General features: G+C 41.6%; 5 protein-coding genes across 10 annotated transcripts in view; 1 reads left to right on the forward strand and 4 right to left on the reverse strand.

Annotated features, from left to right (window-relative positions):
* Positions 1-25,648: 25,648 nt before the first annotated feature.
* On the reverse strand, positions 25,649-47,773 carry LOC108696915 (sodium/potassium-transporting ATPase subunit gamma-like). 2 transcript variants are annotated; one of them, XM_041569779.1, is made up of 6 exons: positions 47,602-47,773; positions 31,117-31,152; positions 30,223-30,297; positions 28,968-29,001; positions 27,513-27,544; positions 25,649-27,046 (listed from the first exon to the last, which is right to left on the reverse strand). In XM_041569779.1, exons 1-6 carry the CDS (start codon positions 47,636-47,638, stop codon positions 27,027-27,029), a joined length of 234 nt encoding a protein of 77 aa, XP_041425713.1. In that variant the 5' UTR covers positions 47,639-47,773; the 3' UTR covers positions 25,649-27,026. The 2 variants fall into 2 exon arrangements, with proteins under 2 accessions (XP_041425713.1, XP_041425714.1); XM_041569780.1 differs by lacking the exon at positions 47,602-47,773 and adding an exon at positions 43,030-43,359.
* A 138-nt stretch (positions 47,774-47,911) lies between these two features.
* Positions 47,912-114,053, forward strand: lgi4.L (leucine-rich repeat LGI family member 4 L homeolog). 2 transcript variants are annotated; one of them, XM_041569776.1, is made up of 9 exons: positions 47,912-47,980; positions 108,962-109,497; positions 110,098-110,169; positions 110,658-110,729; positions 110,843-110,914; positions 111,521-111,592; positions 111,774-111,952; positions 112,344-112,508; positions 112,597-114,053. In XM_041569776.1, the coding sequence occupies exons 2-9, from the start codon at positions 109,253-109,255 to the stop codon at positions 113,454-113,456; spliced, it is 1,737 nt and encodes a 578-aa protein (XP_041425710.1). In that variant the 5' UTR covers positions 47,912-47,980; positions 108,962-109,252; the 3' UTR covers positions 113,457-114,053. The 2 variants fall into 2 exon arrangements, with proteins under 2 accessions (XP_041425710.1, XP_018082104.1); XM_018226615.2 differs by lacking the exon at positions 47,912-47,980 and adding an exon at positions 98,161-98,666.
* fxyd1.L (FXYD domain containing ion transport regulator 1 L homeolog) lies at positions 57,417-78,963 on the reverse strand. Its single transcript, NM_001092924.1, is given in 8 exon segments — positions 57,417-59,092; positions 62,377-62,420; positions 64,023-64,072; positions 65,649-65,685; positions 66,701-66,775; positions 68,342-68,389; positions 75,518-75,579; positions 78,858-78,963. Coding segments are annotated over 6 exon segments (288 nt in total). The 5' UTR covers positions 75,573-75,579; positions 78,858-78,963; the 3' UTR covers positions 57,417-59,092; positions 62,377-62,397.
* A 7,202-nt stretch (positions 114,054-121,255) lies between the features above and the next one.
* On the reverse strand, positions 121,256-131,273 carry LOC108696914 (FXYD domain-containing ion transport regulator 6-like). 3 transcript variants are annotated; one of them, XM_041569778.1, is made up of 5 exons: positions 129,302-131,273; positions 127,076-127,127; positions 126,143-126,175; positions 123,028-123,102; positions 122,081-122,479 (listed from the first exon to the last, which is right to left on the reverse strand). In XM_041569778.1, exons 1-5 carry the CDS (start codon positions 129,311-129,313, stop codon positions 122,424-122,426), a joined length of 228 nt encoding a protein of 75 aa, XP_041425712.1. In that variant the 5' UTR covers positions 129,314-131,273; the 3' UTR covers positions 122,081-122,423. The 3 variants fall into 3 exon arrangements, 2 of the variants coding, with proteins under 2 accessions (XP_041425712.1, XP_041425711.1); XR_001932347.2 differs by lacking the exons at positions 122,081-122,479; positions 127,076-127,127; positions 129,302-131,273 and adding exons at positions 121,256-121,686; positions 122,030-122,073 and having other exon boundaries at positions 126,143-126,324; XM_041569777.1 differs by lacking the exons at positions 127,076-127,127; positions 129,302-131,273 and having other exon boundaries at positions 126,143-126,326.
* Positions 131,274-131,406: 133 nt separating this feature from the next.
* Positions 131,407-144,179, reverse strand: part of LOC108696913 (FXYD domain-containing ion transport regulator 3) — a 14,621-nt gene continuing 1,848 nt past the window's right edge. The window contains exons 2-8 of one of the 2 annotated variants that reach the window (XM_018226617.2): positions 135,097-135,163; positions 134,408-134,440; positions 134,258-134,278; positions 133,566-133,640; positions 133,156-133,186; positions 132,177-132,217; positions 131,407-131,559 (exon numbers count right to left, since the gene is read on the reverse strand). In XM_018226617.2, coding sequence (XP_018082106.1) covers positions 131,540-131,559; positions 132,177-132,217; positions 133,156-133,186; positions 133,566-133,640; positions 134,258-134,278; positions 134,408-134,440; positions 135,097-135,136 — 261 coding nt within the window. In that variant the 5' untranslated portion in view covers positions 135,137-135,163 and the 3' untranslated portion in view covers positions 131,407-131,539. Of the gene's footprint in view, positions 131,560-132,176; positions 132,218-133,149; positions 133,187-133,565; positions 133,641-134,257; positions 134,279-134,407; positions 134,441-135,096; positions 135,164-144,179 lie in introns of both variants that reach the window. The other variant, XM_018226616.2, reaches the window with a different exon arrangement.

Raw genomic sequence — 144,179 nt, forward strand, 5'->3', positions numbered from 1 at the left:
CAGGCCACACCCACCTGTGATGTTGTATTAAATGTACCAGAAGTTACTGTGCTTGTCTGGCTGCTTTTGCCTGACTCTCAGAGTCAGTTATAAGTTTTGTATATGATAGTTAGACTCCAATGTCTCCTCCTAGCTGTAACCTTGCACCAATTAGCTTGTAGTAGTCTCTTAATAATGTGCTTAGCTATAGTTCAACTACTTCATAATAGCTTTAGCCATAGACTTGGGACTGATCATGTGCACACACATTAATGGGGCTCATTTATCAACACTGGGCAAATTTGCCCATGGGCAGTTACCTATAGCAACCAATCAGCGATTAGCTTTTAAAAGCCATCTGCAAGTAGAACAATGAATGCAGCAATCTGATTGGTTGCCATGGGTTACTGGCCATGGGCAAATGTGCCCAGTGTTGATAAATGACCCCCAAAGTGTGTTTAGTATGATGTGTTGGTTATATGAGCAGCCACTCCTGAGTACTGTGTGTAAACAAAAGGCTTCAGGACTTCAACTTCACCTCCTTTCGTGAATTTGGGTCTTTTCGCCGCTTCAGGACTTCAGCTTCGTCTTTTCGGCACTTCCGCAATCTGTAATATGCGAAATAGCCCCATGGCTTGGGCGCTCGTAAAGGGGACCCGGCTCTTTGAAAAATGCAGCACTTCTGGCCCGGAACACTTGTCCCCCCTGCTGGCGGCCCTGGACATGCATGTGACATGGGCACAGTTGTGCTCTCTGCTCTAGTGTTGTGCCCCCCTCGACCCACTCTGATGTGAAAGGGTTAAGCACTGGGCAGGTAAGGGACGGCATCATTAGAGTCTTTTGTTATAAATAAATATAAAGCATTGTGCAGCTTGTTGCTTCTATGTAAATAGATTATGATCCCCTAAAATTGCCCCTGCCTAAATGACCCCCTTTTGTTTACACACAGTACTCAGGAGTGGCTGCTCATATAACCTTCACATCATACTATACAGAATGCGTGGTCATACCTGCCAACATTTTGGAAGTAAAAAGGGACAAAATAATTTTTGTCATGTAGCGCAGCCAATTTTTTTGACCACACCCATTTTTGTGGCCACACCCCGTAATAACCATGTTCATTTTACAAAGTTTGGCAGGTTATAAAAGTTTGAAAATATTTCTCCTTGTCTAAACTGTTACAAATTACTTATTTTCTTATCTCAAAATTGTTACAAAGTATCTTATTTGCACCTGTTAGCTGTACTGGCCTCTCTGCCGAAAGCCAATTAAGTCAGAAATTCTGTTTATTTTTCTGGCTGTTCAGTGCAGAGAAAAGAGGGACTTTCCAGTACAAATGAGGGACCTCAGGTTGAGCTGTCAAAAGAGGGACTGTCCCTCTGAAAAAGGGACAGTTGGGAGGTATGTGTGCACATGATCAGTCCCAAGTCTCTGGCTAAAGCTATTATGTAGTAGTTGAACTATAGCTTAGCACATTATTAAGAGACTACTACAAGCTAATTGGTGCAAGATTACAGCTAGGAGGAGACATTGGAGTCTAACTATCATATACAAAACTTATAACTGACTCTGAGAGTCAGGCAAAGCAGCCAGACAAGCACAGTAACTTCTGGTACATTTAATACAACATTGCAGGTGGGTGTGGCCTGTCCCATTATTACTCTCAGCTTAGACAGAATGAGGAACAGGAGTTAGTCATAAAATAATGGCAAAACAGCAGGAATGCCCTTAACCAAAATGGCCACACAAGCAGGTTACAACAATAAGAATAGCCATATCACCTAAAAGGTTCATATTTATATAAGTTTTGCATACTTTTCTTTCTCTACAATCATTATAAGTGCAGCATTATATTTCTCAGCCATTTGTAAAAACTTCCATTTATGAACCTGTAGTGTTTAACAGCAGCCCTTTTAGGGAAGGTTTGTTCATGTTTATTACTATGCAGCACAGGGGACATTAGAGGGCGCCCTCTATAGCAGGCCAGATACTTTGCCTTAGCCATGTGGAGCAGAGCTGGCAACTTCTCATCTTGTTTGTATATGGCAATAAGCTTTGTTCTTATTGGTTCAGGAATGTGACTGACAGTGTTGCTTCACAGAATGGTTATTTTATCTGTTTTGTGAAACAAAACTGTCATTTTGTGGAAAGAATGAATCCTGTACTATAAAATCTTGCTTTCTGTCACAGATATCTATTTTGTCAGTCAAATCTAGCTTGACAAGCACTAGTTAGTTACACTATTATATATTATGTCCAACTTTGTTTTTACATAATTCATTCTGTAAGTAACTTTGCACATAAGTGTGTCCGTTACATGGAGGTTATACATTTGTGCGACAGATTGCTTGTTAAACTGTACAGAATGGAGTTTGTGATATAATGACATGCTTTTGTGCACTAACCAGATTTTGTTTTCATTCTTTAATAGAAATAAGTATTTTGTATATTTTTTTTCTCTGTGTATGGTCACAAATACTTATATAACATGAGAGACATTAATTCTGTGTATTAGCGATAGTTTTGTATACAGAATGTATTTGGGACAAACGGCACCCCATAGCTTGACAGGTTTTAGCTGGTGTATTTTCAGATTTGAGGGTTGGGGTATACTAAATCTCAAATATTCGATCGATTCAAGTTTTTTTTAAACCAAAAATTTGAGTTTTGACCAAAAAATAGATCTCGAAAACAACTGGAACCTTAATAAATTTGCCTCAAGTGTCATATGGTAGAAATCCAAATAATGTGCAGTTGGTCTTTTGTTTGTTATCTTTTTATTAGCACATTTAAATTTGGCTAAATAATAGACAGATTCTGAAAGTTAGGTCTGGAAACAAAGGGGGTGACCGAATGGGTTGCCTTTGGGGTAATGCAGAGAGGATTTAATGTTTATGTGAATTTTGCCTTCAATAGATCAAAAATTCCTCTAATTCTAATAATAATAACTGGGGCAGCATGATTTAATGTAATTGCTTGGGGTATAGTAAACCACAGCAGCCAATCAAGTGTCTCTTTTCTAGAAGACATGTGAGTTCTACCCGCTGGTTGCTAATGGTTACTGGGCATGGAGCAAACTGTTACTACATTTAACCATGGGGTATAAAGGAGATTGTGTTTTAGCAGCAGTAGGAGACAAGTGTGTGTGTTTGTATAGTGTGTGTGTGTGTGTGTACATTACAGCCACACATACTGTTTCCACCACTAAGGATAGAAAGTCCAACTCTTCCCACCTACCGTAAGTGAATAGAGTCTCGTCATGGCCTTTTTGTCTGCTCGTGTCTGAAAAATATAACATTTATACATTGGCATTTTGTCCCCAGATGCTCAAGTGTGTTCTTTGCAGACAGGAGTAAAACCCTTGTACTAAGTTTTATTGCAAGGTCATCATTCATTTTGGAGCAACTTTTTAAATTAAAGGAATTCTGTCATGATTCTCATGGTTTACTTTTTATTTCTAAATGACACTGTTTACATTGCAAATAATTCAATTTACTATTTAAAATTTTATTCTTGAACCAACAAATGTATGTTTTATCTGTAATGTGGAGGCATCACTTCAGGATGGAACTGCTTTGTTTCTTCCCTTTCCATTGTATTATACCATGACATGGGTCATGATGATCACATTTTATCATCTTTTATGGATTCGAAGCGAAATTCCGCATTTCGCCGTCTGCAAATTTTTTGCAGAAACTGCTGCAAAAATTTGCCTCTGAAAAATTCACTGCGCAGAGACAAAAATGTTGCTGTAATAAAAAACACCCATTGACTTTGCATTTGGACAAAAAAGTTGCAGGAAAAAAAATTTGCCACAAGAAAAAACTCCCATTGACTTTAATGCAATCGGAGTAAGACAAATTGTCACGTGCGTAAAAAAGTGTCGTGCATAGAAAAAAAATTTACGCCCATTGACTTCAGTTTGTTTCAAGAATTTTTGCCTTGTCTCAAATTTTTTTTCGCAGTTTTGCGAAAGCAGAACGGGACAGATTTGCTCATCACTAGTCGTGTTTAGTGGTAGACATGAGAATAGCACCCAAGCAGGCAAAAAACGTTTTCCTAGTTTGGTGCTATTCTCATGTCTACCATTAGATGGGGCTAGGGAGCCATGCCAACAAATTCTTCAGTAGAGGTGTCAGCTTCTATCTGGTTATATGTCCTTTGTTATGTTGTTAGGCTGCTGATGGGTAAAGAGTGACTGAAGAGCACAAGTCACTTGGCTGGGGGCATCTGGGAAACTGACAATATGTCTAGCCCCATGTCAGATTTAAAAATTAAATATAAAAAAATCTGTTTGCTCTTTTAAAAAACCGATTTCTGGAGCAGTACTATTAACTGATGCATTTTGAAGAAAATAAACAAATTTTCATGTGACAGTAAAAGTTTTCATGTAAAAGTTTAAATTTTTAAGAACAATTTTAAGGGAAAGGTTTTAAAGGGGGTTAGATAACACTCTCCACTGTTTTCAAGCTATATTACGTTACATATGCTGTCCTTGTATCATAATGAGACTTAATGAAAGACTCTAGCACCTCTAGATCAGGTAATTGGTGGCTCACCTTTACTGGAAGGTTTAGTTCTAGTTCTAGTAGTTCTTGGTTGTTTTGCTGTGACGCCTAGAACAACAACAATTCAGAACATCCCGTGTGAGGCTTAGGTATAGCTTGGATTTATACTATGATGCTCCCTTGCTACCCACCCCACATATCTGTGAGCACACAAATATATCATTACTACATTAAAGAAGTGGTTCACCTATACATTAACTTTTAGTATATTATAGAATGACCAATTCCAAGAAACTTTTAAATCACTTTTCATTATTTAATTTGAATTGTCTTTTAATTATTTGCCTCCTTCTTCTGATACTTTCCAGTTTACAAATGGGGGTCAGCGACCCCGGCAACAAAATTGTTACTTTTCATTACTTATTTTTCTACTCAGACCCTCTCGTATTCAGATTCCAGTCTCTTATTTAAATCAATTCATGGTTACTAGGTTCATTTGGACCCTACAAATCATACTACAAGTTAACTCAAAGGTGAATAACTCCTTTAAAGGTGTTCCTACCCCAGAGTATTTCATTTGTGACCCACCTTCATTAGTCAGGTCCGTGACAGCAATTCTTGGCTCTGTTGTTGTGACACCTAGGGGCAGATTCACTAAGCTCGAGTGAAGGATTCGAATGAAAAATACTTCGAATTTCGAAGTATTTTTTTGGTACTTCGACCATCGAATTGGTTAAATTCGTTCGAATTCGAACGAAATCGAACGAATCGAACGAAAAATCGTTCGACTATTCGACCATTCGATAGTCGAAGTACTTGCCCTTTAAAAAAAACTTCGACCCCCTACTTCGGCAGGTAAAACCTACCGAAGTCAATGTTAGCCTATGGGGAAGGTCCCCATAGGTTTGCTAACCTTTTTTTGATCGAAGGATTTTCCTTCGATCGTTGGATTAAAATCCTTCGAATCGATCGATCGAAGGATTAGCGCTAAATCCTTCGACTTCGATATTCGAAGTCGAAGGATTTCAATTCGAGGGTCGAATTTCGAAGTATTTTTAACTTCGAAATTCGACCCTTAGTGAATCTGCCCCCTAGAATATAAGACTGTGTTAAATGAGTGAGAATATCACATAGAGCCTTTCCAGATAATAAATCAAATACCTGTATATTATAACAATAACCGCACCCTTATTATAATGGCATTTTCATCATATCTCCAATGGGTAAAGACATGGGAAATGCTGTATTTTGGGGTGTATCACCAAACACAAGTGTAGAGAAAGATTCCCCCGTGAATAATTCTGATGAAGAAGCATATTTTTTGTGTGCTTTAGAACATTTTATCAAATAAAGGACATGGTTGGATACTAGTAGGGTTTCTGTGTATTTCTACATGTCTGAGAACAGGAGAATAGTGATTTTCAGACTTTGTAACCCATTATTCGGTCAGGTTCCTAAAATGCTCCCAACAGTGTTACAAAGTCCTATAAATGTGTAATTTGCTGTCAAGTGGCTTCTGCTTTTTCTTGGTTGACTTCCTCACATGCTACTCCCTGCAGTAACACTTGTAAGTAATAAACGTAAAGTTCCACACCTCTCTTAGCTGAACTCAAAAACTTCTCTTTATTGGTCACCAGCACAACCTTCACAGTGATACTTTCCACACACAATATTCCCCCATGTCTCTTAACCAGAATTAGGGGTCTTGTGCCACCAGGTCCAACTAGCTGTCTCCTGCTTGAGTCATAGACATTGTATACCTCAATAGACTTTCAGCACCGGGTCTACGTTGCCCTGAGGTTCTAGGCCCTGTCTACCCTAGTCGCCTCTTCTCTGGGTCACTAATCTGGGCAATGTACCACCAGGACACTAGTCCTTTTCTTTCTCCTTTTTGGAGCTCAGTTGCCTGGCTATACAACCCACACCTTACTCTCTCCAACTACAACAAGCTCCACCAAATCATCCCATCACTAATTAGCCTATCTAATGCTCTTCTTAGTATCTCTCCGAGGTGGCAGGCCTCAGGTTCTCCATCTCTATTCCCTTAATCTTCCAAAGAGGAATTTAATTCCTGACCTTTCATTTATATAACCTCTGGCTGGGGACTTCCCCCCAAATACAATTAACAATAATCACGTAACATAAATGACACTTACTCCTTACAAAAATAGTGGCCCTGCTAGAGGTCCAGAGGTATCAAGTACAGCAAATAACCACTGACCCTACTAGAATGTAAACTCTTCAGACAGAGCTTTTTTTTTTACCAGAGTAGAATTCAGTAGGCATAATAGAGCAAGATGGCTACAGTAGAACATAATGGTGACTGTAGGGGAAGACAGTGCCAGTAGTGCAAGATTGAGACAGTAGGTCAAAATGGAAACAGTAGAGCAAGATAGGGATTGTAGGGCAAGATGGAAACTTTAGGATACCATAGAGACAACAGGGAACAATGGAAACAGTTGCTCAAGATGGAGATAATAGAACAGGATGGAAAGAGTAGAACAAGATAGAAACTGCAAGACAACATAGAGACAACAGGGAAAATTGGAGACGGTTGCTCAAGATGGAGATAATAGAACAGGATGGGAAGAGTAGGGCAAATTGGTGACAGCAGAGCGGAGTGGTAACTGTAGGGCATGAAGAAGACACTTTTCATCAGCACCCAATAACAGTCTGTGCCCTAATCTTTCCCCTGCAATGACCTTTAGCTGTAGTTCCAGGTTCTTCTCTGCTGCTCATAGAGATCCTTTCTATTATTCTATGCTCACTCATTTCTGTGGCTGTTAGGGAAGGTAATAATCACTTAGAGATAAAATAGACATATAACCCTCCAGCAACCCACTACTAAATGTCTGTGTGTGTTAAAGCTGGAGGGGTGTCACGGTAATTGGCAGTATAATTAGTTATGTTATATATTGCCATAGCTGAATACTCACCTCCTGCTGCAGGATCCTGGGGTTTAGTTCCAGCTGTTACATTCTCTGATCCAAAAGATGAGTTTATCTTCTTCTCTGGAAACAACGAATACTTTGATTAGTCAGGCAAATCTGTATGGAACTCTGTGCAGAGATTCTATTGGGATTCTATTGGTTATTTCAAGAATTCTATCCATTTATTTTTTGCAAATCCCTTTGACACCCCCCTCCTCAATAGCCGAGTTTTTATTTGTTATGTGTAAGAGTAAAAGTCTACTTTATTCTGGTTTTTACCCTTTTATTTATTTATTTAATCAACTGTATTTTTAATATCAATAACTCTGCCCTTGTCAGCTGCTGTAACGATTCCCAGCTGTTTTGGGATTTGTTCAAATTTCAATCTTGCAAAAATGCTAGGATTCATCGGAATCCCAAAGTTATGGGACTGAATATAATATGAGGTCCGGATTCCGCCAGATCTTTTGTGGAGGATGTTGTATTCGGCTAAGTCCCAAATTCCAATATGGACTGGGAGTATTTCTAGTAATAATTATATCATTATAATACACAAAAGCCATGAATATCTTGTAAATTATATCCTTATAAACGGTGAGTTCTGATGTCATCAGTTATAAACGGTGAGTTCTGATGTCATTTCTGTCACATGACTCACTGAAATTTGTATATTATAATAAATAAAGTACCCCCAGTTGTAAAATATGAGGATATTAGAAGTTACCTCGGAGTTCCATGACCTGTATAAAAACACTCGGCCTTTGGCCTCCTGCTTTTATATGGTCATGAAACTCCTCGGTAACTTATAATATCCTTATATTTTACAAGAGGGGGTACTTTATTCACTATATAATACACAAAAGCCATGAATATCCTGTAAATTATATCCTTATAAACTGTGAGTATTGATGTCATCAGTTATAAAGGGTGAGCAGTGATGTCATTTCTGTCACATGACTCACTGAAACGTGTGTATTATAATAAATAAAGTAGCCCCTGTTGCAAAATATGAGGAAATTAGTCACCTTCGGCCTCTTGTTTTTACATGGTCATGGAACTCCTCAGTAACTTATAATATCCTTATGTTTTACAAGAAGGGGAACTTTATTAACTATATAGAGGGCGAATTTATCCGTCAGACGCAAAACTAGTTGCTAGGGTCAAAATCACCCTAGCAACCATGCATTATTTTGAATCCTGGAATATGAATCGGAGAGGGCTTGAATAGATGGGGTCAGTGACCCCTATTTGAAAGCTGGAATAAACTCAGAAGAAAAAGGAAAATTATTAAAAAACTATAAAAAAATAAATAACCAAGAATAATTGAAAAGTTGCTTTAACATACTAACAATTAACGTAAAGGTGAACAACCCCTTTAATAGGTGCCCTTTAACACTTTCAGTACTCACCACTTGCAGGAAGAGTCTCTTGTACATGAGGATTTTCATGCTCTGATCCATTGGTTAAAGTTGATACTGATGTTGTCAAAGTTGCTAAAAAAATAACAGGCAGTTAGCAGAATCACAAACAAAGTGCCTCCTTCCAGGTGTTGCTGAATTATAAGCCTAGCTTTCTAAAGTAATTTACTGCTCACTGGTTACCTTTCCCATTTGCTTTTTTATATAATAACAATTGTATATTATTTGTCATGTGGCCCTTCAGTCAGAGCACAGGGAGACCTACCTACTACTGGCACTTACCTTCTGTCCATGAAGAGGAATGTGTGGATTCTGTTACACAGTGGGTTGGAAGTGGACCTGTGGGAGAGAAAACCTCCTTATTAATGCCAGTACTAGGCAGATCCATTGGATATTTTATGAACTTGGGTTCATACAGAGGAAAATTATATATATATGTAGAGACCCTGAGGCTTAGGTGTTTTGCTCAGGCATAGGATGGCCACCTTTCCTCCCAACTAAATCCAGGTGGGGAGGCGGGATCGTGACATAGTGGGGTGGGATGTGACATAGCGGCGGTGCGACGTGACACTGGGGGCAGGTCTATGATAAGGAGATTGGCGATTGCCCCATCAATGTGTCAATCTCAAGGAATCCCGCTCATACAACCCTTCAAAAAAAACAGGCTGTGCGAAAACCGGACAGGTGGCAACCCCACTCAGGCTGTTCCCCTATATTTGGAAACATAAGTGGTCCTTTGATTTACCCAGACAGCTGTTGTCCTTTTCCTGTGTCTATTGGAATTCAGTTTAGTTCATGGGTTGCCCAGTAGAGGGCAGTGTGCCTGGATATAAAAGGGAAGAGCCCCATGTGCTCAGGGTCTTTGCAGGGACCTCACCTCTCTGGGAGGTTGTTACAGACCCTGGGCTCCACTTTGTGTTCAACTTAGATAAGACTTAGCTAGTGTTAGTCAGTCCAAGGTTAGAAAGGAAAAAAAAGTCCAAGGTTATAGTCACTCTAGGAGCAAGAGGGAGGCTCAGGGAAGACAGTGAGTAGTAGTGATCCTAGTAGTAGTAACCTATTCTCTGTCTATCATGGGTACAAGACAAGCAGCACCCTCCTTTTCTTAAACTATAATTCACACTACTAAACGACAGCCATGGGTGGGCTACATATACAGTATATATATATATATATATATATATATATATATATATAAACATTCACAAAGTACCTGCACTCCTTCCTTGTTGGTCGAACGTGAGTGCTTGGTCAATCAGAGTATACAATGTTCAAAGTGGACCAGCACACCAAAATCTTCAATCAAAAGAGGTTTATTTCAACATCACTCATGTGTCCAACGTTTCGGCCCACATTAGGGCCTTTATCCTTGGGCCGAAACGTTGGACACATGAGTGATGTTGAAATAAACCTCTTTTGATTGATGATTTTGGTGTGCTGGTCCACTTTGAACATTATATATATATATATATATATATATATATTCAATCTTTGAGAAAGGTTCTAATGAGGACTGAAACATTGAACTTTTATACAATGCATTACTGGGAAAAAGGCAAAGATTTTACAAAGGTGTGCCCATTTAAAATGTCTGTGTGTGTATATATATATATATTTTTTTTTCCCCCCCCCTAGGATTTTCTGTAGAAGGTGAAGCTTAGTACCCTAATTACAAATGACATCTTTTCATAGAACTAATATAGTTAGGACATTGTGCTATATGATTATTTACAGGTTTGTCCTGCCCTGTTAGGTCTGAGAGATTTGATTGGCTGCAAGTTCAATTAAACTTTATGTTCTTCACTGCACTGTGGAAATTCTGAATTCTAGTGCTTTGGTTGCTGCAGCCCTGGGAATATTACTTTAACTAGCTACATGACAGCCTTGCCCTGCTGTGACCTAGCACCCACCTACCCACCTGCCCAGCACTCACATACCTACCCAGCACCCACCTACCCACCCAGCCCAAATGCCCACCCAGCACCCACATACCCACCCACCCACACAGACCACATACCCACCCAGCACCGACCAACATACGCACATACCCACCATCTGCCATCTTACCTTGGATAAGTAGCTGGGTGACAACAAGCAGCAGCAAAGACTTCATGCTCTGGAGAGAAACACAACTGAAGATAAATGTGGGAAACTGACACAAATGTATAATTCTCTATGTCTTTAATATTTATGTAAATGCAGCCCCTCCCACATAGATTCCGTGGTGGCGGAAATTGAAAAAAGTCTATATGGCACAGGTTAAATAGTGGATAACAGAGAACACCATTATGTTCTACAGAGTTTATCAGCTGTGTAACCTGAGCCTTTTCTCCTTTGAATGGCTGTCCCCGTGGCTACACAGAAGCTTATTTATATAAACTATAGTAGTACTTATCTGTTATCTACTGTGTACCCTGTGCTTGAATGGCTGCCCCCATGGCTACACAGCAGCTTGTTTATATAAACTATAGTAGTACTTATCTGTTATCTACTGTGTATCCTGTGCTTGAATGGCTGCCCCCATGGCTACACAACAGCTTGTTTATATAAACTATAGTAGTACTTATCTGTTATCTACTGTGTATCCTGTGCTTGAATGGCTGCCCCCATGGCTACACAGCAGCTTGTTTATATAAACTATAGTAGTACTTATCTGTTATCTACTGTGTATCCTGTGCTTGAATGGCTGCCCCCATGGCTACACAGCAGCTTGTTTATATAAACTATAGTAGTACTTATCTGTTATCTACTGTGTATCCTGTGTTTGAATGGCTGCCCCCATGGCTACACAACAGCTTGTTTATATAAACTATAGTAGTACTTATCTGTTATCTACTGTGTATCCTGTGCTTGAATGGCTGCCCCCATGGCTACACAGCAGCTTGTTTATATAAACTATAGTAGTACTTATCTGTTATCTACTGTGTATCCTGTGCTTGAATGGCTGCCCCCATGGCTACACAGCAGCTTGTTTATATAAACTATAATAGTGTTTCTGAAGCAAACACAGCAGTTTTACCAATGCAGGGCAACACTGCATTATATTTTTATTACTTTAATTCACTTTCATTTTTTTGATGTTACTGTTCCTTTAAGAATCAATTGGGATGCACAATGCAGTTATTCATCTATGCTATTATGTAATGTGACTCTGAATTAGCATTGTATTGTGGGTGTATTGCAGCCAGATACAGGCTAATCCAGTGCATGCTCCAACTGGGTCGGACTGGGCTTGCAAGACACCGGGAAAAAACCCGGTGGGCCCCCAGCTTTTGTTTGCCCCGCCAGCCAAGATCCACTTCCTGCTCCTCTATCTGCTAGCGAAAACACAGTGCCCATACATGCCAACGCTAGGCTGTCGGAAAGGGGCCCCCAAGACAGCAGCCCTGGTGGGCCCCGGGCCCCCCAGTCTTATCCTGGATGGTGACTTGCATGTTTGCTGAATCAGCCATACACATGCAGAAGTGAGGAGGAGGAGGAGGGTAGAGCTCAAGTGCCGTTGGGTTGGTGGAGGCTGAGAAACCAGTGCAGGGCAGGAGGGAACCTGTAACCCCTAAGCAGTGGTGTAACTAGATATTACAGGGCCCACAGCAAATTATTTTCAGGCCTCCAAAATGTTGTTTTTCCTATATTTATTGAACTTATATATGAATTAGGGCCTCATAGGGCCCCTATACCATACCTCCCAACTGTTCCGTTTTTAGAGGGACAGTCCCTCTGTTGACAGCCTGCAGTCCTGCATTTGTACTGGAAAGTCCCGTTTTTCTCTGCACAGAGCAGCCAGAAAAAGAAACAAAGTTTCTAACTTAATTGGCTTTTGAGAGCCCAGAACAGCCAGAGCAGCTGATAAGATACTTTTGTAACAATTTTGAGATAAGCAAATTAGTAATTGAAAAAATGGGTGTGGTCAAATAACATTTTTGCCAACTATTTTGTCCCTCTTTTTATTTCCAAAATGTTTGGCGGTATGCTATTCCTTCCTGGGCCCCCCCTGAGGCCCTAAGGTCGATGAAATCCACTTTTTAGCAGGAGATTCGGGTAGATCCATGACAATCTTAAATTATATAAGAATTATTGTGGCATGAGAACGACCGCACTGATCTCATAACAAATCCAAAGATGGTGGGAGGCAATTGATATCACATGGGGAAGGACTGTCCCATTCTCACAGTGGACACTGCAGGTTCCCCCTATAGGCAATGGGCAGTATTACACTTCCAGCCTTGTCTGAACTACAATTACACTGGCTCTTACTGTGATGGGGCACAGGATAAACAGTGCTTTGATAAGACTTCACATATCTAGGCCTGGGAGAGGATAAGGGCATAGCCAAAGCAGCAGTCTGTTTATCTCCGTGACGACTAAAGGGGAACTGCACCAAAAACTGTATTTTGATCATGAAAAAAACATAATTCCAAGCAACTTTCCAATGTACATTCATGATGCGTTTTCTTTGATTTTATATGTACTTGTCAATGTAATTGCTATTTAAAGCAGTGTTTCTTTATCCCTGTCTGTCCTGTGCTTCTGACTCTAGAAACAATGTACAGTAGCAGATGTCAGTTCACCTTGGCATTAACATTTAGTATGACGTAGAGAGTGATATTCCGAGACAATTTGCAATTGGTTTTCATTTTTTATTATTTGTGGTTTTTGACTTATTTAGCTTTTTAGTCAGCAGTTCTCCAGTTTGCAATTACAGCAATCCAGTTGCTATGGTATGAATTACCCTAGCAACCATGCATTGATTTGAATTAGAGACTGAAATATGAATAGGAGAAGCCTGAATAGAAAGATGAGGAATACAAAGTAGCAATAACAATACATTTGTAGCCTTACAGAGCATTTGTTTTTTAAATGAGGTCAGTGAGAAAAAGCTGGAAAGAGAGTCAAAAGAAAAAGGCAAAAAAAGTAAAAAAAAAAAACAAAAAACAAAAAAATAATAAGACAAATTGAAAAGTTGTTTAGAAAATGCCATTTTACAACATATTACAGGTATGGAATTTGTTCAGAATGGTTGGGACCTGGGGTTTTCCTGATAATGGATCTTTCTTTATTTTGGATCTTCATACCTTAAGTCTACTAGAAAATCACATAAACATTAAATAAACCCAATAGGCTGGTTTTGCTTCCAATAAGGATTAATTATATCTTAGTTGGGACCAAGTACAAGCTACTGTTTTATTATTACACAGAAAAAGGAAATCTGTTTAAAACCCAGAATTATTTGATTAAAATGGAGTCTATGGGAGATAGCCTTTCCGTAAATCGAAGCTTTCTGGATAATTGGTTTCCAGATAATAGATCCTATACCTGTATAAGTTAGTCTTAAAGGGATACTGTCAGGGGAAAACATGTTTTTTTCAAAACGCATCAGTTAATAGTGCTACTCCAGCAGAATTCTGCACTGAAATCCATTTTTCAAAAGAACAAACTGATTTTGTTATGTTCAGTTTTGAAATCTGACATGTGGCTAGACATTTTGTCAATTTCCCAGCTGCCCCTGGTCATGTGAGTTGTGCCTGCACTTTAGGAGAGAATTGCTTTCTGGCAGGCTGCTGTTTTTCCTTCTCAATGTAATTTAAGGAGTCTCAGTGGGACATGGGTTTTTACTATTGAGTGTTGTTCTTAGATCTACCAGGCAGCTGTTATCTTGTGTTAGGGAGCTGTTTTCTCGTTACCTTCCCATTGTTCTTTTGTTTGGCTGCTGGGGGGGGGGGGAAAGGAGGGGGGTGATATCCCTCCAACTTGCAGTACAGAAGTAAAGAGTGATTGAAGTTTATCAGAGCACAAGTCACATGACTGGGGGCAGCTGGGAAATTGACAATATGTCTAGCCCCATGTCAGATTTCAAAATTGAATATAAAAAAATCTGTTTGCTCTTTTGAGAAATGGATTTCAGTGCACAATTCTGCTGGAGCAGCACTAATAATTTATTCATTTTGAAAAAAATTTTTTTCCCATGACAGTATCCCTTTAATATGGTGAACCAGCCCTTTAATCAGCTGACTTCTGCTACATTGTTTCAGGAGTCAGACAAAGAATATAAACAGTCAGGCAGAGAGGTAGATGCCGGCAGATTCCACTAAGCTTCACGGGCAATTCTGAAAAGAATTCTACACCAGATAAAAAAATATCATGTGTCGGTATTAGTGAGTGTAGAAATCTTACAGCTGAATGAAGCCATTTCTAACATGATCTTTATGGGTACATATCAAAATAAAGTATGGCAGCTCCTAGTCACATGTTCAAATACAGATACAGTCATAAGAAAAAGTTTGGGAACCCCTCTTAATTCTTTGGAGTTTTGTTTATCATTGGCTGAGCTTTCAAACTAGCAACTTCCTTTTAATATATAACATGCCTTATGGAAACAGTAGTATTTCAGCAGTGACCTAAAGTTTATTGGATTAACAGAAAATATACAATATGCATCATAAATAAATTAGACAGGTGCATAAATTGGGCACCCCAACAGAGATATTACATCAATACTTAGTTGAGCCTCTTTTGCAAATTTAACAGCCTCTAGTCTCCTCCTATAGCCTTTCATGAGTGTCTGGATTCTGGATGTGGCTATTTTTGACTATTTCGTCCATAAAAATCTCTCCAGTTCAGTTAAATTTGATGGCTGCCGAGCATGGACAGTCTGCTTCAAATCATCCCATAGATTTTCCATGATATTCAAGTCGGGGGACTCCAGAATATTGTACTTGTCCCTCTGCATAAATGTCTTTGTAGATTTCCAAGTGTGTTTAGGCTCATTGTCTTGTTGGAATATCCAACCCCTGCAGCGTAACTTCAACTTTGTGACTGATGCTTGAACATTATCCTGAAGAATAAGAGGTGACCTTTGGGTTGTCTGTAACCATTCTCACAATCTTCCGCATATGCCGCTCCTGTATTTTTCTTGGCCTGCCAGACTTGGGTTTTACAGCAACTGTGCCTGTGGCCTTCCATTTCCTGATTATATTCCTTACAGTTGAAACTGACAGTTTAAACCTCTGAGACAGCTTTTTGTAGCCTTCCCCTAAACCATTAATCAGAACAATCTTTGTTTTCAGATCTTTTGAGAGTTGCTTTGAGGATCCCATGCGGTCACTCTTCAGAGGAGAGTCAAACAGAAGCACAACTTGCAATTGGTCACTTTAAATACCTTTTCTCATGATTGGACACACCTGCCTATGAAGTTCAAGGCTTAAAAAGCTAATCCAACCAATTTGGTGTTGCCAGTAATCAGTATTGAGCAGTTACATTCATTCAAATTAGCAAAATAACAAGGGTATCCACATTTTTGCACAGTCAGTTTTTCACATTTGATTTAATTTCATACAACTGAATACTGCTTCACTAAAAATCTTTGTTCAGAAAACACCCCAGTACTCAGATGTTCCTGGGAAATGAAAGAAATGCCACTGTTATCTTTTTTTTGTTGAAAGTGGAGTAAATTATTATGCAGGCTGAGAGGGGTTCCCAAACCTTTTCACATGACTGTATATATAAAGAAGGTTCTGTGCAGTGGGTCAGGCTAAAATAAAGAAGCTGTTACGGCAGAAGCATGTTGATCTGACCAATACAGTAGGAATGGGAATTGAGCAGGTTAATATAAACACAAGCAGGGTGCTTACCTGAGGCAAGGGGTTATCCTAGGCAGAAGAGCTCACAGCTCAGACGTAGGGTTTGTTAGAAAGTTTCACCCGGTCTCGGTATTCGAGGCAATGTGTCTGGAGAAGTTAAGGGTGTGAGAGGGAACAGCTGTGAGATGTGAGATGAAGCACGAGGAGGTGAATTCGGCATGGGAGGAAGTAACAGAATGTGTCATTTCCCACCCAAACCACATCCTCAGTGTGTGACTAACAGATCCCAGAGAGACGACAGGGTGGTACCCCTGGCTCTTTATGTGGTCCAGTAACTAGGGCAAAGGCAGCTCCATAGCAACGCTGTATTTAGAGATTTGCTTCTGATTTACAGGGCTACAGAGACGTAGTATCCCATGGCCAACACAGAGACCCAAGAACTCACACCTGCCGCTAGACCATTTGAATCCAGTAGATGGTGCTGTAGATTCTCTTTTTGCTTTCACTCAATAGACTGAATTACTACTGACCCAGCTGGAGTCAGAGGACTTGGGTAGTATCCTTCCTCCGACTCATGGACTTAAACGACCAGTAACATCAAAAAAAAAAATGTAATAAATGTATTATTATTTATTTGTTAGTATACATTGAAAAAAAACCCCACTAAGATTAAAGAAAAATTAAACTTTAAAATCGCAAAGTCTTTATTAAAAAATAACATACCGAAACTCTCTTCAGAAAAGACGACGATCCTTTGTGCGGTGCTCGATTTCTCCTCCCTTGCTATCGCCTATAAGGAAGGCAGGGAGGAGTAATCGAGTGCCGCACGATGGATCACTGGATTGCCTTTTCTGAAGAGCGGAGTTTTGTTAAGTTATTTCTTAATAAAGAAATTTTAAAGAATTTTAAAAGTTTAATTTGTCTTGGTGTTTCTTTTTTTCAATGTATACTAATGAATTTTTTTTAAAAAAAAATGGATGTTACTGGTCCTTTAATGAACAAAGGACTTGATGGACACAGGATATTTTTTAACTATTACAGTTACAGCCTATGTCATTTACTCGGTATAAAGGCCAACTAATCTCTTGTTAAAATGATTCTGCCATGATTTTTATGATGTCGTTTTTACTTCTAATAGACACTGTTTACATTGCAAATAATTCACTCTACAATGTAAAATTTCATTCCTGAACCAGCAAGTGTATTTAGTTGTAATATTGGTGTGTAGGTGCATCTCAGGTAGGGATGCACCGAATCCACTATTTTGGATCTGGCTGAACCCCTGAATCCTTTGCGAAAGATTCGGCCGAATACCAAAATAAATCCGAAACCTAATATGCATATTTTACTTACTTGTTTTGTTACAAAAATTCATGTGATTTCCCTCCCCACACCTAATTTGCATATGTAAATTAGGATTCAGATTCGGTTCGGCCTGGCAGAAGGATTCAGGCGAAATCCGAATCCTGCTGAAAAAGGCAGAATCCTGGCCAAATCCCAAACAGAATCCTGGATTCGGTGCATCCCTAATCTCAGGTCATTTTGCCTGGTCATGTGCTTTCAGAAAGAGCCAGCACTTTAGGATGGAACTGCTTTCTGGCAGGCTGTTGTTTCTCCTACTCAATGTAACTGAATGTGTTTCAGTGGGACCTGGATTTTATTACTGAGTGCTTTTCTTAGTGCTGTTATCTTGTGTTAGGGAACTGCTATCTGGTTACCTTCCCATTGTTCTGTTGTTAGGCTGCTGCGGAGAGGGAGGCAGGCCCGGACTGGCAATCTGTGGGTTCTGGCAAATGCCAGAGGGGCTGCTATAAGGTGCCATAGAAAATCAGTATTTAGTGGGCTGGTGGTGGCTGTTTGGGCCTCTGTGTGGGCTGAGTGGGCCTCTGTGTACTTGAAATGCCAGGGCCTATTTTAATTCTCAGTCCAGGCCTGGAGGCAGGGGAGGGGGTACAGCAGTAAAGTGTGACTGAAGTTTATGAAAGCACAAATCACATGACTAGGGGCTCCTGGGAAACTAACAATATCTCTAGCCCCATGTCAGATTCAAAATTAAATATAAAAAAATCAGTTTGCTCCGCTGAGAAATGGATTTCAGTGCAGAATTCCGCTGGAGTAGCAGTATAAACTGATATATTTTGGGGAAAAAAACATGTTTTCCCATGACAGTATCCCTTTAAAGTGTTTTATGTTTTGGACTCCCCCAGAATATTGCTGGGGGATGTGATGATCTGCCAAGTAATAATACTGGGGGGGCAGACAGGTGCTCATGGAAAGAGAACATCACATTGATTATTACCCACAGGTTCCAGGCTGATACTAAATATATATAAAGTGATGAATTATTAAGAGGAATGTTCTGCATCATGCCCACTGTGCAACTGCTGAGAGCCAGAAGATCATACTCCCTATCTATACAAACTAGATTTGCCTAGCATTCCCATTGCAGCAGCAGTTTGATTTTTGGGTATTTTGGGGCTTGGGGCAGTGGCAGGGGGGCTCAGCGTCAATGCCAGTTACAATGAGATCGGGGAGGAGAATTATTTGCTCTTCTAGATAATCTCATCTTTTAGGGTGAGGTTTAAGGCAAAAACCTATAAAGTGTCCTTGGATTTAAAGGAGAGCTAAACCCTAAAAATGGAAATGGTTAAAAATACCATATTATATATAGTAAACTTATTGCACGAGGCTAAAGTTTGAGCTTGTCAATAGCAGCAATGATCCAGGACTTCAAACTTGTCACAGGGGGTCACCATCTTGGAAAGTGTCTGTGACACTCACATGCTCAGTGGGCTCTGATTGGCTGTTGAGAAGCTAAGCTTAGGGCTCGTCACTAATTATCCAGCAGAAAATGAACTTCCCTGGCTGTAATATAAGCTGATGCTACAGGTTTGCTGATTATTAAATTCTGATGCTAATTGCACTGGTTTCTGTGCTGCCATGTAGTAATTATGTGTATTAATTACTAATCAGCCTTATATTGTGACATTTCTATTCTATGTGTACTGTATATTGTGAGTGGCTCCCTAAGCTCAGTAAGGGACAGCAGCACAGAGCATGTGCAGTGAATCAGCAGAAAAGAAGATGGGGAGCTACTGGGGCATCTTTGGAGACACAGATCTTTACTGCTAAAGGGCTGTGGTTGCCTTGGGCTGGTACAGAAGCACAAAACATCATGTACAATATTTCTAGCTACTTCTTTAGTTAGGCTTTAGTTCTCCTTTAAGGATTTGGGTGGCTTGTACTGAAAAAGTCTGACAAGCACTGCTCTATGCTCTAATGGGGCCCATAGCCGTCCTTTCCATATGATATTTATTTAATATAATTTTTCTTTCCCCAATAGTGTTCTGTAGCTTGTGTATAGCGCTCTGCTGATGTATCGCTACTGGGTCCCCGGCTCTGCAGAGACGTTCAGTTGGACGGTATCAGTTAAGAGTACACAGCTCTGCAGGGAGTACGGCACAATTACAAATATGATGCAGAGTTGCGCATTGAGCCGTAAAACTATATCTCTCATGCTGCTTATTACTGCAGGACTCTTTGCTGGGTTATTACTACATTACTGATCAGGGCTAAGTATATGTATCTGACATGACTGGTTTGCTGTGGGTTCATTCTGCTGCAGGATAATACTGGGTTTAAATGCAGAGACTTGCAGGCCCTGTGTAGTTACTAACACTGCAGTCTCCTGTGTTGTATAGATCAACGGTCCCCAAACTTTTTTGGCCCAGGGACGGGTGAAGAGCCAAATTTTTTTGCAAGGACAGCGGGGGGGGAGGGCGAGTTGGGGGTCTGGAGGGGTCGGCGTCCAATTCGGTGCACCAGCGTCCAATCAGGCCCGGATTTGTGGAGAGGCCGCCAAGGCCCGGGCCTAGGGCGGTAGGATTTTAGGGGGGCGGCATGCTGCCAAACCACACCCACATTGGTTCAAAAACACTGGGGATGTGCTGGAGATACAATCATTTTTTAAATATCCCATGCGCCAATCCCCATTGATGATGAAAATTTGCACAATAAAGGGGAGGGGACAGGGGCGACAAATGGCAGTCGGCCTAGGGGCACCCACTATGTAGATCCAGCCCTGCGTCCAATTCAACGGCATCCAATTCGGTGTGCCGCGTTAATTGGTCGCTAGGCTTGGTGGCCCAGTTCAAGACTGTGCGCGACACCCGGCGGTTGGTATAGATCACCCGGCGGCTGGTATAGGTTGGTATAGATCACCCGGCGGCTGGTATAGGTTGGTATAGATCACCCGGCGGCTGGTATAGGTTGGTATAGATCACCCGGCGGCTGGTATAGGTTGGTATAGATCACCCGGCGGCTGGTATAGGTTGGTATAGATCACCCGGCGGCTGGTATAGATCATACTCAACTCAATACTGCAGAGATGGCACTGTTTTTTGTGTTGCTTATTGCTACACTGCAGTTTGCCTTTAATCATTTGGCCAGCACAGGGTTTATACTGCTGTGGCCCTTTTTCGATTGGCTGGTACCTGTCGAGAGGAAGTGTAGAGGGCTCATAAGGCCCAAATCAATGACCTATTTGCTCACAATTACCAATGTTTTGGGGCCCCAAATTGAATTTGCTATGGGGCCCAGTAATCTCTAGTAAAATCACTGTTAGGGCCCCTTTAAGTTTCCTTTTTAATTTAGACAGCGCAGGGTTATTTCTACAGGGTTCCCTAGTCGTTGACCAGAACAGGGTAAATTCTCCAAGAATCCTTGAATTTGACAGGGTTAATGCTGCAGGACTCCTTATTCAGTTGCCAAGCACATGTTCAGTTAAAGTTAACCTCTGCTTTGTTATAGAATGGCCTATTCTAAGCACATTTTCATTTGGTCTTCATTGTTTGTTTGTTTTATTTTTTTTAAAGTTTTTTAATTATTTGCCTTCTTCTTCTGACTTTTTCCAGCTTTCAAATGGGGGTCACTGACCCCATCTAAAAACAAATGTTCTGTAAGGCTACAAATGTATTGTTATTGTTACTTTTTATTACTCGTCTTTCTTTTCAGGCCTCTCCTATTCATACTCCAGTCTCTTATTTAAATCAATGCATGGTTACTAGGGTGACTTGGACCCTGGCAACCAGATGGCTGAAATTGCAAACAGCAAAACTAAACTTAAAAAATGAAGAAAATGAAAACGAAAAGCAAAATGTTTCAGAATATCACTCTCTACATCATACTAAAAGTTTAAGGGTAGTTTTGATAAACTAAAAAAACTTTTAGGGGTTCCCTGGTGCCAATGTTTTTTTTTTACTTATAGGGGGGCCCTGACCATAAATGGCTCTTTATAACTTGTGTGTGAGGGAGTTTACCATTTTTAGCGTTGATGTGGGCGAGATTTGGGCTGGGGCTTGGGGACTGGGGTGGGCGGGGCCCAGGGGTCCCCGAAAATGTTGTTGTACAGGCCCAGTGATTTCTAATGGCGGCCCTGTCTGGAAGGCTTTATTGTTATAATTTGGTCATCACTGGGTTAATCTAGTAGGGGTCCTTGTTCAGCTGGATATCACATGCTCAATAAAGCAGGGCCTATAGGTTTATTTGGTCAGTACAGGGTTAATCCTGCAGGGATTATTTTGGCCACTGCTGAGTTCATAATGTAGGGCCCAGTTTTTATTTGGCCAGAATAAAGTTACCTACTGTAGGCCCTAATTTTCTGTTGCTCTGTGTAGAGTTAATACAGGTATTGGACCTGTTATCCATAATCCCTTGGACCTGGGTTTTTTTCGGATAACAGATATTTCTGTCATTTGGATCTTCAAATAATTTAAACATTAAATAAACCCAGTAGGATTGTTTTGCCACCAATAAGGATTACCGTATATCAAGTATGTAATTATATGAAGTCCAAGGTACTGTTTTATTATTACACAGAAAAAGGAAATCATTTTTAAAAATGTGAAATGCTTCATTATAATGGAGTGTATGGGAGACTATGCAAATTCTGACCTTTCTGGATAACAGGTTTCCAGATAACGGATCTTTACCTGGCCTAGGGTTGCCATCTTTTCTGGAAAAAATACCGGCCTTCCTATATATTTATCTTTTTTCCTATTAATAACATTGGGATCAACCATAATTTTTACCGGCCATACCGGCAAAATACCGGCCAGGTGGCAACCCTAACCGGGCCTGTTCGTTGTTTCACTGGACAGTGTAGGGTTAATAGCGCAGACCCATGTTGACATTCCCAGGGTGTTACTTTAAGGCAGACGACGGAATTTTTGTGTTAAATTTGTCTGGCCCGGAATCAAGGCAGGAAATAGGGAGAAGTCGCCCGGAGGAGATGCAGAAGGATTTAAAGATTAACGGCTGATGTATCTGTGCCAATAGGAGTCCCGTCTCTGGGCTGTTCTGCACTACTTCTGGCACCGCTGATGTGTTGAGGTGGGGGTGGAGATTCAGCTGCCCAATGTAATAAAAGCCAAATGCCCCGAAAGTTGTTCTTTCCTGTTCATTAGGTGACCTCCTGCAGTTCCCTAAATGAATGTAACTTCTCCATCTCTCCTTCTATTCCCTGTGCGACCAGCGGCACTTCAGAACCCTGGGGAATCTGCATAGAGCTTGCAATCTACGGAGCAGTGACTGGAACCACAGGCTAAGATTACAGATTGTGTCATTTATTGAGCCAGCGACTTGGTAGCCCTCCCTCTCTTCTTGTGGTTTTGGCAGTAATTGGAACGTTAAAGGGGACTTACTCTGAAACAAAAGTGTTTGCCTTTGCTATAAAATACAAGCAAGGTGCCTTTAAAAGTTGCTCTTGCGACAGCTTTAATGAAGTCCCACCCCAGGAAGAACAGTAGAATATCAGCTGTAGCATAGGGGTTTTTTCTACAATTGATTTTCTAATGATTTTCCTTGTGTCAGTAGCTTCACCTCGGACTCAAAAATAAATGGCAGGATATTTTTTTGCTTGAAATTCCAAAGGACAAACTGAGAAGCAATTAAGAAAAAAAAAAACACCATTAAGGACAACAACTGCTTAGCTTTATTTTGTGGCTAAAAGAATGTTTTTCATTTTTAGGTGAAGTTTGCCTTTAGGCAAGGGTCACTGGAATCCTCCACTTTCCATCCCAGGAGACACTAGTAGCATTTTAGCCTAAAGGCAGTACAGGGCTGACTGCTAATCACTTGCAGGCAATACTTATGAATAATGCAAAGACAGTCCGACACAATAAATATTTTATCTTCTCCATTCAAAAGAAAAGGTCTGGGCAGGTATGATGGGCATGCAGCTAGCCAGCCCCTCTGATCATCTAAAATCCATTAGGCTGACCCCCTCCCCCCGAGGAATTTTGAATAGAATTGTGCATTTAAGTGAATCAATTACCTGCAGACAGAAGGTCCGGATAAATTCAGACACCAGTCTTCTTTAGTCTATTGACATATACGGGACTATAAATTAAGGGCTGGAGAAGTGACCTTAGAGGGCTCTATAAGACATCTCTCTGATCACTAGTCAGACTGGCTGCAGAAGAGAAAACTTTTATACAATCAAATCCAACTCCCAGTATCAGTACATAAAAACCAGATTGTATGTAATCAGAGGTTTTTTAGGAATAGGAACCCTCATTCAGTTGGGCCCAACAGAAGTTGGAAGAGTGGGAGATGGGTATAGAAGAGCAATGTGGCATCAGTATCCGAAAACTGAGACAGCAGGGCAAGATGGAGATAGCGAGTCAAGATGGTGATAGCTGGACAAGATTGAGATAGCAAGTCAAGATGGTGATAGCTGGACAAGATCGAGATAGCAAGTCAAGATGATGACAGCTGGACAAGATTGAAACAGTAGGACAAGATGAAAACAGTAAGACGAGATGGCAGCAGTATGAAAATATGTTGACAGTAGAGTGCATTGACAAAAGTAAGGCAAGATGGAAACCTTGGGCAAGATGGAGAAAATAGAAGAAGATGGAGACAGTAGGACAAGATGGCGAAAGTAGAAACATTTGGAGACAGTAGGACAAGATGGGGAAAGTAGAAGAAGATGCAGACAGTAGTACAACATGGAGAAAGTAGAAAAAGATGGAGAAAGTAGAAGAAGAAGGAGACAGTAGGACAAGATGGGGAAAGTAGAAGAAGACGGAGACAGTAGGGCAAGATAGTGACAATAGCACAAGATGCAGACAGTAGGACAAGATGGGAAAAGTAGAAATATATAGAGGGAGTAGGACAATATGGAGAAAATAAAAGAAGACAGAGACAGTCGGACAAGATGGGAAAAGTAAAAGAAGACAGAGTAGTAGGACAAGATGGTGACAATAGGGCAAGATGTAGAAAGTAGAAGAAGATGGAGACAGTAGGACAAGATTGAGAATGTAGAAGAAGATGCAGACAGTAGTACAAGATGGAGAACGTAGAAAAAGATGGAGGTAGTAGGACAAGATGGAGAAAGTAGAAAAAGATGGAGGTAGTAGGACAAGATGAGGAAAGTAGAAGAAGATGCAGGCAGTAGAGCAAGATGGAGAAAGTAGAAAGAGATGGAGGCAGTAGGACAAGATGGGGAAAGTAGAAGAAGATGCAGACAGTAGAAGAAGATGGAGAAAGTAGAAGAAGACAGAAACAGTAGGACAAGATGGAAAAAGTAGAAGAAGACAGAGACATGAGGACAAGATGGTGACAATAAGACAAGATGGAGAAAGTAGAAGAAGATGGAGACAGAAAGACAAGATGGTGACAATATGACAAGATTGAGAAAGTAGAAAAGGATGGAGATAGTAGGACAAGAAGATGGCAGTAAAAGAAGAAGGAGAAAGTAGAAAAATATAGTGACAGTAGGTCAATGTGGTGAGAGTAAGGCAAAATGGCAACAATAACGCAATGATGGAAACAGTAGGTCAAGATGGTGGCTATAGGGTAGCATAGCAAGTCCTTTAGTATCCCATTTAGTACATTAGTATATATACTGTATATATAATAGGGTTTCTACTTTATAAGTCTGGGCCTCACCACCTAGGTATTCTTGCATCTACTTCACCCAATGTGCCCATGGAGCCTATTTTTATGAGCATTAGGCTCAGGTCAAGGCTCAGAGCAATGAGGCAGTACTGTGCACAATCCAATATCAATCTGCACCCACTCACCTGCTGTATAATGGCCATTTTGTTGTCGGTGCAGTTTGCACCCAGCTGAAAACAAATTGTCCCCACAAATTATCTTTAAATTCAAATTCTGGGGGAAATCAATATTACTATGTCATATATTTCAATAAAAACACCATGCTAAGAAAGAACTAACATATTTGTGTCATTTTATTAGAACGTCAAGGTAGGGACTTGGTTGCATCTGCCCATGTGCATATATCTTATAGAGATCAGTCTTTGATAACCATATATTGATATATTTCTCTCTCTTTATATATACTTCTATTTCTCTTACATGCTATATACAGAAAAATAAAACAGGACACCTTCCCAGTATCCACCCATACCTGCTTCAGCTTTTTAGAGAATTAGAGACCAGTCCAGGAAATAGGCCCCGATATTATTGGCCACTCTTCTTCTGCAGAATTATAGGTAACAATTACCTAAATGTTTGCCAATACCGACTGCATCCGTGAGTGGATTAGAGGCTGTACCCACAAGAGGTAATATATATCATTATACTTAAATAACAACATCCAAGAAACACCAAAACCCTTAAAACAAAAGATTCAGTATAAAGGGTCTTATAGAATAGGTCAATTATTGGAGAGTAGAATAACCAGTTTCTGTTGAACCTCAGCTCACATTTAACTGTAATTTAGTAGTTTTAGCTACAGCTTATTCTTAGCAATGACAGGAACTACAATCCCCTGGCTATGGACACCTAACCACTTGTGGAAGGCACTGGACAATGATAAAGAACATTCTATAGCAACAAGGTGGTGGCCACCACTTTCTAAACAAGGCTATAGAGCTGTAGATGTCACCAGGTGCTGACAGAGAACTTTGATACATGTTAATAAAGTACCATTTCCTGACCACAAATCTGGATATTTGGAGGAAACTAGGACTTCCTATATCAACCAGGTAGTAGCTACAGCCGTCCAGACCCTGAAAAAGAAGCTCCAATGACTACCAGGCAGTTCCTACATGTTCTGGTCCTGGCCAATGACTTTTGTATCCCACTAGACACTTGTAAATCCTTCCTATAGTAACCATAAAATTATGGGATTTTAAATTCAACAAAAGCTGGACATTTTTTTGAAGGAATACAGTGGGCATCCTTTTCTGAATAATTACAGGTAGATGTTTAAAATTGTTGGTTGTCTCTTGTTGAATGTTGTGTTGGAGACCTAATGTGGTCTGTTTTGGGGGTCACTGCCTGCCGTTCTCTGCTTCTCTATCTGCTTTTTGTTCCAGTGTATCTCCGTCTCTGTGTATTGGAAAAGGGATATTGGGGATTGTGTGGTTCTCTAAATCAGTCTTTTGGGGAGGTTTAGAGATGGAAGCTCTGTGTGCATGGAGGTAATGGGGGGGTTCACGCAGGAATGTCATACATGCATGTAACACGCTATCTGCATCGTTGTGAAAAGAGGTCATATTCCTTTCCATCCCTTCCCCTCAGTTCTTCATGGAGGATCTAGAGACAGGATCCAGCAGCATGTGGTAGGGTTAAGGAACAAAGGAACTATACACTTCCAGCTGGGGCTGTGAATGAAAGAGTGAGACATTGAGAAAAAAGAAATTATTATTATTAATGTATTTATAAAACACCAACATATTCTGCAGCGTTGTACAATAAATGAGTTAAGAGCTCAGGGTTGAGAAAGAAAGATAGATTTGAATTTGATGAATTGGACAAGAAAGGAAGTATAGCAAATATCTGGCTTAGGACAGAGCCTTGTAGGACCCCAATAGAGAGAAGATGATACTCCATGTAGGAGACAGTGAGGTCAGAAAACCACGATATGAAAGAATTATAAGACTGGAGGAGGAGAGGGGGATCCTCAGTGCCAGAAGCAGCTGAGAGATCTAAAAGTATTAGCAGTAAAAAGTTGTTTTGGCTTTAGCTGGTAACAGATTGTTAGTTATACAGTTTAGTGCAATCTCAGTGGAGTGTTGTGGTCTAAAGCCAGATATACAAATAATGTAGCACTACCACACAGTTACTTACTTTGGGATTGTCGTCCGTTAGTCTGAGCACCACTGTGGAAGAGACAGATAAAGTGTAAGGGACACACACACAATAATGGGTCAGAAAAACAAATACAAGTAGCATTAATATTCATTTTACCTATCATATTCTAGGACCACAAATAACCTTATAAATATTGCTTAGTGATGTCATGTGTTAAAAACCCTAATAATACACGATACTCGTGAAGCATTGTGCCTTTATATGGCCACAGGACCCCTCAATGACTTCTAATATCCTTATCATTTACAGTAGGGGGTACACTATCCCTTATAATACATGAGTGATACTCAGAGTTCCCTGTATAACTCAGTCTGCAGCCTTGTGCCTTTATATGGTCACAGAACAACCCCTCAGTAACTTCTAATATCCTTATCATTTACAGTAGGGGGTACATTATCCCTTATAATACATGAGTGATACTCAGAGTTCCCTGTATAACTCAGCCTGCAGCCTTGTGCCTTTATATGGTCACAGAACAACCCCTCAGTAACTTCTAATATCCTTATCATTTACAGTAGGGGGTACATTATCCCTTATAATACATGAGTGATACTCAGAGTTCCCTGTATAACTCAGCCTGCAGCCTTGTGTCTTTATATGGTCACAGAACAACCCCTCAGTGACTTCTAATATCCTTATCATTTACAGTAGGGGGTACATTATCCCTTATAATACATGAGTGATACTCAGAGTTCCCTGTATAACTCAGCCTGCAGCCTTGTGCCTTTATATGGTCACAGAACAACCCCTCAGTGACTTCTAATATCCTTATCATTTACAGTAGGGGGTACATTATCCCTTATAATACATGAGTGATACTCAGAGTTTCCTGTATAACTCCTGTGACTTGACTTTACTTTCAGTGACTTCTAATATTCTTAGAATTTATAGTTAGATTATATTATAAACAATTCTCATAATAATACTAATAATAATAATGCAGTCTTTCATTAATAGAGATACCAACACAATTCTATCATTATAGTAAAGCTTCAGTATCACTTTAAAAATAATGTTTTTTTTCTGTCTTCACAAAACAGCAGTGAATCAGACATGCAGGCAGGTATGTATACTGTTCTTAAAGGTATATTTTTTTGCCATTTTCTATGGCTTTAAAATTGACACTGCTGTGATTTTGTTGCTGGAATAAAAAAGGGATATTTTAAGAATAAGCTCATCCCCAGCTCTCTGGATGGAAGGAAGTCATGCAGGGCGAGTACTCACTAGGAGCAACAAACAAAGCTGGCAAAAACCTGTTATATAGTGTCAATGCCCATACACCATTCAATAGTGAAAGCCCAGGAATGGCATTGAATTGTCCCAGAGGGCACTGGCCATGGGGGGCTATTACCGATCTGAACAGATATAGCCTTGAGTCTCATAAAAGAGCCAGAGGGTAAGGGAGGAAGGATCACTAATATATATACTTACTCTGGATTCCTCTTTTTGCATTTAAATTTGTTACCTGCATAAGAAAAAGAGAAGAGAGATCATTAGAAGTGTCCGATTGGGAATCGCATTAGACATCAGAACTAATTTGTGAGTATAGTATAGTGCAGGGATCCCCAACCTTTTGAACCCGTGAGCCACATTCAGAAGTAAAAGGAGTTGGGGAGCAACAGAAGCATGAAAAATGTTCTTGGGGTGCCAAATAAGGGCTGTGATTGGCCATTTAGTAGCCCTTATAAGGATTGTAAACCTACATTGAGGCTTTGTTTGACAGTGCACCTGGTTTTTATACAACCAAAACTTGCCTCCAAGCCAGGAATTCAAAAATAAGCACCTGTTTTGAGGCCACTGGGAGCAACATCCAAGGGGTACCAGAGCTACTGGTTGGGGACCACTGGTATAGTGTATTGTGGGTTGCTTATAAATTGGATAATAACAGAAAGAAGATTCCTATTTTAGCATCTGTGTAAATTTAATATGTGTTATAAATGATCAGAAGAACATGGACAGAGAGAACACTAAGGGAGTTATTTATCAACGGTTGAATTGTTCTTTCTACAAAAAATGACAGCTTTCAGGGGTAATTTTTCAAGTTTTTTTTTAAAAATGTATTATACCCCGAACTTCAAAACAACTCAAAGCCGAAAATGCACCATCTACAACCTGTCAGGGTCATATAGAAATCAGTGGCAGAGGTCCCTTGAGCCATTTGAAGATGTTGATAGCCTTCATGATGTTTTCATGAAGTTTTTTGCGTTGGGTTTCACTCGAAAACCTGATCAATTTGAGTTTTCAGGTTTCGCAACTCAAATTCACTGATTTGAGTTTTTTACATTCGAGTTTTTTCTTAAATTAAAAGGTCTAAAAAAGCTCTAAAATTCGACCTTATATAGCCCCCTAAATGAGGGTGCAGTTCTGTTCTTTGAGGTGTAGGGTTTCAATCACAACTGATCTGTAACGTGAGAGAGGACTACTTATAGCAGTAACTAAACTTTTTGCCACAATTCTGTTCTTCAGGGATGGGGTTTAGATCAGAATGGAAAAGGCACATGAGAGAATACACTTGCTGGAAGTGGCTTACATTTTTGGCACAATTTTGTTCTACAGGGGTGACATCAAGACCAGTACAGGGTTGGCACATTATAAAAAACAAACTCAAAGCAACTCAATTTATTCGGACAATTATGTTCCTTGGGGGTGGGATTAAAGTGCAAACATGCTGGAATAGAACACTTACTCAGAGCAATGATGATCCCCAAACTGAACATGACAATGGCGAGAATAAGACCAGTCATCCGCACTGTATCGTAATCTTAATCAAAACAGAAATTGTGTCATTCTATAAGATAATGAAACTCTTCATGGGGTATTGCCTTAAAGGGCATGGAAAGGCAAAAAAATAAAATCCCATTTTTGCTTTCTTTAATGAAAAAGAAATCTATCTCCAATATACTTTAATTTAAAGATGTGTACAGTTTTTATAAGAAACCTGACTGTATGCAGTGAAATTCTCCCTTGATTTACTGCTGTGGATAGGAATTGTCAGACGGTCCCTAACTGCTCTGCAGGGAAACAATCATACTTATGAACAGCAGGGGGAGCCCCCGCCTTACTTCCGAGCCATGCAGAACTCAAGCAGCTTTGTTTATGACGATCCCTAAGCAGCCCATGGTGGTGACTCCCTGTAGCCAACTTTGAAAGCATAAATTATTTGTTTGATTAGGCTTGTGGTGCAGTAAGTTCATGTTTATGTTTAGTATACAAAATACAGCATTTCTAGCCTTATTCTATTTTAGACTTTACATGCCCTTTAAGGACAATTCTCTCCTGTTTAGTGCTTTTATAGAATATAATTCTTCCTAATTTACCAACACATATTTAGCAGCAGTGCAGTAAACTGTTTAGCATGCCTTAATCAGTCTACAGTCTAGTTAGTAGTAATTAAAGTGCAAAAGGAAATTCCCACTGGGCTTCTACAACATCTGGATTTCCCACTAGAGGTCTCCATATAATTTCTTAAGGATCCGTGATATCTTTTTTATTATTTTATTACTGGAAATAAAATTATGAAGGCAAAGTTGCTGTTGCCCTCTATAGAAAAACCGTAAAGCTATTCCAGAATATTACTTACCATAACGGAAGGGATCCTTATCTCCGTATATGCTGGCTACAGAGAGAGAGATACAGTGTAAAATATATCTGATCCATGGACCCAACCTTCTACATTCCTCCAGCCAACATGATATTAAAAAAAGACGTATTAAGCAGTTAAAGGCTCAAATCTATATATTTTATTGTAAAGAAGAATCGCTCATTTAACACAATTCCTAATTATTATGATTAGCCTGTAGGGGACAGTGTTGCTCCCATGATGCTATTCAGATGCCCCACTAACATTTAGCAAGGGAGATTACTCAGGGCAGTGAGGCAGATTTGTATTCTGATTTGGTGTTAGGGGAAATGCCCCTGGGTATGAATACCCAATATCAGTTGGCAGATATATAGAAACATTGGGGTAACAGTCACCCTGCTATAGTTCCAGGGGTACCCAGGGCACAAATAAGCACTCACCCCAAATCTCCCCCTAACTGACCTTCAGACTGGGCCCCATTAGCTCATAACAAGGTTACAGATATATAGAAACATTGGGGTGTCACCCTGCTATAGTTCCAGGGGTACCCAGGACACAAATAAGCACTCACCCCAAATCTCCCCCTAACTGACCTTCAGACTGGGCCCCCTTAGCTCATAACAAGGTTACAGATATATAGAAACATTGGGGTAACAGTCACCCTGTTATAGTTCCAGGGGTACCCAGGGTACAAATAAGCACTCACCCCAAATCTCCCCCTAACTGGCCTTCAGGCTGGGCCCCCTTAGCTCATAACAAGGTTACAGATATATAGAAACATTGGGGTAACAGTCACCCTGCTATAGTTCCAGGGGTACCCAAGGTACAAATAAGCACTCACCCCAAATCTCCCCCTAACTGACCTTCAGGCTGGGCCCCCTTAGCTCATAACAAGGTTACAGATATATAGAAACATTGGGGTAACACAGTCATTAACAATCAGTCTTCTCTGACAATATTCTTTTCCCCGTTAGGGTATGTAGCATTAGTCAGTATTGTTATTATTATAATTTGAAGTGTTATGTCTCAGGGTTGGCTGAGGACACAGAAGCCTGTAAGGTAATATAAAGCCTGCTGGGAAATAAACACAATTTAATGATATATAAATAACCAATTATAACTGATACAAACACTGCTTGGGTGATTGCTTTATAAAGGGGTGACACAGTGACAGTCTGTTTCTGTTGGTGATAAAGAATAAAAGCATTGAGAGTGTGGGGGTGGTGGGGGAGACTCTCTCCTACTATTAATATCAATGAGAAATGATTTTATAATAGTGAGAGCAAAGGTTGGAGTTGCCATGCTTTTTATAAAATCTGACTCAGTACATTCCCATGTGCTTCCCCCGCGGGTTCCTATTGCTCAGCACTAAGCCTTTTAACAGAGACACTATTTCAAGGTCACATTAAAGTGTCACTTAGCAAAGGCCTGAGGGTTCCAGTAGGAAATAGTATTGTGCATCCTCCACAAGTAAATATTTAATAGGTATTTGAAGACATTTACAAATTGGGGATCTGATAATGCTCCGACCATAACAAAGTGTCAATGAAATATTCATTTTACTCGAATTTTCCTCTTCTCCCTCTTTAATAAACAAGGTTGTGCAAAGGGGAAATGAGCAGAGAAAGAGGCTGGTACTGATCTCTGAGAGACTGAGGGAGAAATTGTATTCTGTACAGCTGGAGGGAGGCTCAGATGATGGATATGGGAAGCTAAAACTGGCAGGGAGGCTCAGAAGATGAATTTGGGAATTTAAGGCTTGAGGGAGGCTCAGAGGATGAATATGGGAAGCTAAGGCTGGAGGGAGGTTTAGATGATGAATATGGGAAGCTAAGACTGGAGGGAGGCTCAGAGGATGGATATGGGAAGCTATGGCTGGCAGAGAGGCTCATAGGATGAATATGGGAAGCTAAGGCTGGAGGGAGGCTCAGATGTTGAATATGGGAAGCTAAGGCTGGAGGGAGGTTTAGAGGATGAATATGGGAAGCTAAGACTGGCAGGGAGGCTCAGAGGATGAATATGGGAAGCTAAGACTGGAGGGAGGCTCAGATGTTGAATATGGGAAGCTAAGGCTGGAGGGAGGTTTAGAGGATGAATATGGGAAGCTACGACTGGCAGGGAGGCTCAGAGGATGAATATGGGAAGCTAAGACTGGAGGGAGGCTCAGAGGATGGATATGGGAAGCTAAGACTGGAAGGAAGCTCAGAGGATGAAAATGGGAAGCTAAGGCTGGAGGGAGGCTCAGATAATGAATATGGGAAGCTAAGGCTGGAGGGAGGTTTAGAGGATGAATATGGGAAGCTAAGACTGGAGGGAGGCTCAGAGGATGGATATGGGAAGCTAAGGCTGGAGGGAGGCTCAGATGATGAATATTGGAAGCTAAGGCTGGAGGGAGGTTTGGAGGATGAATATGGGAAGCTAAGACGGGAGGGAGGCTCAGAGGATGGATATGGGAAGCTAAGGCTGGCAGAGAGGCTCATAGGATGAATATGGGAAGCTAAGGCTGGAGGGAGGCTCAGATGATGAATATTGGAAGCTAAGGCTGGAGGGAGGTTTGGAGGATGAATATGGGAAGCTAAGACGGGAGGGAGGCTCAGAGGATGGATATGGGAAGCTAAGACTGGAAGGAAGCTCAGAGGATGAATATGGGAAGCTAAGACGGGAGGGAGGCTAAGAGGATGAATATGGGAAGCTAAGACTGGCAGGGAGGCTCAGATAATGAATATGGGAAGTTAAGGTTGGAGGGAGGCTCAGAGAGTGGATATGGGAAGCTAAGAAACCCGGTGAGAATACCAAAATACCAGTGTTACTGCATTATTTATGTATTTATATTCTCATGTTGCTAAATGTAAAATTGTTTCTGCTTTTGCCCCCCAGATGTTCTGAAGAGGTTAAGAACTCAGCTTGTATTTTCAGCTCAGTGTAAGCTGCCGTTTTCTCAGGGAGACTGTCCATGAGAGAATTTCTTATCTCCCACAAGGCACCTTTTGTGTTATAATCTCCTTATTATAATAATAATGGTGGGGGGTAGCTTTGTGCCTTGAGAGACATGCTACACTGGGGATGTAATATCAGTCGCACAATCACCCACTGCTCGAACCTTTATGCACCTTTTCTAATAGACTGGAAAGAAAGATTTCATGATATACAGTAAGTCCCAGTGTCAGTTCTGCCTCATGAGATAGTCATAGGTATTCCCTGTACTAATCACAGTTCAGCAGGAACAGCCCTCAAGGTGTGCTCATTGCCTGTACAGGTTGTTACTTTACATTTATTCCAGGGGAGATTTAACATAATCCACTCCAGCATAAATATTCCCCTATATAAGCACAATTCAGCAGGAACAGCCCCCTAAGTTAAAGCTAAAATGCTTGGAGCATAGTTTGAAAAGTCTGATATCTACAAATACAACCCTGAAGGGCCACATTGATTATAGGTCTTTAATTTAGTTTAATGATCCTAAGGATAAGAAAGATTTGGGGGGAATAGAGGGCAAGCAACCCCTTATGTACTGCACCCTTATTAGTAACACTGTCTATATTTAGTAGAGCTCAGGATCAGATCCCCATCTCTGTTGCACTTCTGTTTGCCAAGAGCACTCAGCAGCCAGAAAGTAATAATTCATCTATTTTAGCTCAACAGACTTAAAGGTTGCTGCAATCAATAGGTGTAGTGGGGCTTGTGGGATATAACAAATATAAAAATAAACCCTGGCTGGTAACAGGGAGGAACAGCCTTGTGATATATATATATATATGTATATATTAATATTAGGGTTGCACCCAATTCACTATTTGGGATTTGGCTGAATCCCTCGTGAAGGATTCAGTCGAATACCAAACTGAATCCAAATCCTAATTTGCAAATGCAAAACGGGAACGAAAAAAGTGGAAATTTTTTTTTTTACTTTTTGTGATGAAAAGTCAGTGATTTCCCTTCTAATTGACATTTGCAAATTAGGCTTTGGATTCGGTTTGGCCAGGCACAAGGATTTGGTCGAATCTGAATCCTGCTGAAAAAGACCGAATTCTGAATCAAATTCTGAACCAAATCCTTGATTCTGTGCATCATTAATTTCTATATCCATCCAGTCTCTACACAGTATAGCAGTAATGACTGGTAAACTATTGTTTAGTGCAGGGCTATGCCAACCTCTAATTTCTTGTGTGGGCAGTGGATTGAAATCCTTCATAGGAATATCAAGGTCTGTATGAAGGTGTCTGGAGAGTGACCATAAGGGCAGTGGTGGGACAGCGAACGAGGAATCAGATTTACACAGGATCTTCCTCTGCTTTATCCAATCCGCTGGAATTGATATATGAATGGGTGTGTGGGGGGGGAATGTTACAGATCAAGTTTTTAATACATTGTATCCTTTACTCATTGTAATCAGGTCTTCTAGACAAAGATCTATTTATCAGTGACCCAGTGGAACCTCCGGGAGTAAATGATCCCAGGTCGACCCAAAGCAGAAGAAATTTGTCGTCCGTATCTGTCTATGACACTTACCCGGCTCATGTCTGGCTTTTGCTCCTCCATTATTTTATTTCCATAAAATTCACCTCCTTTGTTCTCACATACATTTGCTTGAGCTCTTTCCAAACATCTGCCTAATAAACATTCTTTCTCTAATACTTTGCTGATTTTTACATGGACCCATGCACCCTGCCCTTGCTTCTGTTCCCTGCTTCCATGTCCTGCATCTCCTACAGCTTTCTCCATGAAACTACCATGTCCTGCTCTTCTCTTTCCAACTGCTCTCTCCACAGCTTCTGTTCCCCAGTCCCTGGTGCTTCTCTTCCCCAGTTCCTGCCGATTCTCTTCCCCAGTCCCCGTCGCTTCTCTTCCCCAGTTCCCATCGCTTCTCTTCCCCAGTCCCCGCCACTTCTCTTCCCCAGTCCCCGCTGCTTCTCTTCCCCAGTTCCCATCGCTTCTCTTCCCCAGTCCCCGCCACTTCTCTTCCCCAGTCCCCGCTGCTTCTCTTCCCCAGTTCCCACTGCTTCTCTTCCCCTGTCCCTGCTGTTTCTCTTCCCCAGTCCCCGCCGCTTCTCTTCCCCTGTCCCTGCTGTTTCTCTTTCCCAGTTCCTGCTGTTTCTCTTCTCCAGTCCCCGCCACTTCTCTTCCCGCCAATTCTCTTCCCCAGTCCCCGCCACTTCTCTTCCCCAGTCCCGCCGCTTCTCTTCCCCAGTTCCCACCGCTTCTCTTCCCCAGTCCCCATCACTTCTCTTCCCCAGTTCACGCCACTTCTCTTCCCCAGTTCCCACCGCTTCTCTTCCCCAGTCCCCGCCGCTTCTCTTCCCCTGTCCCTACTGTTTCTCTTCCACAGTCCCTGCCGCTTCTCTTCCCCTGTCCCTGCTGTTTCTCTTCCTCAGTCCCCGCCGCTTCTCTTCCCCTGTCCCTGATGTTTCTCTTCCCCAGTTCCTGCTGCTTCTCTTCCCCAGTACCCGTCGCTTCTCTTCTCCAGTCCCCGCCACTTCTCTTCCCCAGTCCCCGCCGCTTCTCTTCCCAAGTTCCCACCGCTTCTCTTCCCCAGTCCCCGTCACTTCTCTTCCCCAGTTAACGCCACTTCTCTTCCCTAGTCCCCGCTGCTTCTCTTCCCCAGTTCCCACCGCTTCTCTTCCCCTGTCCCTGCTGTTTCTCTTCCCCAGTCCCTGCCGCTTCTCTTCCCCTGTCAAGGGAATGATCCACTTGTGAATGCAAAGGCATTGTCTGATTTGGCCTCCTAAGTGTGTCTGGAGATACTGATTTAGCAGCTAATGTTGGTCAACCTTCTCTGTCTACTGTTGTATTCTTTCATTTTTGTACTATACTTCTGATTTGAAATTGTTCTGCTCCTGCTTTGGACAAATCCTTAATCCTTTCTGAGAGATTTGGCCAAATACTGAATCGGATCCAAACCTTAATTTGGATATGTCTATCTATCTATCATCTATATATCTATCTATGTAACCATATTAAGATTATTATGTCTGATATATGATCAGTAGCATCTTCTCCCTTCTCTCCATTGCCGGCTCTTTTTTCTTGGTTCTTTCCTCAGCACTTATTTCTTGTACAGTGTAAGTGTGACAGATATTAATAGCTGTATATCTGGGCCAGTGTAAATAATTATCCCCCTCAGCTTCTCCCTCAGTGTCCAATCAGATGCAGACACAGAATAAATATCTTACTCCTCTGCTGTACCCACAGGCTTGTGTTCATTAACAAATCTTGCATCTTTCTTAATGAAGTCATTAGCCCTCCCCCGCGCCTCACTCATTGTGGAAATTAAGCTGTAGTGGATCTATCAATGGGCAGGTATTGGTTTAGGCCAGTTAATTGGATTGCACGTTAGCAATGCAATCATCTAGAAAGCAACAGTTGCTAGGCGATTGACCATTAGAGATAATCAAGAGGGTGGCAATAGCAGGTATAGTAGGGAGAGATGGTGCCTATAGTAAAAGTGGGATAATAGTCTCTGGGAAGGGAGTGTGACTGTGGGATAGCAGGTATAGTAGAGAGAGATGCTGCCTATAGTAACAGTGGATAATAGTCTCTGGGAAGGGAGTGTGACTGTGGGATAGCAGGTATAGTAGTGAGAGATGGTGCCTATAGTAACAGTGGGATAATAGTCTCTGGGAAGGGAGTGTGACTGTGGGATAGCAGGTATAGTAGGGAGAGATGGTGTCTATAGTAACAGTGGGATAATAGTCTCTGGGAAGGGAGTGTGACTGTGGGATAGCAGGTATAGTAGGGAGAGATGGTGTCTATAGTAACAGTGGGATAATAGTCTCTGGGAAGGGAGTGTGACTGTGGGATAGCAGGTATAGTAGGGAGAGATGGTGTCTATAGTAACAGTGGATAATAGTCTCTGGGAAGGGAGTGTGACTGTGGGATAGCAGGTATAGTAGAGAGAGATGGTGCCTATAGTAACAGTGGATAATAGTCTCTGGGAAGGGAGTGTGACTGTGGGATAGCAGGTATAATAGGGAGAGATGGTGCCTATAGTAACAGTGGATAATAGTCTCTGGGAAGGGAGTGTGACTGTGGGATAGCAGGTATAGTAGGGAGAGATGGTGCCTATAGTAACAGTGGGATAATAGTCTCTGGGAAGGGAGTGTGACTGTGGGATAGCAGGTATAGTAGGGAGAGATGGTGCCTATAGTAACAGTGGATAATAGTCTCTGGGAAGGGAGTGTGACTGTGGGATAGCAGGTATAGTAGGGAGAGATGGTGTCTATAGTAACAGTGGATTATAGTCTCTGGGAAGGGAGTGTGACTGTGGGATAGCAGGTATAGTAGGGAGAGATGGTGCCTATAGTAACAGTGGATAATAGTCTCTGGGAAGGGAGTGTGACTGTGGGATAGCAGGTATAGTAGGGAGAGATGGTGTCTATAGTAACAGTGGATAATAGTCTCTGGGAAGGGAGTGTGACTGTGGGATAGCAGGTATAGTAGAGAGAGATGGTGCCTATAGTAACAGTGGATAATAGTCTCTGGAAGGGAGTGTGACTGTGGGATAGCAGGTATAGTAGGGAGAGATGGTGCCTATAGTAACAGTGGATAGTAGTCTCTGGGAAGGGAGTGTGACTGTGGGATAGCAGGTATAGTAGGGAGAGATGGTGTCTATAGTAACAGTGGGATAATAGTTTCTGGGAAGGGAGTATGACTGTGGGATAGTAGGTATAGTAGTGAGAGATGGTGTCTATAGTAACAGTGGGATAATAGTCTCTGGGAAGGGAGTGTGACTGTGGGATAGCAGGTATAGTAGGGAGAGATGGTGTCTATAGTAACAGTGGGATAATAGTCTCTGGGAAGGGAGTGTGACTGTGGGATAGCAGGTATAGTAGGGAGAGATGGTGTCTATAGTAACAGTGGGATAATAGTCTCTGGGAAGCGAGTGTGGCTGTGAGATAGCAGGTATAGTAGGGAGAGATGGTGTCTATAGTAACAGTGGGATAATAGTCTCTGGGAAGGGAGTGTGTCTGTGGGATAGCAGGTATAGTAGGGAGAGATGGTGTCTATAGTAACAGTGGATAATAGTCTCTGGGAAGGGAGTGTGACTGTGGGATAGCAGGTATAGTAGGGAGAGATGGTGTCTATAGTAACAGTGGGATAATAGTCTCTGGGAAGGGAGTGTGACTGTGGGATAGCAGGTATAGTAGGGAGAGATGGTGTCTATAGTAACAGTGGATAATAGTCTCTGGGAAGGGAGTGTGACTGTGGGATAGCAGGTATAGTAGAGAGAGATGGTGCCTATAGTAACAGTGGATAATAGTCTCTGGGAAGGGAGTGTGACTGTGGGATAGCAGGTATAGTAGAGAGAGATGGTGCCTATAGTAACAGTGGATAATAGTCTCTGGGAAGGGAGTGTGACTGTGGGATAGCAGGTATAGTAGGGAGAGATGGTGTCTATAGTAACAGTGGATTATAGTCTCTGGGAAGGGAGTGTGACTGTGGGATAGCAGGTATAGTAGGGAGAGATGGTGCCTATAGTAACAGTGGATAATAGTCTCTGGGAAGGGAGTGTGACTGTGGGATAGCAGGTATAGTAGGGAGAGATGGTGTCTATAGTAACAGTGGATTATAGTCTCTGGGAAGGGAGTGTGACTGTGGGATAGCAGGTATAGTAGGGAGAGATGGTGCCTATAGTAACAGTGGATAATAGTCTCTGGGAAGGGAGTGTGACTGTGGGATAGCAGGTATAGTAGGGAGAGATGGTGTCTATAGTAACAGTGGATAATAGTCTCTGGGAAGGGAGTGTGACTGTGGGATAGCAGGTATAGTAGAGAGAGATGGTGCCTATAGTAACAGTGGATAATAGTCTCTGGGAAGGGAGTGTGACTGTGGGATAGCAGGTATAGTAGGGAGAGATGGTGCCTATAGTAACAGTGGATAGTAGTCTCTGGGAAGGGAGTGTGACTGTGGGATAGCAGGTATAGTAGGGAGAGATGGTGTCTATAGTAACAGTGGGATAATAGTTTCTGGGAAGGGAGTATGACTGTGGGATAGTAGGTATAGTAGTGAGAGATGGTGTCTATAGTAACAGTGGGATAATAGTCCTCTGGAAGGGAGTGTGACTGTGGGATAGCAGGTATAAGTAGGGAGAGATGGTGTCTATAGTAACAGTGGGATAATAGTCTCTGGGAAGGGAGTGTGACTGTGGGATAGCAGGTATAGTAGGGAGAGATGGTGTCTATAGTAACAGTGGGATAATAGTCTCTGGGAAGCGAGTGTGGCTGTGAGATAGCAGGTATAGTAGGGAGAGATGGTGTCTATAGTAACAGTGGGATAATAGTCTCTGGGAAGGGAGTGTGTCTGTGGGATAGCAGGTATAGTAGGGAGAGATGGTGTCTATAGTAACAGTGGATAATAGTCTCTGGGAAGGGAGTGTGACTGTGGGATAGCAGGTATAGTAGGGAGAGATGGTGTCTATAGTAACAGTGGATAATAGTCTCTGGGAAGGGAGTGTGACTGTGGGATAGCAGGTATAGTAGGGAGAGATGGTGCCTATAGTAACAGTGGATAATAGTCTCTGGGAAGGGAGTGTGACTGTGGATAGCAGGTACAGTATAGTAGGGAGAGATGGTGTCCTATAGTAACAGTGGATAATAGTCTCTGGGAAGGAGTGTGACTGTGGGATAGCAGGTATAGTAGGGAGAGATGGTGCCGTATAGTAATAGTGGATAATAGTCTCTGGGAAGGGAGTGTGACTGTGGGGATAGCAGGTATAGTAGGGAGAGATGGTGCCTATAGTAACAGTGGATAATAGTCTCTGGAAGGGAGTGTGACTGTGGGATAGCAGGTATAGTAGGGAGAGATGGTGTCTATAGTAACAGTGGGATAATAGTCTCTGGGAAGGGAGTGTGACTGTGGGATAGCAGGTATAGTAGGGAGAGATGGTGTCTATAGTAACAGTGGATAATAGTCTCTGGGAAGGGAGTGTGACTGTGGGATAGCAGGTATAGTAGGGAGAGATGGTGCCTATAGTAACAGTGGATAATAGTCTCTGGGAAGGGAGTGTGACTGTGGGATAGCAGGTATAGTAGGGAGAGATGGTCTATAGTAACAGTGGATAATAGTCTCTGGGAAGGGAGTGTGACTGTGGGATAGCAGGTATAGTAGGGGAGAGATGCGTGCCTATAGTAATAGTGGATTAATAGTCTCTGGGAAGGGAGTGTGACTGTGGGATAGCAGGTATAGTAGGGAGAGATGGTGTCTATAGTAACAGTGGATAATAGTCTCTGGGAAGGAGTGTGACTGTGGGATAGCAGTATAGTAGGGAGAGGATGGTGCCTATAGTAACAGTGGATAATAGTCTCTGGGAAGGGAGTGTGACTGTGGGATAGCAGGTATAGTAGGGAAAGATATAGTAGAGTTGTGGAGAATTGATTAAGAACATTATACCTGTATCCTTAGAAAACCTGACAACACATCATTGTTATTGGAGTCTTAGTAGGTGAATCTCATATTCCCCAAGTAAATCTGCCTCTTTTGCTGAGAGGAGGTGTGATCATATAACAGGGTGTGTAGAAGGTAGGTGGGTATGAGTAACAATATATATCAGCCTCATTTGTGGGAGTTGTAGTTCAGTAACAACTAAAGTGCTGCAGGTTGGATAATTGATGGAACTGCATTGAGTATGTGTCTCCCCCACCCGGTCCTTTCCCTAATAAGTAAATCTCTGTTTTTCACACGAGCCAATCACAGCTCGTCTAACAAAGCAAATGAAGTTTAGGAGAAGCCGCATCCCTAAACAAAGAGCAGAGACAGCGTCAGTGTCCTTGAGATACATAGAACAAGTCGTTTCCTATCTAACCAGGTCCCCGCACCACGGACACAGCGAGATACTTGAAAAAAAAGAAGAAAATTGAAATAAAAAGCAGTCATTATAAACAAGCCCACATGTTTTCACTTTTACACCCCACTTGCAACAGCTCTGATTTCCCACCTAGCTAAGGATTCTGGGAGCTGCAGTTCAGCAAACACCAGACACTGGAGTAATATGCGCCCCCACCGCTCCCTTTTTTTTATAATTCTAGGGATATAAAATCTCTTCTCATTCTATCGACCCACTTTCTGCAGATAATCCCATATCTGGCTTGAAATGGCATCTTTATGTAATTTAACTGTTAATAGCCCAGAGGCGGGGTCACTGACTTCATTTATTAATGTACATGGCCTGATTGCATTAAGTGGATCCTAAGTCCCTAAACCTCCCTCCCCCATTCCACTGCAATGCTTTTAATTATGGGTTTTCCATTGGTTATTTTAGCACTTACGTCACGCATGCAATTGCTTTTGCACTACATTTCCCAGCATCCTCCCTATAAGCCATTGGTTGTTGATGGGATGCAGGGAGTCTTAATGCTGCAGTTCACCTACCCCTGCAATAAGTGTGGCTCCCATGAGCCCATGCATTAATTCACATTTAGTAGTGTAAGATATGCAGGACACATGTTCAGCCTGCTGCATGCTTCATTAACCCCCCGCATTTAGTGCCGGAGTGCACTTGCCCATAAGTGTGTGTAGGGATGGGCTCAGCGGATACTCAGCTGGGACACTGCATTGCACCTGCAGTAGGGGTGGTGGGAGTGAAGATCTTAGCGCTTGCTGCAGTGAAGCACTTATGTGGGAGCCGCAGACACTGCCTCCCCCCCTCAACCCCCAGCAGGAGGCAATAAGGCTGGAGATGAAATGGATTCATTAACAACACAGGGAAATAATAATCCTTTGCCATAAACAAGTTATATTAACCCCTTCCGCCCTGCGGGACTGCAGCATCTTAAAGAGAAAAATGACAATGGAGTACCGCAGAGCTGAAAGTCTTCTTTCACTGACACACAGCTACTTAACCCTTCGGCACAATAAAAAAGAGTCAATGAAAAACTGTCTCCACTCCCCACCCAGTGCAGCACCCTTGTAACCCCCTACCTTGTTCAGTCCGCTCAGTTGGTGTAGCCATCCTGGACAATGCAGCAAACTGTGGCACTTAGTTGTGTGTCACTTTGTGTGTCCCAGATGGGCCCGACGGCTGTTGCCTTTGGAATTATGTGCTTGTGTTAGTGGGATAGTGTGTGTGTGTTAGTGTATTGGAATGCAGGAGGGTGCAGGGAGTTGTGGGTATAGGGATGCAAGTTGGAGGGTGCAACTGGGAGAGCACAGTTGTGTGATGCAGTGTGTGTGATGATAGTGTGTATGTGGGTGTATGTGTGTGTATGTGGGTGATACAGGGATGATGATGATGCTGCTGCAGACCTGGAATCTCACAGCTGGGAAAGGTGCATGAGGGGGGGATGCCTATTCTTCATTTATTCTCTATCACTCCCTCTCTCCCAGGGGGCTCTCTAGCAGCCAATCCCAGGCAAGCTCAGACACTGACCGGCATCTGATTGGTGCTGGTCCTCTGAGAGATGCTTTGGGCTTGTTGCGGCTGATTTTGTGCTAGGAGTGCAGAGAAGCTGCGGGGAAGTGCTGCCGTCTGCTCCACATTCCTCCTGCCCCTTATTTATTCTCTTAATTTGGTCTTCACTTGAGTATTACTATATTATTTCTATTTGTTACTTCTTATCTCTAGCTGGGGCTTCCTCTCCAATCATTCTCCTGTCCATTTGCCTCTGTATCTGCACTGCTCTCCCCACACCCTGCAAAGATTCTCCCACATCTGCTTGGTGTCTATAATGTGTTTGTCCTGTGCCCATCCCTTCTAACTACTTCATGCCAGTCCTTCACGAGCAAGTAATTGTCTCACCCCACTGTCTCAAAGAACATCTCATTCCAGTAACTTCAAAAAGCAAGTGTCTTATACCAGTATTCAAGTGCCCCACCCAAGTGTCTCCAGAAGCAAGTCTCCCACACTAGAATAAATAATTCTACTTGTGTAGAAGCAAGCATCCCACCCAAGTACCTCTAGAAACAAGTAGAGAATAATCCAGTAGCACACTGATTATGGTGTGATAAGTGATAAATTGTTTATTTAGCCCACATACATACAAGGTAAGGGCAACGTTTCGGACCCCACTGTGCCCTTTGTCAAGCCTAGTGGTCAAATGCAAACACAGTGTTTTATAGAGTGTACAAATTTCCAGACCAACTAGTAACTTAAACATAAACAATCCATTTTTATTGTTTATGTTTAAGTTACTAGTTGGTCTGGAAATTTTGCTGAGTGCAGACTACTAGATCTGCATATGAATCTCAGGGAGAGCTGAGTACCATGTGCAACAGCAGTCTATAAGCGTCTCAGGTAATACTAGACCACTCTATTGTGTTGCTATATTATTGAGTACACAGATGTATGGACTTATACAAATGGACTTTATCTTTAAATGGACACTTTAAGTATTCTTGTTTCACCTGATTCATAATGATGTCATTTGATGGGGAGGAGTCACAGGCCACTCCCATTGTACACTCTATAAAACACTGTGTTTGCATTTGACCACTAGGCTTGACAAAGGGCCCAGTGGGGTCCGAAACGTTGCCCTTACCTTGTATGTATGTGGGCTAAATAAACAATTTATCACTTATCACACCATAATCAGTGTGCTACTGGATTATTCTCTACATTGTATGCTGGACCTGTTGGGCAGGAAAGGGTCAACCAGATTAAGCACCTGATACCCTACACAGGGTTTACTCGAAGGGTTGAGCACTCCGAACATTGCAAATATTGATTGTTCCTCCAGAAACAAGTGGGCTGCCTTAGTGTCTCCAGAAGCAAGTCTCCCACACTAGAAGAAAGAATTCTACTTGTGTATTTCTAGAAGCATGCATCCCACCCAAGTACCTCCAGAAACAAGTGGCCTGCCTATGTGTCTCCAGAAACAAGTCTCCCACACTAGAAGAAATAATTCCACTTGTGTATTTCCAGAAGCAAGCATCAGATCCTAGTATATCCAGAACTAAGTGCCCTATCCAAGTGTATCCAGAAGCAAGTATCCCACACTAAAATAAAGAATTGCACTTGTGTATTTCCAGAAGCAAGCATCCCACCCAAGTACCTTCAGAAACAAGTTTCCCACACTAGAAGAAAGAATTCCACTTGTGTATTTCCAGAAGCAAGCATCCCATCCTATTATCTCCAGAACTAAGTGCCCTATCCAAGTGTATCCAGAAGCACGTCTCCCACAATAAAATAAAGAATTGCACTTGTGTATTTCCAGAAGCAAGCATCCCACCCAAGTACCTCCAGAAACAAGTTTCCCACACTAGAAGAAAGAATTCCACTTGTGTATTTGCAGAAGCAAGCATCCCACCCAAGTACCTCCAGAAACAAGTTTCCCACACTAGAAGAAAGAATTCCACTTGTGTATTTCCAGAAGCAAACATCCCACCCCAGTATCTCCAGAAACAAGTGGCCTGCATAAGTGTCTCCAGAAACAAGTCTTCCACACTAGAAGAAAGAATTCCACTTACAGTATGTATTTCATGAAGCAAGCATCCCACCCCAGTGTTCCACCCACATATCTCCAGAAACAAGTCTTCCAACAAAGTATCTTCAGAATAAAGTATCCCACATTAGAAGCAAAAATTCTACTCTTGTATTTCACCAGCATATCCAGAAACAAAATGTCCAATACCTTCAGAATTAAGTATGCCACACTAGTATCTCCAGAAGCAAGAATCCCACTGACGTTTCTCTAGAGCCAAGCATCCAACGCCTGTATTTCTAGAATCAAATGTCCCATGCCAGTGTTTACAGAATCCAGATCCCACTCTTGTATCCCAGAAGCAAGTATGACTCCCCAGTATATCCAGAAGCAAGTGGCTCAGCCCAGTATCTTCAAAATCAAACAGCATACCACAATATGTCTCTACTAACTCCACTAGGTCTAGAATCCAGTGTCCCACCCAACTATCTTTAGAAGCATCTCATAGACAGAATATGTCTGTGTAAATGCCTGGAGCAAGTCTTGCCACCAATACAGGGGCTCAGGGCAAATATCATAAATGTCTAAGAAATGGATATACAATGCCATGGGTAAGGGAAGAACACACTAGAGATGCAGTTCCTTTGGGTAACAATGATATACAGCAGATACATGTGGTTTAGTCAGGGGAGTAACAAAGGCACAGCAGACCTGGAGGTTGCTTAGAAAGGTCCCAGACCTGGAGGTTGTTTACAAAGGTACCAGATCTGGATGTTGCTTAGAAAGGTTTCCAGACCTGGAGGTTGCTTAGAAAGGTTCCAGACCTGGAGGTTGCTTAGAAAGGTTCCAGACCTGGATGTTCCTTAGAAAGGTTCCAGACCTGGATGTTGCTTAGAAATGTACCAGACCTGGAGGTTGCTTAGAAAGGTACCAGACCTGGAGGTTGCTTAGAAATGTACCAGACCTGGAAGTTGCTTAGAAAGGTACCAGACCTGGAGTTTGCTTAGAAAGGTACCAGACCTAGAGGTTGTTTAGAAAGGTACCAGATCTGGATGTTGCTTGGAAAGGTTCCAGACCTGGAGGTTGCTTAGAAAGGTTCCAGACCTGGAGTTTGCTTAGAAAGGTTCCAGACCTGGATGTTGCTTAGAAAGGTTCCAGACATGGATGTTGCTTAGACAGACCTGGATGTTGCTTAGAAAGGTTCCAGACCTGGATGTTGCTTAGAAAGGTTCTAGACCTGGAGGTTGCTTAGAAAGGTACCAGACCTGGAGGTTGCTTAGAAAGGTACCAGATTTGGAGGTTGCTTAGAAAGGTTCCAGACCTGGGGTTGCTGAAGGGCTTAAGAGCATATATAGCAAGGGTCAGGAATTTGTACTGATAGCTGATCAACATCAATAGGTGCAAATATTTCCTTTAATTATCCTATAATGATTTTACTCATTAAATTCTATGAACACCATGGGGTTTACCTTGTAAGATACAACCAGGACATTGTGGCTGACAGTCAGCTGATCCAACTATTAGTTGCTTTATTATTGGGATTGGCCACCTAAGAGAATACTCCCAACTCCTGAATGATCCTCACCTGAACAAGCCAGTTCTGTTATGCCACAAGGTGGGATTTATAAACCCCAGGGGCTTATTCTGACAACTAGTGGCCAGTGGCAGCATGACCCAGACATAGGAACTTGTCCCTCTGGGTCTTGTGGTTTGATTGGTCTGTACTGCGCAACAATATTGAGTGCTATCTTATTTTCCAAAAGGGGTGCCAAGTGTAAAATACATTCCCTACAGTGAAACACATGGAAAGCAGAATGAAAACACCAAAATGAGAGGGTAAGTTGTTTGGGAGAAAGAGAGAACTAGGGTCAGACTGGTCTACAAGATCTTCCAGTGGGGCCCAGGTTCCAGTATTATGCCCAGGCCTGGGAGAATTCCCAGCAGTCTATCTTTATTCCCACCAGAAGCCTCAACAAAAACCTATATGTTTCTGTCATATTGGGCCCAGAGCATCATATTCTCAAAGAAACCAAAGTGACGGCTGTGTAATGTGCAGCTGATAAATGGAACAGTCCTGAAATATTTAGAACTCTATATTTCTCTTTCTGTGATACATAATACATAGACTACTCACATTTATAGAGCACTGGGGCCAGGCCCGGACTGACCATCTGTGGATTCGAGCAATTGCCCGACGGGCCGCTTTAAATTTCATTCACGTGGGCCGCCCGCTCTCTCACTCCTAATCCTAATAAGAAACTGTGCTGCAGCGTCTCCGGCTGTTTCCGGAGCCATGCGACACGCCCCTTCTGCTTGCCTTTCAGCAGCAACATCAATATTCCCAGCTGCCGAGGAAATGAACAGGGAGCCATAGTAACGGCTGGAAAGCGGTGTTGGTAGCGACATCTAGAGGATGTGCAGGAGCATGGGTGGGCCGTGCCGGCTGAGACCCACTGCACAGAACAGACGCACCTCCCCTCCCCTGCACGATCGCATGAAGAAGATTGTGCGAAGTAAGTACAGTATGTGCGAGCAGCAGGGGTGGGGGAGGATTACAGAGGGGGCCCTGCGACTGAGGAGAGGTGGGGGAGGATTACAGAGGGGGCCCTGCAATGGAGGGGGGGGATTACAGAGGGGGCCCTTGGGGGCCTAATGTGGCAGCCCTGGTGGGCCCTAAACCCCCCCAGTGCAGCCAGTGTTGGAGCTGGCTGCACTGAAGCCTGTCAGACTGTTTTTACTGACCATGCAAAGTATTTAGCTGATGAGGAGATCATCTAACCTCCTCCATTTACTTTTCAGTCTGTTTCATGTCAATGTAAATAATAGGGAAAATGCATAAAAATATATGAAGGCCAGTACACTCATGTATTATAAGGAATAATGTACCCCCTACTTTAATAAATGATAAGGATATTAGGAGTCAGTGAGGGGTTGTTCTGTGACCATATAAAGGCACAAGGCTGCAGGCTGAATTATACAGGGAACTCTGAGTATCACTCATGTATTATAAGGGATAATGTACCCCCTACTGTAAATGATAAGGATATTAGAAGTCACTGAGGGGTTGTTCTGTGACCATATAAAGGCACAAGGCTGCAGGCTGAATTATACAGGGAACTCTGAGTATCACTCATGTATTATAAGGGTTAATGTACCCCCTACTGTAAATGATAAGGATATTCGAAGTCACTGAGGGGTTCCGTGGCCATATAAAGGCACAAGGCTGCAGAATCTTTAACTTATTTTACATTACATAACCTTGTTTAATATCCATCATAACATTATTTTTGAATGGTATTTATAATTTGGCATAAAAGTACTACTATGCCAAATTAGTATTACTTTTCTTGCCCCATGTTCCTCTATGAGGGGGCTGCTATATTTGTGCAGCAGGAGTCTGTTAGCATTAGAGAGTCTAACTGACAGGCTGGGAGATGGGACAGTCAGATTGGCAAAACAGTCAGGTTTAGGAACTTCAAGTAATAATTAATTACAAAAGAAGAACTATCAGCAAAAAACGATCAACTTGACCTATATGTAATTTTTATTGTAGATTAATATTTTGAAATGAAAATTTTTAATGTCAGTATCACTTTAAATGAGAAAGGCAGCTCTTTATGCACATACTTTTTTGCAGTTTTACCCTAATATATAAGTGGATGAGTACAAGACCATTGAGTGTTTACAAGTGGGCTGCTTTGATTTTTTTTGCCCGGGCTGCTTTTTGCTCCCAGTCCGGCCCTGACTGGGGCACCAACTCCATATGCACTTCTCATTCCTGATGTAGGGATCCTGTAGGACTGATTCACAGATGTGCTGGAAAACATCCCCCAACCAAAACCCCCAAATAGAAGAAAATAACACATTTATATTTTATTGGTTTTTTTTTTGTCAGGGAACAGAAGGAAAAGAGGTTTTTTTTAAAAAAAAAACTATAAGTCTTGTTTACTAATAACCAAAATGTGTGCACCTATTAAATGTAATATACCTGCTACTCCACATTTCTCCCTACTATACCTGTTATCCCACAGTCGCACTCGCAGAGACTATTATCCACTGTTACTATAGGCACCATCTCTCCCTACTATACCTGTTATCCCACAGTCACACTCCCTTCCCAGAGACTATTATCCACTGTTACTATAGGCACCATCTCTCCCTACTATACCTGATATCCCACAGTCACACTCCCTTCCCAGAGACTATTATCCCACTGTTACTATAGACACCATCTCTCCCTACTATACCTGCTATCCCACAGTCACACTCCCTTCCCAGAGACTATTATCCACTGTTACTATAGACACCATCTCGCCCTACTATACCTGTTATCCCACAGTCACACTCCCTTCCCAGAGACTATTATCCACTGTTACTATAGGCACCATCTCTCCCTACTATACCTGATATCCCACAGTCACACTCCCTTCCCAGAGACTATTATCCCACTGTTACTATAGACACCATCTCTCCCTACTATACCTGCTATCCCACAGTCACACTCCCTTCCCAGAGACTATTATCCACTGTTACTATAGGCACCATCTCTCCCTACTATACCTGCTATCCCACAGTCACACTCCCTTCCCAGAGACTATTATCCCACTGTTACTATAGGCACCATCTCTCCCTACTATACCTGCTATCCCACAGTCACATTCCCTTCCCAGAGACTATTATCCACTGTTACTATAGACACCATCTTTCCCTACTATACCTGCTATCCCACAGTCACACTCCCTTCCCAGAGATTATTATCCACTGTTACTATAGGCACCATCTCTCCCTACTATACCTGATATCCCACAGTCACACTCCCTTCTCAGAGACTATTATCCACTGTTACTATAGACACCATCTCTCCCTACTATATCTGCTATGATTGCTATCCCACAGCCATTTATTCTATCAATAGATACAGCAGTACAGTGTGTGCTATAAATAATCACATATAAAGAAGATTTATACTCTTCTCTATGCACATCAGTTATTTCCCCACTTTTTTCATGTGAAATCAATGAATTGTGCAGCTCCCTGAGGTGGGAGTAGTAAATAGGTTATTTGATGATCCAGAGCTCAGTGTAAAATGAGACTAAGCTCGCTCTGTGCTGAATCATCAGATCCTGCCATCAGACTGGCTGCCCTTAGCGTAGGCAGAGCACAAACAAATACACTGTGTCTGGGGCTTCATTTCTCCTGCTTTTAAACTACAACTCCCAGAATTCTCTGACTGCTCTCTTGTAGTATAACTGTCAACAGTGGGTGAAGGCTGTACAGTCCTTAAACAACTAAGGGAATGTGCGAAATTCCCCGTAGCACAGAGCTGCTGGTTATGGCACGGTGGCTCTAAAATTGCACAGCCCTCCTATCATTCGCTTGCACAAGATGGAATTTTTATGCCAACATCACTGGGAATTTTCCAAGGAATACCAAGGCACCCCTGCCCCCTGCTCACCAACCACCCCACATGTGGCACTTGTTACAGAGTAGTATACTGCCAGTGCCTGTGCCCAGGGCCGGCCTTAGGCCTATTGGACCAATTGGGCCCAATTGGGCCCCGCGCCTCTGGGGGCCCCGCACCAGAGGGCAGCACAGGTAATATTTCCCCCAGCACATGATGCTGCCTGGCCTGCCCCCAACTCCTCTCACTCTCTTACCTTGTCTGCCCCTTTCCTTTCTATTTTGTGCCTGTATGCCCTTATTTTCCTAAATACTTGGTGTGTCGGGAGCCAGCAAAACTTTGTCTAGGGGCCCCGCCAACATGGTCCCAATTGGGCCCCACATTTGATAGGACCAGCCCTGCCTGTGCCATGTTTTGATGCAAACTGTAGGAGTACATAGAAGGAAATGCAGTCTGCAGCATGTATATATATATAGCAATAATTTCCCTGCCAACATCATAGAGGTGTAGAATCTAAAGTTTAAATGAAAAGGATTTTTTTTACACAGCAGTGTGCTGTTCTCAGCGGCCATTGCTGCTGGGGGTCAGAGCGGGTTAATTGTTAAATGTGGGAATTGGGGGAATCCCAGCAGAAGGAATCCCGGTGGCAGTATCACATCCTGCAGAGTCTGGTTTTGGGGAAGACACTAAACAGCAGGGAAGGGTTTACTGTATTCATTATCAGGGGAAGCAGTGTCAGACTTACTGTGCGGCAGCAGCAATCACATGCTCTTTCTACCCCCAACGGCAATTTCCTGTTGTGCTTCCAGCATATCCCATATAATTCCATTATTGCACTCCCACTGCCTAATGTACTGTATGTTGGCTTAGATAATGGGCTGAAATGAACATTATAGGGGCCTGTATTTTATCAGCATTATGAAACAAAATATCCCTTTTTACATTTAGAATTACATGTAGAAATTCTACAGTGACCCCAAGTAGTGATGTGCGGGTCAGGGTTTCCCTGACCCGCACCCGACCCTAACCCACCCTGCTATGACCCGCACCCGCACGCTTCCCGGGGGTCCTTTTATAGACCCGCGCCGCCCCACCGATGACCTCACAAAAGGGGCTGGCGAGCAGACGCGAGACTATAAAACCATAACCCGGAAATTGAATGCGGGCATTTGAGGGCGCACCCGTGAGGAGCACTGCAAGGTCGACCCGAACCCGCAGGTAAAACCGCAGGTCCCGCATCGGCCCGCACATCACTAATCCCAAAATCTACTTTTATTGAATAGAAATAACATTGTGAGAAAATCTTGTGTAAAAGAGGGGATTGTATTATGGGCAATTGTGTGGTGTCAGTGTCTCTTTAATCAGTGTAATAAGGGACAGCTACTGGTACTGATGAGCCAATTACCCCACAGCAAGGATCATATCTTGAGAATCATTCAAAGAAATCTATGTTAATTGTGGTGGAAATTGATCATAATTAAGGAAACTGGAAAAAGTGTTTTGCTAAATAAATTACCTGTGACAAATCCCCCTTCCTTTATGCTAAATCCAGATCTAAACAAATAGATTGGTTTGTCTTTAATTGGAACACAGAATTGGGCACAGATATATACATATATCAAATAAACTAGTCCATGTGTTTAAGATAAGGCCTTTACATATATTTTTAGTAGTATGAATTATAAGTTAATGACAATATAAATACTACAGTCAGTCCCTATGGTTGGACTGAGGCACTGCGCTCACACACAAACCAAGGGCACACACACTGCTAGCTACCATTGGCCAATGAATGGCCAGACCTGTGTCTGTTCCTCCCACACTTCCTGTAACAGTTAGAAACTCCATTTTGTCCTGTTAGGTGTTAGTGAGGGAGCAGCTCAACAGCACAAAATGGCTGCTCAAGGGAAAAATGTGACAGGGGAATAGTTACTGTATATAACAATTTGATAAGATTCTCTGGCTGTTTATTACAATATAAATTGTCTGTCATAAGTTCAGTTTTCCAGTTATAAAAATGATTCCCACTGAGATAATGAAATAAACAAATAATACAAACAAGAAAAAGTATTACAAATATTTAATATAAGGCACTACAGGTTTTCATAATGTTAGTCATGAAGGCAGCTGTCAAACTTATACCAATATTTAAAGCAACAGTGTTTAATTGGCAACACATTTTTTTTGTCACTTAAAATAAATTGTAATATATGGGCCCCTAACCTCCATAATAAAGCATGGGCAGGGCTCTGCCAGCAAGGGTTTCTGGGCAGCCTCATAGGCAGAGCCTTTCCGAAACAGCAACATTAAAGATTAAAAAAGGAGATAGTGTATCAAAAGTGCACCAATGTGACCTAAAAAAGGCTCTTCTTTGGAAAACAGAATGTCCAATTTACACCCAGTTTACCCAAGACATTTACATCCAGTTAATGCAGTAATCCCACCCTTGTGTGGCCTGTCGAGAGGTGTGATCTTGCGACAAAATGATAGGTGAACAAAACACTCAAATATATATGGCTGTGACATTTTACGCAGAAGTAGGGGACGTTAGCCATTGATTCCCTGCTTCAGAGTGGGCCCCTTGGCCAGGGTAAACCTAAAAATTATATATTTTTAACGTGTATTTTAGTAGTAACTGGCAAATGTAGTGCCCATTGGGCAATTAGGGATTTTGTCAGCAGCTCCCTCACATCCCATGATTAACTCACTGGCACTCAGAGCAGGTTGCAGTGGGCCACATTTATAGTGTAGGGAAATGGGCAAAATGGTGGCACACAGGCTTAGTCAATTCTTGTAGAATCCACAAGTCAAGAACTGAGTGGAAAGGTTCAGCAAAACCCCTCATTTTAGTAACCTTATAATAAAATCCTTTCTATGATAAGGATATTAAAAGTCACTGAGGGGTTGTTCTGTGACCATATAAAGGCACAAGGCTGCAGGCTGAGTTATACAAGGAACTCTGAGTATCACTCATGTATTATAAGGGATAATGTACCCCCTACTGTAAATGATAAGGATATTAGAAGTCTCTCAGGGGTTCTGTGACCATATAAAGGCACAAGGCTGCAGGCTGAGTTATACAGGGAACTCTGAGTATCACTCATGTATTATAAGGGATAATGTACCCCCTACTGTAAATGATAAGGATATTAGAAGTCACTGAGGGGTTGTTCTGTGACCATATAAAGACACAAGGCTGCAGGCTGAGTTATACAGGGAACTGTGAGTATCACTCATGTATTATAAGGAATAATGTACCCCCTACTGTAAATGATAAAGATATTAGAAGTCACTGAGGGGTTGTTCTGTGACCATATAAAGTCACAAGGCTGCAAGCTGAGTTATACAGGGAACTCTGAGTATCACTCATGTATTATAAGGGATAATGTTCTCATGCCAGATTTCATTATCGCGGCAGAAGCTTAATATCCAAGGCTACAGTGATCCCAAGATCTACTTTTATTGAACAGAACTAACATTGTGAGAAAATCTTGTGTAAAAGAGGCAATTGTATTATGGGCAATTGTGTGCTGTCCGTGTCTCTTTAATCAGTGTAATAAGGGACAGCTACTGGTTCTGATGAGCCAATTACCCCACAGCAAGGATCATATTTTGAGAATCATTCAAAGAAATCTATGTTAATTGTGGTGGAAATTGATCATAATTAAGGAAACTGGAAAAAGTGTTTTGCTTAATAAATTACATGTGACAAATCCCCCTTCCTTTATGCTAAATCCAGATCTAAACAAATAGATTGGTTTGTCTTTAATTCGAACACAGAATTGGGCACATATATATAAATATATCAAATTAAACAGTCCATGTGTTTAAGATAAAGCCTTTACATATATTTTCTAATAGTATGTATTATAAGTTAATGACAATATGAATACTACAGTCAGTCCCTATGGTTGGACTGAGGCACTGCACTCACACACAAACCAAGGGCACACATACTTGCTAGCTAACATCAGCCAATGAATGGCCAGACCTGTGTCTGTTCCTCCCACACTTCCTGTAACAGTTAGAAGCTCCATTTTGTCCTGTTAGGTGTTAGTGAGGGAGCAGCTCAACAGCACAAAATGGCTGCTCAAGGGAAAAATGTGATAGGGGAATAGTTGCTGTATATAACAATTTGATAAGATTCTCCGGTTGTGTATTACAATATAAATTGTCTGTCATAAGTTCAGTTTTCCAGTTATTAAAATGATTCCCACTGTGATAATGCAATAAGAAAAAGTATTACAAATATTTAATATAAGGCACTACAGGTTTTCATAATGTTAGTCATGAAGGCAGCCGTCAAACTTATACCAATATTTAAAGCAACAGTGTTTAATTGGCAACACATTTTTTTGGCACTTAAAATAAATTGTAATATATGGGCCCCTAACCTCCATAATAAAGCATGGGCAGGGCTCTGCCAGCAAGGGTTTCTGGGCAGCCTCATAGGCAGAGCCTTTCCCAAACTTCAGTGGTGATGGTGATTAGGGGAATGTTCTGTGCAATAGCACCACAGCCTGACATATACTTCTTTTAGCTTTTATCATATTTATATATTATCTCAAATTGATATGGATCCATTCCATTGATTATTATTTACAGTAAATTTAAAGATTAAAAAAAGAGATAGTGTATCAAAAGTGCACCAATGTGACCTAAAAAAGGCTCTTCTTTGGAAAGCAGAATGTCCAATTTACACCCAGTTTACCCAAGACATTTACATCATGTTAATGCAGCAATCCCCACCCTTGTGTGGCCTGTCGAGAGGTGTGATCTTGCAACAAAGTGATAGGTGAACAAAACACTCAAATATATATGGCTGTGACATTTTACGCAGAAGTAGCGGACGTTAGCCATTGATTCCCTGCTTCAGAGTGGGTCCCTTGGCCATGTAATCCTAAAAATTATATATTTTTAACGTGTATTTTAGTAGTAACTGGCAAATGTAGTGCCCATTGGGCAATTAGGGATTTTGTCAGCAGCTCCCTCACATCCCATGATTAACTCACTGGCACTCAGAGCAGGTTGCAGTGGGCCACATTTATAGTGTAGGGAAATGGGCAGGGCAAAATGGTGGCACACAGGTTTAGTCAATTCTTGTAGAATCCACAAGTCAAGAACTGAGTGGAAAGGTTCAGCAAAACCCCTCCTTTTAGTAACCTTATAATAAAATCCTTTCTAAGAGAGACTGCAATAAGGTTCAGAGAGTAGCTGAAGTGCATGAATGCTCCTGTAACACCAGCATATGGCATTTGAATAAAATATTATATATATAGTGAATAAAGTACCCCCTCTTGTAAAATATAAGGATATTATAAGTTACCGAGGAGTTTCATGACCATATAAAAGTACGAGGCCGAAGGCAGAGTGTTTTTATACAGGTCATGGAACTCCGAGGTAACTTCTAATATCCTCATATTTTTCAACTGGGGGTACTTTATCAATTATAATACACAAGTTTCAGTGAGTCATGTGACAGAAATGACATCAGAACTCACCGTTTATAACTGATGACATCAGAACTCACCGTTTATAAGGATACAATTTACAGGATATTTATGGCTTTTGTGTATTATACATATATATATATATATATATATATATATATATATATACATATATATATATATATATATATATATATATATATATATAAATATATATATATATATATATATATATACACATACATATAGAGAGGCTTTATGACTTTGGCTATCTGTAGACTGGATACTTTGGTGCAATTTTCTTCTTGTTCCTCTGTAGGTGAGAGAATTGCACAGGGGAATCACTCAGGTTCCAATCAGTGGCCGCACCACAGAACTTTTAAAAATCAAAGTCAAGGCAGTTAGATATATATATATATATATATATATATATATCTACTGACCTCTGAGTATCACTTGTGTATTATAAGGAATAATATACCCCCTACTGTAAATGATAAGGATATTAGAAGTCACTGAGGGGTTGTTCTGTGACCATATAAAGACACAAGGCTGCAGGCTGAGTTATGCAGGGAACTCTGAGTATCACTCATGTATTATAAGCGATAATGTACCCCCTACTGTAAATGATAAGGATATTAGAAGTCACTGAGGGGTTGTTCTGTGACCATATAAAGTCACAAGGCTGCAGGCTGAGTTATACAAGGAACTCTGAGTATCACTCATGTATTATAAGGGATAATGTTTTCATGCCAGATTTCATTATCGCGGCAGAAGCATAATGTCCAAGGCTACAGTGATCCCAAGATCTACTTTTATTGAACAGAACTAACATTGTGAGAAAATCTTGTGTAAAAGAGGGAATTGTATTATGGGCAATTGTGTGCTGTCCGTGTCTCTTCAATCAGTGTAATAAGGGACAGCTACTGGTTCTGATGAGCCAATTACCCCACAGCAAGGATCATATTTTGAGAATCATTCAAAGAAATCTATGTTAATTGTGGTGGAAATTGATCATAATTAAGGAAACTGGAAAAAGTGTTATGCTTAATAAATTACCTGTGACAAATCCCCCTTCCTTTATGCTAAATCCAGATCTAAACAAATAGATTGGTTTGTCTTTAATTCGAACACAGAATTGGGCACAGATATATACATATATCAAATTAAACAGTCCATGTGTTTAAGATAAGGCCTTTACATATATTTTTTAATAGTACTGTATGTATTATAAGTTAATGACAATATGAATACTACAGTCAGTCCCTATGGTTGGACTGAGGCACTGCGCTCACACACAAACCAAGGGCACACATACTTGCTAGCTACCATCAGCCAATGAATGGCCAGACCTGTGTCTGTTCCTCCCACACTTCCTGTAACAGTTAGAAGCTCCATTTTGTCCTGTTAGGTGTTAGTGAGGGAGCAGCTCAACAGCACAAAATGGCTGCTCAAGGGAAAAATGTGACAGGGGAATAGTTGCTGTATATAACAATTTGATAAGATTCTTCAGTTGTTTATTACAATATAAATTGTCTGTCATAAGTTCAGTTTTCCAGTTATAAAAATGATTCCCACTGTGATAATGAAATAAACAAATAATACAAACAAGAAAAAGTATTACAAATATTTAATATAAGGCACTACAGGTTTTCATAATGTTAGTCATGAATGCAGCCGTCAAACTTATACCAATATTTAAAGCAACAGTGTTTAATTGGCAACACATTTTTTTTGGCACTTAAAATAAATTGTAATATATGGGCCCCTAACCTCCATAATAAAGCATGGGCAGGGCTCTGCCAGCAAGGGTTTCTGGGCAGCCTCATAGGCAGAGCCTTTCCCAAACTTCAGTGGTGATGGTGATTAGGGGAATGTTCTGTGCAATAGCACCACAGCCTGACATATACTTCTTTTAGCTTTTATCATATTTATATATTATCTCAAATTGATATGGATCCATTCCATTGATTATTATTTACAGCAACTTTAAAGATTAAAAAAGGAGATAGTGTATCAAAAGTGCACCAATGTGACCTTAAAAAGGGCTCTTCTTTGGAAAACAGAATGTCCAATTTACACCCAGTTTACTCAAGACATTTACATCCAGTTAATGCAGGAATCCCCACCCTTGTGTGGCCTGTCGAGAGGTGTGATCTTGCGACAAAACACTCTATATGGCGGTGACATTTTACACAGACGTAGGGGACGTTAGCCATTGAGTGGGCCCCTTTGCCACGGTAAACCTAAAATTATATATTTCTAAAGTGTATTTTAGTAGTAACTGGCAAATGTAGTGCCTATTGGGCAATTAGGGATTTTGTCTGCAGCTCCCTCACATCCCATGATTAACTCACTGGCACTCAGAGCAGGTTGCAGTGGGCCACATTTATAGTGTAGGGAAATGGGCAAAATGGTGGCACACAGGCTTAGTCAATTCTTGTAGAATCCACAAGTCAAGAACTGAGTGGAAAGGTTCAGCAAAACCCCCCATTTTAGTAACCTTATAATAAAATCCTTTCTAAGAGAGACTGCAATAGGGTTCAGAGCGTAGCTCAGGTGCATGAATGCTCCTGTAACACCAGCATATGGCATTTGAATAAAATACAATATATATATATATATATATATATATACATACATATAGAGTGTCTTTATGACTTTGGCTATCTGTAGACTGGATACTTTGGTGCAATTTTCTTCTTGTTCCTCTGCAGGTGAGAGAGTTGCACAGGGGAATCACTCAGGTTCCAAGCAGAGGCCACACCACAGAACTATTAAAAATCAAAGCAAAGGCAGTTAGATGTATATATATATATATATATCTACTGATCGTTTGTTTGTAACTCAATCATCACTACCGTATCCCACAAATATAACTGTCGGAAGTCAATTTAAGCCAAAGGCCTTTGTTTCAAACACATGTATGCTTTAGCAGTGGAGGGTCTGACCCAAAACCCATGGGTCCAGCCAACAATTTTACTTTTTGAATGGGTTGCAGCCCAGGAACATTCTCGTTCATGCTGTTAATATTAATTAATAAATAATCGCCCTGCCACTCTCTGAGATATCTCCTTGGTTCAACCCACTTTGCTGCATTTAATTTATATACAGTAACTCTGCAGGCCCCACTCTGCTTCCTCCAGTGACACCAGAGATGGGTGGGTTGGGTGCTACTATATAGATAATTGCAGAGCATTTGGTCCCCCATGGACCAAACATAGTGAGAGAGAAATAAAAAAAAATACATAGGCTTAAAGGGCATGTAAAGGCAAAAAAAACCCCAATTTTTACTTTCTTTAATGAAAAAGAAACCTATCTCCATTATACTTTAATTAAAAAATGTGTACCGTTTTTATAAGAAACCTGACTATTTGCAGTGAAATTCTCCTTTCATTTACTGCTGTGGATAGGAAATGTCAGACGGTCCCTAACTGCTCTGCAGGGAAACAATCAAACTTATGAACAGCAGGGGGAGCCCCCTGCCTTACTTCCCAGCCATGCAGAACTCAAGCAGCTTTGTTTGTTTCCCTGTAGAGCAGTCGGCAACTGTGTAGAGATTTGCATTGGATTTTATTTTTGCCTTTACATCCCCTTTCCAACTCCAGCTGCAGGGACAAAGATCATGGAGCCAGATTTAAACAGATAAACTGGGATTCTATTTGGAGGCTTATTTTGCTGCAGCCACTGGTTCTGCAGAGTTGGAGAAAGTTTGTATTAAACAATACAAAAACTATAAAATCCACATTAGATTACATGACAACACAGGACCCAGTGCAGTCTGTATATTCTGATTATTAATCAGTCTTGCTGTATCGGCTTCTGGCAGATATTATTTGACTTGTGCTGTTTTGATCCCTAAGCTTAGCCCAGACCGCACTGAGCATGTGCACAGTCTTGGTCTTGCAAAGATGTTTAGCAAAGTTACAAGATGGTGACCCCCTGTGGCCAACTTTGAAAGCATAAATCATTTGTTTAATTAGGCTTGTGGTGCAGTAATTTCATGTTTATGTTTAGTATACAAAATACAGCATTTCTAGCCTTATTCTATTTTACACTTTACTTCCCCTTTAAAGGGTAATTCTCACCCACTTCCTCTGACCGCATTAGACTCACTGGCAGAAATGAAATTGTTTCCTTGGTGCTGAGTTGAAGAGCTGTGCAGTGGTATTGCTGGCCACTGTGTTTAGCTGCTTAAAAGAGTTGTTCACCTTTAAATTAACTTTAAGGGGCAGATTTCTCAAGGGTCAAATTTCAATGTGCAAAAAACTTCGAAATTCAACCATCGAATAGGGTAGCTTTGACATTCGAAGTTGAAGGATTTTTAAAATTGTACGGTCGTATGATTAACGATTCGAACGATTTAATCGTACGATTTTACCAAAAATCCTTTGATTTCTCAAAACTTGCCCAAACACACAAGATAGGTTATAGGAGGTCCCCCATAGGCTAAACAGCAATTAGGCAGGTTTAAATGGTGAAGTGTCGAAGTCAAACTTCTTTAAAGAGACAGTACTTTGATTTTCGAAGTTTCTCACTTCGAATCAAAGTCGAATTTGGTCTATTCGATGGTCGAAATATCCAAAAATTACTTCGAAAATCGAAGTTTTTGAAATTCGAAAATTCACTTCGACCCTTAGTAAATGTGCCCCCAGGTATGATGTAGAGAGTGATATTCTGAGACAATTTGCAATTGGTCTTCATGTTTTGAGTAAATTAGGTTTTTATTCAGCAGCTCTCCAGTTTGCAATTTCAACAATCTGGTTGGTGGGGTCCAAGTTACCTTAGCAACCATGCATTGATTTAAATAATAAAATGGAATATGAATAGGAGAGGCTTGAACAAAAAGATGAGTGATAAAAAGTAGCAATAACAATAAATTTGTAGCCTTACAGAGTATTTTTTTTAGATGGGGGATTTGAAAGCTGGAAAGAGTCAGAAGAAGAAGACCAATAATTCAAAAACTATAAAAAAAGAAAAAATGAAGGTCAGTGGAAAAGTTGCTTAGAATTAGCCATTCAATAACATACTAAAACTTAAAGGTAAACCACCCCTTTAAGTCTTACTGCCACCATATTGCCCAACTGCTGCCATCTTTCCTTACATCTGATCCCCATTTGAAAGCTGGGAAGAGTCAGAAGAAGAAGGAGGTTAATAATTCAAAAACTATAAAAAAGAAAAAATGAAGGTCAATTGAAAAGTTGCTTAGAATTAGCCCTATACTAATATACTAAAAGTTAACTTAAAGGTGAACCATCCCTTTAGATTTTGGTCCAGGAAATGATTGTCAACCAGGAGTATGCCCAGTGTTCCTGGCCCATTGTGCAACCATTGTGGTTCTTGCAGTGACGATAATGAGGTTGTGAAGGAGACAGGGGAAGGGTGAGCAGGTAAAAAAAACAAGTGGTTAAATCCAATTTGACCTGTGGCCAGGGCCCCCCCCCACATTATAAGAACATTGGTGGCCAGGGCCCCCCTTAAACGGATTAAAAAAAAAACTTGCACTCCCAGGAGTTTAAAAAAAAAATTGGTGCCCAGGGCCCCACCACACAACAGGGATCACAAAGGGTTACCTTTAGGGGGGGCCCTGCCATGTTGCACTTACTTCATTAGTGTGGCCCACCTGCTGTCAGGGAGCTGCCAACCTCAGAAGGGAGGAGGGGAGCACAGGTGCATTTTCTTCCCTTATTGGTCACAGAATTTCAAGTCCCGGTAAAGCTGCATGGTGATTGGATGAGCTGGAGGGGAAGTTCAAACCTCAGCTATCCAATCCCTGAGCAGCTCAGCCGGGACTTAAACTCAGTGACCAATAAGGGGAAGTAATGGACAGAAGATACCTCCCCCTGTGCTCCTGCTCTGCCTTCCCGAAGTCTGCAGCTCTCAGAAAGCAGGGGGCCCGGCTAATCAAGAAAGTGCGGCATGGTTGGGCCCCCTACAACTCTCCCCACTGTCCCCCCCTGATGGCTGTCCTGGTGACAGATACAGAATTCACAGCTCAAAGCGTTCAGGCAGCACGATGACTGTTTAGTCTGTATAGAAGATCCTCTCAGTTACTTACCATGTTCTCACAGAGACCAGTCTATAGTCTTCTACTAGACAGTCCTGAAAGAGAAGATCGGGCAGCATAAGGAACCACTGATGTTCTGTACAATATTTAGTCAGGTCTTCTCCTCCCTTCACTACTCCATGGAATGGTCCATTGCCAGTTACTAGACTCCATGATGATTTAGTGTATCACTAAATCAAGTTAAATGTGGCCATTTGTGATTGGTCACTGGTTTATGTACATGCAAAAATAACCTCAAATTGTATAAAAGATGTTAATTAAAGGGAAAGTGTCACTTTATTTCTCCAAAGCAATTGCTTGGAATCTCAGTAAAGGAATGATTTTCAGTAGTCATGAGATAATTATGTCCTGTTTCACTTCGCAGAAAAATTTGCAAAACTGTGAAAGTATTCGTGAAACAGCAATAATTTTGCGAAACGCATTGAAGTCAATGGGTGTTTTTCCGTGCGACAATTTTTACACGTGCGACAATTATTCTCGCTCCAAATGCATTGAAGTCATAGGGATTCTTTTCTCATGGCGACTTTTTTTGTCCTAATGCATTAAAGTCAATGGGCGTTTTTCTTATGGCGACTTTTTTGTCCTAATGCATTAAAGTCAATGGGTGTTTTTCTTATGGCGACTTTTTTTGTCCTAATACATTAAAGTCAATGGGCGTTTTTCTTATGGCGACTTTTTTTGTCCTAATGCATGAAAGTCAATGGGCGTTTTTCTTATGGTGACTTTTTTGTCCAAATGCATTAAAGGGACACTGTCATGGGAAAATTATTTTTTTTCAAAATGAATCAGTTAATAGTGCTGCTCCAGCAGAATTCTGCACTGAAATCCATTTCTCAAAATAGCAAACATTTGTTTTTATATTCAATTTTGAAATCTGACATGAGGCTACAAATTTTGTCAATTTCCCAGCTGCCCCTGGTCATGTGACTTGTGCCTGCACTTTAGGAGAGAAATGCTTTCTGGCAGGCTGCTGTTTTTCCTTCTCAATGTAACTGAATGTGTCTCAGTGAGACATGGGTTTTTACTATTAAGTGCTGTTCTTAGATCTACCAGGCAGCTGTTATCTTGTGTGAGGGAGCTGTTATTTGGTTACCTTCCCATTGTTCTTTTATTTGGCTGCTGGGGGGAAAAAGGGAGGGGTGACATCACTCTAACTTGCAGTACAGCAGTAAAGAGATAAAAGTTTATCAGAGCACAAGTCACATGACTTGGGGCAGCTGGGTAATTGAGAATATGTCTAGCCCCCTGTCAGATTTCAAAATTGAATATAAAAAAATCTGTTTGCTCTTTTGAGAAATGGATTCCAGTGCAGAATTCTGCTGGAGCAGCACTATTAACTGATGAGTTTTGGAGAAAATTTTTTTTTTCCCATGACAGTATCCCTTTAAAGTCAATCTGCGTTTTTTCTAATGGGCAAAATTCAGAATTTTGCTGCGAATCCATGGCTGGCGAAAAAATGTGCTCATCACGAATTGTCAGTAAATGGGCCAGAAGTTTAGAACAGGCCAGGAAACCAGATTATTTGGTCTGTGTTTTCCTCATCAACACAAAAATGTACCGATTTTTAGAAATTGAACGATTTCATAGAGCTGGCTTTCATGTAAGTAATTCCAGTCCGGTCACTGAATAGTACTTACGTCTTATCGATGCCCGGAGGGTTCCCTCTTCTTCAAGTGGCTCCCCTGTCCTAGGGAACAAAACAAAGACAATGCTTTACCCTTACAGCAGCAAAGCAGAAATACACCAAAGTCATTATTTTATGTTTAACTATTATTTATACTCATAGTAGCTCTTCTGATGAATTCTATCAAGAACCTTCCATTGACCTGTTGGGGACTGTTTTACTGGTAGTAGGGCAAAAAAGACTTTGGGGAGCCCCATTATATAAATCCCTTGTTGGGTTACAACTTCAAGGTATCATGAATTCTGGGAGTTGCACTTCAAATCACTAAAAAAGCTGCATGGTGGCAAACCCTAATATTAAAGGTGTTATTCACTTTTGAGTTAACTGTTAGTATGATGTAGAGAGTGATATTCTGAGACAATTTGCAATGGGTTTTCATTTTTTTTATTTTTTGTTTTATTAACTTTTTATTCAGTTCCTCTCCTATTTATATTCCAGTCTCTTAGGGTGGTGGCAGCTCTCCTGTCTGCAATTTCAGCCATCTGGTTACTAGGGTCCAAATTATCCTAGCAACTGCATTGATATGAATAAGGGTGGTGGAGATTAGTTGCCCAGCAAGAAATCGGTTCTTCTTCAACTAATCTCTCCGAACTGCCTTCCCGCCGGCTAGAATGTAAATCGCTGGTGCGATAGCGCTCGGAATGCTTTAGTTTACGAAGTCAATCGAAATTTCGGGCGACTTCGGAAAAACAAAGTGTTCCGAATGCCATTCCGCCAGTGATTTACATTCTAGCCGGTGGGAAGGCAGTTCGGGGAGATTAGTCGCCTGATAAAGAAGCGATTTGTCGCTGGGCAATTAATCTCCCCCAAATAGCAGAGTGTGCCACCACCCTTATTCATATCAATGCAGTTGCTAGGATAATTTGGACCCTAGCAACCAGATGGCTGAAATTGCAGACAGGACAGCTGCCACCACCCTAAGAGACTGGAATATGAATAGGAGAGGAACTGAATAAAAAGATGGGCAATAAAAAGAAGCAATAACAATAAATGTGTAGCCTTACAGATCATGTGTTTTTTTAGATGTGGTCAGTAACCCCCATTTGAAAGCTGGAAAGAGTCAGAAGAAGAAGACAAATAATTAAAAAAATTATAAAAATGAAAAAATGAAGGCCATTTGAAAAGTTGCTTAGAATCAGCCATTCTATAACATACTAAAAGTTCACTTAAAGGTGAACCACCCCCTTTAAGTCTACTGCCACCATATTGCCTTACTGCCGCCATCTTTCCCTATCCTCACAATCTCTGTCTGACTTTCTATGCCATTACTCTTCCTTTGCACAACTGCTTCTTTGCAAGGCCCAGCTTCTAGATTCACAGGAAAGGATCTCATCCAAGAGTCCCAAATATTCCTTGAACTGTACAGAACATACATAGCTATTATGCCTCACCATCAGCTTTAAGATGACGATGCAAAAACACAACCGGCTAATTCAGTGTGTTTATTTTCAACTGATTTTATCTGTCTTTGGAGTCCCCTGCTCAAGATGAAGGTTTTCATACATAGGCATTGGCATAGGGACTTTATCTTGCTGTAATACAGGGAAAATGTATTTTTAAAAGTGAGTTTATGTTTTACCTTTGATGCTGGTTGAATTTACAGCGACATTTTCTGCCTGTAAATGGAAAATAAAATATGTATATATAGTTACTGTACTTACATTGAAGTGTAGTTAGTGTACACTGGGGTGTAGTCAGGGGTGATCCTGGCCCCTCCGCCGCCTGAGGCAGCAGCAGTTGCTGCTGCCCCCCCTACCCCAGAAATTCGCTCTTAAAGTACCAGGAGCAGCATTTTTGCTGCCCCTGGTACCTAGTGGGGCACTGCTGCCTGAGGCGACAGCCTCAACTTGCCTCATTGGCGGAGCACCCCTGGGTGTAGTTATTGTACAAAGACATTGTTAGCTGTTCTAGTGTGGAAACTATATCTCCTCAAGAAACATTTGGGATTTTAAGGGTAAGGCCACACTAAGCGATAGCGCGGCGATTTGACTCGCCGCGACTATTCGCCGCGACTTTTAATCCTCAATCGCTGGCGAACCTGTGGCGCTGGCGTCTATGGGGAATCGCTGCGTAAAAACACACGCGGCGATCTTTTTTCTATTGTCGCTCGAAATCGCCTCGCTAGGTTCACAGACGACATCTTCTTCCATGCGACCTTCTTCTTGCTGTGAACGGTGCATGCGCAGTAGGATCAGTTCGCCGGTACGATCTACTGCGCATGCGCGTGACTTTTGGCGCATGCGCAGTAGATCCGTACCGGCGAAATGCTCCTACTGCGCATGCGCCAAAACGCCGTTCACAGCAGGAAGAAGATGTCGTCAGTGAACTCCCTGGACTGGACCTGTGCAGAAGGGTAAGTAACAAGTTAGGGGCATTTGCCCAGCGGGACGGGTAGGCCAGGGGGGAGGAGGGAGGGGGGGCAACAAACGGGAGGGGGGGGTGGGGGCTTTGCGCCGACTAGGTTTCCTTCCCCTTTAAGTAAAGACCATCTGGAGAGCAGGACAGAGTCCAAAGGAGCATGGAGAGGAACAGGGGTTATGAGTCTCTGTCCTGCTGATATTACCTTGGTTCTCTGCCACATAGAAGCCAGCATTTAGTTATCTCGGGATACTATAACAATATGGCACTTACTTAGAATGATAAGGATCCCCAGGATAAAGAGAACTCCAGCAAACACAAGGCCGCCAATCCGGAGAGTGTGGTAATCTGGGATTGAGAAGAAAGGTTTTATTAGTATTAGTGTAGCAACCCATTGCCCAATTACACTTTGTCTTCCTGCTGCAGATACACCAACTTCACCCTAGTCTTTTCACTGCTTATTAAAGTTGGCCATAGACGCAGTGTTGGACTGGCCCACCGGGGTACCAGGAAAACTCCCGGTGGGCCCAGGTGTCAGTGGTCCCTCATGCTGCTAAACATTGGCCTATTTCATGCTCATTCTCTATTTCTATGAGAACAAAGAGGCTTAATAACTGAAATAATAAATTATAGTATGTAATATAAAGATACTAGAAGAATAGAGGTTGAATTAGGAGAAAAAGCAATTCTGAGAGTGGGCCTGGATTTTAGGTTTTTTGGTGGCCCCCTGGTGTCCCAGTCCGACACTGCATAGACGCACCGATAATATCGTAAGAAATGTTTTTGTACGATATTTGATGCATGTACGGCAGGAGATGAGCCGAACGATATCGCCATAAGACTTGGATATCAGTCGGCTCTTCAATCGCCTTTGAATATTGCCCTTTGTTAGTGCTGAATAGTCAGATACAGGTAGAATTCTATTATTTCCATATGAATATCTGACGATTCAGCTCTACACACGTGTATTGAAACAAACAATCTTTCTTGGAAACATCTTTTTCAGGAAAGATCGTAATTATAACGTGTATGGTCACCTTTACAGTACTACATCATTTGATTTCAATATTTCCTATCAGGAAAGCTACAAGTAGGATGACGTTTGCAGTTGGAAGCAAGGAAACCAGTCTTTATACAACTACAATGGCCCTAGCCACAATGGGTCTATTTCATACAGATTCATTTCCCTCTGACTTGGTCATGCACCGGACACAGTGGTCACAATAATGGAATTATGAGATTCAGACTCCACCCAAGCATTTGGGTACAGATCCAACAGTAAAAAACACAAAATCATACTTTGAGTCAACACACAGGACTACACCACATGGTTCCTCTCATCCTAACTCCTAGATTGCCCAGCTAAACACAAATAAAATGTTGCTTGGGATATTTAAAGGAGACATATCGCATAACTAAAACCCCTCAGCTCTTATTAATAATAATTATAATAATGAATAATAATGAATATTAATGAATTCATATTATCTTTAAAATTCCTTATATTTACAAATTCCTATAGATCTGCTATGGCTCCTTCAAATGAGGGTTGGGAGTGTCCTAACGTTCCCTGCCAGAAGTACAGTAGTAGGAGGCACAGCCAATCACAAAAGCAAAGACAGGACTCAGTTCCCTATCAGGTTAGCTTAGCTGCTGCTGATTGGTTCCTATCCTACAGAGCCGCCGGCTCCTCTGCACAGCCTGGGAAAGGAGGCAGCAGAAAGTAGAACAGATGGGCAGGACTAGTAGGGTTTTTGCAGAAATTTTCAATAAATCAACACGAAACATTACTTTTTTTAAGCACATTCCTTTTATATTTATAAGGGTTTAATTCACTGGCACAATATGTCTCCTTTAAGCCAGTTATTATATTCTACAAAACAGATATTTGTAATTTACTATATTGAGTCTTACCATAATGAAAAGGGTCTTTTTCTGCTTGTTTATTCTCAGTTTCAGAGTCTAAAAAAAAAGAGATAATGTTTATAGTGTTCTTTGTTAGGCAGAGAAGAGGATTGTACTGTTTAATACACAAGACATTTTGCTCTGTTTGATACAGAAGACATTTCTGTACAAAAGCATTGCCATTATGGGTGTCAGCCCTCTAACCTCTGGATCTAACATCCGCCATCTTGCTAGTGGCAGACGCAGGCCCATTATTATATGGGGGGACAGTGACACTGACAGAGCTGTTAAAATACAACAAAATGTATATCATTCCCTCTAACACCAGGCTATGGTTTGAACTGCACAAAAAACTGAAGCTGTTTTGCTCAGATATTTGGGACATTAAGCAAAATTACAGATAAATAAATCCTCTTTGTGTCATTATAGGATGGATGTTTTCTAAAATCAGGGTTCAAAAGTCAAAATAGAATTCATCCAGTAAACACACACACACACAGGGCGAGACTAGAGGCCTTGCCATTATCTCAGCTCTCTAATGCTTGTTGATGAAGATCTCAGTGGCACCTTCCGGCCATAGTGGGAATATTGAATAAAATGAATGGCAGGGTGGGGCAGGTCTGGGTTCCAGACTTTTGTTTCCGAGCTGTTGGCAGCCCCAAGGCATTAATCTCTCTGGCAGGGAACTTCACCTTATTTGGGAAGATCTGTTTTCATACAGCAAAGCTCCTGTAATCTGCAGAAGATGGGAGTGAGTGATGCTGGCACTTTAGTTCAGTGACAGTTACAGAGACACAAAGTTGTGTTTAATAGTGCTGTGGCTGCACTTTGTGTGCCCCCCCCCATTATATATGAGACCTTTCAGCAGTGGACAGCTGTAATGAGTGGACAGAAATCTGGGTGCCTGGCAGTGTGGGCAGCTGGTAGACGTTCCATATTGGCAGCACCATTTCTACAGTTGTACTATCAAAGCAGCATGGCAGCTCCATATCAGTGTCTGACAGAGTCATTTATAGCCACTCTCTCTTCTAAGTATTGATTTCACTTGTATTTCCCTCTGGAAGGTCTGGTTCAATGTAGTGAGGTGGCTACACTGCATGGACACAGCTTTGGATGAGATCAAAAGGAACATGGTGGTGAGCACTTAAAACTTGACTTCCCACAACAAATATCTGCCCCTCTTCATAATTCCTTCTTCATCCCCAGAAATAAGGCGGAACTCGGTATCATAACATCATCACCAATGACTATATGACGACATCATTGAGATATATGGATCTGGTGGGGGTGGAGGGTGTCTTCTGGATTAAGCAAGATGTTAAGGTGTCTGTCCCTGAAGAAGTGTAATGGGTCATGCATTGCAAAAGAGCTGGGCTTTGAAATATATCAGAACAATTGGGTATTCAGTTCTTTAACCTTAAACAAGCACTGGATATCTGAGCCCCAAAGACAGAATTGATCCATGAACCTAGTGCATTTAGACATGTGACATGTTGCCTGGGGCCACTAGTAGACCAGAACTTCTGTTGCTTCCCCTTTAGGAAACCTAGTCCTATAGGCAGGCCATTATCTGTTCCTGTTAGAGCTGTAGTTCTCTCCTTGGTATCACAGGGTTAATGACTTATCATTGTGATCAATACCTGAGGTCAAAAGAGGATACAGAATTGCTGAGTGTGGACCTGTGCATCCCTACTGGGACTACAAACCCCCATTGCACTGATACAGCTTTTCCCAGTAGCCCCTGCCCACTTCTGTCCCTGACTGTTATCAGCTGGACACGTGACTCAGCATCCTACACATTGCTCTAACACACATGTCAATACAGGGGTTCTATGTAATATGTCAGCAGCATACCAAGGATAATAAGGGAGGCCATTGGCCTGGTGTAGAGTACACCATGCAGCGATCCCATTATGCACATCATTTCTTTGGACCAAACAAATTTCATGGAGTTGAAGTTTGCTACTCAGTGCCCAAAAGAAACTAATATTTATGGTGTTCCTTGTACTTTAGACAATGTTCTTGCATCCGGATTTGGGTTTTTTGCAATTAAGTTTGTTCCAGATAGGATGGTTTAGAAGCTCAATCAATGAGGAACCCAAGGTTACTGCAATAAACACAATGAGCCTGAAGCCTTGAAGATTCCCAAAATTATCAAATGACGCTGGTGGAGACGTAAAACAAGGCAATTAAGCAGTCAAGAAATGCCCTCTCCTAAACAACCACTTCTCAACATAGGCCCACCCCAGCCCAAGGCCGAGAATAAACTTCATTTTACCATGAAGATTTAATATAAGCTTCCTCATACTGAAGTAAAAAACTTTCTAAATATAATCAATTAATAATTCTGTACCGTTTTTTAAATAATCAAGTTTATCGTCACTATCCCTCTCTCAGCATCTGTTTCTCTTCATTCTGTCTTCATGCAGCAGTTGGGTGTCAGATATTCACTGACAGTTAGAGCCAATATATCTTATAGGGGGGGCTCCTTTCCTAGCAGATGTATTAGAGCTCACTCAAATAACTGATTCCAGTACAAACACAATCTAACAAAATAACTGCCTTTTGCACAAATCCTGCATGTAGAGAGACATGATGTCCGGTGGTTTAATAGAGTGAACTCTAATGCATCTTCTAGGCAAAAGGAGCCCCCCTATAAGATATATTGGATCCAACTGTCAATAAATATCTGACACCCAACTCCTGTATAACGAGAGAATGAAGAGAAACAAATGCTGAGAGAGAGATAGTGGAGATAATTATTTCTTAAATGGTACAGAATTTTAATTATATTTAGAAAACTTCTTATTTCAGTATGCTGAAGCTTATATTAAATTTGAATTTTCACAATAGTTCCCCTTTAAGGACCTGCACCAACCCACCAACCCACCAGTTCACCAGCTATCAGTAGGACAGGAAACCAGGTCATGGAACCATAAAGGCAAATATTTCCTAAACTTGCAAACATAAAAGGCATAGCAAACATCTATTAATCCAGACCCCTAAAGGGATAGAGCCTAGACATATCAAAGATGGACAGCAATGCTCTAGAAAAACCTTCTCTTCCTAGAGTAGGTGCTGGGCAAGTACTACTTTTCCCCACTATGTTGTAGTATTCCCTGTGCTGCAAAAAGGCATTTGAGGTCAAGGAATTGGAATTTGAATCACTTTAATGGGAAGCAGCTTGGCTATATCACGTACAATGGATAACAAGAACCAGCTCTGGTACAAAGTATGGTGCCAATTTCCAGCAATTATAGAACTGCTAGAATAAGACCCATTATTGAGCTTGTGGGGGCCAGCAAGATGCATTTTTATGTCTTCTTACCTATAGTGACCCTGTTAAAGACTATATTCTAACATAATTGAAATATGGACATAAAATGCATCATTTCCCCTCCAGCAATCTGCTCCCATGAGTAGGACAGTGGTGGTGTCCATGGAAGTTCTCCTTCTATTCTGTAGCCACAGCAGTGGGCAGTATCATGATGTGATTGAAATGTATGGATGACTGGCTGGTGGGAACCAACCTACAAAGGCTGCAGATAACATCATTAGCAAAACAGGAATCAGTGGGCACAAGTGACATCAGAAGGTGAAATTGAGAATATGATGTACAATAATGGGATGAGAGAGGTCAGAATGAGTATGGGACAAGGAGCTGCTGCTTTTTCTCAGCAGGCAGATCTAAGGTGGGTTATAAATGGTCTGCTATACAATATTCCTGTGCTCATCCTCCCATTCCCTAAACAGATTCAACTCTAGTCACTAACCATAAAAGGGAACATTTATCAACATACCTTGCCGGTATATATCAAGACAGTGATGGCAGTTTAACAACCTGTGCTGGAAGTTAGCTTCTGTAATTCAGAGGGGTCACCATACCTTACAGTTCCTACTAATAACTCAGGGGTAAAAACTCAATATAGAAATTGGGATTATTTTTGCAGAACAAATGAAGCTTGGGCCGTCGCAGTAGTAAATTCCCTGAGGTCCCCTGGATTTGCTCAAGAGAAACTCATGAAACACTGGTAGCAATGTTTTGTAGATCTGTAGACCAAATGCAGGTTGGCAGGCTCTGGTTATCTCTAAACAGATGAGAGGAAAAACCAGAGATGCAAGTAGAGGTTTCTTCTGTTTGATTAAATTTGGATATCCTGATCAATATAGAATTCGATCTGTGGAGAGTGACCCGGCTGTTTAAAAGGAGATTCCAGGATGAGGGAGAAGGAAAGGCTGCGTTTTTCTCTGCTGGAGAAAGTATGTGAGCATCAGGGAGATCCAGTTTCTATATCCTGCATGTGTATACTTTGGCTACCCCAGGGTGTGTAACAAAAAACCCTGTTTTTCTTTTTTTAGACAGGGGATTATTGTATTTATATATTTTTTTATATGGCCTTAGGAGTGCACCCACAACCCCCCTCTTGTACCTGAAATGTAGCCGGAAGCTGTGGCTAAGCTTCATGTGGTTAGTGCACCCTCATACCCACCCCTTTGAATTAACGGTGGCCCTATGTCCTTGTTGCTTTTTATTAATCCTTGGTTTGGGCAGTTTCTCTCCCTTAAAAGCCACAAATGCTAGCGGCTGGGGAGGCTTTGGCCTTTTTATTACCAACGCCTGTGAGACACCCATTATATTTGTTGCACTTATCACTAGGTAACACTTGCACAGACCCACACACATTACACCTATCACACTCCACATTTAGCTTTTCTTTTTTCATCTCCCTCTAAATCTATACTCACACCTGTACTTATACTCACACACATACACACACAAGTGTGCACTTATATATACAACTTTACTTTTCCATCATTATAGTCTCTTCACATTCACATTTTTTTTTTTTTAAAAGGGCGTTGGTCTGGGCAGTCTCCCCTTTAAAAGCCGCATATGCAGGTGGCGGGGGAGGATCTAGTCCAGATTGAAACCAAGGTTTTAAATTTTGATCGCAGGTAAACAGGTTAGGGACCGCCGTATGGGGTTTACCTTGACGTGGTATGGTGGCTTACCAATTTTATGATCATAACTTTGTAACAAAAAACCCTGTTTTTCTTTTTTTAGACAGGGGATTATTGTATTTATATATTTTTTTATATGGCCTTAGGAGTGCACCCACAACCCCCCTCTTGTACCCCAGGGTGAGGACAGGTCTTGCTCGTGTACCTGCCAAGTGGGAGCTTCTACTATTTTCAAAGGGAAAGGTACCTTGGGGCAGGTAGTGCTACCTGGGGGCAGGTAGTGCTACCTGGGGGCATAAGAGCTCTTGGGGAAGGGACATTGAACTGACTGGATTTATTCTACATTTATCCACTCGGGGTGGAGTGTGGGACTGTGGCATTGAGAGACTGTGCCAGGGGTTGATAGTCCATACAGGTTTCCCAGAGTAAACTGATATCGTGTGATTTGCATTTACAGTTATTAAATATAATTTATATAATATAATTCTATAATTTACATAAAGTTTATATTTGTTTTATTACAAACTGTGTGTATTTTATTTTTCCTAGTGGAAGCCCCCTGAGGTGTGCTCCCACGTGTTCCCTAGGTGGAGGCACTGTGCTGTATATTCCAGTTCCCAGTACTTTTCATACGCCAAAGGGACTAAGGGCCCTGGATTGCCAAGGGTTAATTGCTATTTAAAGAGACAGTAACCAAATTAGGTTTATAATAACAAAAAGAGATACTGTGGTATCTGCCTACCTGCTTGCCCCGCCCCAGACCTGTTTCCTGACCCCAACCTACCTGGTTCATTCAGGTTCAAAAATGGCATTTTCCACCAGAGTGAGGGGGAATTCCTCAGATTAGGACCCCAGTTTAAATGGAGACTTAAACAGGGTAACTACTGGGTAACCTGCTGAGTCACTGGGGATTTTCTGCCCAAAACTGGACCACATTGTGGGAATTCTGCAGGTCCCTGTAGTACCGGACCTGATGCATGACTCTAGGTTGGTGATCGAATACAGGGTTGGTAATTACAAATGAATGTCTAAAACTGAATAAGGATTATTTAATTTTTGGTAGACTAGTAAAAAAGCAGTTGTATCAATGAAGGCCGGAAACCAATTGCAGGGGAAGAGGACTGAGCTGGGGATATCTTATTTTTGGAAATGTGATATCATTTGAGATAAAGGAACTCTGAGTATAAATAGGGGGAGGAGTTATTTCATGAATGGGATCATTATTTCTGATAATGGAAGGAGCATGAACCATTGGGGCGGGTCAGCGGAAATAGAATTATCTCTGTTTTAGAGAGGTTACAGTGTATAAAGTCAGAGGTCATTCATTCATTCTGGGATTTGAAATGGAGAGGAAATGGGAGAGGAAATGTAATTGGGGTATCAGTGGGGTCAGTGTGGAAGAGCAGAGGAGTTTATGATGTTTTTGAATGGTTTGGTGTATATAGAAAAGTGATTATGGGGAGGCCAGCAGCAAGAAAGATACAAAGCAGGGATAACTCCATTGGCACCAGGAAGGGTGTGGAAAGTCTCAATGATTAATTCTAAGGGCAGTTCTGTTCTCATTACTAATGAGGGCCACCATTCAAAATACTGGGCCTCCCAAGACCAATGTAGTAGGGCTTTTTATAAGCACCACCAGGGCTCATATTTTGGTTCGGGTACACCAACCCTAGCTGCCCCCACTACAGAAGCCTTGTTACTAAGACAAATACATGGGCTCCACCCAGGTCATACCACTCACCTACAGGATTGTATTAGAAATAATGCCTTCTTCTTGCCTTCTTCTCTTCTCCTTACTCATTCCCCCATTTCTGTGCCTTCTCCTATTCCCCAGTCTCCATGACTTCTCACATTTCTCCCATCTCTATTCCCTATTCCTCTCCTCCCAACATCTTACTTAATCCATGTGCCTTTTCCAATTTATTCCCTCGTCTGGATGCCCTGCCCCCTACACCCCAATCTTTCCAAGATGTCTTTGCGATTTCTGCCTCCACCCCAATATCTGTTCCCTTCACCCTCTTCCCCATCATTCAATGAATGGGTACTGTTTGCTAATTTACAACATATTGTATAGTTGTATCATGTATTTGCAGGGTTCTGATATTTTCGTTATACTCTGTGCTTTTCTCCATGAGTAACCGAGGCCAAGCCTTTTCCAAACCATAAAGCATTCTCTTGATTCCACCCACAATATTCCATCCAACCATAATATTTAGCACATACCGAGAGCTGCAGAGATGGCAATAGAGCAGAAGAAGACAAGCAGCGGAACCTCCATCACTGAGCTGTAGGGGGGTTAATGGAGAGAGAGAGATTTTAGGCACAAATACTGTATTGTTATTTTGCCAGAACTGTGAATGTCTCCAATTAATCAGACCCTCACATCAGAATAACCCCAAAAATGCCGAGATTCAAAGAAGAACATTCAGTACAGAGTTGAAAACCAGACTTTCATACTGCAGTATTTCCCAAAAATCCTCCCTGTTCAGTGGAATGGATGGTGCATGAAGCTCACAATGATATTCCCAGCAGCTGCCAAGTGAATGCACTCGGGGCTCAGAATCATGACCCCTTGGGGCCTCCATACACAAAGTGTTTGCGCCAAGCCCTTGCACAGTGTGATCTGGGATCTCAATAAGCAGCACCTTGTGCAGAAAGTCCTGCAGTCAGACCTTCTCCTTATTGTATTAACTGAAAATATGACTGGTTTGTGTTGCACCAAACAGTGCAGAACAGTGAAACAGAAAGTATTTTAATTCTACACCTGATCCAAACTCCTTTGTTCTTCAGCTTGGCTGTGAGAGAAGAAGAAGGCAGTCACTCTCACATTCTAGTACACAGTACAATGAACTGCTCCTTATCTGTAACACTGAGACACAGGCAGCAGCTGGGGGAGGGAGGACCTTGCTTATCTCAGTCTAAACTAACTCTCCTGGTAATATTAGAGGTAGGAGGAAATAACTAACCCCCAGGGTGCTTTTCAGTTCGGGAAGCCATGTATCTACTCTGTGCTCTTGTAGTGATAATCCTTCTCTATGAACAGACTGTGCTCTAGGCAAGGAATGCCCACGGTGCCACTCCCTTTATCTTGGGTCTATTTAAAGGAATTGTTCAATATAAAAATAAAAACTGGGTAAATAAATAAACTGTTCAAAATAAAAAATGTATCTAATATAGTTATTTAGGCAAAAATGTAATGTATAAAGGCTGGAGTGACTGGATGTGTAACATAATAGCCAGAACACTACTTCCTGCAACCCAATGTGGTCCTGGATCGTTGAAAAAATCAAACTTGACAGATCGATATCTGCCTGATTTTTGGTCTGATATCGATTGGGAGGACCCATCGGGAGCCCCCCACACATGGGCAGATAAGCTGCCGAATCAGTCTAAAGGACCGATATCGGCAGCTTTAATCTGCCAGTGTATGGCCAATTTAACTCCGAGTTAGAGAGCTGAAAAGCAAGTAGTGTTCTGGTTATTATGTTACATGGCCATACATGGAGAGATCTGTTCGTTTGGTGATGTCGCAAAACGAGCGGAACTCTCCCCAGTATGCCCACCTTGAGGTGGGCAATATCGGATCATAACAAAGGGGAACAGATCCGGCCGCGATACTATGGGATTTTTAGTCCTGTCCGATCGACATCTGGCCGACTTTCGGGGAAGCAGTCAGAGGGCCCCATACACGGGCCAATAAGATGCTGAGCTTTTTTCAGCCCGTGTATGGCCACCTTTAGACATCCAGTCACTCCAGCCTTTATTCATTACATGTTTGCCTAACTAACTATTTAAGATACATTTTGTTATTTTGCACGTGCTATCTATTTACCCAGTTTTTATTTTTATACTGAACTGTATAAGGCTTTAGTTACCCTTTATTTAGAAAAGCTATCATTAATACCGCTGTTGATGAAGCAATAACTTTATTGGCTCCATATTGAAGAAGAGGCACCTAAAATGTGACTGCAGACAAATATTAGCTGGAGTAGGTGTGAGGTCAGGCGGCAGTTATAGCAAGGGGAAAGTGGCAGTCACATCCCCTATGGAAGAGATGGAATTTACAGGCACATTGATAAAACAAAATACATGGAATTCCTACAGAGCCTTCTCCCAGCTTTGAATGTTCTCTCACTGAGAATAAGACCCCTAGAGCACCCTTACATCTTCACTTTAAAGGGGAAGTTTACCCTATACTATTATTATAGTGTAGAAAACAAGCTCTCTCTATTTGTATTTCTATGTTATCACTCTCAGGTTTGGAATTCAACTTTCAGTCTGCAGTAGCTAGTTGCAAATTCTCACTGGTCAACTGCTTAATAAAGGATAACTATTCCATTCCCTGATATAAACATTAAACTCAATTTAACAAGCAGAAGCCCAAACAGTTACATTTGATTATTTGCAACTGCGACACCCTTTTGTACTTTAAAAATTCATTGTGAAACCTCCTGCTGCTGCTGGACTACAAATTACAGTTATGGAAACCTGTTATCCAGCAAGTTACCAATTACAGAAAGGCCGTCTCCCATAGACTCCATTATAATCAAATAATCCCAACTTCATTTTATGTGTAAAAATAAAACAGTCGCTTGTACTTGATCCCAACTAAGATATAATTAATCCTTATTGGAGGCAAAACCAGCCTATTGGGTTTATTTAATGTTTATATGATTTTCTAGTAGACTTAAGATCTAAATTACAGAAAGATCCATTATCCGGAAACTCCCCAGTTGCAAGCATTCTGGATAACAGGTCCCTTACCTGTACAATATCCTAGATTAATCAAGAATAATAGCCATGCTAGATTATAAACTCTGCCCAGCAAATGACCCAGCTTTGGGGGGTCCTGCTATGGTATGAAAGTTGTAGTTCAGCAAGGTTTAGAAGGCTGTAACCATAAAACTAAAATCGACTTATTATAAATCTGAGAGAAGGATTGAATATGATGTGTCCTTAATCAGCTTCAGTTACTATGTACCCCCATGTCATATGGGAATGATGGGTCACATGGCCGGTCACATGGCACTTCATTAATACAGTATTATCCACAAATCAACTTTGCAATGTGCAGGAAACTCTCTGCCCTCACATGAATTATTTCTCTGCTTGTCTTTAGTATTTTGCTTATCTTACAGAATTATAGGCACTTTTTCGAAAACCATAAAAGTCAACAAAATGTTTCCAAAAAGTGTCATTTTGCTCTGTAAATTATCGTCTGAAAGTGAAGTCTGCATCGAGTGTGCAGATAACTGGGCGGAAAACAGCTGGTAAGTACATGAGAAAGCAAATACTGCTACAGATGGGCAGTATATACACATAACGGGTAAGAGACAGGCAGTATATATATATATTGGTAAGGCAGTATACAGTATATATATCTATATACACATAACGGGTAAGAGACGGGCAGTATACAGTATATATACATAACGGGTAAGGCAGTATACAAAATACAGTATATTTATATATATATATAAAGGTAAGGCAGTATACAATATACAGTATATATACATTACAGATGGACACTATATACAGACACAGCAGAGTTTAGGGATCTCACCAGGGGTCGTGGGACAGGAGGGTGTCGGAGGGGTGTCTCTCAGCAGTGAGCGGGCGCTTGGGTGAGTTTCCTGGGCTCGTCTGTTAGTCTGTCTGGGCACATTAGGAAACACCAAACTACTGACTCTGTTTACACTTTCTCTCTCAGTTCTCTCCCACCCACAGACCCTGGCACCCGCCCCCCCTTATCCTTAATCTCACTGCCTCCTCCCCATCTGTCTGAGTCCTGTTTCCCCTCCCAGCCAGTGGTCTCTTATCCCTCTCCCCTTCCTTCCCATTCCCCTCTCCTGGGCTCTGTGCCCTCACCCCCTTCTTCTACAACTTCATTTCCCTCACACCCCCAGATCCTGCCAAACTGTTTTGGCTTCAAAATGACCCCCCACTATATACACTGCTGCCCAGGCCACGGATACAGGCAGACTGGGGGGGGTCTGTTATTAAAGGCCCAGGCTTAAAGTTTTTTGGGGTGCTAATTATTTTAAGGGAGATCCAGTGTAAGAAAAGAATTAGCTTGTGTGGGCTAATGGCAGTGGGAAACACTATTAAAGGGGAAGTTGATCCTTTCATGAGCTTTCAGTGCTATTCAGAGAGAAGCTACTTCCCAGTTTGCCTTTCCCTTCTGATTCTGTGCAGTAAAACCTAAAATCATCATAAGGTCTCGTTACCCCAGCCACCAGCACTAGATTTATATCATACACCAAACCAGGATATGGATTCACTCACTGCTTCTGTCCAGTGAAGCTATATAATTCAGTCCAAATAATTGTCAGAAAATAAAAGCACCCTGAATTGAAAGAATTAATACTGTATATATATATATATCTATATCTATCTATCTATCTATCTATCTATCTATCTATCTATCTATCTATATATCTATATATGTATGTATATATACTGCCTGTCTCTTACCCATTAGGTATATATACTGCCCGTCTCTTACCAGTTACGTGTATATACTGCCTGTCTCTTAGCCATTATATACATATACTGCCTGTCTCTTACCCTTTATGTATATATACTGCCTGTCTCTTACCCGTTATGTATATATACTGCCTGTCTCTTACCCTTTATGTATATATACTGCCTGTCTCTTACCCGTTATGTATATATACTGCCTGTCTCTTACCCTTTATGTATATATACTGCCTGTCTCTTACCCTTTATGTATATATACTGCCTGTCTCTTACCCTTTATGTATATATACTGCCTGTCTCTTACCCGTTAGGTATATATACTGCCTGTCTCTTACCCTTTATGTATATATACTGCCTGTCTCTTACCCGTTATGTATATATACTGCCTGTCTCTTACCCTTTATGTATATATACTGCCTGTCTCTTACCCGTTAGGTATATATACTGCCTGTCTCTTACCCTTTATGTATATATACTGCCTGTCTCTTACCCATTAGGTATATATACTGCCCGTCTCTTACCCTTTATGTATATATATATACTGCCTAGAGAGCTGCAGAGGGAAAATAGTTAAATAATATCATAAAATAACACAAATACAGATAGAATATATAACCCCACTTTCTGCTAATGTTCTAACTTAGTTTCTCAGCAGCAGCGCAGAGCTCACTGAGCATGTGCAGTGCCACTGACACACAAAAGATGCCTAACAAGATCCAAGATGGGGAGCTGCAGGGAACAGCTGTGAAGGCCTGGATCATTACTATTATAGGGCTGCTGAACCTCTGGGTAGGTGCAGTAAGTACAGTATATAGCAGTAGAGCATTAATCGCCAGGTTCTTTATTAAGCTTTAGTTCTCCTTTAAATCAATAAAACTAAAATCTCAGACAAAGGGCCAGTCATGTGAGGGTGCAACTAGACTCGGCAGCTGTGAATGAGGCCTAACTGGTAATAGGAAGAGAATTACAGCGTGTTCCACTGCTCACCAATAACATTGTTATTTCTGGAGCCCATCTCCTTGGCTGTACTCGGTACTTTCATACTTAAATGACCCCTTTGTTCCCTCGCTGTTAGAAAAATTCCAGCACTCCCTCTTTCTCAATCATTTCCCTCAAAATTTCCAGCTTGTGGCCGGCTGCCCCCCGCCGTGGGTTGAATTGGAAAATGTGTTTTTATCTGTGGGATTCTTTAGGCTGCCGAATACGAGCAGCAGAGGGGAACAGGAACCCCACGGGGCCACAATGCGAGCGGCACTGTCTCTTTTGCTGTGAATTAGGGGTTTTCTCACCAGGGCTGTGTCTATAGGACCAGTGGACTACGAGACAAACCAGACTTCATGGGGCTTTCTGCATCTCTACAGTGAGACATGCGAATCACATTCAAGTTAAGGGACACCTAAGGTTGGGGCACCTGGGTGTCACTCCCTTTTCTTTGGGCACCTGGGTGTCACTTCCATTTCTTTGGGCACCTGGGTATCACTCCCTTTTCTTTGGACTCCTGGGTATCACTCCCTTTTCTCTGGGCACCTGGGTGTCACTGCCTTTTCTTTGGGCACCTGGGTGTCACTGCCTTTTCTTTGGGCACCTGTGTGTCACTCCCTTTTCTTTGGGCACCTGGGTGTCACTTCCATTTCTTTGGGCACCTGGGTATCACTCCCTTTTCTCTGGGCACCTGGGTGTCACTGCCTTTTCTTTGGGCACCTGTGTGTCACTCCCTTTTCTTTGGGCACCTGGGTGTCACTTCCATTTCTTTGGGCACCTGGGTATCACTCCCTTTTCTTTGGACTCCTGGGTATCACTCCCTTTTCTCTGGGCACCTGGGTGTCACTGCCTTTTCTTTGGGCACCTGGGTGTCACTGCCTTTTCTTTGGGCACCTGTGTGTCACTCCCTTTTCTTTGGGCACCTGGGTGTCACTTCCATTTCTTTGGGCACCTGGGTATCACTCACTTTTCTTTGGACTCCTGGGTATCACTCCCTTTTTTGGGCACCTGGGTGTCACTCCCTTTTCTTTTGACACCTTTTCTTTGGGCACCTGGGTGTCACTCCCTTTTTTTTGGGCACCTGGCTGTCACTTCCATTTCTTTGGGCACCTGGGTGTCACTTCCATTTCTTTGGGCACCTGGGTGTCACTCCCTTTTCTTTGGGCACCTGGGTGTCACTCCCTTTTCTTTGGGCACCTGGGTGTCACTCCCTTTTTTTTGGGCACCTGTGTGTCACTCCCTTTTCTTTGGGCACCTGGCTGTCACTTCCATTTCTTTGGGCACCTGGGTGTCACTCCCTTTTCTTTGGGCACCTGGGTGTCACTCCCTTTTTTTTGGGCACCTGTGTGTCACTCCCTTTTCTTTGGGCACCTGGGTGTCACTCCCTTTTCTTTGGGCACCTGGGTGTCACTCCCTTTTTTTTGGGCACCTGTGTGTCACTCCCTTTTCTTTGGGCACCTGGGTGTCACTCCCTTTTTTTTGGGCACCTGTGTGTCACTCCCTTTTCTTTGGGCACCTGGGTGTCACTCCCTTTTCTTTGGGCACCTGGCTGTCACTCCCTTTTTTTTGGGCACCTGGCTGTCACTTCCATTTCTTTGGGCACCTGGGTGTCACTTCCATTTCTTTGGGCACCTGGGTGTCACTCCCTTTTCTTTGGACTCCTGGGAATCACTCCCTTTTTTTTGGGCACCTGGGTGTCACTCCCATTCTTTGGGCACCTGGTTGTCACACGCTTTTCTTTGGGCACCTGGGTATCACTCCCTTTTCTTTGGGCACCTGGGTGTCACTCTCTTTTCTTTGGGCACCTGGGTGTCACTCCCTTTTCTTTGGATACCTTTTCTTTGGGCACCTGGGTGTCACTCCCTTTTCTTTGTGCACCTGGGTGTAACACCCTTTATTTGGGCAACTAGGTGTCACTCCATTTTGTTTGGGCACCTGGATGTCGGGGGGGTAGATCAGAGTGGAGCGTGGGGTCTCAGATGGGTCTGGGTTGGTGGGGCCCACCAGGTTTTTACCCGTTGTCCCGCCAGCCCAGTCCGTCACTGGAGACCTGCACCAATTCATCAACAAAGTGCAAATAATGGCAGATGCATCTATCCTTTACACTCTGTACCCTTCCTTCCATGTCATTAATGACACCCCAATTCCCATGGTTCTCTAGAATCACATGTGAGCTCAGGCATCAAACAACTGGGCTTATTTATGAAAGTCAGGCAAAATACTCAGCCCTAACACCTACTTGCACCCATCTATATGAACACCCTGTGCATTGTAAATGTGACACAGGGTGCATCCCATGTGGGTGCAAGAGATACCAGACTTAACTTGGCATTGAGTATAAAACTTTGCCTTTGCAGGTAATACCTATAGGTGCTCAATGCTGTTCCACTTGGCTTGACCATGTGCCCAACATCTTCCTTCTGAAGTGCGAGTTGCATCCATTATTGCGCCCGTTTTGGTGCACATGTGTGTCTGTGGTATCAACATAGTGTTTTTTTGCACTTTACCCTGATTTATGAAACAAGCCATTTGCCATTGTGCATTGGATTGGGCTAGCCATGCCAGGATCCCACCACCAGATGTACTAGGACGGGACAAATGGACCTTTTTATAGTACAGTAAATAAAGTCACAATTTGCCCGTGGGAGCAGAAATGTGCCGTGACCTTTACTTTCTACAGTATCTTCTCTGTGATGATCCCACATTGTTCTACATGACCCCCCTCCTTTAATTACAGCACTGTGACAATAGTAATTATTCTGGTTATGACTAACTGCCTCATTATTTTATTACTCATATACCTGATAAATAAGGGGGGTTCAACTTTCCTTTCCCCTAGGAGTTGCTGATGATCCATTGTGGAACCTGGGCATCACTACTTAAGCAACCAATGTGTAAAAGAAACGGATCCGCACACACACCGATTATTGCAGTCGGGGAATATCCCCTTTTATTCAGCCACCAAACATCAACGTTTCGGGGGGAACACCCACCCTTCATCAGGATGAAGGGTGGGTGTTCCCCCCCAGAAACATTGATGTTTGGTGGCTGAATAAAAGGGGATATTCCCCGACTGCATTAATCGGTGTGTGTGCGGATCCGTTTCTTTTACACATTGGTTGCTAAGGGACCCGGCAAGGGTCAACGGAAGGAACGCACCACCAGCTTGCAGGATTGGTGAACTACAGGTGTGCGGTAGGAGAATTACATTGTCATCACTACTTAAGGGCACCTGGGTGGGTTGCAGGTCTCCCTTAAAATGGGGCCTTAGCCTCTGTGTCACACCGGGCCCCAAAGAACAAAACTAATAACAGAAGGACATACTGTATCTGCACGTAGTGTATTGTTAGAGCAATATCAGGCAAGCATGCCATATATCTAATGATGGGTGAATAAATTCACCAGGCATGGATTCCATACGAATGTCTGCGTTTCGACGCCAGTAAATAAATTTGAGAAACTGCTGCAAAAATTCGCCAGCGAAAATTTTACTGCAACAAAAAACAATTGGCGTGCATCAAAATTGCCTCGCGCATAAAAATTGATGCGTGTCAAAATTATTTTGCCGCTCATTGACTTCACCCATCACTACATATATCTATTTAGCAATAGCCGTGGAGAAAACCCCCAAAGAGTATTACTTTGTATACTATTCACCAACACACATCCAAGCTACAGTGGCTCTGTCACAATGACTAAACCTGCTGCTGCTGTTCCCATGTGTTCCATAGAGTGACGGGAATATGGTTGGCACATTATGAAAGAACTAAACACAGGCAGCAGCGTCCCCTTAAATGTAGGACCTGCTGCCTCCTGTGAGGGCACAACATGTTGTGGCAAGAGAGAGACTGTCCAACATCTGCTGCACTCCGGGGGCCACTGATAAGCGACAGCTCCACGTTCTCTATCAAGTCCAGCCAATATTTGCTTTGGAAAACCTTGGACTTTCTTCCTGACCCGGCAGTTACATTCAGCTGCTGCATGCGGGCACCCGGCCATTTTAGTTTCAGTATTCTGAGCTACCGGCCAAGATGTGCCCCATGGCTGCCAGTTTATTACCCACTGGGTGTGGCCTCAATCTAAGCATTGGCTCTCTTGCTGGTTTTAACAGTTATTCTGAAGCTGGTTTCATTTGCCCATAAATTGCAGTTATAAGGGTTATGATTGTAGGTATTGTAAGGAAAGATGGACACAGTAGGACAAGATGGTGACAGTAGGACATTATGCAGACAGTAAGACAAGATGGAGATAGTATGACAAGATGTTGACAGTAGGACATTATGGAGACAGTAAGGCAGGATGGAGATAGTATGACAAGATGTAGACGGAAGTGCACGATGGTGGCAGTAGGACAAGAGACAGGAGGGCAAGATGGTGGCAGTAGGATAAGATGGTTATAGTGGGGCAAGATGGAGACAGTAGAAAAAGATGGAGACAGTAGGAAAAAATGGTGACAGGGGGGCTAGATGAAAATGCTAGGGCAAGATGGAGACAGTAGAAAAAGATTGTGACAGTAGGGCAAGATAGAGACAATAGGTCAAGATGGTGACAATAAGGCAAGATGAAGACAGTAGGAAAAGATGGAGACAGTAGGGCAAAATGGAGACAGTAGGTCAAGATAGTAACAGTGGGGCAAAATGGAGACAGTATGAAAAGATGGAGACAGTAGGGCAAGATGAAGACAAGAGGAAAAGATGAAGGCAGTAGGGCAAAATGGAGACAGTAGGACAAGATGGAGGCTTTAGGAAAAGTTGGAGACAATAGGAAAAGATGGAGACAGTAAACAAGATGGAGACAGTAGGGCAAGATGGAGACAGTAGGGGAAGATGGAGACAGTAGGAAAATATGGAGACAGTGGGCAAGATGGAGACAGTAAACAAGATGAAGACAGTAAACAAGATGGAGACAGCAGGAACACATGGAAACAGTAAACAAGATGGAAACAGTAGAAAATGATGGTAACAGTGGGGCAAGAGGAAGATGGTAGGGAAATGATGCAGTAGGGAAAATGGTGACAGTAGCACAAAATTGTGACTTTAGAGCAATATGGTGGCAGTAGGGAAAGATCTAGACCAGTGATCCCCAACCAGTAGCTCGTGAGCAACATGTTGCTCTCCAACCCCTTGGATGTTGCTCCCATTGGCTTCAAAGCAGGAGCTTATTTTTGAATTCCAGGCTTGGAGACAAGTTTTGGTTGTATAAAAACCAGGTGTACTGCCAAACAGAGCCTCAATTTAGGCTGACAATCCACATAGGGGCTACCAAATGGCCAATCACAGCCCTTATTTGCCACCCCAAGAACATTTTTCATGCTTGTGTTGCTCCCCAACTCTTTTTTCTTCTGAATGTTGCTCACGGGTTCAAAAGGTTGGGGATCCCTGATCTAGACTTTAGGTTTGGATGGAGACAATAGGTGAACATGGTGACAGTAGGGCAAGTTGGGATAATTGGACAGGAGACAGTGGGGCAAGATGGTGACAGCTGGGAACATTTATGACATAGGACACAAGATAGTGACAGTTGAAAATGATGACAGTAGGCAAAATTGAGACAGGTAAGTTGGAGTCAGTAGGACAAACTGGTGACAAGAAGATAAGATGAGAGTAGTAGAAAGTAAGGACAAGATGAGGTGTGAAGGGCAAGATGGCAACTGTAGAGTTATTATTATTATTATTATTAACATTGTATTTATATAGCGCCAACATATTGCGAAGCACTGTAAAGTAAATGTGATAATACAACTAAATCACATGAATTACATACATAGAACATATGGAGTAACAAACATTACAATCAATACAGGTACAAGAAGGTGAGGAAGGCCCTATGCATAGGCATACAGTCTAAAGGAAAGGCAGTAATACACAAGGTGTGGGAGTGGGCAAGATCGAATTGAGTGGGTGAGAAATGTGGTATTGTATGTGGTGTTGCGTTTGGTAGTTAAGCAGAGTGAGGGGAGGCTTCTCGAAAGAAGTGCGTTTTCAGAGATTTCTTGAAAGCAGAAAGGTTGGGAGAAAGTCGGACAGACTGTGGGAGAGCGTTCCAGAGGAGGGGTGCAGCCATTGCAAAATGAAACATTAAAGTTAGAAACATTAAAGACGAAGCAACATGGCAACAGCAGGACAAGATAGTGACCGTTGGCCAAAATACTGCCTGTGTTTCCCAATCTACAGCTTTTGGTCATATTATAAGTATAAGTATAGTTCCTATTTCCCAACAACAATTTTGGCTTTGGTGGTAAGAGTACTGATATAAAAATAACGGTCTCTCACTTGTCCCTGGAGCAAAATATATTTTGAATATGATCTATAAACTTTGCCTTGTTTAACATTTGTTACACTTCCAATTTAATTTTTTTTCTGACTCTGCATTTGGCATGAACCCCAATTTTGCCCATAAACCTAATACAGCTGGTTACGTTCCAAAACCCATCACATCTCTATTTATAGCCTAAGTGATGGTGCCAGGTGTTGAGCTGGGCGGCCGACTCATTCTCTCCTGTCGCTGCCGTTAAAGCTAAAAGAAAAATACAATAATTCCTAATATTAATGTTCCACCGTGTCTTGTTGAATATCCCAGTTCTCTGGTTCCTCCCCCTTCTATAGATGTAGATTTATTCATATCTCCTCTGATTTAAGAGGACAGTATCTGTATTTGTTCAGATTTCAGCTGGACTCAGGGAAATATTCTTTTTGCACTTTCCACTTCCTGAACGGCAGCTTTAAGTCTCTTGGCAGGAAATAATGTGTGCAAAGGGAATTGTAGTCCCACCTGTCTAATGAATTACCTCTGCTACATTATTACACAGGGTGTTCTAAAAAATGGGCAGGGGGGATTATCGGATTCACATTCCTTTACATAGCCGCTGTGCTTAGTACAGGGGATACAAATTTCTCATATTTTACTCATGAGCAAACTTAGGGGACTGTTTCTGCTGAATTGTGCTTAGTACAGGGAATACCTATGCTGCCATAGTTTTATGGGATCTCTCTGTACAGACTATGAGCAAACTTAGGGACTGTTCCTGCTGAATTGTGCTTAGTACAGGGAATTACCTATGCTGCCATAGTTTTATGGGATCTCTCTCTACAGACTCTCAGCAAACTTAGGGGACTGTTCCTGCTGAATTGTGCTTAGTACAGGGAATACCTATGCTGTCATAGTTTTATGGGATCTCTCTGTACAGACTATGAGCAAACTTAGGGACTGTTCCTGCTGAATTGTGCTTAGTACAGGGAATACCTATGCTGTCATAGTTTTATGGGATCTCTCTGTACAGACTATGAGCAAAGTTAGGGGACTGTTCCTGCTGAATTGTGCTTAGTACAGGGAATACCTATGCTGCCATAGTTTTATGGGATCTCTCTGTACAGACTATGAGCAAACTTAGGGACTGTTCCTGCTGAATTGTGCTTAGTACAGGGAATACCTATGCTGTCATAGTTTTATGGGATCTCTCTGTACAGACTATGAGCAAAGTTAGGGGACTGTTCCTGCTGAATTGTGCTTAGTACAGGGAATACCTATGCTGCCATAGTTTTATGGGATCTCTCCTTTCCTCCTGCTTCATTCAGCGCTCCCTTGTCCTATGGAAATGAGTGAATTACTTGGCCTCGTATCTATATCCATGACTGAAATGTTGATTATTCGGCTAAGGACCAGTGTAATATTAATTAAAACTGATATTTGCTGATCATGAGAATATACAATTACAGGTAATGCAAACTCATCAGGAATGAGGGGGATTGTATGGAGAAGGGAAAGGAGTATACGGAGCAGAAGGGAGTTTCCTCGGTGCAATCAGAGCCGTGTGGTCTAATAAATAATGTATATTAAATTGAAAGCCTGTCATTCCACATCTGATTCATATTGTTGCCATGGTTTTGATGAAATAATCAAAATGAGAGCTTTTTCCTTGGAAAGTGAAACCCCCGGCAAAGATGTGCTCCGTGATCCGGCAAAGACTTGAAGGAAGTGGCTGGTGAAATGCAGGGAATTGGGGTGGAAACTCCAGATGCCTATACAATACAAAGGCTGTTGTGGTGGGGGACTCAGTAGGGTTTTGTCTCTGACCAGCAGAGTCAGACGTGATCATTTCTTGCTGTGTGTGGGGCTTATTCATCATGCGCCAACAGCTGGACCTCCCCCAGGTGCCTATGGAGAGACAAGTGCCAACTGCCCATAGAAACCCAGCAGAAAGCCTGGCACTCAGCCGCCACTTTAAAGGGGTTGTTCACCTTTAAATGAACGTTTAGTATGATGTAGAGAGGGATATTCTGAGACAATTTGTAATTGGTTTTTATTTTTTATTATTTGTGGTTATCTTTTTACTCGGCAGCTCTCCAGTTTGTGGTTTTAGCAGTCTGGTTACTAGGATCCAAATTCCCCTAGCAACCATGCATTGATTTGAATAAGAAACTGGAATATGAATAGGAGAGGCCTGAAAAGAAAGATGAGTAATAAAAAATAACAATAACAATATATTTATAGTCTTACAGAGCATTTCTTTTGAGATGGGGTCAGTGACCCCCATTTGGAAACCAGAAGAAAAATCAAATAATTCAAAAACTATAAAAAATGAATAACGAAGATCGACTTAAAAGTGGCTTAAAATTGACCAGTCTATAACCTACTAAAAGTTAACTTAAAGGTGAACCACCCATTTAAATCCTAGGGCAAAGATTGTATTGTGTGCCTTGTGTGTGTGCATTCACTAGCACACGTATGTTACCAAATAAGCAGTCAGTGGCATAAAAGGGGGTTGTTCACCTTTAAATTAACTGTTAGTAGGATGTAGAGAGGGATATTCTGAGACAATTTGCAATTGGGTTTTCATTTTTTATTATTTGTGGTTTTTGAATTATTTAGCTTTTTATTCAGCAGCTCTCCAGTTTGTAATTTCAGCAATCTGGTTGCTAGGGTCCAAATTCCCCTAGCAACAATGCATTGATTTGAATAAGAGGCTGGAATATGAATAGGAGAGGCCTGAATAGAGAGATGAGCAATAAAAAGCAGCAATAACAATACATGTGTAGCCCTGTAAAACATTTGTTTTTGGATGGGGTCATGAAAGCTGGAAAGCATCAGAATAAGAAGGCAGATAATTCTAAAACTATATAAAACAATAAAAAATGAAGTTCAATTGAAACATTGCTTACAATTGGCCAGTCTATAACCTAAAAAAGAAGGTGAACCACCCCTTTAACCTCCCACTCATCTGCAGGAAAGGGGGCCCAGAAATGATGCCACCCACTGATTTGGACCCTGATCCACCCCACACATGGGGCCCAGAAATATACTTTGCTGTACAGGTATGGGATCCGTTATCTGGAAACCCAATAATTAGAAAGCTCTGAATTACGGAAAGGCCATCTCCCATAGACTCCATTATAATCAAATAATCCGAATTTTTAAAAATGATTTCCTTTTTCTGTGTAATAATAAAACAGTCGCTTGTACTTGATCCCAACTAAGATATAATTAATCCTTATTGGAAGCAAAATCAGCCTATTGGGTTTATTTAATGTTTACATGATTTTCTAGTAGACTTAAGGTATGAAGATCCAAATTAAGGAAAGATCCATTATACGGAAAACCCCAGGTCCCGAGCATTCTGGATAACAGGTCCCAAACCCGTATTATATACTATAGCTAACCCATCTGCCATTTCTTGGGGGGAGGCCCTGCATCCAAATTGTTTTTGCAGATTAAAGGACTGATGGTGGTCTCTGGCCCAGTGCCCTTTTCTGCCCATTTATTTAGGCAAATATATTGAGCAAAATCAGGTTTTTCTCCATTAGACGGCCACAACTGTTATGGCTGGTTTTTAAGGGGGTTTTTATGTGTGCAAAGCTGCTATACTCCTTTAAGCTCAGGGCACACGCTCAGATTCCTCGTGAGGCAGCTTCGGGCGACTTCGGGAAAACGAAGCGCTCCGAGTGCCATCCTGCTGGCGATTTACATTCTAGCCGGCGGGAGGCAGTTGGGGGAGATTGGTTGCCCGAAGAAGAGGAGATTTGTCACCAGGCAACTAATCTCCCAGAATCTGAGCTTGTGCCCTGACCCTTTTAGGGACACTGACATAACGGCCCCTTATAAACACTGCCCCTGCTACAAGTCTGATGTAAATTAGCACTAAACGGCATTTGTATCCACCGGTTAGAACCCCTTCACTTGCAGCAGGCGCAGTAGTAAATGACCCCCCAATGTAACCCCATCCAGCACTCCATAATAAAGTTATTATTCTCCCTGCCTATAAACGTATCCTGCCCCCCTATTATAGGATAGTCTGCCCCAGCCTTAGATTGGGACACATCAATCTATTCTTACAGTCGCTCCTTATATAGCAAAACAACAGGACTCCTGTAGCGCCCAGTAGGGAAGCCAGTGCAGAAGTACTCACAGTAGCAGAATAGGGCTACAGGGACATATATATATATATATATATATATATATATATATATATATATATATATATATATATATATATATATATATATATATATATACTGTATATACTAAATCCAGCGATTAAGATCCGCACTCTCAGGTCTTAAAAATAATAAAAATGTATTGTTCGATCACAGACAAAATACCTGCATTCTGTTGCCTTTATTTGCGGGGTGCACGGTCAATTTTAATTTGTCTATTTGGAAGAAAGCTCCCGGACCAGCACTACCCCTTGTGTAGTCTTTTTATTTCACACACATCTCATACAAATCCGACGTAATACACAAAAGCCATAAATATCCTGTTAATTATATCCTTATAAACGGTGACTAGTGATGTCATTTCTGTCACATGACTCACTAAAACGTGTGTATTATAATAAATAAAGAACCCCTTGTTGGAAAATATGAGGATATTAGAAGTAACCTCCATGACCTGTATAAAAGCACTTGGCCGTCGGCCTTGTGCTTTTAGGGTAGGACTACATGGACGTTTTTGACGCAATCCGCCAAATCGCATTCGGCAAATCGCATTCAAGAGAAATAAGGTAAGTAATGGAAATGTCGGATGAAGTTGCAGCGTTAGATCAACGCTGCGACACTATCCAACAACACATTCACTTACCTTATTTCCGTTGCATGCGATTTGCCGCTGTCGTTTTGTTGCAGTGCGTCGGATCGCAATGAAAACGTCCATGTAGTCCTACCCTTATATGGTCATGGAACTCCTTGGTGACTTTAATATCCTTATGTTTTACAATAAGGGGTACTTTATTCACTATAGTGTTATGTGATTTACTAAACTGCATAAAGTGCAGGGGGCAGAAATGACCAAAGCAAATCTATTGTCTGTCTGTCCAGCGCTGACCTACAGCAGAGAATAGGTTGTTAGGCATTAATGCGGTGGGTGCAAAATAGATATCCAAAAGTACTTATATTATTCTAGGATATATATTATATTATTCTGGGATATGTAGTCCACCAGTGGGATCTGGGGTAACAGGGAGCTACAGTCCGGATCATGTTCAAGACTGTTTGGGTGAAAAGGAGCTTTATTTGGCTAAGAAGAGAGAGAGCGCTGCAGATTCATTCCCAGCAAGCTTACCAACTAATCCTTTTATTTTAATCACTTAACCACTTAAACATAATCGTTTCTTTTTATATGAGCCGGAAAATCCCTATTGAGCCCAAACCTTGTGCTTCAGCTCAGACGAGCGTTCAACTGGCCCTATACACCAGGCACAGCACAAGCATCTGTGTGACTGCAGCAGCACGGAGAGAAAGCGCTTAGTGTGCAAAGCTGCGACCTTCAGCCCAGCCGCCCAATGATACAGCACTCAGCTCTTTTACACTGGCACCCAGGGGAGTTAGCAAGTAGCACCCTTTAAAGGGGTTGGTCATTCACAGAGTAACTGTTAGTATGATGCAGAGAGTGATATTCTGAGACAATTTGCAATTGGCTTTCATTTTTTATTATTAGTGGTTTTTGAGTTATTTAGCTTTTTTATTCAGCAGCTCTCCAGTGTGCAATTTCTGGTTGCTAGGATCCAAATGACCCTAGCAACCACACATTGATGTGAATTAGAGACTGCAATACGAATAGGAGAGGCCTGAATAGAAAGACGAGTAATGAAAAGAAGCAATAAAAATACATGTGTAGCCTTAGCAGAGCATTTGTTTTTTTAGATGGGGTCACTGACCCCCATTTGAAAGCTGGAAAGAGTCAGAAGAAGAAGAAGGCAAATAATTAAAAAAAAATATAAATCAAATAAACAATGCAGACCAATTGAAAAGTATGCCATTTTATAACATACTAAAAGTTAACTTAAAGGAGAACTAAACCCTAAAAATGAATGTGGCTAAAAATGGCATATTTTATATAGTGAACTTATTGCACGAGGCTAAAGTTTGAGCTTGTCAATAGCAGCAATGATCCAGGACTTCAAACTTGTCACAGGGGGTCACCATCTTGGAAAGTGTCTGTGACACTCACATGCTCAGTGGGCTCTGATTGGCTGTTGAGAAGCTAAGCTTAGGGCTCGTCACTAATTATCCAGCAGAAAATGAGCTTCCCTGGCTGTAATATAAGCTGATGCTACAGGTTTGCTGATTATTAAATTCTGATGCTAATTGCACTGGTTTCTGTGCTGCCATGTAGTAATTATCTGTATTAATTACTAATCAGCCTTATATTGTGTCATTTCTATTCTATGTGTACTGTATATTGTGAGTGGGTCCCTAAGCTCAGTAAGTGACAGCAGCACAGAGCATGTGCAGTGAATCAGCAGAAAAGAAGATGGGGAGCTACTGGGGCATCTTTGGAGACACAGATCTTTACTGCTAAAGGGCTGTGGTTGCCTTGGGCTGGTACAGAAGCACAAAACATCATGTACAACATTTCTAGCTACTTCTTTAGTTAAGCGTTAGTTCTCCTTTAAAGGTGAGCCACCCCTTTAAAGGGCATCTCAATTTTTTCTGTGTGGTCATGACAACTGACGGCACCTGAGCGGGCTGTACAATGTCACTGATAGAAATGATCTTAAGATTTCAGCAAGTGGATGTACAAATGAAAGCAACAAGCACAGGAGGCCAAACCCTTTTTCCCTATTGCTGTGAATGGTGTGCCAGATGCATCAATAAAGTCTGCTCTGTCTGTATATAGATATAGAGTGAGAAGGAGGAGCCTAAAGTTACCTTTAAAGTTACAGCCAATAATATTTCTAGGCCTCCCTCAAGCACCCTCCATGTTACCCACTGAGCGCCAACATTTGGCAGCAGGGACAGCCAATCCTTTCAGGGACCCCCATTCTCCCCTTCCCCCACCCTCCCGATGCCTAGTCTAGTTTGTGGGTGCAGTTTAGGAAAGTGGTCTTTATCATACCTCCCAACATTTTGGAAATAGAAAGAGGGACAAAAAGAATTGCGACGCGTGGCCACACCCCCATAATTACCATGTTAATTTTACAAAATTTGGCAGGTTATGAAAGTTTTAACACATTTCTGTGGTTTTTATGTATTACAGTTTTGCTAATGAAGGTGAATGGTCCTTTAAGCTGCAAGTCACAGTTTGCCCAAGAGACCTGCTTATCTTAAATTGTTACAATTGTTTCTTTGCTTATCTTAAATTGTTACAAAAGTATATAAGTGCACATGCCATGTATTCTGGGCTCTCTGACAAAAGCCAATTAAGTTAGAAACTTTGTATTTTTTTCTGGCTGATCAGTGCAGGAGATCAAAGAGAAAGTCGGGACATTTCAGTAACAAACCAGGGACTGCGGGCTGAGCTGTCTAAATTGGGACTGTCCCTTGAAAAACGCGACAGTTGGGAGGTATCCACTGTAATAGTTATACAGTATCTTCTATGGACAGAGAATTCACTGGGAATTGCACAGTAACATTATGGCACAGGCAATAACTAAAGGAATTCTATTATTCATAGGCCTGGCAGTTTGTTATTAAACACTGGGGTGTGATTCAGCGCTTCTCCCATGATCCCTTGCCCCTCTGTTGTGCCCAGCAATGCCTTTCCCTGACAGGCCAGCCCAGCGTTTAACCCTAGAGCCGCCGGGGTGAGACACACAAAGAGAGGAGTATGTCTCATTTCTGCTGACGAGAAGTTTCGGACACAAGAAAAGGTTGTGAGAAATAGATTGGGATTTGGCTCGGGGCCTACATTGACCCTATCAGAGCGGAGCGGGGTCACAGACAAAGGCCACTTTATGTGCTGAAAGAATTACACAGTGGAGGGAAGAAAGAACTCTTTCTATTTTATATACCTTAACCCTTTCTGTGCCGCCTTTCCTTCTCTCACAAAGCTACATATGTATATTCTCATGTCCCATCATGTACGTGGCACATTCACACAGACCTAAATAGGTGAATACTGTACAATTGAACCTTAAATGTGGACAACCAAATTGCACCAATATACTTATTTATCTCATTGGCCAAAAAGCAGATCATAGATGTAGGATCTCTTATACAGATGGAGCCCTGGCAATTCTTTCTCTTGTACAGATGGAGCCCTTCCCCTTCCTTCTCTTACATTGGGTGAACCCTACCTCTTTTTATGCAAATGGGCTACTTCATTTTGTCATCATATTCAGATGGAGCCAATCCTTTTCTTCGAAATGCACAGATGGAGCCTTTGCTATTCCTTCTCTTATACAGAATACAATCTTACTCTACCTTCTCTAACAGATAGGGGTCCATTTCCCTTTCTTTTATGTACACATACAAAGATGGAGTTCTCACTATTCCTTCTCTTATAGAGATGGATCCCTTCTCTTACAAAGATGGAGCCCTTACAATTCCTTCTGTTATACAGATGGAGCCCTTACTATGTCTTCTCTTACAAAGATAGAGCGCTTACTATTTATTATTTTATACCGATGGATTATTCCTTCTTTTATACGGATGGATTTCTTATCTTTCTTCTCTTACAAACATAGAGCCATTACTATTCATTTTCTTATACAGATGGAGCCCTTATATTCCAACTCTTCCACAGATTGAGCCCTTACTATTAATTCTCTGATACAGATGGATCTCTTATGTTCCTTCTCTTACAAAGATAAACCCATACTATTCGTTTTCTTATACAGATGGAGCCCTTCTCTTCAAACTCTTACAAAGATGGAGTCATTACTATGCATTCTCTTATACAGATGGGACCATCACTGTTCCTTCTCATACAAAGATGGAGCCCTTACTATTCCTTCTCTTAAAAAGATGGAGCCCTTACTTTTCATTCTCTTATACAGATGGAGCCCTTAGTATCCCTTCTCTTATACAGACGGAGCCTTTACTGTTGCTTCTCTTATAAAGGTGGAGCCCTTCTCTTCCAACTCTTACAGAGATGGAGCCCTTACTATTCTTTCTCTTATTTAAATGGAAACCTTCCTATTTTTTTGTTGTTTTCATATAAAGATGGGTTTCTTCCCCTTGTCATCTTTTCCAGGGAGGTTCTACATTGTCCTTTTTTATGCACAGATGGAGCCCGTGCTATTCCTTCTCATATGCGGATTGAACATTTTTCTCTTCTTTCTCCCACAGTGGGGACCATTTTTCATTGTATGCTGATGGGCCACTTCTTCTTTACCTTATTATTGAGTCCTTCCTTATTGTATACAGATGGATCCCTTACTACTCCTTCTCTTTTGCTTCTCTTACACAGATAGAGCCATGCTATTCTGTTTTCCTTATACAGATTGAACCCTTCATCTTCCCTCTGTTCCTCTTCATTATCTTATACAGATGGAGCACTTCCTCCTTTTAAGAGAGATGGAGCTTTCATCTTGCCATGCTTATACAGGTGGAACCTTTTATTTTTATTTCACTTGTTCCCTCTTTTGTACAGATGGAGCAGACTCAATTGGTGCCACTGTACTGTATACACCCAAAGTATCACTTACCTCTAATCCCTTTATAACAGCTGTAACATATTCCCATGTGCTGAATTCAGACAGGGTTTCCCCTGTCTCACAGTTGCTGAATTTCTGAGGAACATTTTCTCAAGTATTTGCCTTAAATCCCATTCGCCCGGAGGCTTTGTCACGTCGCTGTCAGTGCAAAGAAATGTTCTGCTATTTCTCACCTGAGGGACCGGCTCAGTATTTTTATTGCTGCTCCTTAAATAACTTTAATCCTTCAGGACAATTCCCGCAGTCAGAGAAAAAATGTAACTGTATTTAATGGTTTTAGTAGGGCGCCCACATTTTTTGGTTGGAATCAGAACCTCTGCCCTTCCCATCACCTCTCACAGTCTGAATGCTTTCACTTCATGTACAGTTAATGATAATGTGATCCTCTGTAAGTCTAAGCATCTTCCCAATATACAATAATCATACATATTTAATGGTTGTATGTGTAAATGTAAGTGCTGTTATACTGAAAGCAGTATCTGCCTGGCTGTTTATAGTCTCTGACTCCTGGAACAATGTAGCAGAAGACAACTGGAGGAGAATGGACTTCTTTTACATTGTTTCAAGAGTCATAACCAGAGAACAGACAGGAATGAACAGACACGGCTTTTGGAAACAATTACATTTACACCGAACTATAACATTGACTGACTTAATCGATGGGGATGATTGTGTTGGGGGAAGGACCATCGGGGTTCAAAAACAGGTTTAAGGCACCAGGTCAAGTATTGGGCACCAATAGAACTTGGCCCACATCTGTCTTCACTACACACACAGGATGGCTGCAGGAATGATGAAGAAACCGCCTAGTTGAAAACATTTAGGGGTGACCCCCTTGACCCCGCCCTATGCAAGAAGGGGTGGGGCTTACACCAATGCCCAGGGGTTTAGAAAGGATCAGAAAGGTGTGTCTGCGTGTAACTGGGTGTAGATGAGGTTTGTCCTCTAAAAGTCCTGATTTTGGGCCTGTTCCTTAGACATCATTTTTTTTTTTTTTTAGGGCCAGGAGATCGGTAGAGGGGGTCACTCCGACCCTGATGTATTGTAGGTGTTCCCAAACAGCATCCCTCCTGTTATAACTGAACTACAACTACCAACATCTGGATGTCTCAGGTTTGGCATCCCTAATGTCATAAATAAATGTAACACTATCGGGGTTATCTACTAAAACTCGTTTTTTTTTTTCTGCTATTTTACCAGAAACAAACTCGGCCTAACTCCCATCCACGAAAATCCATCCATCAAAAAAAAAAAAAGTTTATAGGCTTAAAAAAAACCCTCTAATTTATAGAGTTTTCAAGCGAAAACCAGCTTCAAACACCCAAAAATTGTGAAGGCAAATGACATCTTCAGATGGTTAAGTAGACCTCTGCCACTGACTTTCTCATAAATTCGACAGATTTGGATTTTGCTGCTTTTGGGCATAATAAATCTCAAATAATTTTAGGTTTTTTTTCTCTAAAAATTCTGCATTTTTTTTTTTAAATAAAAATTTAGAACAAAAACTCAAATTTTTAGAGAAAAAAACTCAAACTTTGATAAATAGACCCCTATATGTTATACCCCAGGGTCCATGAGGCATAAATCCACTATTTTCACATATATATGTAGAAAAGAGCGGGTGGGCACATGCAGATGGAGGCGACGCAGAGACACAAGTATCACCCCCAAGTGACAAACTGACACAAACAAGTAAACACGGAAATTGCCATTCCCATCCCAGAGATGAGCCAGCCCTTCCCTCCAACCCAACCCAAGGAAGCTGTCACACAGCACATTGTGTCAGAGGCAAAGGCAGAAGGAGAGGGTAGGACAAAAATAGCTCAGATAAAAGAGGAGCCAACTTGTGCCCGAGAAAGGGTTAAAGAGGGGGGAGAATGGGGAAAAGGAAAGAGGGGAAAAGTTAGGGGGTGGTGGGACTCATATCCCAGCTGAAGAGGAAAGAAGCCCATTTGGGGCAGGAAGGAAGAGAAGGAGCGATGGACTGAACTTAGGAAAAGAAGCGCAGAAAAGCAAATACGTGCGAAACGCGTGGTGTTGGTGAGTTCCTTCCCATAACCCTAAATCTCCCCATGCACTTGGCTCCCTGTTCTCTCCTCACCCCGGCTCTCTCTCTTCCCTCTCTCCTGGCATCTCACTTCTCCCTTGACATAATTCTGTTGTTTTGCCATCAAATATTAAATGCAGATTTTGTTCTGAAGCTTCTTCTGCGCTCCTTCCCTTTAACCCTATCCTTGCCTCCTGTGCATCCCTATAGCATATATAACAAGCCAGCTCTTACAAGCAAACAAAAGGCACTTTATGTACGTCGGATTGATGTGTAAATCAGAAAGTGTCATTTTTACATGTCATTTTGGCTCTTGGCTTTGCAACAGTGCAATTAGCTTTATATTATCTGTGTGTGTGTTTTCATGGGAAAAAATGATCACTCAATAAATCAATTTTAGCCCTTTAATTTTCTATACAAGTGTTATTGCTGCTTTATTTTACATTACATTACAGGTTCAGATTTCCTATATGTTTTATGTTTCCTCTGTCTTCCTTATTTCTACTATCATCTCTATGTGATTCGCTAGCAAATATAGCCTGTCGTATTGTAAATGGCTTTTGTGTCATTCTTGCTCTGATTATAGTCCAGTACAGGTATAGGATCTATTATCCAGAATTCTTGGGAAGGGGGGGTTTCCAGATAATGGATCTTTCCATAATTTGGATCTTCATAACTTAAGTCTACTAGAAAATCATATAAACATTAAATATATAGGGGCAAATTCACTATGCGCCGAATTGCCTAACGCTAGCGTGAATTCGCTAGCGTTGGGCATTTTCGTTACTTCGCAAATTCGCAAATTCATTTATTATTATACAGAAAAAGGAAATCATTCTTAAAAAATTGGATTATTTGGATAAAAAGAAGTGTATGGGAAATGGCCCTTCTGTAATACGCAGCTTTCTGGATAACATGTTTCTGGATAACGGATCCCATACCACTATCAGTTTTCTTGAAAATGATACAGAGGGTAGTTAGAGCTCAGGGCTTCTTTAGTAAAGGGGTGGTTCACCATTCACTTAACCTTTAGTATGTTATAGAATGGCCAATTATAAGCAACTTTCAATTGGTCTTCATTATTATTATAGTTTTTGAATTATGTCCCTTCATCTTCTAACTCTTTTCAGCTTTCAGATGGGGGTCACTGACCCAGGGCTGGACTTACATAGCAGGCGCCCCTAGGCCCGCTGTCTCCCCATCCCCTCCCTTTTATTCAAATTTTCATCATTGGGACCAGAGCAATGGGGATTGGCGTCCAGGAAATTTTAAAAATGATTTTATCTCCTGCGCATCCCCAGTGTTTCTGAACCAATGTGGGTGTGTTTGGGCAGCATACCGCCCTCTAAAATCCTGCTGTCCTAGGCCCAGGCTGAATAAAAAGCTAAATAACTCAAAAAACACAAATAATAAAAAATTAAACACGTGCAAATTGTCTCAGAATATCACTCTCTACATCATAATAAAAGTTAACTCAAAGGTTTCTTAATTTTATCAAAATGGTGGAAGGGGTTGTTTATACAGAGCTCATAATCTCCTAACCTCATATAATTAAATGGAGGGGGGGTAGAAAGTGTGATACCAAAACAATTCTCATTTGTTGTATAATAAACAAAAAAGTATTTAAAAACTAAAAAAAAAAACAATTGTCTGGTTTTGCCTCCAATAAGGATTAATTAAATCTTAGTTGGGATCAAGTACAAGTTACTGTTTTATTATTACACAGAAAAAGGAAATCAGTTTTAAAATATGGGAGATGGCCTTTCTGTACTTTGGAGCTTTGCAGATAACATATCCTATGCCTGTATTTTCAGTAGAAATTCTATGTATTCCCCTTTAATTGTTCTGTTATGGCAGTTACTAACCGTTACCTGGGCAACAATACTACAACTACACTGCTGAATTATAGCAAAGGACTCCCCCTGCAAAAAGTATTCTATATAACGACACTGGTTGTGTGTGATGAGTATAGGGTCCTAGTAGGGCAACAGCTGGGTGTATGCACAGTGTAAGGGTCCTAGTAGGGCAACAGCTGGGTGTATGCACAGTGTAGGGGTCCTAGTAGGGTAACAGCTGGGTGGATGCACAAAGTAAGGGTCCTAGTAGGGCAACAGCTGGGTGTATGCACAGTGTAGGGGTCCTAGTAGGGTAACAGCTGGGTGGATGCACAGTGTAGGGGTCCTAGTAGGGTAACAGCTGGGTGCATGTACAGTGTAGGGGTCCTAGTAGGGCAACAACTGGGTGTATGCACAGTGTAGGGGTCCTAGTAGGGCAACAGCTGGGTGTATGCACAGTGTAGGGGTCCTAGTAGGGCAACAACTGGGTGTATGCACAGTGTAGGGGTCCTAGTAGGGCAACAGCTGGGTGCATGCACAGTGTAGGGGTCCTAGTAGGGCAACAGTTGGGTGCAGGCACAGTGTAAGCATCCTAGTAGGGCAACAGCTGGGTGCATGCACAGTGTAAGGGTCCTAGTAGGGCAATAGCTGGGTGTATGCACAGTGTAGGGGTCCTAGTAGGGCAACAACTGGGTGTATGCACAGTGTAAGGGTCCTAGTATGGCAACAGTTGGGTGCAGGCACAGTGTAAGCGTCCTAGTAGGGCAACAACTGGGTGCATACACAGTGTAAGGGTCCTAGTAGGGCAACAACTGGGTGTATGCACAGTGTAGGGGTCCTAGTAGGGCAACAACTGGGTGCATACACAGTGTAAGGGTCCTAGTAGGGCAACAACTGGGTGTATGCACAGTGTAGGGGTCCTAGTATGGCAACAGTTGGGTGCAGGCACAGTGTAAGCGTCCTAGTAGGGCAACAACTGGGTGCATACACAGTGTAAGGGTCCTAGTATGGCAACAGTTGGGTGCAGGCACAGTGTAAGCGTCCTAGTAGGGCAACAACTGGGTGCATACACAGTGTAAGGGTCCTAGTAGGGCAACAACTGGGTGTATGCACAGTGTAGGGGTCCTAGTAGGCAGTGTCGGACTGGCCCACTGGGATACCAGGAAAACTCTCTGTGGGCCCCGGTGTCAGTGGCCATCATGCTGCTAAAAATGTGGCCTATTTCATGACCTTTTCTGTATTTCTTTAAGGGGCTTAATAATGGAAGAATAGAGTATAGATAAAGACTAGGAGAATAAAGAGGTTGAGTGAGGAGAGGAGGAATAATAGTTTGGAAAGTGGGCCCTCAGTCTAAGATTTTCTGGTGGGCTCCTGGCATCCCAGTCCGACACTGCTAGTAGGGCAACAACTGGGTGTATGCACAGTGTAGGGGTTTTAGTAGGGCAACAGCTGGGTACATGCACAGTGCAGGGGTCCTAGTAGGGTGTGAGTTGGCTGCATGTACAGTGTAGGGATCCTAGTGCTATTACCAAGCCTTTAAGTTTGCTGCCATGGAAATCTGGAACTGCAAACCGCTGATTCTTCATTTGCAGAAAGACATTGGCCGCGCTGCTGTAATTTAAGAACATCCATCAAGTTTCGCTGGCAGGGTCCAACTCTCTTCCATTCTCATCCAGGGAAAGATAAACAGAAGAGAGACATTGAATTCCACTCCAATTCTACTTTCCCTGGGAGACAAATAGAGAGAAATCCGATTATTCATGCGTCATACCTTCACTCAGTACAGAATACGGACAGATTTACAAAACTGTAATCACAAAAATAGCACCAGCCCTGGATACTTTCAAGTGCAATGTGCCCCCGAGGCTACCAGCATTGAATACAATTTAATGAGTATATAATAAATTCTACATTGCACATGTGATTGCCCAGGGTGAGGCGGGCCATACTGGGTGCAGGCGTCAAGAATGGCAGTGGGGGGCTGGCAGGGAGAAGTAGATTGGAAAGCCCCTACAGTGATTTTGGGCAGTGATGTAACAATGGTTCGCTGGGCCCCCTGCACCTATCCAGCCCTCCCTCCTCCTGCATCTATCCTGCCCTCCCTCGACCTGCACCTATCTGGCCCTCCCTCCTCCTGCACCTATCCGGCCTATCCCTCCTCCTGCACCTATCCAGCCCTCCCTCCTCCTGCACCTTTCGTCCATCCCTCCTCCTGCACCTATCAGGCCTATCCCTCCTCCTGCACCTATCCGGCCCTCCCTCCTCCTGCACCTTTCGGCCCTCCTTCCTCCTGCACCTTTGGGCCCTCCCTCCTCCTGCACCTTTTGGCCCTCCCTCCTCCTGCACCTATCGGGCCCTCCCTCCTCCTGCACCTTTCGGCACTCCCTCCTCCTGCACCTATCCGGCCCTCCCTCCCCCTGCACCTATCCGGCCCTCCCTCAACCTGCTAGCTCACCCACCCAGCCGTATCCCCAGTCCTTGCTACACACCCAAGTAAATTAAGAGAACAGACTTTTAAAGCTATATAGAAATCAGACTACCCTGTCCCCCGGGCCCCCCAGTCACCATAGGGGTGCTTCCAATATAGTTACACCACTAATTTTGGGTTTCGTTCTCTTGTAATTGTAACGCTATAGTAAATTGAGTGGCATCGTTCTCTAACTATGAGCTTTACCCAAATACTTTGCTCCGGATAATATCTTAATTCTCAGGGGTTAAGTCCTCACAACGGTGTGGAGGCACACCGTTGTGAGGACTTAACCCTCACAATTTAATTACAACTGTAACTAAGTGCAATGCACAATAATTGAGCCCCAGTTGTTCTTGCAACTTAACCGAAGAAAGAGTTTATTGAACAGAACAATCCACATAAAGATCAAGCATGAACATAGAGCAACAGTGGATAGGCACAGCACCAATGAACAGTATCGAAGGGGCACACCCAGCTTTCAGCCTTTACCCTAAGTGGAACCCAGAGAAATCACTACATCCCTGATTCTATACACTGGGAGGCCCATTTATCAAAATCCAAATTTATCTCAATATTTTCTGAAAACTAGTCCGACCAAATCCGCAGGGATTTTTTTCTCCTTATTTATCAATACACTTTCCCAAAAATTTTCTTAGCGGGAAAACCCCAAAAAAATGGATTTTCCACCTGAAAACTCAGATTTTTTCTTCTTTTTGCCCGAAAACCATGAAATCTTCGGATTGTTGCATGAAACCCAGCGCAGATCATGATATCTTTGAGACTTCTCCCATTGATTTTATATGCAACCTCAGCAAGTCTGAGATGTCGGATTTTGGGATTCTGACTTTTTCCATCTTTTGGGTACATTAAATCCCTAAAAAGTCGTGTTTTTTTACCCACTAAAAATTTGGATTCAGGTTTTTGCCATTTGTAGTTTAATTATTAACCCCATATGTCCCTACTCTGGGCAATTAGTACCTGGGGATCTTAATCTCACTCATAGGGATGTGCGAATTTGACCCATTTCGTTTCGCCAAAAATTCGCCGCTGGCGAAATGTCGCAGACGCCCATTAAAGTCTATGGGCGTCAAAAGATTTTTGTCGTGTGGCGAAATTATTTTGTCGTGCGTCTTTTTTTTTGACGCACGCCGCCATACAAGTCTATGGGCGTCATTTTTTCGAAAAAAATTCTCCCATCCCTACGGTCACTCACACTCCTTGTTGGAGCCTCAGGCTACTCAATAACTAAATAACCTGACAGTCGGTCACTCCTACAGTGATTTCTTAAGGTGAGTAGCCCATCCTTACTAGATCTGACCTGTCTAGGTTCCACTTTACCCTTCCTACCTGCTCAGGTAAGGGGGTAACAAAATAGACCCTGAGCACATGGCTGCTCAGGACTTTATAATTTAGCACATTGCCATCTACTGGACAATGGTTGAACCACAGGGGGTATAGCTAAAGGCAGGATAAGGATACAGGTCCCCCTCCTAATTGTATTTTAGGACCCAGTTAGGCGTTTATAGAACACTAGGGGACTGCCTGTTAATAATACTGGGAGACTAATTTACCAGTCCCCGACATTACTATTCAGTGGGGTGTTAGAGCCCAGTGCCACTGCTGATCTCTTCTCACCTCCCATATATGGAAAGTTAAAAAGCAACGGAGACGCAGGACGCAAAAGGGTCCCATCCTTACTACCAGTACCCCTTGATGCTGGAACTATGGAACACGCTCTTGCACCCCTTCCCCAGGTCCGACTAAATACCCTCAAGTCTTATATCAGTTAGGAGTCATTTTTGATCATCATTTCTGATTTAGGAAAATCGCCAAGATGCGTCCCAGAATTACTTACACCTTCCTAACCAATCGTATCCCAGTGTGGAACTCATCAGTGTGTAGGTAACAGAATGACAATCAGTGGGTTTCAGTTTCAGAGCGGAATCCTAGTGGGAAAAGAACTCCCCTTATTATTTTCTGCTGCTTCATTCGTTTATTAGCAACTTGTTTCCTATTAAGTATCACACAGTGTCACCTGCAGTTTAAATGAATCTGAGAATATTGTCATTTCCATGGCAACCTTCTGTATATTCTGCTCCTCTGGTCTAATTTCAGCAGCAACATCTTTGCAGGGACCTTAGGAACAATCTGTTATTGTGTTACTGGACATGTATATATTTATTTATATTATAAGTGCCGATCCCTAGCTGGGCCTGAAACATGCAGAAGAAAGGTGATTGCATTAATATATATCTTATTGCACAGGGTTTCTTAATATTTATACTCAGGGGATAATTAAGTTAATGAATCAGCATTGTCACCCAAAACTCATATATTTGACCATAAAAAGACTGCAGGGTGAGTTATACAGGGAACTCTGAGTATCACTCATGTATTATAAGGGGATAATGTACCCCCTACTGTAAATAAGGATATTAGAAGTCACTGAGGGGTTGTTTTGTGACCATATAAAGACACGAGGCTGCAGGCTGAGTTATACAGGGAACTCTGAGTATCACTCATGTATTATAAGGGATAATGTACCCCCTACTGTAAATGATAAGGATATTAGAGATCACCTAATAGCTGTATCGCCATGTAAATGAGACCCCAAACATATTTTAATCTACATAAATGCTGATGTTATTGTTTGTAATTTATATGGTTTCTACACATTTATACATTGTTCTACACATTATACATTGTACCCATCAGTCGCTGGAGCTTGCAATCTAAAGTCTCCATCACTGACACCAACGCTAGGACCAATTTTATTAGGAGCCAATGAAGCTGTCAGGGGATACATGTAATCCTCCCAGACAGACCAATAATAAGAATTTAACTCAGGTAGGACAAATGGCTTAACCCTGTAAGTGCCAGTAGGTCTAATGGGTTGACAAAGAATGGTTTCTGCTGGAACTCGTTGCTTAGAGTGTTATTATTATAAAGTGTAAGCTCTATGGGACAGGGACGTCCATCCTTCTGTCTCCTTGACACTAAGCTCTTAATCTTTATTGTAACTCTACTTTATTTGTATTGTATGTTGTACTTATTTGCATTCATTATTGTAACGCCCACCTTTTTGTTCTGCTAATTTATAGTACAGTACGAAATCTCAGGTTTCTTTGATTACTGTGGTACATGAATTTATCAAAATCTGAATTTTTCTGATTATTTTAATAGTCCAATAGTAATAGTAATAGTCCACCCAAACTAGAATCCACGATTGGACCTTATTTATTATTTAAAAAGCACGATTTTATTGGATTGGGGACAAACAGGAAAAAATTGAATCGTATGAATTTTTCTGATTTTTTTCCAGAATCGCTTGATTTTTCGGGCATTTCCCAAAAAGCCTGAATTTTTCTGATTTTTGTCCAAAAGGTCCAAAATGGTTGTATTTTAGGGCTAATTCTAGTACAGACCACAGAAACCTTCAAATAGGATAGGGACCATTCCCATTGACTTATATACAACCTCGGTAGGTCTGAAATGCCAGATTTTCAGATTCAGACTTTTTGCATCCTCGGGGTATAATAAATCTCAAAAAATACAAGTTTTTGGCATTCGGACTTGGATAAACATTCATCCAAAAACAGATGCAGATCTGTCCAGTAGATATTTTACTCTTGTCTGTGCTGGAAATGTATGAAGGCTGGATCCAATATCTGACAGTTTACTTGTGCTGGTACTGACACCTAGTGGACACCCAGTGGTAACTTGGGGAAGCGCCATCTAGTGGCCAGTGTTAAACCCTGTCTTTATTAACCTTCTATTGAACTTTATCTGCCTATTTAGTGTCAGTGTTCAGCTGAATTTAAACCTCAAACAAGCACTGCTCCCAGTCACATGGATTTCAGGGGTTGTAGTGTAAATAACCCAAATACGACGAATATTTACTCTAACAGATTCCTGTTTATAACAATCATTTTAGCATAGAATAATGTAATGGCTGAACCAGAATATCTGCAAAGAAGCAGAATGCATCTATATTTATATTTACACGAAGGGGGTTATTTAATAAAACATTACATTATAATAGTTATTAATAAAAATAACTCGACCGAACTCCTGGTTTTAACTTATTTATTAATAAAAAAAACACTCGATTTAACCTGTACGTGGAAAACCTCGATAAAATCAAGCATAACCCCGAATCTCAAGAATTTTTTGGACTTTTTTCCCCAAAAAATTTTTTTTCCTCGAAACTCCTGAAAAGTTTTGGATTTTCAAGCTAAACCCAGCACAGATTACAATAACTTCAAATTGGAATAGGTGCGTCTCCCATTTACTTATACAGGACCTCAACAGGTCTGAGATGGTGGATTTTCAGATCTAGGCTTTTTGCAGAATCGGGGTATAATAAATCTCTAAAAATTAGATTTTTTTATCTACGAAAAATGTGTTTCTTGCCAAGAAAAGCTTGATCAGAAAAATGTGTAAATGTTTTTGCTTAGGCAGTTTCCCCTATATATTTGGACCCCTAAGTGGTCCTTTGATATACCCAGCCAGGTATTGTGTTTTTTATGGGTCCATTGTAAATTTGATCAAGGTTATTATTGTCCAGTAGAGGGCAGTATTTCAAATAATAAAAGGGAAAGCACGTGCTCAGGGCTCTCTTCCTGAATCCCACCTTGCGGGTGACAGGACTTGGTTAGGGTGAGTTTTATTTACCCTAACCAATCCTATTCGCTTTAGGAGACAAAGTCAGAGGCAGTGTATTTAGTGAGCAGCTATACACTCCAACAACATACCTCCCAACATTCAAAAAGTATAAAGAGGGACAAAATTTGGGCCACCGCAGTGGTGAAAATTATTTACTAAGCCCATTTTATGGCCACACCCCTAATTACCACGTCCATTTTTCAAAATCCGTCAGGTTATGAAAATTTGAAAACATTTCTGGGAGTTTTAGTGCAATTTTTTATGTTATAACAGTTTTGCTAATGAAAGTGAATTGCCCTTTAAGCTGCCAGTCTCAGTTCTCCCAAGAGACCTGCTTATCTTAAATAGTTACAATTGTAGCTTTGCTAATCGTAAATTGTTACAAAAGTATCCAAGTGCTGCTGCTAAGTGTTCTGGGCTCTCTACCAAAAGCCTCTTATTTTAATTAAGTTTCAGAAAACTTTGTATCTTTTTCTCAAGTCAGTGCAGGTGAATGAGATCAAAAAGAAAGTCGGGACATTTCAGTAAGAAACCCAGGACTGTGGGCTGAGTTGTCAAAATTGGGACTGTCCCACAGAAAACCATATAATTCGAATATTTGGCCAAATCCCAATTTAAATGAGAACCACAATTTGCATATATTTAAATTTGAGTAATATAAAAAACAAACACAGCTTTAAAGATTTAATTAGGTTCGGTTAAACATTTGGTATTAAAGGTTAAATAAGGTTCAGCTGAATATTTGGAATTTGGCCTTATTTGAGTCCTGAACTATATAAATCCTGGATTCAGAGCACCCCTTGCTGGTACTCTATAGGTAGAGCAGTTAAAGTGTTAGTATTACAGTGAAATCTCAAATTTATATCCGCTGGTTTTAAGTTTCCCCTCATTTTACATTGTTGTTTTCTGGTCCCACCTACAGGTATATATGTTATGCATTATACATTTCCCTGATTTTACACCATTTCTTTTTATGGTTCCCTGAAATGTGTTAAATGGGGGTTCTACTGTATATAGATAAGTATCCTATAGGTAGGTGTTAATGCTCTGTTGGTGTTAGTGCTTTGTGTGTAGGTAAGTGGAATATAGTTTTTACATAACCCTGCTGTTCCTTATATAATGCTGGGGAGGCAGGAGGGAAATACCTTAGAAACCGGTTTTCCTGGTACAAAGGAATTGGGCAGCTTCAGGAGGGGTGGGGGGCAGACACTTCTTGTCACGACTATGATGGAAGGCAGAAGTGTCAGAGGTCCACAGGGTTGATGTACGCCAGCATTATATTTTGGGTAGATTCTCACTGAGTTTGATTTCTTTACAGAATGAAAAAAAAGAAGAAAATAAGGGGAAAGAGTGAGCCATCAATAGACAAAGCAGAGAGAGAGAGTCAGAGAGAGACAGAGACAGAGAGAGAAGAATTAGAAGAAGGGGCAGATTGTACAGTTGCCCCCCCCCCCACCCCTGCCATAAAACGAGGGTGAGCTGGAGGTGAGGAATCCAGGAGGCTGAGCAGAGAGAATGTAGAGTGAAAAGAAAGGAGGAATCCAGGTGGAGGAGGCAGAAGAGACACAGAAGAGATAAGGAGCAGAGAGTGGAGCTGGAGCAGCTGAGGATGCAGCACCTATGGAATCTGGGAGTAAATAGTGGAGCACCAGAACCCCAAAAAACAATGGAACTTGTGATCCGTCTCTCCGTCGGAACCATCTTGTTCTTGAGTCTGTTTCCTCTGTGCCAGACAAGGTTGGCGAGGCCGCCAAGATGGAGATGCCCAATTGCCTGCAACTGCACCATCGACAATGTTCTCTGTGACGGATCCACCTACATACCCAGCAGCTACTCCACTGATATTGTCTCAGTGTAAGCACTGTCTGTAGCTCTACCTGAGTACCTACCTGTGTCTGTGACTAAATGCCTGGGGTCTATGCCTGACTTAGTGTGAGCTTGAGCGTGCATACCTGAGTACGCACTTAAAAATCTACATTACTACATGCTTGAGTGCCCACTGGAGTATCTGAGTACACACTTGTGTCTGCTGCACACCAGAGTACCTTCCTCCTTGTCTGCACTCTTGCATGATGCTCCCTTGAGTACCCACAATGGCTGTGCACTTATTCCCTGCAAGCTTGAGTATCAAAGTGACTGATTGTTGTGTATGTACCTGACTAGTTGCACACATGGCTTTCTACCTGTCTGTGCTTTACTATCTTGCTCAGAGTGTACACTGGGACACACCAGTTGCCTGACCTTATATTTACACAGTGATACCCATCAGGCAATCTGTCAGTCAGTCTGCATGTGTATGGGGTTAGCATTCTTTCCAGTTTGTACATACACATAGAAGTGGGAGCTGCCATATTATTTGTTTCAATTGGGATATTCTGTAGAGTGTATGGATTGCTTTTCCTTTAAATTGTTAAACTAATGTATCTGAGTTAACTGTTTGTGTTCTCTTCCCAGATCTATAATGCGATGCAGGTTCCCGGCCATCCCCCCTGGGAGCTTCACCCCCTCCATGTCCCTGCAGATCCTGTAAGAGCAAATTATGTTTCTGTACCATTGAGTTTAACTGTATCTGTGGCTTCTTTCTTTGGCTTTGCTATTAATAAGGGTATGATAAACACTCTAGTTCTTGAGCTGATATTGCATCCGGAGACAGTTTGGAACTCAGCAGTTCCAGCAGAGTGTTCCACATAAGGACATGGCATGTTGTGTTCAAATACATTGGCCCATATAGTGTATCTGCAGCCATTAATACACTTCAGTTACAGAGTAAACTTTGCTTATCATGGGGTTTAAACCTCCTCCCTGGTCCGGCACTGGATTAAACCAGATTATAAATTTTACAAGAAATGATAGCTCACACATACTTGAGTTTTGATGTCATTGTTTTGGGCAATTATGTTCAAAGAAAAAGTTAGTCTAGCTCCAGCCTAGAGAATCATCATTTAGCACTTTATCTTCCCTGTTATCCCTCCTGCCGTGTGTTGGCCTCTCAATATACGTCTGTCTCTTTGCAGTCTCTTTACATCCTGTTCCTTTGATACAATTGCAGACGATGCCTTCCAGGGTCTCAAGAACTTGGAATACCTGTAAGTAGACATTGGCATACTATGCCCACTTAGGCCGGGTATCATTACTATGTATTGCCATGGTCAGTGGGTACCTACAAAACTCTTGCAATGATCTTTCTCTGTCCTGTCAGGTTCATTGAAAACAACAAAATCAAGTCCATTTCCAGGAACACTTTCCGAGGTTTACATTTACTAGTTCACCTGTGAGTAACCAGTATGAATGAAATAAGACTGAATGTTGTTGGTACAAGCTTTGCCGATTTTTTTTTTTTGCACACAAGTAAAGCTATGGTAACACCCCAGACCCAATACAATGAGGTTGAAGCTTTTCGGAAGGTATTACCTCTTCACAAATACTAAATGGGAATCAGTGGATCTGAATCTTCACTAAACTAGGGTCACCATCTCTACTAGGCATTCAGTGGGATAACTCCAGTACCACCTCAAAACTTTAGCCCATTGTGGGTTGGCCTGAAAGCCATATGACCCATTGGTTGGGTGGCTCCAGGTTCTAACACACAATTGGCTTTGACAGTCCATAGAAAATAAACATGGTTTGGATGAGGGCACAGAGACAATGAGTTAGGGCAGGGTAAGGTTTGGTTTTCCTGATGAGCCCATGTCTGCAACAACTTGTGGATTCCCCCTTAATCCTATTGGTCCCATGGAGGTACCCTGTCCACTCCTATCTATCCACCCTAAAATCCACTAATAACACTTTCTTGTTGTGTTCTACACAATTTTTGGACTCTCGCTGTTATTTAGCATTTGATATGTACTTGTGCTGTTGAAATTCCTTTTCTCTGCAGGAGTTTAGCCAACAACCACCTCGAATCCCTCCCACGCGGCTTGTTCCTCAATCTCCCGGCTGTCAAACATATGTAAGAGAATGGTAACTCAGACTGTTCTACTGTATTAATAGGTTTATTAGGGGGGACAGAACGTCCGAATTGCTTGAAGTGATTCAATGGGCAAAGTCTTGAAAAATAGATACAATTTAAATCCAAACCAGTTGTTATCATTGGTGTAGATATCTTATAGAATGCTTGCACTTTGTTTTAGAGATTTGCGGGGTAACCCCATGCACTGCGGCTGCCCAATTAAATGGCTGATGCAGTGGACACGTGGAGTAGGGAAGAACATTGGCCTCTGGCCTCCGCTGCCCTGCGAGGAACCTGCAAAGCACAGAGGAAAGAGCTTGACCGACCTGTCGGAGAAAGACTTCTACTGTGTGAAAAGCAGTGAGTAAGACACCAATTAGTTGCAGCTAGCTTAGTAATAAATAAGGGCCACAGTAGTGATCAATATAACAATTCTCTCCTAATGCATCTTCATGTTTGAGGTGCACACTTTGGGGCACTACATGTTTCTCTAAAGTCTCTGTACCACATATAAACAAGATACAGTACATAATGCAAATAAGCATGAACCCCAACATCACAGCCTCTACCTATAACCCACTATACCAACGAGCCCTAAGAGACTCCTTTGTCCCCTCAAACAGAGACCCCATATAATAGAAGTGTCAATGTTTACATTCATATGAAGATGAAGAAGACAGATACAGGCTTCTGACAGTAGGAGAGAACATTCATGGCTGAGTGATTCTCAGCTTGGGTCTATATCTTTTAGGCATGGTTCGGCGATGGAGCTTCAGGTTACCGTCTCTTTCAGTCCAGTCATTTGATTTTCTCTCTGACCATTTTGTGGTGATCGCTCATCCATTTGAAGGCCGCTGCACCTTTCTGGAGTGGGACCATTCAGGCCATGTCTTCAGGCACTATGACAGCATCAAAGGTGAGACCACAATGCCCCTCTGAACATTAAACTTTATTCATGTCTACTTTAAAGCCATAATATAACTCTATGTGTCTTCATATTGCAGGTCTGTCTGTTGTCTCCTGTCTTCCCATGGTTATAGGAGATCAGCTCTTTGTGGTTGTTGCACAGTTATTTGGTGGATCTTCTGTGTACCGACTGGATCCCTCTCCAGGCCTCATCTCCCCCTTCCGTATTTTACAGCAATTGCCTGACATACGCAAACCCAATGACATAGAGGCCTTCACAACGGGAGATGGTGAACATTATTTCATTATAGCAGACAGTGCCAAATCTGGAGCCAGTACTTTGTATCGGTGGGATGGCCGGGGCTTCTACCCTCACCAGACTCTCCCCCGATGGTACAAAGACACAGATGCGGAACCTCTGCTCCTTTCAGGCTCCCCACATCTCATTATGAGCAGCAGCTCCCAAAGACCTGTAGTGTATCGATTTGAGGACAAGCATCTCCGGCGCCTCACAGATATTCCCGAAGCTTGGGATGTGTATGCCGTGAAGCATTTCACAGACCCAGAGGATGGAATTTTTGCCTGTTTGGTACGATATATGGGAGACTCATCGCTTGTGCGTTGGGATGGTTCAATGTTTAAGGAACTCCAGCAGATTCCTTCTAGAGGATCTCATGTCTTCCAGCCTCTTTACCTGGGACGGCAATGGTACGCGATTTTGGGACAGGATTTTGGCTATGCTTGGGTTTACAAAATGGAAAAGTGGGATCACTGGGAGGTGGAAGATGGAAGTGATAAAGAGAGACAGAAGGGACCACTTGTTCCTCTGCAGGAACTCAAGGTGGTAGAAGGTCGGGCTTTCACCAGCATTCGGGTACGAGGCAGGCAGTTTGTCTTTGTGGCAAGTTTTGGTGGCGATACTGTTGTGTATGAATATGTTCAGGAGGAAAGCATATGAACTTGGTTTCCTCTGCTCATATGGACATTGCCAAGAACTAAACTAATTTCTTGCTAAAAAGGCCTCAGTACAGGGAAGACCTTTGCCAGTCTTACGGTTTCCCGCTCTAGAGGCAATTAAGGTGTTTCTCCTGGTGGCTTTGCTTAGTCTTTGGTATTTTGGAGTAATGTCACGTTGTGCCACCTTGGAGATGTCTAACACTCAACAGTTTGGATGGTTTTAAGAAAAGAGAAATGTGGGAAGGTTAAATTTAGCAACATGTGGTGAGAATTCTGCCAATATGATCCTATCTGATGCTTCTTCAGTGGCATCAAAGGGGTGGACATTGTATAATTAACTGAATGGAAAGGGCCTAGTGGTTAAGGGGTTCCATGAACATATACAGGTCCACAGACAGAGGTATATATATGTATATATGGTATTCTCCTTGGTCATACTTTTATACTAATAATCACAATTATTCATTTATAACCAAATTGTATTAAAAAGGAAATCAAAGATGTCCATATTTTTATAATCCTGTTTTTTTCTAAAAGCTTAAACAGATCAAAATTTGATTTTAAAGAAGGATATTAAAGTCACTGAGAAGTTCTGTGATTCATGTATTATAGAGGGTAATGTATCCCCTACTGTAAATGATAAGGATATTAGAAGTCACTGAGGGGTTGTTCTGTGACCATATAAAGACACAAGGCTGCAGGCTGAGTTATACAGGGAACTCTGAGTATCACTCATGTATTTTAAGGGATAATGTACCCCCTACTGTAAATGATAAGGATATTAGAAGTCACTGAGGGATTGTTCAGTGACCATATAAAGACACAAGGCTGCAGGCTGAGTTATACAGGGAACTCTGAGTATCACTCATGTATTATAAGGGATAATGTACTCCCTACTGTAAATGATAAGGATATTAGAAGTCACTGAGGGGTTGTTCTGTGACCATATAAAGGCACAAGGCTGCAGGCTGAGTTATACAGGGAACTCTGAGTATCACTTATGTATTATAAGATTTAATGTACCCCCTACTGTAAATGATAAGGATATTAGAAGTCACTGAGGGGTTGTTTTGTGACCATATAAAGGCACAAGGCTGCAGGCTGAGTTATACAGGGAACTCGGAGTATCACTCATGTATTATAAGGGATAATGTACCCCCTACTGTAAATGATAAGGATATTAGAAGTCACCGAGGGGTTGTTCTGTGACCATATAAAGGCACAAGGCTGCAGGCTGAGTTATACAGGGAACTCTGAGTATCACTTATGTATTATAAGATTTAATGTACCCCCTACTGTAAATGATAAGGATATTAGAAGTCACTGAGGGGTTGTTTTGTGACCATATAAAGGCACAAGGCTGCAGGCTGAGTTATACAGGGAACTCGGAGTATCACTCATGTATTATAAGGGATAATGTACCCCCTACTGTAAATGATAAGGATATTAGAAGTCACCGAGGGGTTGTTCTGTGACCATATAAAGGCACAAGGCTGCAGGCTGAGTTATACAGGGAACTCTGAGTATCACTCATGTATTATAAGGGATTATGTACCCCCTACTGTAAATGATAAGGATATTAGAAGTCACTGAGGGGTTGTTCTGTGACCATATAAAGACACAAGGCTGCAGGCTGAGTTATACAGGGAACTCTGAGTATCACTCATGTATTATAAGGGATAATGTACCCCCTACTGTAAATGATAAGGATATTCAGTTCTGTGACCATTTAAAGGCAAAGGCAGGCCTCACATTTTAGATATTTTTTAGAATATGAAGGTTCCAATGAGACATGTGAGAAGTTACATAGTTACATAGTTAAATTGTGTTGAAAAAAACAAAGTCCATCAAGTTGAAACCTTCCAAATGAAAACCCAGCCCCATACACACACCCCTCCCTACTTTCACATAAATGATATATACCCATATCTATACTAACTATAGAGTTTAGTATCATCACCCGGCAGTGCATTCCCCAACCTCACTGTCCTCACTGTGATGAACCCCCTACGTTAGTGAAGTGATTCACTAAACACCAATAACTGATGACATCACTAAACACCATTTATAAGAATATATTTTCTAGATTATTCACAGTTCTTGTGTATTATCACGTTAGTATGTACAGATGTCACCAGTGAATCTTCTATAAAAGTCTATAACGAGTTTAACCAGGACCAAAAGCAAGGGCAGCACCACTGTTAAGATGAACACAACCAAGAATGTTCTCTCACTTTATTAACCTCATGGCAAGTAAATAACTACTTTTGTGCCAGGAGAAAACAAGAACAGCTTAAAGGGGTGGTTTAAGTGAACTTTTAGTTAGGGGTGCACCGAATCCAGGATTCGGTCAGGATTTGGCCTTTTTCAGCAGGATTCGGATTTGGACGAATCCTTCTGCCTGGCCGAATCCGAATCCTAATTTGCATATGCAAATTAGGGGTGGTTAGGTAAATCGTGTGACTTTTTGTCACAAAACAAGGAAGTAAAAAAATTGTCCCATTTCCACCCCTAATTTGCATATGCAAATTAGGGTTCGAATTCGGTTCGGTATTCAGCCGCATCTTTCACAAAGGATTTGGGGGTTCGGCCGAATCCAAAATAGTGGGTTCGGTGCATCCCTACTTTTAGTACATATTATTGAATGGCTAATTTTAAGCAACTTTTCAACTGGTCTTCATTTTCTTTATTTCTTATAGTTTTTGAATTATTTTCCTTTTTCTTCTCACTCTCTCCAGCTTTCAAATGGGGGTCGCTGACCCCCATCTAAAAACAAATGCTCTGTACGGCTACACATTTATTGTTATTGCAACTTGCTATTACTTATCTTTGTATTTAGGCTTCTCCAATACATATTCCAGTCTCTTATTCAAATCAATGCATGGTTGCTAGGGGAATTTGGACCTTAGCAACCAGATGGCTGAAATCGCAAACTGGAGAGCTGCTGAATAAAAAGCTAAATAAGTCAAAAACCACAAATAATGACAAATGGAAACCAATTGCAGATTATCTCTATCACTCTCTATATCATACTAACAGTTGATTTAAAGGTGAACAACCCTTTTAAAGAGGACACTGGGAGGCCCATTTACTAAGGGTTGAATACCGAGGGTTAATTAACCCTTGATATTCGACCATTGAAGTAAAATCCTTCGACTTCGATATTCGATATTCACCGCAAATAGGAAAAAACGTTCGATCAAACGATTTTCCTTCGATCAGAAATTGCTTAGAAAGCTTATTCGGAAGGTCCCCATAGGTTAACATTGGTGCTCGGTAGGTTTTAAGTGGCGAAGTAGGTAGTCAAAGTTTTTTTTAAAGAGACAGTACTTCAACTATCGAATGGTCGAATAGTCAAACGATTTTTAGTTCGAATCGTTTGATTCGAAGTCAAAGTTGGAAGTAGCCTATTCGATGGTCGAAGTATCCAAAAAAAACCTTCGAAATTCTACGTTTTTTTACTTCAAATCCTTCACTCAAGCTTAGTAAATGTGCCCCTTTGTGTGTGTCTGTAGATGCTGTAGATGGATATAATCTAAGCAGCTTTGCAGTTGGCCTTTTCCTGTCCATTCAAGTAAATACCTGGTTATTAGGGCGAGTAAGCCAAGCAGAAACCAGTCATTTAAATGCCAAACAGGAGCAGAGGAACAATAAAAATGTGAATGAGCAATACAAATAAAGGGCTCATTTGCAAACACAATTCTGGTGCAAATCAGTAGAGTTTTTTACCTGTAGCTCATCAAAGCAGGTTGAACTGGTATAAAGGCTCAAGGCCCAACTGGTATCACGGTAATGTATAGACATAAGCGCCTCTGTCAATACCATTTGTAAATGAGCCCTTTATATATATTGTTACATAAGAAGTCGTTAAGTCTACATCATACGCAGAGTTAATTGTCTTTAACCAAGATCTCAGCTGATTATTGTGCATTAATGATTTCAACTCCATTTATTAACAAAGCCGAATTCCTGCTCGTGGCAGATAGAAAAGCTCTAAATGCTGCTTTTGTAACAATGGTTTCTATTGCTCCTACCACTGCACAAATAAACACAGCCATTATTTTGGAATATAAGCCGCCGATTTTGTGACCTGTGTATATTTTCTTATATATTGTATCATAAAACAAGACAACTAATAACAGGGTCCATTTTGCCTTTAAATTAGGTTTTTTTTTCCTGGATTACACAGTCGTACCACTGGGTGGCAGTGTCTTCACCAAGATATTGTTGCCATACTGGCTGAGAAATTAGGCCATTTTTGTCTTAACAATGCTACAACCGCTGCATTTCTAAGGGAGTTATTTACTAAAATCCAAATGTAATATTTTATGTAAAAAAACCAAGACCAAACTCCCATGCCCAATTTTAGCTTATTTATTCATTTAAAAACTTGAGTTAATGTAGGGATGCATCAAATCCGGAATTTGGTTAGGGATTCGGCCTTTTTCAGCAGGATTCAGATTCTGCCGCTGAACCGAATCTGAATCCTAATTTGCATAAGAAAATTAGGGGCTGGGAGGGAAATTGTGTGAATTTTTGTCAAAAAACAAGGAAGTAAAAAATGTTTTCACTTTTCCACCCTAATTTACATATGATTTACGGTTTGTTATTCGGCCGAATCTTTTGAGAAGGATTCAGGGGTTCGGCCAAATCCAAAATAGTGGATTCGGTGCATCCCTAATTGAATATGATCACGGAAAAACTTGATAAAATCGAGCAAAAACACAAATCTCTCTGATCTTTGGGGCTTTTTCACGAATTTCTTAAATTTTTCAAAAACCCCCAAAAAGTCAGATTTTCAGGATAAACCCAGCACAGACCATGAAAACTTCGAATTGAGATTGGTGCCTCTCCCATTGACTTATTCAGGACCTCGACAGGTCTGAGATGATGGATTTTCAGATTCAGGCTTTTTGCAGCATTGGGGTATAATAAACTGGCGTGGACAATGGAGGAACCTTTAATAAAGGATAAATAACCCTTCTGTGCTTGACAGGCAATTGCTATGATCCTCAAGGTATAAGTAGAATCCATGTCTAACTGCTGTTGTGAGTTCCAGTAAATACACTCCTAGGTGATAGGGGTGATATGATAACTATGTATAAATATATAAGGGGATCATATAATAATCTCTCTAATGATTTATTTACCAGTAGGTCCTTCCAGCTGACACAAGGTCACCCATTCCGATTAGAAGAAAAGAGGTTCCGCCTAAATATTGGGAAGGGGTTTGTTACAGTGAGAGCTGTGAAGATGTGGAATTGTCTCCCTGAATCAGTGGTACAGGCTGATACATTAGATAGGTACAAGGAAGGGTCGGATGCTTTATTCACCAGTAGCTCCTCCCAGCAGACAGGAGGGAGCCAATGAGATTAGAGGAGGGAAAGGGGTGTTACAGGGAGAGCTGGGAAGTGAATCAGGGGTACAGGCTGATACATTAGATAGGTACAAGGAAGGGTTGGATGTTTTATTCACCAGTAGCTCCTCCCAGCAGACAGGAGGGAGCCAATGAGATTAGAGGAGGGAAAGGGGTGTTACAGGGAGAGCTGGGAAGTGAATCAGTGGTACAGGCTGATACATTAGATAGGTATAAGAAGGGGTTGGATGGTGTTTAGCAAGTGAAGGAATACAGGGATATGGGAGATAGCTCATAGTACAAGTTGATCCAGGGACTAGTCCGATTGCCAGTCAGGAAGGAATTTTTCCCCCTCTGAGGCAAATTGGAGAGGCTTCAGTTGGGATTTTTTTTGCCTTCCTCTGGATCGACTGGCAGTTAGGCAGGTTAAAAAAAAAAGTCAAAAGTTTGAACTTGATGAACGTGTGTAACTAACTTACTATGTAATTATGTCTCTGGGCATACCTAGAGTGATCCATAATCTTTGGAAATAAGACTTAATAAATATTTATAGAAACTACCTATAAGTATGCTTTCTAGGCCCCTCAATGGTTGCAGGGCCTGCTTCCTCTATAGTAACTGCCCTGTCCAGCCCTAACCCTCTACAGCCTACCCAAAGTTTCTCTTACACCAGTGATACCCAACCAGTGGCCCATGAGCAACATCCAACCCCATGGATGTTACTTTCAGTCAGGCCAGAATTTGTGCAAAGACCACCAAGGCCCGGGCCTAGGGCGGCAGGATTTTAGAGGGAGGCATAAAGCCAAAAGACATCCACATTGTTTGGGAAGCGCTGGATATGGGCAGAAGATACTATAGGTTTTTACATTTTCCATGCTCCAATCCCCAGTGCTCGGAACCAATGATTTGCACATGTGCAGAAATGAAGTGGAGGGCATGGGGATGACTAATGGCAATGGCCTAGGGGTCAGGGCCACCATCAGGGGGGGACAGGGGGGATTGTTGTACCAGGCCCGAAGGGTAAGGTGGGTCCAGCCAAGCTGCACTTGATTAGCCGGGCCCCCCTGCTTTCACAGCTTCCAACTTCGGAAGGAAGGGCAGGATCACAGGTGGAGGCATCTTTAGTCCATTCCCTTATTGGTCACAGAGTTTAAGTCCCGGTTGAGCTGCTCAGGCATTTGATAGCTGAGGTTTGAACGTCCCCACCAGCTCATCCAATCGCAATGCAGCTTTATCGGGATTCAAAATCTCTGTCACTGGAAGAAGATGCAGGCCCCTGTGCTCCCGCCATCCCTTCCAAAATTGGCTTACTGACAGCAGGTGGGGCCCCCCCCCTAAAGATAACACTTTGTTTTTCCTGTAATTGTATGGGAGGGGACCATAGCCACCAATTTATTTTTAAACTTCTGAGGGGGGCTGGCCACAATTTTTTTACATGGACTTGTAGGGTTGCCACCTTTTCTGGAAGAAAATACGGCCTTCCTTTATACCTATATATTTATCTTTTTTCCCTATTAATAACATTGCGATCACTGACCTTCCTATATATTTATCTTTTTTCCCTATTAATAACATTGCGATCACTGACCTTCCTATATATTTATCTTTATTCCCTATTAATAACATTGGGATCACTGACCTTCCTATATATTTATCTTTATTCCCTATTAATAACATTGGGATCACTGACCTTCCTATATATTTATCTTTATTCCCTATTAATAACATTGGGATCACTGTCCTTCCTATATATTTATCTTTATTCCCTATTAATAACATTGGGATCACTGACCTTCCTATACATTTATCTTTATTCCCTATTAATAACATTGGGATCACTGACCTTCCTATATATTTATCTTTATTCCCTATTAATAACATTGGGATCACTGACCTTCCTATATATTTATCTTTATTCCCTATTAATAACATTGGGATCACTGACCTTCCTATATATTTATCTTTATTCCCTATTAATAACATTGGGATCACTGACCTTCCTATATATTTATCTTTTTTCCCTATTAATAACATTGCGATCACTGACCTTCCTATATATTTATCTTTATTCCCTATTAATAACATTGGGATCACTGACCTTCCTATATATTTATCTTTTTTCCCTATTAATAACATTGCGATCAACCATCAATTTTACTGGCCAGGCTGGTAAAATACCCTATGGGGGCCTTGGCTACCAATATTTTTATAACATGTGAGGGGGGGGCCTGGCCACCAATTTGTTTTTTACCAAGTGGGGTCCTCGCCACCAATATTTTTTAATGGGGGGTCCTGAACACTAATGTTTTTTTTGTTATTGTGTCATATGAGGCCCTGTGATTTCTGATGACGGCCCACTATGTAAATCCGGCCCTGCTTTCAGTAGCCTCAAAGCAAGTTTTGGTTGCAAAAAGACAGGTGTAGTGCCAAACAGAGCCTCCTGTAGGCTGCCAGTCCACATAGGGACTACCAAAAGCCAATCACAGCCCTTATTTGGCACCCCAGGAACAAATGCTTTTTACATTTGAATGTGGCTCATGGGTAAGAAAGGTTGAGGATCCCTGCCTTATACCCTACTTCTGAATGTACTGTACTTCTCTCCCTTCCTTCCTTTGTTAATGGATACAAGATACCTATCCTGGTGTGAGACTTAACTGATGTTTGTGGACCATAATTTGCCTGTATGTACCAATTCTATAGATTTCTTGATCGGCTTTACTGGTTTTCTATAACATAAAAACATAAAAACATCCCAAATAGTTATGATAACACTGTCCTCAAGTGCAAGTAGAATGGTTGGCGAGATATCCAAGCAGCGAGTAAATCTGAAAAGGATTTACGTTAAATCTTCGTTTTTGCCCTTCTATTTTCTGCCCTGTGAGAACACAAAAACATGTACTTGAGTCATTATATCCCCCCTTGGTGGCTAAAACATACCCTCTGATGCACAGAAAGGCACCACTCAATGATCTAGCACTTTATTTGACCAAGAGCCACATGAGTGTCATCAAAATATATCCATGATCATAAATAGCTGACACTCTCTTGCTTTACATTACTAGGAAGTCACTAACAAACTGGGGGCACGTTATAGACACTAGAAAGTTACTCATTTGCGTTAGGATGAAATCCATCAATCATGAGCAAAGCAGTGCCTAGACAGGTGGGGCAGGAATAACAATACTCATCTGCCCAAGAAGTATTAGTTGGCTACTTACCTATCTTGATGCTTTTGTACAACATTTCAGTCCTGTAAAGTCAGCTGGAAAAGTAAAAAAAAACATATTTGTGTTTTCCCTGAATTTCATTAAAATTTCAATAAAATGAGTGTGACACACATATAATGGTAGGGAAATATAAATGTGTCCCTTGGCCCAGTGATTGAATTGTATAGGGCAGTGATCCCCAACCAGCTGTTCCTGAACAACATGTTACTCACCAACCCCTTGGATGTTGCTCCCAGTGGAATCAAAACAGGTGTTGTTTTTGAATTTCTGGTTGGGACGCAAGTTTTGGTACTCTAAGACCAGTGGTTTCCTACCAGTAGCCCATGAGCAACACATTGCTCTCCAAACCCTTGGATGTTGCTCCCAGTGGCCTCAAAGCTGCTGCTTATTTTTGAATTCCAGGCTTGGAGGCAAGTTTTGGTTGTATAAAAACCAGGTGCACTGCAAAACAGAGTCTCAATGTAGGTTGACAATCTACATAGGGCTACCAAATGGCCAATCACAGCACTTATTTGGCACCCCAAGAACATTTTTCATGCTAATGTTGCTCCCCAACTCCTTTTACTTCAGAATTTTGCTCACTGGTTCAAAAGGTTGGGGATCCCTGCCTTAGACAATTGGATTTTCACTTTGGCCAAATTAATACCTCAAAAAGACCCTTTTAATCAGCAGGGCCAATATTTCAACAGATGTTTACTCATAATACCTGAGACTTGCTGCTATGTGCCAATGGAATAATGCAATGGGACATTCAATGGGGGACCCCTGCCCCTTTATTCTTTTGCCTATACTTGGGTTAAGAACTCATGGGCACAGTTTCAGATGATAATCACATGACAATTGTCTATGCTACCTTTCCCTTTGCTAGGGGAAACCTGGAACTTTCTAATTACCTGCTGTGCTATGTTTGTCTTCTAGGGCACCAAATACAGTACAGATAAATGCTCATGCAAACAAGTTGGAATTTACCAGTAGACACTTCTACTCACTGATTAGTACAATGATTCCTATGGTCAGCATCAAGCCTGCAAAGATCAGTCCTCCCATTCGCAGGGTGTAGTCATCTAGAGGAACCCAGAAACATGTATGTTAGTGCTCATAATCCTGGGGAGTTGTGGTCATGTGTGAAAGCAGTAAGCAGACTTTGCCCAGCAAAGTCAAATGATGGCCCTTTTACTATGGCAGTAATATATACCTGCGGGTGCTGGTGGCTGCACTTCAACAAAAGCTGAAGGACTGAATGATGGGCAGAGATTAATACTGCTGCAGTCACCGTCTTGTCCTACTGTCTCCATTGTTCCCTATTGTCTCCATCTTGTCCTGCTTACTTCATCTTGCCCTACTGTCTCTATCTTGTCCTACTGTATCTATCTTGTCCTACTGTCTCCATCTTGTCCTACTGTCTCCATCTTGTCCCACTGTCTCCATCTTGTTCTTCTGTCTCCATCTTCTCCTACTGTCTCTATCTTGTCCTACTGTCTCCATCTTGTCCTGTCTTCATCTTTTCCTACTGTCTTCATCTTTTCCTACTGTCTTCATCTTTTCCTACTGTCTCCATCTTGTCCCACTGTCTCCATCTTGTCCCACTGTCTTGATCTTGTCCTACTGTCTCCATCTTGTCCACTGTCTCTATCTTGCCTTACTGTCTCCATCTTGCCTGTCTTCATCTTGTCCTTCTGTTTCCATCTTGTCCTACTGTCTCCATCTTGTCCTACAGTCTTCATCTTGTCCTACTGTCTCCATCTTGTCCTACTGTCTCCATCTTGTCCTACTGTCTTCATCTTGTTCTACTGTCTTCATCTTGTCATACTGTCTCCATCTTGTCCTAATGTCTTCATCTTGTCCTACTGTCTCCATTTTGTCCTACTGTCTGCATCTTGCCCTACTGTCTCCAATGTGTCTAATTGTCTCCATCTTGTCCTGCTTACTTTATCTTGCCCTACTGTCTCCATTTTGCCTTTATCTATATCTTGCTCTACTATCACAGTCATGTCCTTCAGTCACCATTTTGCTTTATGGTCCTACTCTCAATATGTTGCCTTAAGGCTGCAATCTTGCTGTAATGTTGTCATTTTACCCTACTTGTCTACAATATCCATCTTGCCCGACTGCTGCCAACTTAATTTATGATACCTGTTATTCACACTCTAACTATAAATACCTACTCCTGCCATGTATACAGCCCTGTAGGCATTTAAAAGGGGTTGTTCACCTTTAAATTAGCTTTTAGTATGATGTAGAGATTGATATTCTGAGACAATTTACAATTCATTTTCATTTATTATTATTTGTGGATTTTGAGTTATTTAACTTTTTATTCGGCAGTTCTCCTGTCTATAATGTCAGCAGTCTGGTTGCTAGGGTCCAAATTCCCCTAGTAACCATGCATTGACTTGTATAAGAGACTGGAATATGAATAGGAGAGGGTCTGAATAGAAAGACGAGTAATACAAAGTAATAATAAATGTAGGGGAGCTATGTATACTTGCAGAGCTGTCAATTAAAAGTTATGTAAAGTTGCTCCTGGCTGACAGGCTGTATATATCACGTTATTTAAGGCACAGTGTCCTGAAAATAAAACTTTTCTCTGTTTGTGACTGGGGATCAGAGCGGTTCCCAGGGAGGGGTATTACAGCTCAGTCTGTCCTGACTCTGAGTGGAGGGACACCAAATTATATTGTATCTGCCAAATTGTATCTGCCACATTTCCAGCAGTAGCAGATTAGGGTTACATATAAATGTGTAGCTTTACAGAGCATTGATTTGTTCATTTGTCTTTGAGCTGAAAAGAGTCAGAAGAAGAAGGCATATCCAGTAATTAAAAAAAGAAAAAATCAAGGCCAATTCAAAAGTTGCTTAAAATTAGCCATTCAATAAAAAAAAAATGTTAACTTAAAGGTGAAAATCCTATGGCACAAAGCAGTGAGTGTGGCAGGACTATTAGGCAACTGGTTATATATGCATACTATGTATGAATCTACAGAAAGGTTAACATCAAGATCTATTAACAGGCCTTCTGCTTCCATATTAAAGGAGAAGGAAAGTCTTAGTGCACTTGGGGTTGCCAAATGTTAGGCACCCCCAAGTGATTGTATTTAATAACCTGATACCCCAGGCCGGTGCTCCTATCAGCAGAAAACTGCACCAGCCCGGGGTTATTCCAGTGAGCACCACGGAGCGATTCTCTTCCAGCTTCTTCTTTCTTTGAGCGGCTGCGCATGCGCAGTAGAACGAAATGCTGAGTTTTAACCAAAAAGTCGGCTATTTCATTCTACTGTTCATGCCCCGGGACATTTGAAGAAAGAAGAAGCCGGAAAGAGGATCGCTCCGTGGTGCTCACTGGTATAACCCCGGGCCGGTGCAGTTTTCTGCTGATAGGATCACTGGCCCGGGGTGTCAGGTAAGGCAATACATTCACTTGGGGGTGCGTAACATTTGGCACCTGAAAGTGCAAGATGACTTTCCTTCTCGTTTAACACCAAAGGGCACATTTACTAATGGTCAATGTGAATTCTAAATGAGTTTCCGAATTAAAAAACTTCGAATTTCGAAGTAATTTTTGGGTACTTCGATCAAATTCAACTTTGATTCGAATTGAAAATACTTAGAATATTCGACCATTCGAAAATCGAAGTACTGTCTCTTTAAAAAACTTTGACACTTCGCCACCTTAAACCTGCCGAATTGCTATGTTAACCTATGGGGATCTCCTAGAACCTATAGCCAACATTTGGCTAAGTTTTTAGAAGTCTAAGTTTTTTTTTTTTGGAAAATCGTTCAATCTATCGATTAAATCGTTTGAATCGAAGGATTTAATCGTTCATATGGCCATATTCGATCAAAAAAACGTCAACTTCGAATAACTGCAATTATGGTCGAATTTCAACGTTTTTTCACTTCCCTTAGTAAATGTGCCCCCAAAAGGAAACCCTCGCAACTGGAAGATAGGACTCCAGATGGGCCCTATAAAGTCTGGGTCTGTGTCCCTAGTGATGCAAGCCTGCTGCCTTGCAGTTAGCTGGTTCATATATAGATAAAGATTGTGCATGGAAATAAATAGCAAATAGATTGATTTATCTCAAGGTGTCTATTGAAGGTACTCACCATAATGAAATCGATTATGTTCTAATGCACCGTCTGCAGGGAGACACAATGTTATTTCTGTAAAGGCCATGGTCACAATACATACTCTACAATACTCTACAATATAAAATGTCATTCCTGAACCAGCAATTGTATTTAGTTGTAATATTGGTGTGTAGGTGCATCTCAGGTCATTTTGCCTGGTCATGTGATTTCAGAAAGAGCCAGTACTTTAGGATGGAACTGCTTTCTGGCCGGCTGTTGTTTCTTCTACTCAATGGAACTGAATGTGTCTCAGTGGGACCTGGATTTTACTATTGAGTGCTGTTCTTATTTGTACCAGGTTGCTTTTATCTGGTTACCTTCCCATTGTTCTGCTGATGGGCTGCTGAGAGTGAAGGGAGGGGGTGATATCACTCCAACTTGCAGTACAGCAGTAAAGAGTGAATGAAGTTTATCAGAGCACAAGTCATAGGACTGGGGGCACCTGGAAAACTGACAATATGTCTAGCCCCATTTCATATTTTAAAATTAATTATAAAAAAATCAGTTTGCTCTTTTGAAAAATGGATTTCAGTGCAGTAGTCTGCTGGAGCAGGAATAATAACTGATGCATATTGTAAAAAACATTTTCCCATGACAGTATTCTTAAGGTTCTGCCAGATTCTTTCCATATGTAGAAGCAGAATGTGAAATTGGCAGGACAATGCAGAGACAGATTGTTGTGTTTACAGACAGCCCATATCTCTCAAGCAAACAATAAACAGCTTTTTAGCCAAAATAAGAGGTTTTACATGTATTTACTTTTTTTTTAAATGAGAGGTGAAACATGCTGTAATTACAATAAACAAAAGTAAAAGTTTCCTTTTACTGGGATAGTAAATAATTTATGAGAGAGATTGTGAAACCAGGGATGAGGAGATGCAGTTTTATCCACATGAGACCGGTACTTACCTGCAGCGAGAGCCCAACAGATACACAGAGTAAGGATAAAGCTCTTACACACCTGCAAACACACACACAGAGTTACGATTCTGCCCCGGGGCCTTTCTTACTGGTACTGACTGGCTTTGCTTTGTTTGAAGACACAATTTAAATAAACACATATGGCATTATAATCCTTCATTCTCTATAGACAGGCTTGTATTGTTACACAGTCTTTTAAGTTGTGATTAGCCCAAGACTTGGCCATTAGCCCACAGCAAATACATTACGTTACAATACATAATGGATGAACCTAGATGAGTACTAGAGGGGTATCATTGTTTCCTAAAACAAAAGTTGTTAGATGTATAAATAGATCTCTTCCAGGGTGAGGCTGGCCCAGTGGGGTACTGGGAAATATCCAGGTGGGCCCTAGTCCTGCTGAGCAGCTTTCCAATTGCTACTGCAGTTCTGCAGTGGAGGTATAAACACAATGTAGACGAAGCTTTACGTTGTTATTCCTTGTGTATAAGGTTCATTACCCAGAGCCAGGCACCACCATACCTCTCAGACTTCACAAATCCACAATATCACTCTGGAAAACCGTATCAGCCAAACTGTGATGCTTTTATTTAGAAAATTGCACTACATGTTTCAGATCAAAGATCCTTCCTCCGGTGATTATGTTTAAAGACAGGCATGGACTTACCAACGGCAGGCAGGTCTTATTCTTCAGTGGAGCCCATGTACCCCTACTAATTGGTAGCAACTAGTGATTCGCCAGACATGGATTCGCAGTGAAATTTTAATTATATTCCCGTTTGTCTCCTTCCTGCTCAATGCCCATTCCCTGGATTTGCTCTGTGCTTTTTATTCATTTGCAAACTACTATGGATCACTTCTGGCACTCAGTAGCCAAATGATGGCTGTTCCTGATCCTTTGAGTCTATTATTGGAGGCTGCTATGTGAATTTTGGAGTTACCACCATATTTGAGATGTCAGTAGAATGAGGGTCCCCCAGCATCATTAGAAACCTCTCCCTTCCTCCGAAAAAAATGCCCATAAGAAAAAATGTCCATTGACTTTAAGGGTGGTGGCACACGCTGCTATTTGGGGGGAATAGTCGCCCAGCGACAAATCTCCTCTTCTTTGGGCGATTAATCTCCCGGAAATGCCTTCCCGCCGGCTAAAATGTAAAATGCCACAGGGATGGCACTCAGATCGATTAGTCGCCCGAAGAAGAACAGATGCACAAAAAACGCCCATTGACTTCAATGCATAAGAAAAAACGCTCATTGACTTTAATGCTTTAGGACAAAAAAGTCGCCATAAGAAAAAAGCCCATTGACTTTAATGCATTAGGACAAAAAAAAGTCACCATAAGATAAAACGCCCATTGACTTTAATGCATAAGAAAAAACGCTCATTGACTTTAATGCTTTAGGACAAAAAAGTCGCCATAAGAAAAAAGCCCAGTGACTTTAATGCATTAGGACAAAAAAAGTCGCCATAAGAAAAAAGCCCATTGACTTTAATGCATTAGGACAAAAAAAAGTCACCATAAGATAAAACGCCCATTAACTTTAATGCATAAGAAGAAACGCTCATTGACTTTAATGCTTTAGGACAAAAAAAGTCGCCATAAGAAAAAAGCCCAGTGACTTTAATGCATTAGGACAAAAAAAGTCGCCATAAGAAAAAAGCCCATTGACTTTAATGCATTAGGACAAAAAAAAGTCACCATAAGATAAAACTCCCATTGACTTTAATGCATAAGAAAAAAGCCCATTGACTTTAATGCATTAGGACAAAAAAAAAGTCACCATATGATAAAACGCCCATTGACTTTCATGCATAAGAAAAAACGCTCATTGACTTTAATGCTTTAGGACAAAAAAAAAGAAAAAAGCCCATCGACTAATATATTGGGACAAAAAAAGTCACAATAAGAAAAAAATGCCCATTGACTTTAATGCATTTGGAACGCGAAGGATAAAAACTTGTTGTGCATAAAAACGCTCATTGACTTTCGCTTCATGAAATTTCACTGCTGTGCAAATTTTTTGGCGAAGCTAAACCGTATCACACTAATTGGATGCAACAAATACGGTGTAATAGTTAGGAGCTGTATCAAAGCAATAATAAATAAAAACAAGGCTCTCATGTTGCCCCACCCTGATGGTGTGGAGCTACCACCCTGCGTTCTGCCCTGTATTGAGGCAGCCCAATATCAAAGTAATAAAGAAACTACTTACCGTACTAAGCATGGTGAACTGACAGATGGAGCACCGGGATCCAGGCAGATACCTCCTCAACTGCCACCCAGACTGATCTGTTTCACCTTTCTACTCCAGAGCTTTTGTTAGCAGGTAAACAACGGGAATATAAACACTAAACAGATACCAGGCACAGCCAGATCACAGCAGGGACCAGTAGTCCTGACCCAAAACAAAGCAATGGTGCAGACACAAAATATCTGTCCTACATATTAAAGGACAACTTCATCTTCCATTCTCCCTTTAGATTTGATTTTAGATATGGACCAATAAGGACCCTTCTGATCCAAGGCTGGCAAAGAAATATCTAGTCCTTGGATCATCGGGACATCTGGTGGCTTTGCCAACTTAACTGTTACTTTTTGGTTCCTGAACCAATCATATGTCACAGCTTTGCTCTGCCTCTCACTTAATTCATAGCTGTGGCAACTGCCAATTAGCAACCACTTCTTCAAAGAGCATTTGTTGACTCCGACAAACCTCTAACATTTTCCAAGGCATCATGACTTCCAAGAAGTGGGCATTTTGTTATGGAGCCCAATTTGAATAACTTATTTTTCTCCACCCTTTGTTTGATTTCAGCTCAAGTAGAGGCAGAGTTGACATTTTGCATTTGGCTGCAATGGAGAGGTGGGTGGCCATGAGTATTTGGCTGATCAGAGTTTGGGATTAGTGATGAGCAAAAATTTTTTACAGAGTTTCACTGCAAAAATGACACCCATAGACTCCAAATGGGTGGGAAAAACGCATTCAATGCATTTTGGCGAATTTTCAGCAAAGCGAAACATGCCAGATTCGCCCATCACTTCTTGATGATGATTAGTGGGTCTTTGGAAGTAGCTTGCCCAGCAGGAATATACATGGGAGTAGTATTTGGCTCAGGAGCACAAAGACTTGAAACCATCTGTAATTGGGCATAAACATGAGGTCACCTAACTCCCCACAATTTTTAAACAGAGATGGGGGAATGGTTACAGAATAAGTGTGTAGCTTGTGTGATACCAGAAAGATGCTATATTTGTCTAAAGCAGGTTGCCATCTTTCTGCATTCTCTCAGATAGGGTCCCAGTCGTGCGGGGGGGGGGGGTTATGTAGTGAAATTACTATTAGATATTAAGACAATTGATAAAGAGCCTGTGCAGCTTGAACCCTTGTCAATAAAGGCAATTTTTGCAGCAGTTTTGTTCCCTACCTTACTATTTTTGACTAATTGCATTGGATGGGAGCAAGGGAGAAGATAACGAAGTATTCACATTCATAAAGGGCTCACATAACAGCATAAATATTTTTATGTAGTAAAAGTTTGCCCAGGAGCAGTAACCCATATCAACCAATCAGCAGGTAGCATTTACCTGTTACCATTTTATTGGCAGCTGTGGGTTACTGCTCTTGGGCAAACAGTGCCTTTTATTACAAAAAGGGGATGGTTTGTAAGGGGTTGAGGGGTAAACATATCAAACTGTCATGTCAAAAGTGTCTGGGAGGCAGATCTGAAGCCTTTCTGGCTATGAGTTCAAATGGGGAAATTATTTGTGTTTGGCTGTGTACCAAGTCATTAGCGTATGCTGGGGCAATGGCAGTAAGGTACCTCACCTTACCTAGTGAGCGGTGCATTGTTTTCCAAATCAGGTGGTTTGGGCATGTTTTGGGAAAGGTGTTTTCTATTAAGCCCTGTCTAGTATTGGGGTTTTTGACTTGTTACTAAACAAGCTTTTGACATTTCTTTTCCCAGCACTGCCGGTTTTACATCATGAAACAAGTAGCAAGAGGATTAAAACACAATTGATAACTGTGACAGTGAAATCTATTACTGCTCCGCATGCGTCACCAAGGTCACGTTCCATTAAACAACATTATGAGCAGTGACAGGCAGACAGGTCATTTTGACTACTGTTGTTTTCCGCCAGATGCTGTCAAAAGGCCCCATTAGCCATAACGTTAATTTAGATTTGGCAAAAAGCCCCTCTACCACAGTCTATGCGATAGGCTTGTCATGGTAGAATAAATGCCAGCGGTGATAAGAATTCACATTGACAGTTATGATTCCAGAGAACAGATGGGTTTTAAATAACAGTGAGACCATGTGAAAACAAAAAAAAACCTTTATTGAGTTAGAATCCATAAAAATTAGAAGTATGGTACAAAACAAAGGGGACGGGGGTGGGAGTCTTCAAGGGTCCTAGGGTGTTAGAGTGTGGTCCATGGCAAGAAAGTGGTTCAGCAGTTACTGGCGCTCCCTGCAACAGAGATGAGATAAGATAAGTTGCTGAAGAAAGAAATTAACTACATTATGCACACGGTCACTGTATTTGCTTCCACTATTTGGTTGCTAGGGCTATTAACTATGGGAAAAGGAGCACAGAAGCTGATCCGTGGAAATGCGCTGATGTTTTGTAGGTCTGTGAGTGGCTTCTACAAGGGATATTTATGTATTTGAATTAGTGATCACCTGGACAAATATAAGTGCTTGGCAAGTGGCAACATTTGTATTTCCATATCATATAACTGTTTGTTGAGGTTGTTGGGGTTACTTAAACACCAAAATAACCCACAATAAAACCCAAACAATAAAATCAAGAAAGTAAAGTTGTACAACTATCTGGAATCCCACCAAACTGCTCCTGGTGAATGCTGAGAAATGTAGTCCATCAGCTGAAATGCGGCAGGGTTGACATCCCTGATACAGTGGACGTTTTGTAGTGTACAAGTGTAGTAAAATAATAGCATAACATACAAAGTGTGTTCCAGGTCTAGTAACCCATAACTACAGTATTTATATGATATTTTATTAAGACAAGTATAAGGTTATAGAGGATACGCTGTGAGGGTGTCCAGTATTCAGAATTCTCTTTACCTGGAGTGATAAGCTGCTGCTCTTGAGCTTGGTTTCTGATACTGTAAAAGAGAAGAATAACATTATGTTGGGATGACATTGGTGCAAAACAGTTTGTATAAGTAAAGGTGCCCATACATGGAGAGATCCGCTCGTTTGGCGATGTCGCCAAACGAGCAGATCTCCCTCCGATATGCCCACCTTGAGGTGGGCAATATCGGGCTGATCCGATCGTGGATCCGCGGTCGGATCGCGGGACAGCATCAACGAATAGATGCGGCCGCGATCCGACGGGATTTTTAATCCCATCCGAACGAGATCTGGCCGACTTTCGGGGAAGCCCGTCGGGGGCCCCATATACAGGCCAATAAGCTGCCGACTCGGTCTGTCGGCAGCTTTTATCGGCCCGTGTATGGCCACCTTTAGGGTGGAACAGAAGAACAGATTGAGGGTGAAAAGACAAGAGAAAAGTGTTGGAAGGGACAGGCACAAGGACATTTTTAGTCTAGACTATTTCATGGGGGAACCAATTCAGACTAGAAGAAAAGAACTTTCATATGAAGCAACATAGGGGATTCTTCACAGTCAGGACAGTGAGGTTGTGGAAGGCACTGCCGGGTGATGTTGTGATGCTGATTCTGACTATAAGAATGGCTTGGATGATTTCTTGGACAGACATACAGTAATATCAAAGGCTATTGTGATACTAAACTCTATAGTATAGATATTGTATATATAATTTATGTGAATGTATGAAGGGGCCAGTGTCAGTGTGTGTATGGATGTTGGGTTTCATTTGGAAGGGTTGAACTTGATGGACTTTGTCTTTTTTCAACCCAATTTAACTATGTAACAATGAAACTCGGAACGTTACCCACTGCTTGGCCCCAAGGGGGTGTGTGTCTGTAGTGTTGCACAAAAAAGTGTGTGTGTGCAGGGGTAAAGTGTGAATAATTGAGCCAGAAGCAATACATATAAATAGCTCTCCACTTACTCCTGCTTCTGGTTGAATTTGCATCGGCACTTCCCACCTAAGAAACAAAAGATTTGCATGTGACATTGTGGGGGGTAACAGTGTTACACAAGGCACAAACCAATGAGTACAGTCACATGCAGCGCACCAAAGTTTCCAAACATTCCCTGCTCCCCTTCAGAGATGTCACCAGGTATATCCCTCCTGTATAATGAAGCATATGCTTATACACTATATGTTATACAGTATCTATTTCAGCCATTGCTGTAGGTTGAAGGGCAAAGTGGGGCTGGGTTGGGAGCACATTGGTGCCGGAAGACCAATTCACGGTACAAGCATTATTGGCGATTTAGTGGGTCAGGGCTTAGACATTCTAGGATGCAGATGTTGCACTGGCGCAAACAAAGAACATCAGGGGTTGCTCTCAGGATACTTACTCAGTAGTATAATGATTCCCATAGCACACAATACACCAGCTACAATAAGACCCCCAATCTTCAGAGATTCATAGTCTGGAAAACATAAAAAGACCTGATTGAGCAGAATCCCATCCAGTACCACGTACATATATATATAAAGGAAAAAAAAAATTAAAAAATATACAGTTAATTTGGAATGCCCCAATGTGGCATTAACAAATATGTTCAGTTTTAAGGAGACCCCTGACTGCTGGGAAGTTTAATCTATACAACAGTACATTTTAATAGCAAGAATAGGGTTGCTAACAGCAATAATTTTGCAAAGTACAAAGTCTGACAAATCCAAAATGGGTAAAGTACACAATCGGATCAATACAAAATGGGTATATATGTTTTTCTTTCCTATAGTTAGCATTTATAGAATTTTTAAAAATCTTGCAATTAAATCTGTATTCCAGGGGTAGACAGTTTGATGCTCAATATGCATAGTATCACCAAACCATATGGCATTTAGAACACCCAAAATAAATAGTGTTAAAGACCTAAAAAAACAGCAGGAGGGCTGCTGGTACTGGCAGCGGGCTTGGCTGCATCAAGTGTTTAGGCGCTAGACGCATGGTTTATATGTGTCTGATATTTAGGATCAATTCTTAGATGATCGGCACACCCAGTAACTAAAAACTAAGCAGCAGACTCCATTTGGAACGTACCATAGTAGAGCTGAGAGTTATCTGCAAACAAAAAGAAAACAAAAGAGAATTATAATCATACCAAACTAAACTGCAGTTTTCAGTACATATGGGCAATCTCAGAATTTGGACATAGACACAGATCCTAGGGGTAATACTTCCGTTACTTACCTGGGTGACCCGTAGCATGGAGACCAGGCAGAGCTGAGGAAAAGAAAGAACGTGTATCAGTCAATGTTCAACCATATTCAAGGATAGAACAGCTAAAGGTTATAGGACGCGCTCAATTTCTTGGTCTCAAAGGAATATCTTTTTAAGACCCACCCCTCTATTTAAAACTAGATTGAAGCTGCACATCATTGGGACCCTCAAAGGTTCCTTAAACTGCTATGATGATTTTAAACTGCAAGTGTGTATTGAAGTACATGTAGTTGGCAGAATGTAACCTGGGGAAGGAAGGAAAGAATGAGGGTATATTTATTAAAGGTGGGACAGTCTGCCAGAAGAGAACCTTGAAGCCAATGGCACAAGCAGGATATTTCATCCAGTGAATTTTATCTGGCCCAGAATCACCAGTGACCGCCTCCTCCTATTGCTTTGGTCCCACCAGGAGATTCTCTGGTACTCCGGCAGGCCAGTCAGTCCCTGGGTGATCTACATTCCTTCTAGTGTCCTTTCCAAAATATGCACAAAGGAAGGGAATAATTGAGTAAATTACAGTATATTATAGGGCAAATACTTGCTCATGACTGTGCCAGCCTTTAACTGCACACACAAACCCCTCAATCCGCCAACTGACAAATGATTCCCCTCTCTTCATCAGGCCAGATCTGTTCTCCCCAGGTCATTTGAATTTATACCTGTCAGCATCAAGAAGGCGGCTATGGTGGCTTCCTGCATCTTGTAGTAGCAGCAGTTCCTCGCAGCCTGGGAGAAAGCAAAGCACAGAGTAAACAGCCGCACCTTAGTAGATTGAGTTTACTATTTATTTCATATGGGCACACACCAGATGTTATATACAGCAATCAGATGGTAGACTCAAGATAGAAGGGGATGCATTGCAGGAATATGGTTCATAGAACAGACTTAAAGGAAAACTATACCCCCGCAAACAATGTAGGTCTCTATTAAAAGATACTGAGTAAAACAGCTCATGTGTAAAACCCTACTTCATGTAAATGAACCATTATCATAATAATATACTTTTTTAATAGTATGTGCCATTAGGTAATCATAAATAGAAAATTGCCATTTTAAAAAATAAGGGCCGCCCCCTGAGATCGTATGATTCACTGTGTACACATACAAACCACATGTAAGGTCACATGAGCCAATTAACAGACAGAGTTCTGCTCTGTTGCTTAAGTATTCATTTTGGGGGTATAGTTTTCCTTTAAATATTAAATACAGGTCTATCCCAATAATACAGCAATAACTTCATAAAAGGCCTTCTTAAAAGGCAGCTAGACTTTTTTAAATTTTCTCGTATACTTTTATATTGCGCTGTGACTGGATTATGTAACAGTGTCAGGCTTGCCTAGGCTTCCATTGTTCTTAAGATGGAGAACCACAATCTTACTTTTCCTCTTTCTAAAATCCTCTGTATATATATTAGGGATTCACTGAATCCAGGATTGGTTCGGTATTCTAAAACCTTAAAATCATGTAACTCCATCACAAAACAAGCACGCGAATCTCTTTTTCCCATCCCCCTCACTGAGTTGCATATGTAAATAAGGGTTTGTATTAAGTTTGGTATTTAGCCGAATCTTTCACAAATGATTCGGGGGTTCGGCCGAATCCGAAATAGTGGATTTGGTGCATCTCCAATACCTATCTATATACATTACCTATCTTTCACAATAAAGATTAACAACATATTATAGTAATATATTTAATGATATGAATATAAATGATGTGGAAAGCTGCATGTTGTCCAAATGCACCAATACCAAATATGTATAGTTTTATAAATATTTCTATAGGTAGGGGACCTGTTCTCCAGAATGCTCAGGAGTCGTGACCTGGGGTTTTCCAGATCTTTTTGTAATTTGGATTATACCTTAACTCTACTAAAAAATGATGTAACATTAAATAAACACAATAAATAATAATTATAAACTGAGTTGGGATAAAGTACAATTTATTTTTTAATATTTTAAATTACTTGATTAAAATGGACTCTATGGGAGATCACCTCCTTGTAATTTTGAGCTTTCTGGGTAACAGATCCCTATTCTATAAAAATACTGGGGGACTTCTGAACAGATTAATGCCTAGTATGCACCGAATTATGCAAAGAACCCAAATGAAATATTGCAAACAAATTTTTTACAGGCACAAACAACATCAACAATGAAAATAAACTATTTAAAAAAAAAAAGAAAAACACTGCATAGTGAGAATGTTGGCCAAAATAACGAATTAAGAGTAGGCCCGCTGTGCAATGAAAATTTTACAGGTACAGTCAACTTTTTTTGTGGAACTGAAAATTCAGTAATTTCCAAAATGAAGTAAAACTATTTTTAGGTCAATAAACCCTACCTGCATAAAGTAAAAAAAATCCACAGCTTTTAAATCAAGTGGTGCAAGTTGCAAGTATTTGTGTAATCACTTGTCTAGTTGCGGGCAAGCAGAATTGGCAGGAGGGCTGCAAGGTTGATAGAGGGCCGCCATGTATTCCTAGATAGCATGAGGGCACTGCTGGTGGGACAAGGTTATTAGTGTAACGTTCATATTTAAGAATTCCTCTAGTGTTTCAGTTTTGGAATTTACAGGTTGATCCGGTAAATTGTTGTATAACTCTGATAACAGAAGTATGTGATGGAACTGCCCCGGGACATAAGAGCAGCGGATCCAGTTTGCCTTTCTTACTCTAAGTCTAAGAGATCACAATGTTCTCAGCGAGCCCCTCCCTTGCCCTCTGCGAGCCAACGATAAACAGGTTTCTACTTTACCCTGGGGCATGGGGTGAGGGTTGGCAGCGAGGATGCTTCCACTTTTTAATTAAAGAGGAAGAGTAAATATGTATGAATTTAAACTGTTATTACCATCAGTAAGGTATAAGGCCAGATGTATAGGCAAAGAGAACTTTATTATTATAAATACGAGTGGCGAATCTCCCATATTGTTTCTTTCGGGCCTATGGCACATGTGGCCACCACTTCCTAGTCAAACAAATGGGAAACACACTGCCTATGTCACACTTTGGCACTCTCAAATGGAGACTACTTGGGAATAATGGCTTTGCTTGGGATCGCTTCTGGGATTATTGGGGGGATCGTGCAGCCCTCCCTATTCAGTTTAATACTAGAATAGTCAGGGAACTGCATTCCCAAAGATTGTACCTTGTTGCTGGTACACAAGCAGGAAAATGATTAAATTCAGACATAAACCAAAATATATTACTTAGAATAAATCAGCATTAAATAAACACCAATGTATAAGGAGCATAATGTGTCCATCACCCAGGCTAACTACCCTTTATATATGAGCATGTATGTAATCTCTTATTTACATATCCATATTATTATAGGCTGTCAGAGATAGTGACCACTTCCTGTCACACTTCAATATAGTGATTGGAAAGGTGGTGGAACTTTCTATTTGGCCGTTTACTGTTGAACTGGGTGGATGTGTCTGGGGAGCCTGTTGTCAACAAGGCCCAGTAAAGCTGTTCTGCCCCAGAGGGACAAGCCCTCTAGTGAAATTCAGGGGAACTCTGTGAATGAGGTTTAGTCAGTCTGCCTATGACTGTATCGGACATTGAGTTCACCCTAATGCTACCTCATGCTGGCCCCCTGCCCTGACTATTAAAGCAACCAAAGAAACAGAACCTATGGGGGTAACAAAATGCCTTCATTAAATTAGCTGTGTAGAGATTATACATCACTCCTTGCCCCAGTAGAGTTTATAATCTAAGGTCTCGTTGTAACCCATTTAATTAAGAGTCAATTAACCTGTTTATTAGAGAACATACAGATTCCTTGCAGGTAGTTTTCTGGCTGGAAGGGCTGCCATCAGTAATTATGGGGACCCATATTAAAAGTTATCAGGACGCTCTTCGCAGGCCACCCCAATTATTAGCCTACTTGTTCCCTGGGTGGTGGACCTGCAAGTAAATTAACAGTAAAATAACCCTTGAACAAATGGCCACACCCCTATTCATCCTGGTTGGCACCAATTATGCCAAATTTCTGGCTATGAGCCACGCTCTGCCTTGCAAGCCCCAGCCCTTTTGCAACCTAGAAACCCTGCTTTTTCCTCCTCGTTAGTTCAATGGGATGTTCTAACTGACCCAACAGATATCTGGCCGAGGCAGGCAGGCTGTGATTTTGGCCCCTACACAGGCTGATATACTACTAAATGGCAGCCCTTGTATAGCCAACTATGCTTTGTATATGTATAAAACAACTCTTGGGTGTAAACAGCAAAGTCCTAGCGAGAACCTGTAAGGTGTTCCTCCCAGAAATGATCCCATCTACAAGCCACAGTTCTCTCAGGAGCTTATTGACATGCTGGTGCCGTGAGGGGCAGGGAAGGAGAAAAACATTTTGGGTTTGTTGTTGTTAGACAAAGCTTTATTCATTCCCTTGGAAAGAACCTCCCTCACAAGCCCCCAGCAGTACTCAATGCTGAGCATTATGTGACAAGGGTCTCTCGGCCCCTGGGTTACACAGTTAAAGATTCTGAAGTAATTCGGAATAATAAAGATGTTTATTTTGCGTCTCTTGAAATGGGCCTTGTTTTCATTGCGGGAGAGGAGTCCTGTAAGTGATTTCTACATAATTCTAATTCCGCTGAATCCTGCCACTTGGCTCTATACAAAGCCGAATTCTAACCCAGGGTCGGACTGGGGGCCCACCAGGGCTGCTATCTCAGGGCCCCCCTCGCTGTGACGCGTGTGCGCAGCGTCTGGCCTGAAGAAGGGAGGTTGCGGCAGGAAGAAGTTCAGGGAGCAGGTCTGGGCTGGCAGCGCCCATAAGAGTCAGGGTTTTTTCGCGGTGTTGCGCCAGCCCAGTCCGACCCTGATTCTACCTCAGTATCAAACCCAAAGTGGCCCAGTAAAAAGGCCTGCAGTTCTCTCCCAGGCCCGGCTTGTTTGCACATGAAACCATGTAGCAAGTCCCAGGGTTCCCTCTGCTCCCAGTACCTCCCCACAGTCCCGGGCACCTTTCATTACCCACTATGGTGCCTTGCAAGAACTCCCTTTGAGTTTCTGTGCACAATTTGGTCTTCTGAGCTCTCACAAGGACATCCTTTCTGTCTGTACAGTGAAAATAGTGTGCATTATTTTTTACTAGTCACGTGTATTTACCTCAGGAATCTCCACCCCTGCAGGCCCTTCCCCCAGCTCAGGTCCCATGAATGGAGACTCCTCCTTCCCTGCAGCACACAAAGTCCCAGTCACAACTATTACAGCAACACCAGAGATATGCTGCTCCTACACACAGATCTCCATTCTCCCTAAACTTTATAGAATCTGTGTGTGTAAATGACTGTGAGCGAGTTTCTGTGCAGGACGAGGGAGGAGGCCTCACCCCTGTGCTGGAAGGAAGGCCTGGAGGGAGGGAGAGAGGAGCAGAGATAGAAAATAGAGGGAGATTCCTGAGGTAAATAAATGGGGCAAGTGAAAAAGGGAACCCCTGGCAGCAACTAGGGTTCCTATATATTTATCTTTTTTCCCTATTAATAACATTGGGATCAGCCATCATTTTTACGGGCCAGGTGGCAACCCTAGCAGCAACATGTACTCTTATTAAGGTGCAGAAGGAGAGAGAGTTCTTGTCAGGGTTCTCAAGATAAAAGTGTGTTTTCAGGACGTGGAAACCCAAAAGGGAGTTTTTATCAGACCTCCGAAAAAGCTGTCACTTCTGTGCCCCTCCCCACGGCCTGGCAGTTTAGAGATAAAACAAAGCCTATTCCTGTGAGAAGTCCCTCCAGGCAGGCAGTCCCTATGTGCTAAAGTCATTCTTCATGCTAATAAGCCTTTCATTGTTTCCAGCGACTTGTGATTCAGAGAAAGTTTGGGCAGCAATGCTAACCCCTGCACCTTTTAACTCACTGTCATCACTACTGCGATGGGGCTGATCTATCTGCCAGCCCTGTCACATCAATAGGAACCACGGGGGATTATTTTGGTCCCGTATACCCCCCAACAACATATTTACTCTCAATTATTGTTCCCATAGAGAGGACTGCAAGGGGTACAAAACCTTGTACCCAATACAAAATTGCTGCTGACGCTAGAACTGGAAATCCCATGATGCTAAGTCAGCGCTAAAACAATTTAGTTGGTACAGCATATCCAGACCTGGGCTAACAATTTCTTGGCTTTCTTTCTCCTTTATAGCTGCTCACACCAGCCCTAGAAATCTTTATATGGCAGCTGTACAAAAACTAAATCAAAAAGGATCAGGGAGTCTGGATCAAGGGTCCAGACTCCCTTTTGATCAGTAATCACTTTATTTCAGAAATGCACAACATGTTTCGGATCTAGAGATCCTTCCTCAGGTGCGTATACGTGTATAAGTGCCTGAGGAAGGATCTCTAGATCCGAAACATGTTGTGCATTTTTAAAATAAAGTGATTACTGATCAAAGAAATTGGCTCTCCAGAGTGATATCTACGATTTGTGAAAGTTTGAAGGTCTGGTGGTGCCTTACTCTGATGGCGAACCATATACTATTTGATAATGAAGGACTACTTCATTCACAAAGTATATATATTTAAGCTATACATATAGCCTTCTTGAGGAGCACTGGCACCCACTACTTAAGCCACCTGAACCCCTCATTTTCCTCTCTATAGGGTCCAAATAGCAGACAGCCCGTCACATTGCAGAACAGAGGACACTAAAATCTCCTGAAGGAGTAAGAGCCAAACCTCCTGATAACTCCTGTTGGTGCCCATCTTCTAACAGCAGGACAAGAACTAGAGTTAGGGCACACCTGGGGGAGGCCCAGTTTGAAAAATAAATTACTTTGTAATTTCTCCACCACTGCATTGGGTGTTCGTCGTATTAGACAAAATATGTTACAGCATAAAGCTTCCATTTCTAAAAAAGTTATTTACATTTACTGCACTGCTGTCAGGAACTTTGGACCACCTACACGCCAATGCTTAACAACATGCCATTGGTCCCTGTCTGGAAGAGTTATTGTGGGACACAGATCAGATGACAAGGGCGTGCGGAGAAGCTATGTATTTTCTTTTAACTGTAACCCCTCCCCTTTCCCAAAATGTAGGGTAGGGGTTTACTTCTCCTTTAAACAACACCCCACCCACCCATCAGCCCACTGGTGGGATGTCTATGGCATCTTACAGCAGCCCATATGGCTTTTGGCAGAATCCACAGGTGTCAATTGGGCCTAGGTTCTACCCCGCTGTCTGGGGACATCTGTGTCTATACACAGAGCTTTCTCTGACCAGAAATAGCCTTTCATCTAAAATATTTGTCCATGTTCTGAAGCAACCATACATGTCATGATCTCCAGATGTTTTTGACCATTTCATGTTAACAGTATGGCAGCCAGGGTCAGATGTGGGTGGGGGAGGTGGTGTTCTTGTGAAGATCAAAGAGTTCCCAGCTGTAGGGCCAGAGGGGACACTGCAGTCTACTGTTGTTTTAAAAAAAGGCAGAACCAAAACACAAACTGCCTTCATGGGGAAAGTTGTTTTCCTAACGTTCAAAAATATTCTGTTTAACACTTAAGACACTGGTCCCACGTAAAACTTGTATTAATTCTTTATTATTTCATACTTCAGGAAGATTTACAAGTGAAGGGAGGGTACTCTCTGCAAACCCTCAAAATCCTCAAGAAAGAGTATTTTAATCCTTTGGAATACAACAGATAAAATATAGGTCTTAACTTGGCACATAAATAAAATATTCTTAATTGCCTGGTCCTATTATATTACCTGACCCTAATGTTAAAGGGTTCTGGGTCCTTGATGTTCCGGTTCCTTGAAGGTAGGCCTGTTGTCTTTTGTTTTACTGTATATCATATTCCACCCATTTGCCAGTTATATTCTTAGGGATTGCCTACTATGGAAATGGGTGTCTTTCAGCACAACCTTATATGCAGTAGATCTTAGTGAACTAACATTCTATGGAAGTAAAATCTAACAATAGCCTACAAGAATGCTGATACCCCCTTGTCTGTTCCTGTTATTCCTGTCTATTCCGGTTATTCCTGTCTATTCCTGTTATAGAAGGCAAATTCCTATGACAGGAAAATATACAGAACTAAAAGACCCAATACTAGGTTTTTTATAAAAATCACAAAAAACTATATCTAACAAAGAATTATCCATATGACATAGAGTACTACAACTAGACATATACATATAATAATAATATTCATATATAAATCCATGAGTTATTCCAAACTCCAAACTTCCCCAAATTCCACCTGTCATTCTACATAGACAGTGTTATTTTTAAACCTTAACCTTGCTGTTAGTAGCTAGAGGTTAATCATGTTACTCTGTTAATCATGGTTAATTGTCATATATCTAACAGCACACTACACTCTCGACTCTTCCAATGGAAAATCACGGATATCAAAACAGAGGAAATTACTAACAGAAAATCCCTGTCTATGGCACAGGACTGGAGCATAGACACATAAACTAAACTGGGCAAGTTAGCTTGACTGAACCCCAATGATGAGAGAAGATGTCCCTCATCCCTCTAACCCAAGAGGAGGGCTACGAGCAGTGATATTAAAGGTTGATGCCAGTCAGTAAGAAAACAGCAGCTATGGGTAGACTAAAGCTGAAAGCTGTGCCATAGACATTAGAAAAAAGAATTACCTAATGACATGAAATAAAGCAAAAATAAATAACCAATAATTGGGCAGTATTACATTAACGAGGTGGCAGCGGTAGCTATTAGAGAATATGGCTGAGACTCCCAATCATAGGTAGATTTCAGAGGTAAAATGCTTACTGTGCTATAGTATTTAGAGTAATATACTGTTTTTGTTTTTTCTATAGCCTTACACACAGTGCTACGCAATATGTTGGCGCTATATAAATACATGTTAATAATAATAATAGCCTTACAAAAGGAGCCCAGGAGCAGCCCTCACCTTCTAAAGGCAATTATCTTTCGCCATGACTCATCCCCCAGTCCCCAGATGCGGGTAAGGACCCAGTACTCTCTTTCATTGTGGAAATTCAGGTTTTACACTTGCAAGGTGCAAATACTTTCAAAAACCTCTCTTTCTAGTCACAGCTCAGTTCACCCTCAATCATCACCAGCACTGCAACCCTGATGCATCTTGAATATGAGTGACAGTTTACCCTTATAGCTAAAGATTTACATACCCTTTATTGTTTTTAGTACTAAGGATCACAAACTGGCCTCCAATGACTACATAGACAAATACAAGAGGTCCTCTGCACTCAACCCATCATCAATATATTAAGGACAGTGAAACATTTTTGCTTTAAGCTACTAAAAAAATGCCTTACCCTTTAAACAAAACAGGGATTGTTTGTCCATATATTACAATATATTTAAGCTGAACAACTACGTCAAAGTCATCCCATATCTGGCCAGTCCTACACTCAACTTGCATCTGATGCATTAAGAATTCAATTGCTTTATTATTTATTTTAAACAGGGACTAAGTTTTACCTGCAACTTACTTGCTGCTTTCAAAGTAAAATTCCCAAACTTGGCTGCCCTTTTATTGGCCACCACTGGGATCACCCGACTATAGCTGGGAGGGGTGGGAGCTACAACATGGAACTGGTCACTGTGATCAAAAAATGGACATACTGTATACATTTTGTGGTCACAACCTGGTGAGCACAACTTCCAATGACTACATTTCCTAAAGAATGTCAGAATGCCTGCTCAACTGTGCAAAGCAATAACTGCACAAAGTATCTCACAGCCATGAACCAAATGCCATGCAACTGACACTCTGGT

The sequence above is a fragment of the Xenopus laevis genome, chromosome 7L (genome assembly GCF_017654675.1).
Source record: "Xenopus laevis strain J_2021 chromosome 7L, Xenopus_laevis_v10.1, whole genome shotgun sequence".
In the NCBI taxonomy this organism is placed as follows: Eukaryota; Metazoa; Chordata; class Amphibia; order Anura; family Pipidae; genus Xenopus; species Xenopus laevis.

Excerpts from the sequence above, each read along its gene's own strand:
- LOC108696915 (XM_041569779.1), bottom strand. The coding sequence starts at position 47,638 with ATGGTCAGTCCGGGCCTGGCCCCAGTGCTCTATAAAT. Across the intron at positions 31,153-47,601 it reads GGCCCCAGTGCTCTATAAAT|CCAGCATATACGGAGATAAG; the intron begins GTGAGTAGTCTA and ends CTCTCTCTGTAG. Across the intron at positions 27,545-28,967 it reads TGCAAAAAGAGGAATCCAGA|TGGTGCTCAGACTAACGGAC; the intron begins GTAAGTATATAT and ends TCTCTTCCACAG.
- lgi4.L (XM_041569776.1), top strand. The coding sequence starts at position 109,253 with ATGCAGCACCTATGGAATCTGGGAGTAAATAGTGGAGCACCAGAACCC. Across the intron at positions 109,498-110,097 it reads TCCACTGATATTGTCTCAGT|ATCTATAATGCGATGCAGGT; the intron begins GTAAGCACTGTC and ends TTCTCTTCCCAG. Across the intron at positions 111,593-111,773 it reads CTCCCGGCTGTCAAACATAT|AGATTTGCGGGGTAACCCCA; the intron begins GTAAGAGAATGG and ends ACTTTGTTTTAG.
- LOC108696914 (XM_041569777.1), bottom strand. The coding sequence starts at position 126,257 with ATGACATTTTATATTGTAGAGTATTGTAGAGTATGTATTGTGACCATG. Across the intron at positions 123,103-126,142 it reads ACATAATCGATTTCATTATG|ATGACTACACCCTGCGAATG; the intron begins GTGAGTACCTTC and ends GGGTTCCTCTAG. Across the intron at positions 122,480-123,027 it reads AGGAATCATTGTACTAATCA|TGCACCTGGTTTTTATACAA; the intron begins GTGAGTAGAAGT and ends TCTGTTTTGCAG.